The 144,179-nt window shown below is 38.3% G+C and overlaps 2 protein-coding genes and 1 long non-coding RNA gene across 18 annotated transcripts; 1 reads left to right on the plus strand and 2 right to left on the minus strand.

Moving 5' to 3' along the window:
* Positions 1-16,887: 16,887 nt before the first annotated feature.
* LOC101739913 (irregular chiasm C-roughest protein) lies at positions 16,888-119,799 on the minus strand. Of its 16 annotated transcripts, none has more exons than XM_062675658.1 (21): positions 119,583-119,799; positions 60,675-60,986; positions 53,603-53,753; positions 48,396-48,473; positions 47,426-47,577; positions 46,936-47,027; positions 45,580-45,688; positions 44,538-44,711; positions 41,611-41,713; positions 33,465-33,598; positions 32,221-32,347; positions 31,530-31,675; positions 30,950-31,103; positions 30,031-30,263; positions 28,989-29,135; positions 27,590-27,675; positions 27,087-27,241; positions 25,959-26,069; positions 25,030-25,116; positions 20,060-20,162; positions 16,888-18,761 (listed from the first exon to the last, which is right to left on the minus strand). In XM_062675658.1, exons 2-20 carry the CDS (start codon positions 60,882-60,884, stop codon positions 20,128-20,130), a joined length of 2,484 nt encoding a protein of 827 aa, XP_062531642.1. In that variant the 5' UTR covers positions 60,885-60,986; positions 119,583-119,799; the 3' UTR covers positions 16,888-18,761; positions 20,060-20,127. The 16 variants fall into 16 exon arrangements, with proteins under 16 accessions (XP_062531642.1, XP_062531646.1, XP_021202788.1 ...); XM_062675662.1 differs by having other exon boundaries at positions 25,959-26,066; positions 48,396-48,476; XM_021347113.3 differs by having other exon boundaries at positions 48,396-48,476.
* Positions 99,234-99,866, minus strand: LOC134201223 (uncharacterized). The gene has a single exon (XM_062675577.1). It carries the CDS (start codon positions 99,864-99,866, stop codon positions 99,234-99,236), a length of 633 nt encoding a protein of 210 aa, XP_062531561.1.
* On the plus strand, positions 113,188-114,526 carry LOC134201235 (uncharacterized). Its single transcript, XR_009976425.1, has 3 exons — positions 113,188-113,483; positions 113,726-113,877; positions 114,249-114,526. It is a non-coding gene; the product is annotated as an uncharacterized LOC134201235 (long non-coding RNA).
* Positions 119,800-144,179: the final 24,380 nt, after the last annotated feature.

Below are 144,179 nucleotides of genomic sequence, written 5' to 3' on the forward strand. Positions count from 1 at the left end.
TTCCTATCCGGGGCCCACGACACAACACATATTTTTTGAACTAATTACAAAAATTAATGTTGCGTAGTAAGCGAAATGTCGCTTAAATTAAATAATCTTTCGCCCATCGACATTTGTATCATCTCTATGTGATATATTATTGTATACGTATGACCTAATTCAAAGGGCGGCTGTAACAAGGTTGGGACCTCCATTTCAAAAGCAATTCTTTCTCTTTTTTAACATCCGCCCGATGTTTTCACGTCTTGTTTATATGTGCCGGTCAATCTCCTTGATTCCATACAATAGTCTCCATTTGGTCGGTCGTTTCTTCATTAATGTATCCCGACACCAAAGAGTAACAGACACGATTGCCATAGACATCTTAACGTCACACATCACCTCGACATTAGATAGGTCATCGAAGCAAGTTGTAGCGGAGGACTTCCTTCACCGCTTCAAATTGCCTGACGATATTAGGGAACTCCTTAGAGCTAAGAACGCCTCGATCCGCGCTTACGATAGGTATCCTACCGTGGAAAATCGTACTCGAATGCGTGCCCTACAACGCGACGTAAAGTCTCGCATCGCCGAAGTCCGAGATGCCAGATGGTCTGATTTCTTAGAAGGACTCGCGCCCTCTCAAAGGTCTTACTACAGCTTAGCTCGTACTCTCAAATCGGATACGGTAGTAGCTATGCCCCCCCTCGTAGGCCCCTCGGGCCGACTCGCGGCATTCGATGATGACGAAAAAGCAGAGCTGCTGGCCGATACATTGCAAACCCAGTGCACGCCCAGCACTCAATCCGTGGACCCTGTTCATGTAGAATTAGTAGACAGTGAGGTAGAACGTAGAGCCTCCTTGCCACCCTTGGATGCGTTACCACCCGTCACCCCGATGGAAGTTAAAGATTTGATCAAAGACCTACGTCCTCGCAAAGCTCCCGGTTCCGACGGTATATCTAACCGTGTTATTAAACTTTTACCCGTCCAACTCATCGTGATGTTGGCATCTATTTTTAATGCCGCTATGGCTAACTGTATCTTTCCCGCGGTGTGGAAAGAAGCGGACGTTATCGGCATACATAAACCCGGTAAACCAAAAAATCATCCGACGAGCTACCGCCCGATTAGCCTCCTCATGTCTCTAGGCAAACTGTATGAGCGTCTGCTCTACAAACGCCTCAGAGACTTCGTCTCATCAAAGGGCATTCTCATCGATGAACAATTCGGATTCCGTGCAAATCACTCATGCGTACAACAGGTGCACCGCCTCACGGAGCACATTCTCGTGGGACTTAACCGACCAAAACCGATCTACACGGGAGCCCTCTTCTTCGACGTCGCAAATGCGTTCGACAAAGTCTGGCACAACGGTTTGATTTTCAAACTTTTCAACATGGGCGTACCGGATAGTCTCGTGCTCATCATACGGGACTTCTTGTCTAACCGCTCTTTTCGATATCGAGTAGAGGGAACCCGCTCCTCCCCGCGACCACTCACGGCTGGAGTCCCGCAAGGCTCCGTTCTTTCTCCGCTCCTATTTAGTTTATTTGTCAATGATATTCCCCGGTCGCCGCCGACCCAGCTAGCCTTATTCGCTGACGACACAACCGTTTACTACTCAAGTAGAAACAAGTCCCTAATCGCGAGTAAGCTCCAGAGTGCAGCGTTAACCCTCGGACAGTGGTTCCGAAAATGGCGCATAGACATCAACCCAGCGAAAAGCACAGCAGTGTTATTTCAAAGGGGAAACTCTCCGCTTATTTCCTCCCGCATTAGGAGGAGAAATATCACACCCCCGATCACCCTCTTCGGCCAACCTATACCCTGGACCAGGAAGGTCAAGTACCTGGGAGTAACCCTGGATGCATCCATGACATTCCGTCCGCATATAAAAACAGTCCGTGACCGTGCCGCATTTATTCTCGGTAGACTCTATCCCATGATCTGTAAGCGGAGTAAAATGTCCCTTCGGAACAAGGTGACACTTTACAAAACTTGCATAAGGCCCGTCATGACTTACGCGAGTGTGGTGTTCGCTCACGCGGCCCGCACACACATAGACACCCTCCAATCCCTGCAATCCCGCTTTTGCAGGTTAGCCGTCGGGGCTCCGTGGTTCGTGAGGAACGTCGACCTTCACGACGACCTGGGCCTCGAATCGATCCGCAAACACATGAAGTTAGTGTCGGAACGTTACTTCGATAAGGCTATGCGTCATGATAATCGCCTTATCGTTGCCGCCGCTGATTACTCCCCGAATCCTGATCACGCAGGAGCAAGTCACCGTCGTCGCCCTAGACACGTCCTTACGGATCCATCAGATCCAATAACTCTTGCATTAGATACCTTCAGCTCTAACACTAGGAGCAGGCTGAGGAACCTCGGTAACCGTACTCGTCGAACTCGACAAAGAGGTCGACGTGCAACCTAACCCATGCATCAGCCCGCTGAGTTTCTCGCCGGATCTTCTCAGTGGGTCGCGATTCCGATCCGGTAGTAGATTCATACGCGAAGCAATTGCTCTTGAGTTGTTAGGTCTCCTTCGGAGGCGCTCGGGCAGTTGTTAGCAAATCCCCCCCTCCTGGCTGAGCCTTTGCTCGCCCACCTGTCCTGGTGAAGCTGGAAAGGCCTCCGGGCCACCAGTAATCTTTCAATCATAAAAAAAAAAAAAAAAAAAAAAAAAAAAAGTAACAGACACGTTTATTTTTTTGCATTGATAGGTGGACCAGCTCACAGCCCACCTGGTGTTAAGTGGTTACCTGAGCCAATAGACATCTATAACTTAAAAGCGCCACCTACCTTGAGATATGAGTTCAAACCGAAACACATCACTGCTTCACGGCTGAAAGAGGCAGGGTGGTGGTGCCTACCTGTGCGGACTCACAAGACGTCCTACCACCAGTAATTACGCAAATTATAATTTTCCGGGTTTGATTTTTATTACACGATGTTATTCCTTCAATGTGGAAGGCAATCGTGAACATTTGTTAAGTACGTATTTCATTAGAAAAATTGGTACCCGCCTGCGGGATTCGAACACTGTTGCATCGCTACATATGAATGCACCGGACGTCTTATCCTTTAGGCCACGACGACTTCAAACGCTATAACCACTTTTACGCTATAACCACTGAGATAGCTCTTCGAACTTAATTTGAGAAAGGATAATTGTATGTATGTATCTATGTATGTATATATATTTACGCTTATATGTGTTTTATGTATGCATTTGTAGTCTAATATAAATTTCATTGCACCTACTACTATATTCTCTGCACTACCTTTGGTTGACTGATAGAGAATGCCTTAGGCACTAAGTCCGCCAATGTAAATTTTATATGAAGAGTAATAAGTAAATAATAAATGAATAACTAAATAAAATAAAGATATACGTAAATAATGTACACAATCGAATATATATTTATTACATGAAAATTTATACGTTGTAATTGATACGCTTAGACTTTTCGTTTGATATCCAAAAGTCTAGTGTGTAGAGCCGGGAAATCGGTTAGAGAAAAACTTAAAAAAAATACACAATTATATTAAATATATATATATATATATATGTCGAACTCCCTGTAAATACCTTACCAACTGGACTCCTACGGTTTTATTTTGCTTGTTGCCACATAATGTTTCATTGGCCAATGAAAAGTTATATCCCATCTCGTCATGCGAATACCGACTGTCATTTACTGAAATGGTTACCAGGCTGTCGACGCTTAATGGTGCTCCGTGCGTAATAAGCGGAAGCGTCTTAAACGTATTCAATTTACGAAAGAAAAAATTAATGTTTTTTTTTTTGGAACGAAATTCCATAAGGGACGATGTGGAGGGATACCCTAACCGGAAAAAAACGTCCGTAACGTAAGATTTTTTATTAGTAATGCACACAGTGTACGACTTAGCTTTGTAATAACGTACAAAAAATAACATATTTTTTTATCATTCATTGACCACGATCTCAGAGCGTTCGTTTGCGCAATACACTAACTCTTATGCAAACAACCGTGAATGAAGTGTACCACAATAAGTTCGCACGTTACCGAATGACCGTATTGCGAAACCTCCAGTTCTATTTTCTTTATACCATGAATAGAAGTTAAAATTAATATTTTTTATAATAAGGAACTTCGTTCCCTTCTGGTGTCCCACGACACCACACATCTTTTTTTTTACATAAAATAATCGAGAATAAGTCATCAGAATTGAGATTCCCTGTAATATGTGAGCCGCAGACCGATATACATACTTATAGATACATTCATTATACGAATATTAGTCCGATGTGAGAATAGAACCCACAACCCTCGGCACAACCGTCAGGGGCGCTAACTATTGCATCACCGAAGCATTTAATTAAAATTACAATTTACTCTTACTATTATCATTAACATTATCATCATCAGCCTACAGTTGTTCACTGCTAGATATAGGCCTCTCCCAATCCCCACCACTGAGCCCAGTCTTCGACTCTCTTCATCCACTTCTTGCTGGCCACCGTTCGGAGGTCATCGTACCATCTAGCCAGGGGGCATCCCACGCTACGTCTTCCATTGCACGGCTCCACTCGAGAGCCCGTCTGCTCCAGGGATCGTCAGTTCTACGGCATATATGGTCAGCCCACTGCCATTTTAGCTTGCTGATTTAATATTATCAAACTTAAAGAAACAATGCCTGCAAGCTTTTATCGTCGACAAAAGCATAATAGATTGAAGAGACTCTCTGTTGTGATACCGTAACTCCAAAGCGACTTATCGTATTAGGCAAATACAGCCCAACCAATATGTCTGAGTGTTCCAGTGCTGAAACTTATCTGGTAAAAGAGTCTTAAAGAACTTAAGTCGTCGTGGCCTAAAGGATAAGATGTCCGGTGCATTCGTGTTGAGCGATGCACCGGTGTTCGAATTCCCCAGGCGGGTACCAATTTTTCTAATGAAATACGTACTCAACAAATGTTCACGATTGACTTCCACGGTGAAGTAATAACATAATGTAATAAAAATCGAACTCGCAAAATTATAATTTGCGTAAATACTGGTACCAGCACCCTGCGTATTTCTTCCGTGAAGCAGTAATGTGTTTCGGTTATAAGGATGGGCATCCGTTGTAACCCTACTTGAGACCTTAGAGCTTATATCTCAAGGTGAGTGGCGTATTTACGCTGTAACCACCTTAACTTAGAAAGAAAGAATAAGTCGTCACTGTCACCACCAGGAAAACTGTGCGAAGCTCACTAAAGCCTAACAGATGACCCGCTAAAACCTCTACAACATAACACCCGGCTTACGGACGTGAAAATATAAATAAAAAACAAACGCTAAACGCACGGATCGACGAAAAGGTTAAAACCATTTGAAATGTAACATATCCTTAATGACTGACGTAGTAACGACGCGGATGGAAAGCGCAAGTGGGATTAATGACGGAGTTTTTAAGTGCCATTTATACGTGGCCCAATGATGCCGGGCGTGTCATGAATTATCAGGGGGGTCAGCGGGGGTCAGGGAGAGGGCTGGCCATGTTATTTATTAAGCCCCGACTGGTGGACTAAAGCGTTTTGGGAACTAGCACCGCGTTTAACTAAATAACTTGGATTGTTCTAGAGCCGGGGCTCCCGAACTTATTTTGTCTACTGCCCACTTTGAGAACAAATTATTTATTAGCGCCCCTATTTTTTCTCCTACTTAAAAATCACTATAGCGAGAGCTCAGTCGGTGTCTAAGAGTCCTCCTAGGTGAAATTGCAAATCGCCTCCTAAGCCTCTACACAATGCCCCCTTTTTTTCTGGGTCACTTACCGCCCCCCTTTAGGCCTGCAGAGCCCACAAGGGGGCGCTATCGCCCACTTTGGGAAAGGCTGTTCTAGAGGGGGTGAGCGCACAGATCACTGCATTACTGCATCGCGGTGTGATGGTAACCATTTATGCGGGAACCCAAGACGTCCCATCCCCAATAAGCACGTCCCACAATAATCCTTTAATGTATTAGCGAAAACTGAAATTCGTCTTCGCAATTACATTAACAGGATAATTTTAATCTCATTACATCGAATGCGAAGGTTTAAGCGAAACTTCCTTATTACAAATACAGGGCTTTATTATAAATTCATAAGTATTCAGTGGTAACCGTTTATGTACGAAATATTAGTATTTCGGATGCGGTATTTTGTCTTAACACCGTTTTCATTATGCTTAAGTTGTAATTGGATTGGATTGGATAATAAATAAATAAAATCAGTAAATACAAAATATAAATTGGTTCTTTTTTAGATTTAATCAAACCTTAGCTTAATCGTCCAGTTTGGGAGGCTTAATGGTAGAAGAAAGATTTTTTTTTTATTTATTTATGTACACACAGAAAAGAAGACATAGTACAGAGTAATAGGAAAATTATGTACAAAGGCACTGCGAAAATTATGTACAAAGATCTTCCATCGAGCGGGTGATATTCCTCGGTAACCAACAATCCCTATGTTATTATTCGGATCTTGTATATATCTAAGCTTATCTTGAAAACATCGTAAGCGAGATTCAGACATCTGTCAAATATCTTGCGTCGTATGTTAGCTACCGCCACATAATGTTTAAGAACAGTGCAATTGCCAGATAGAACCAAGCGTACCATTATTTGTGCCAGACTTTTAGAAATTCCTGGAATGAAAAATGAGAGAATTGAAAATACAATAGAGGGTTATAAAAAAATAACACTTTCGTGTTTGTGTTACTAAAGGAAAAAGCAGTCAAACAAAATGCCACATCCACATAACAATTTACAAATCCTAGTCGTGTTTACCCGCACAAAGAGCTTTGCTACACACAGTCTTTGATGTAAATTTCGCTACAGGTTTCCGATGTGAAAATTACATTATCGTTTCACAAAGGAATTACGATACCAAACATAATTTCATCATAAAATTATAAACTATGTTTAAAGGGATATAGGCCTTTAATCGGCTAATTTTGACCGTCTTACGAAAAGCGGTATTCGATTTTACTGTTGTTTTTTGTGGTTTTTTTTGTTTCCCTACCTATGCTGATAGTCTTGAGAGGCTATTTCAGCTTCGCCTTAACTGCCCAAACCGTAGTGTTGTTAACACTGGCCCTAGCAAAAGCAGTGCTACGCAGAATCTACCACCGAAGCGGAAACGCGACCCACTGTGAAGATCCGGCGAGAAACTCAGTGGGCAAATGCAACTACCAACATTGAGACATTTATTCATTAGTACAGTATTTTCACCGTAGACGTAGATAATTAAATCAAAATATTTGTGAAGAATTAATTTTAGTACAAGCAGCTTTTAGGTGTTTGAAGCTGTAAAACATTACATACATCCGTATCTAGTAAGTCGTGAAGTACCGAAATAGAGCTTCGGAGAGCGTTTCGGTTTGAAGGGTGGGGCAGCCGTTGTAACTATACTGAGACCTTAGAACTCATATCTCAAGGTGGGTGGCGGAATTTACGTTGCAGATGTCTATGGGCTTACCACTTAGCACCAGGTAAACTGTGAGCTCGTCCACCCATCTAAGCAATAAAAAAAAGAGTCTAATTCTAAATTTATATAAATCTGTATCTCGGTCTTCGTATTGAAACGGATGTTGAGTCCAGCATACACCGTCACTTCCTCATTCCTCAGCAGCCGCTTAAGAAACCCACAGAAAAAATGGGGCGGTTTTTGGTAGCCTAAATAGAGTGTCGATCTAGAGACAGCGATGCCATTCTTCCTGAATAAATAAATACCCTAAATTTAATTCCGAGTTAAATAAGACATATGATCCAGATAAAACCGGTTCATTCCGGTCGCGCTCCGTAAATAATGCCGAACCATAATATTACATGACACGTCATTTGAAGGGTGAAGCCTTCTATATTAATATTATGACTGGGTTTTATATTAATATTTATTAGTACCTTAAAATATATATGTCAGGCCGAGTCAAAAAGTTCAATCTGTGTTTTTTTTTATTGCTTAGATGGTTGGACGAGCTCACAGCCCACCTGGTGTTAGTCGTTACTAGAGCCCATAGACATCTACAACGTAAATGCGCCACCCGCCTCGAGATATAAATTGTAAGGTCTCAGTATAGTTACAACGGCTGCCCCACTGCTTCATGGCAGGAATAGGCAGGGTGATGGTACCTACCCGCGCGAACTCACAAAAGGTCCTATAATCAGTAAAAAGCGCCGTTAGTGGATCTGGAGGATCCAAAATGACGTGTTTGGGGCGACGTCGACTGCTTTCCATTCTGTCCGCAGGATCGGGAATGTAGTTACCGGCGGCCACGATGAGAGGGTTCTTGTGTCGTGCCGCTTTATCGAAGTGTGTTTTTAGTAATAACTCAATGCTAATACTAGGTAAACATGCGCTCATAGCAACGTAGTGGTCAGCAGTGTCATCTTGCATAGCAGATCCAAAAACAAGAGTAACAGTGCTAGTCTATGGGTTATGGTGACCACGTATCACTGGTCCATAAGTCACCGAAAACGTATACACATTTTATAGACATACAACAGGAAAAATTCTAATTTGATTTTTTTTATATTTCATTAATGTAAGTCTGGTGGTAGGACCTCTTATGAGTCTGGATGGATAGGTACCACCGCCTTGCCTGTTTCTGCCGTGAAGCAGTAATGCGTTTCGGTTTGAAGGGTGGGGCAGCCGTTGTAACTAAACTGAGACTTTAAAACTTATATCTCAAGGTGGGTGGCGCATTTACGTTATAAATGTCTATGGGCTCCAGTAACCACTTAACATCAGGTGGGCTGTGAGCTCGTCCACCCATCTAAGCAATAAAAATTAAAATTAAAAAACCATCAGATATCCTGTATACGTAATTATTTATTTAATTTGTAAGCGTCATGTTAATGAACACAGATTAATCAAATCGAAAATCGGTTAGAAATTAATAATTTATAAATTACTTAGTCACTGCGATACTCAACTTAAGGAAGACATTGACTGACATTAAGAGCCGCGATTTAATATATTGTACCATTTGTGCCAGCTAGAGTTGAAAATCTCACATTGGATAATGCGCCTAAAACTAGTAATTAATTTGGGTATATTCGATAGTTAATAAGATATATAGTAATTATCAAATATACCCGATATGATATATAATTAATTTGATATATACACTGCGCAGGCAGACAATGAATAAGTCTTAATGTTAAGCATTGACAAGTTTGATGCAATTTTCCATCATATTCTAGCATATTCCATCAGCACCACATTTCAAACACATCCATTTTTTTATGATTGAAGGTGGTCTGGAGACCAGTCCAGTTTCACCAAGACAGGTGGGCGAGGAAAGGCTCAGCCAAGAGGGGTGGGATTTGCTAACAGCCACCCGAACGCCTCCGAAGGAGACCTTACACCTCAAGAGAATGAATCTACTACTGGACGGGTACGATTACCAGGGTCCCTAAGCCTGTCCCTAGTGTTAGACCGAAAGCGTTAGATAGAAAGCGTCTAATGCAAAAATTACTGGATCTGATGGAAAGGACGTTTCTAGAGTATCGACGGTGACTGGCTCCTTCGTGATCAGGATTCGGGGAGTAATCAGGCAACGATAAGCCGATTACTATGACGAATAGTTTTATCGAAGTACCGTTCCTACGCTGACTTCATGTATTTCCAGATTTATTCAAGGTCCAGGTCGTCGTGTAGATCAACGTTCCTCGCGAACCACGGAGCTCCGACGGCTAACCTGCAAAAGCGGGATTGTAGAGATTGGAGGGTGTCTATGTGTGTGCGGGCCGCGTGAGCGAACACCACACTCGCGTAAGTCATGACGGGCCATAAGCAAGTTTTGTAAAGTGTCACCTTGTTCCGAAGAGACATTTTACTCCGCTTACAGATCATGGGGTACAAACATATCCATTCTCATCCTATCTACTAACCCGAATCTGCGTCATGGAGAAGATCCTAATTTGGTTAATTTTCATTTATTATTTGTTCGATGTAATTTTTGTTTCTCTCCAACATTTTTAACGCCATTCGAGTGAGTTTGTTACTGAACAATGTATACAATCAGTTTATACGTATTCAAAATTATATCCGCAATATCTACAACAGCATGGACGTCCCGACCGCACGTACGCAGGTAATCCTAATTGCATAGGTTCAAATCTGGACCGGGTCCAAATATCGCAGTGCCACGGTGCCTAAGAGATTAATCACAAACGATTTATGCTCATAGGCCGAGAATGGTCGTGCCAACGTAGGTATGTGTTATAACTGGCTTAAAACCTAACAGAACCACAAGATGGTGGTCCGTATTTGGTGGTAACTTTCTTTTATATTCATTTACACGCTGTCTTTTACACTACCTCTGATACAATTTCTAGATCAAACACTGAAGGAAAACTTGAATAAGAGTCAACGTAAATATGTATATGTCGGAGAAGCCACAATTATTAACACCATCGTCAGACATCGTAGGGGCGAATAGGGTGATCGAGCTAAGAGAAATATTGAGTACATCATTCACGTTTGTTGTCTTAGAACAATTAAGAAATCTTCTCTTGACCTTAGCAAACGAAAACGAATGACAGTTCTTAGGACGGAGGCACCGCTCTTCAAGAAAGCTGGTTGGTAAGTGTGATGGCGTCTACGCGCCTCCATCGGCTAGGCTCTGTCGTAGCACGAAGTTAGCCGAGTTCCGACGATACCGCAATCGTGGTGCCATCTCTCAGGAATCGTGCTGCGTTTCGTTTAGCTACCAAACTAATGACCGTCTCCGACATATATTTAATTATCAATCAAATCGTATTCCAATTCGATTTTTTATTTGGGTTGTATAAATTATCGATATCCGGATGCATTATACCCTCAAATTCAGGAAATATGTAGTTAGTTAAGTTTATTTTCTGATTAATGATAGAGATAAGATACTGTCTGCTATGTTTTAATCACGGAAGGAACAACACCGGATGACGAAATCAAAACAAAAAAAAAATGTACTTCGAATCCTCCACTTAAATCGAAGGTCTCTAAGTCGATTATATTTTAATATATACAATGCCCAGTCAACAAAAGACTGGCATTTCACAGCTGTACAGGTAAATGCAATAGCAAGAGATAATGGTTACATTCCAATCGATTATGGTTGCGTAATCGTGGAATTACCTTGTCGAACAGTTAACTTACACCTTTAAGTACCAGAATATTGCCTATTTATAAGCCTAGGACCGCTGTTAAATAGCAAAATTTGAAACTTCCAGTCCTTTTGTCTGCAGGTGACTGGCGGTATTGTATGGTGGGGTGTTAAAAGAATACTAAAAGCACAGATCGGAATCGATAACGATAATCAACGCGTCATTTCGGATCCAGCCGATCCACTAACGGTGCTTTTAGGTATCTCAAGCACCGGTCATTGTCCTCTTCGAACCCGTCGCTTGCGACGAAGGGCTCGGCGAGTAAATGAACCCACAGACACAGCCCACTGAGTTTCTCGCCGGATCTTCTCAGTGGGTCGCGTTTCTGATCCGGTAGTAGATTCTGCGAAGCACGGCTCTTGCTAGGGCCAGTGTTAACTACACACCCGGTTTGAGCCCCGTGAGCTCACCTACACGTCAAGGAGAAGCTGAAATAGCCTCTGAAGGCTATCAGCATAGGTAGGATAAAAAAAGCAGAACACATTCCGTCTCGAGCAGCCGAACGAGGCAGAGGTTGTTGTTGTTGTTATTGTTGTAAGCTTGAAATTCAATAAATGTAATTCATTAAAAAAGGGAGTCTAGTCTAGGGTTCGTGTTAGCAACAACGTCAGGTTTGAGCTCCGTGAGCTCACCTACTCGCCCGGTTACACTGACATAGCCTCTCAATGCTATTAGGTTAGGTAGGGAAAAAAAGTCCCCTAGGCGCGGGGACCTTTAGGAGGTTCAGCCCCCAGCCAGAAAAAAAACGAATCACAATTAACCCTGCCTTATGTAAATTGTCGATATTTTCTAACGCCAACACATGCGTTAAATGAATAATTTATTTCCGAGTCTATTCTATCATTCTAAAGTAAAAGTAGCCTCAGTGCACCATAAAATACGCTAAAACCTTGCGAGGCGACTCTTTGGTATTTAGCGAGGTGCACTGTAACTAAATGGATCGGATTCAGGTATAACAGGAGTTTTTCATGTTCCAATTTTTTTTTTATTGCTTAGGATGGATGCAGAAGCTCTTAAGCTATCTGGTGTTAAGTGGCTACCGAAGTCCATGGTCATCACCAACGTAAATTCTGTTAACGATCATAAGTCAAGAATTCTAAGTCTTAGATATTACAAAGGCTGCCCCTCCCTTCAAGACGGAACGCATTACCGCGTCGTGGCAGAAATAAGCGGAGTGGGACTTACCCGTGCTGTCTCATAAAACGCCACCAGTAAAAGTAGCCCTAAAGTCGCATTACTCAATACGATACCACACATTATCCACGGATGCATCCTCACATAAACCGTTCTTAGTCAAGAATCTACCTTATCTCTTGTAATAATGAATCGTATATGACGGAATGAGCGGTGACGTCAGTGACTGATGGCGTTAGCGACTGACGCCACATTGTCATTACAAATTATGACATCATTCTGTTAGTTGTTGTCATTACCTTCCATGGCGACAGTAAATGAGATTCCCTTTTCCAATGAGTTACATTTATTGAATTTCAAGCTTACAACAATAACAACAACAAAAACCGTGGAAATTTGAGAACACATCATTTTTATTTAAAATTAGAAATTCAATTTTTGATAAGCTTTCCTTTTCCTTAACTAAAAGAAAAGACCAAGTGGTTCTTACAAGATTGCGGATTGGACACACAAATTTAACTCACATACATCTTATTACCAAAACAGATAAAAACAAATGTAAGTGTGGTTTGGATCAAACTGTGGTACACTTGTTAGTTGATGTAAAGCATATGACATAGAAAGACAATTTTGTAAGCTCCCTGATAATTTAACAGACTGTCTGACTCAAGATGGGTATAAACAGACCCTTAGTTTTTTACAGATCATTGGTTTGTATAATTTAGTATGATGTTGAAGTCAATGTAACTTAAAATGATACTGTAAACTGTGGTCGTTCATGACCCTAGTTGTTAAAAAGCGACCTTAAATAAAAAAATTAAAAAAAAAAACAACAAAAACCTCTGCCTCGTTCGGCTGCTCGAGACGGAATGTGTTCTGCATTCTTTTATCCTACCTATGCTGATAATAGAGGCTATTTCAGTTTTTCCTTGATGTGTAGGTGAGCTCACGGGGCCCAAACCGGGTGTGTAGCTAACACTGGCCCTAGCAAGAGCAGGGCTTCGCAGAATCTACTACCGGATCGGAAACGCTACTCACTGAGAAGATCCGGTGAGAAACTCAGTGGGCTCTATCTATGGGATAATTCACTCGTCGAGCCCTTCGTCGTAAGCGACGGGTTCGACGAGGACGGTGACCGGTGCTTGTGGTACCCAAAAGCACCGTTAATGAATCGGCAGGTTCCGTAATGACGTAAGTGTTCTGTGACAATAATCACTAGTATTTATAGTAGAAATTGGCGGTCGCTTGATCATGAATTCTTACGAATACCGTCTTAAGCATTCGCTTACACTAGTTGGACTAACAATAGTCGAGCAACTTTGTCAATATTAAGGAGACAGTTAACTTTAACTAATTAAATAGTGATGTCGCGCCGATATTTTATATAATAAAAGTATTATTTCTCCTTAGTACGTCCCTTTCTCAGACGACGTTATAACCGTACACTCGCAAAGAGATACAGAACCCGTCTGAAACTGTTATATTCAGTACTAACACATAACTGGCCAGTGAGAGCGTGTATTTACGAGTTTTATTATTGTCTCTTTATATTTGTCCTCACAACTATAAAACTGGACATTTTTTTATAGAAAAAACTATTCTTTAGCTAAAACGAGTAAGGTTTTTGTAATGCATTTGACGTAATTCGCGGGAATTTGTTGCCTTTATAAATGTAAAAAAGCTATGTTAAGCTTACCTATGAAAATGTTGCTGTAATGGCGTATTAAGAGCCCGCATGTAGTGAGGCTCCGCCAACTCCTTTCCGTTTTGATTATTTGACTCATCCTAAGTCTCTAGTACACCACGTAACAACAGTTTGGCCGAGAGTTGATCCACCCATTTGAGTCTACCCATACCTATCATTGGTGTCCCTTTTTCCTCTTGTTTAAAAACTCATCTCTGAACTCAAGCATGGTTCGCGGCAATATTCAACTATACCCACCCACCACCCTATCAGCCAGCGGCTTGACTTTGCCCCTGGCTTAGCTGATGGCCATGAATAATGGAAGCCACTTACAATAAAATAGGCCTTGTGCTAGTCTGTCTATAATAACAATTCCAAAAACGTGCATCTTATAATCTAGCTTAGTTGTCTTTTTCTCCACCTTATCCCACTAGGTGGGGTCGGCACAGCTAATTTTTCTCTTCCATTCTTTTCTATCAGCCGTCATCTCAACACTTACCCCTCTCTCTCTCATATCGTAATTCACACACTCCATCCATATCTTCTTCGGTCGACTTCTTCCCCTTCTACCTTACACTACCATTTCCATACATCTCCTAGACACACGCATCTTCTCTCTACGCATCACATGCCGCTCTTTAATTTGTGATTACATGGGCTACTTTCACACTTCCTCTGATATACTCATTCTTTATCTTCTCCATTCTTGTCACTCCACACATCCATCTCAAAATTCGCATCTCTGCCGCATGCACTACTCTTTCATGCTTTACTTCCGTCGCCCAACATTCAGATCTATATATACAGCACGACAGGTCTAATGATCGTTTTGTAAATTTTTCCCTTAAGCTGAAGGGGCATTCTACGATCGCGTGCTGTTGCAGAGACCTGACGCCATTTAATCCAATAATCCAGCTTAATACCAGTAAAATTACGGGCGATTTTGGAAGACTTTTCGAGAAAATAATAGAACAGAGGCCAATGCTATGCTATTAAGTAATTAAATAAATAAGTTATTGTAAACGAAATTATTAAAAAAATACAATATAGATATTATATTATTATGTAGGTGTGATTGATTGAAAGAATTAATACCGTGCAATAAAAATCGAGTCGCCAAAACTATAATTGGCGAAATTATTATGGCATCTTCGTCTTTGTTTTTTAACGTCCTCGATAAAGTAAAAGTTAACTCAAATTTGTATGGAGTTAGTACGTGTGCCTACGTTTGCCACTAGGGGCGCTGTCCAACTCTATACAAATTTGAGTTAACTTTTACTTTATCGAGAACGTTAAAAAACTCGCACTAAGCACACTGAACTCGCACCACACCGCGTATTCACATTACGTAATTAATAAATTAAAAGTAATGTGTTGCTTTTTTTAAGATACGATGGTATTGACATCCACTCATCGATCTAACTATGCATCATCCTTCTATCAGATCTAAATGTGCCGGTCGATAAGTAGAACCACGATTCGACTTCGGTGGGTGGCGCATTTACGTTGTAAATGTCTATGGGCTCCAGTAACCTCTTACCATCAGGTGGGCTGTGAGCTCGTCCACCCATCTAAGCAATAAAAAAAAAAACTGGTGATAGGACCTCTTGAGAGTCCGCGCGGGTAGGTACCACCACCCTGCCTATTTCTGTCGTGAAGCAGTAATGCGTTTCGGTTTGAAGGGTGGGGCAGCCGTTGTAATTATACTTGTGACCTTAGAACTTATATCTCAAGGTAGGTGGCGCATTTCCGGTGTAGATGTCTATGGGCTCCAGTAACCACTTAACACCAGGTGGGCTGTGAGCTCGTCCACCCATCTAAGCAATAAAAATAATTTAAAAAAAACTCAACACGCTACAAGTTGAATGAGGAAACCAAGATCATACCGCTTCACGATTCAATGACTCGACCATCAGCCGCGATGGTCAAACCGCAGCAATGCCGACCCACCAGGTCCGAGGTGTCGTCGAACTCACTGGAATCACATTTGTAACATTATCTAATTCAGGAATGAATGCGGCCGCATCTGTTTGTGTTATGTGCGTTCGAGCGTAACTTAACGGATTGTATCTGTGTTTAGGGCAATCCTAAACATGCAATTTTGTATGACTGTTTTTTGAATTTGGCAACACAGTCAGTGTAAGACAATAAAAAAAAAAGATGTGTGGTGACGTAGGATAGGAACAAAGTTCCTTATATTATAAAAATATTAATTTTAATTTCTATTCGAGGTATAAAGAAAATAACACTGGAGGTTTCGCAACAACCCACGGCCATTCGGTAACGTGGGAACTTATTGTGGTACACTTCATTCACGGTAGTTTGCATAAGAGTTAGTGTATTGCGCAAACGAACGCTCTGAGATCGTGGTCAAAGAATGATAAAAAAATATGTTATTTTTTGTACGTTATTACAAAGTTAAGTCGTACACTGTGTGCATTACTAATAAAAATCTTACGTTACGGACGTTTTTTCCCTCCCTCCCCCTCCGCATCGTCCCATAAGGAACTTCGTTCCAAAGTTCTGGTCGTACGTACCTTAAAAGAAAATAAAACTAACCTTCGCCCTGAATATAGATTTATTGAAGCGACCAATCCAAAATATAGTCCACGCCCTACACAATCTGGAGGTTTTTTTTTGAGAATTTTTTTTGGCCCCTTTAGGCAGACGGGCATACGGCCCGTAAGTGGTTACCGTATCTAATACATCGCGATAATCTTTAGTGGTTTTGAAACCATATTGATATCTACCGTCGTCAATAGCTTGACAGTCAATCGCAAGCAAAATTTGTACCCGCCTGCGGGATTCGAACACCGGTGCATCGCTAGATACGAGTCACACCAGACGTCTTATCCTTTAGGCCACGACGACTTTATAGATATAAATATGAGCTCTAGGTTTCGTGCTAATATAAAATAAAAGTTTGTTTGTTTCATCATTTATTTTGACAAATATACGGAACATAACATTATAATATATGTATATATATGTATATTGCATGCAGTAAAAAAAACACTGTTCGCATGCATTATTATTAATATATATTTTTTTTCCTTAAACAAATTTGTAACATCAAATAATGCCCTTGTACTAAATAAAATAATTATTTGCTATCTAATTAAAGAGTTCTTACATAAGGGTAGCATAGAAAAAAAAATGTAAAAAAAAAACAAAACAAGTGGCACATTGAATTTATTTACACTGGCTTATTAAAATTTCATAAAAAAAAAATTCAAACGCATTCATAATTTTATTAATTTTTTTTACAATTTACAACTATACATTTCGTTGCAGTTATTATATTTCGCTAAAAAAATTATATTAGAATTATTATTTTGAAAATTCATTTGAAAAATTTACATTTACGTAAGCAGCTCTTACGTAAATATATTCAATTAGTTTTTCAACACAGTACAGATATATCACAGAACATACAATTCTAAAAAAATATATATATAATATACTGAACCGCATTAATTATTATTATTGTAACTTGCAAAACTTGCACCGACTTAGAATTCTAAGAAAATCAATTAATATCTCAGACAAAAAAAACAAAACAAAAATCAGTCCTTTTATTTTCACTTAACATGTGGACACGTAAATGTCGAGTCGAATATAATTTACGAACTACGAACTATAGATGTGGCCCCCGCGGAAACAAGGCACCATCTTCATTCGACGAGGAATCGATATAGCCTTTTATTTTTATTTATTAAAAATTTCAACAATAGCCAAACAATCTCTCAAATACTTTAATGCAATTTCTATATCGAGGGATGAAATTCTATTTGGTTTAAGCCACATTTCGCTAAATAATCGACATATATCTTCACTATTCACTACATAGTATAAAACAAAGTCGCTTTCTCTGTCCCTATATCTGTCTGTCCCTATGTATGCTTAAATCTTTAAAACTACGCAACGGATTTTGATGCGGTTTTTTTTAATAGATAGAGTGATTGTAGAGGAAGGTTTATAAGTATAATAACATCCATTAAATAGAGGAGAAATCAATAATAAATTACAGTTTCCGAAGGGAAGCGAGGGCGGGTCGCTAATTGTAATTAAAGGTCAATTTTATTTGGTATTAGCATCAACAGTTCGATGTTTTTAATTAAACTTCAATTAAGTTTACCATTGAAACAGCTGATGAAGTTTTTTTCCTGTGATAATTTTTTCCAATTAAACGTCCAAAAGCTTCAGTAAAGTCGCCAAAATATCGCTTAAACCAAATAGCCTTTTACGACTTGATATGACCTTTGTCGCTTGATTATATGTATTATTGAGCAAAAGCGTCTGCCGTATCTCGATTGTCTCACAAATAAAACATTAATTAACTAAAAACAAATATACATTGCCGCCTCGCATTGTATCGAAAACAAGGATTGCGTCAGCAGTCCACTGCAGCCGCGGAGATATAGCGACGTATAGCTATAGAAGTATAGCAGTGATTAAAAATGATTTTAACACGATGTTATTTTTCGTCGTTTTTAATTCTCACAATTAAAATATAGAGGTCTTAAACAGGAATTTAGTTATTTTTGTTTTTAATGCATCAAGTCTTTCGAAGTGATTCAATGGAGCGTGTCTGGGTCAAGACACCGTCCGCCGGTCCACCGCTGTGGACCTGAAGGGACATGTAGTCTAGGGTCAGCAACTGACGTGAGGCGTTAGGGCATCACCAGTGGCGTGACTTAGCGAAGCCGCTGGACCAAGGGAATTCACTGACGAGAATATTTATAATTCACGAGCACGATTCTTCACTGTACGAAGATTCGTTGGTGTCCCTTGACCTGTGAGGTTTGTTATTTTGAAAAATTCATGAAATTGAAGATTACCAATACAATATAAACAATATGATATTTCTAAGGATTTCATTTTTGTTCCATTTGGGGTAGAAACTTTGGGCCCGTGGGGTCCATCTGCTAAAAGCTTTTTAAGGACCTTAAAAAAAAACTATTTGAGGCCTCGGGAGACCCGAAGGCCGGTACGTATTTTGCACAAAGAATTCGCATTGCTATCCAGCGTGGAAATGCTGCCAGCCTTCTGGGAACGCTGCCAACTGGCGGTGAGCTAACACAGATTTTCTATTTATAAGTAGCTTTACCTACATAATTATTGTATAATATTTTGATAATATACAAAAATAGACATATATAAAACAGATAATTACAGAAAAAGTAGTTTTATTTTTTGAACCCACTTTTTTTATTGTTCCAGGTTTAATACTCGAAGCAGATTTGACGTGAAGCAGTGCACGGAATATAGGCGTGTTTTATTACTTGTCAGGTCAATTTTACAAAACTCACTCAATGAATGAATGAAACACACAACACGCACTTTTATACAAAAAAAACTAATTGACAATAATACTAGCCGGTACAAACGTCAGGTAAAAGGACGTCAGTTCACGGCAGAAATAGGCAGGACGGTGGTACCTACCCGTGCGGACTCACAAGACGGCCTACCACCAGTAATTACACAAATTATATTTTTGCGGGTAATACTCTAATAACCACTATATAATATATATAATTCGTTTACTATTCGTTAACTATATATAATTCGTTTGTTTGTCAGAGCTAATAAAAAAATAAAATCTCTATATAGTACTATTTACATAGGTACGTATCTCTCGGACCTATCATCGCTGTTGCTGGATGTAAAACTTTAAATTTCTTATCAGCCGTTTGTTAAGTTGAAAGTTACAATTCACGTCGAGCTTTTGATACGACGTCGACTTCGAAAAATTTTAAACTTTTGAAGTAATTTGACGTGATTTAAATTGTTTCGCGATTCCCTTAACTGCGAGAGAGCTTTAGCAATTAGGAGCTTTAATAAATGTTCAATTGTTTGTAATTCGTACGTAATCAGTTCAAAACTGAACTTTTAGTCAAGCCTGTCTAATTTGAAACGGATACGAGAGCCCATAGGCATCAGCAAATAGATGCAGCTACCTTGAGATACAGCGAACGACTGTGAGTTAATTATATGTAAAATAAGTCTTCCTATTAAAAAAAAAACGAATTTCAATTTTTCAGTACAAATCGTCAATTTCATACTTAATATTATAAACTAAATTGATGCTTACGTTGTCCGCCATGTTTATATTCCCATTTTTTCTTTATATATTTGTATTTCCCGGGAGCAGCGTTCCGCCTACACGTGGGTGGCCTGGGCGGGACCGCCATTACCTGTGAAAAATTACGCAAATTAGCTTAAGTGATATTGAAGAAGAAAAACGTTAAATTTCATTAAACAGATTTATGGGGGGGTATTAAATTATTTTGGGATCTAAAAAATTACGTTCCATTATTATGTGTGTTGCTTGAAAATCGTTACGAGTTTAATGTTAAAGTTTTACGTAATCTTGCTTACAGTGGTGCGTGATTATGAACTTTTAATTATGGTACGCATTTATTTATTGCTTAGATGGGTGGACGAGCTCACAGCCCAACTGGTGTTAAGCGGTTACTGGAGCCCATAGACATCTACAACGTAAATGCGCCGCCCACCTTGAGATATAAGTTCTAAGGTCTGAAGAATAGGTACAACGGCTGCCCCACCCTTCAAACCAAAACGCATTACTGTTTCACGGCAGAAATAGGCAGGGTGGTGGTACCTACCCGTGCGGACTCACAAGAGGTCCTACCACCAGTAAAACGCGTGATTCGTGGACACAATTAAAAGTACTTTCACGGTTTAATCACGTGTTTCTTATTATCATTATTAGTTGTGAGGCTTAAAAGGCTTACAGGCAAATACATACTGTAGAGTTTTCGTGGTAGCGAACTAGGTGAGGTATCGTTAATGCTACAAAAAAAAACCACGGTCTGGAGAAGAAAGAAAGAGATAGAGGGAGAAAAAGTCCAAGATCCAGCGGACTAAACTTTTATTTAAGTACTAGTGGTCCCTTAGTAGTCGAAATTCGACTATAATTAATTGAAATTATAAGTTCAAACATTACTATGGTTCTATTGTCGAACATTATTATACTTCTACTAGCTGACCCGGCAAACGTTGTGTTGCCTTAAATAAGATTTCTAGGGAAATTCTACTGAGAAAAAAAAACCTCACTTAACCACATAATACCTCATTATAAACAAAAAAAATATCCAAAAAATTAAAATAAAAAGTAAATGTTTGGGGTAGACCACCCTTTTCACTTAGGGGTATGAAAAATAGATAGTAGCCGATTCTCAGACCTACTGAACATACTATTGATACACAAATAAAACCAATAAAACATGGCTGAAAAATGTATAGTATTGTATAGCTCTCAAATATATTAAGTGTATAATCTATGATGTATAGTGAGTAAGTAAGACAGGAGACCGGCTTCGTTCTCATCCCTACTACGTGATGTTTGCTGGATGAGTGGTGACATCTGGCGGGGATAGCTGATCGATTGATAGTTGATCAGTAGTCGACCGGTGAGGGCGGGAGACCAAATTCAATTTAAAAAAATCATAATTAAAGGAACTTGAAATTATAAACTCTGAATAAGAATTTATCGTACTACAATTATAATATTTGATTGCCATCTTGCAACCTTATTGCGGATCTGTCCATAGAATAAAAAAAATGTTAATCGGGATGGAAAAATAGGGGTTGATCGTATAAGAGTGAAAATTGAGAGTAATATGATTTTTTTTATTTTAAGTCATGACAAAACAAAATAAAAAACTTGCCAAAAAAATTTAAGTTTATAATTAACAAATAAAAAATAGGGGTTGATCATAGAGGGATGAAAAATTATGAGTAACATCAGATTTTTTATTTTAATTCATGACAAAATAAAAATAAAAATGAAAATCTTGCCAAAAAAATTAAAGTTTATTAATAAATAAATAGCAAATAAAAAATAAGGGTTGATTGTAGAAAGGTGAAAATTTAGGGTTGTATGTATTTTTGTATGTTGTATCATAAAAAAATAAAAACAAAAATTTTCGTCTAAAAAATAACAAATAAAATTTAGGGGTGGACCACCCTTAACATTTAGGGGGATGAAAAATAGATGTTGTTCGATTCTCAACCCTGACCGATATGCACGCTAAGATTCACGAAAATCGGTCGAGCCGTTTCGGAGGAGTATGGCAACGAAAACTGTGACACGAGAATTTTATATATTAGATAATCACAGATTTCGCCAAAACTACACTTTAGATAAATAATATTAAAGACAAAACAATATTAATGTATTCTTAATTCGACAACAGACTTTATACAATAATTAAAGTTTGACGATTGACAATAAATAATATTATATGTATGTGTTGTGTCAAATACATGGTAGTGTGTGTAATGTTTTTTTTAAATATTTTTGGAACGAAGTTCCTTATCGCGCGTTGTGAAAGGGGGCTAGACGGAAAAAAATCTTACGAAAAGTTGTCACGACACTTTTTAGATCCGTCATTCTGACCAATCAACGTGTAGGCGCTTATCGCGTGACATTGCTCGTATCCGATTGGTCCGCGTAATGAGTACAGTTTCTCGAGATAGCGTTTCAACAATAGTAATTTAGTTCATAGTATTGTTTTTTTCTTCTTCGTAATGCCGTAATTTATTATTACAATTTAAAAAAAAAATTACAATTCCTTCACTAATTAATCGAAAGGAACTTCGTTCCATCCGGGTGTTCCTTGACACCTCTGAAGTTTTTTATGCATAGTTTAAAAAGAACATTAGCATTCTGCACTCCTTCTCTATATCCTCTATAATTGAGGGGAAATTTCATACTCCTCCGTCGGCGAGATTTTCGTAAAAAGGGGTACAAAGTTTTGGCTTCACATATTACTATAAATGTAGATTCCCACGTATTATTTCATTGTTAATTTCGTCTTCCTTCGACAAGTATGCTATGATTAAACCTCAATTTGTATTTGCTTTGTACAGTTTCGAGCCAGCTGTATAGTTTATAATTTGAAGCACTACTTAGTACGTTTTTTCAATCTTTTCATTCATGAAACGACAGAAGGACTAATGAATGAGTTCCTTTTCGCAGACTTTTTTCTTTTAGGCTATGATAGCCTAAACGACGCCGCTCGTCTTTGAAGTCTAAATTAAAATTATATAGCGGCTGTCCCGACGAAATAGACGCCATACCACCAGTAAATGACTTATATGCAAATGGGAGATTTCTTGCTCTTCTCAGTCGTACACTCCCGGCGGAGTGGTCGTGGTTACATAGGTATGTCTTAATTCTTGGTTTGCGGCTTTTGAGAGACTTCTCCATCTCTCTCTATCTGTGGCGGTACGTGTACATTCAGTAGGGGAACACTTCGTAGATAACTTAATCAAGTCTGTCCAACTTGTGGATGATCGGCCGCGAGAGCATCGACCGTCTACTATTGTACTATTTGTGCCAGCTAGAGTTGAAACTCTCACATTGGATAATGCGCCTAAAACTAGTATGCAATTGAGGTATATTCGATAATTAATAATATGATATATACTAATTATCGAATGATATGATATATAATTAATCGAATATACCAAATAATAATATGATGTGATATATAATTAATTTGATTTATGCGCTACACACTGTCCACCTTGCAGATGATCGGCCGCGAGAGCGTTGACCGTCTACTCTTCCTTGAACCACTAAACTAAATGGGAGATATGTGATCGAAAACTCAATTTTCTTGAAGAAAAGATCTATGGGACTTGCAAAACCGAAAGAGGTTTCGTGGTAAATATATCCAGGATAACCACTTGTGATAGTTTTTACGATAGCCGATAGGTGGGACAGTGAACTCGCGGATCCTGCTCGTAGGACCTCTTGTGAGTCCGCACGGGTAGGTACCACCACCCCACCAATTTTCTGCCGTGAACCAGTAATGCGTTTCGGTTTGAAGGGTGGGGCAGCCGTTGTAACTATACTTGAGACCTTAGAACCTATATCTCAAGGTGGGTGGCGCATTTACGTCGTAGATGTCTATGGGCTCCAGTAACCACTTAACACCAGGTGGGCTGTGAGCTCATTCATCCATCTAAGCAATAAAAAAAAATCCATACAGGTCGACACAATACATTGTAAAAACCAATTAACATAGACAAAGTTCGTACAAAATCACTTAAAGTTGAATCGGCAAACAAGCTACGAATACAAAACTTTGCTTGAACCAATAAATTATTCAAAGGGACCCGCCTGTTTGGATGCAATTAGATTCCGAACGGGGCTGCGGCCCGGTGTTGCCAGCGATTTATCGTAATGCTTTAAAATGCGCCTTAGATAGTAATATCGGTGCTTTTTAATATTACGCAATTAGATTTTGGTATTGCCAAACTTCTCATTATTTAGTGGATGTATTCATAGATAATACACATAAATTAGTTATAGATAAGCAACTCAAGCACTCAACAAAAATGTTTACGGGCGTCGGTCAATAGATGGCAGTAACATATTACTTATCCTATATTTTATTTTTAATGAAGGATTTTGTAAATTTTCAGCAACAACAAATTGATAAAATTTAATCATTTTGTCTAAAACAAGTAAAGACTTTATGATTTTTATTATTTTTTTATTTTCGGTGTTAAGTTATACAATAATTAAATGGCTTATCTTTAACAATATAAGTTTAAGGGCATCCGCTAAGGACGTCGCTAGTTTCCACACAGAAAAAAAGGGTGTGTGTACTTATCTACGCGCATAAGAAGTTATACTTTTTTTTTTATATTAAATAATTAATAATAAATATTTAACGTTAATGATTTAATATTTAGTATGAATTATATTAAATAATAATTTTGTCATTTATGTTACTAAAAAATGAATGCTAATAACACTTTTTTTACGAGTGTGTACAAGCGCGAAAGTTCACCTGCGGCTATATTCAGACTCGCCAAGTTACGTCGGTCGTATTGTAATGAGCGATTTAGTGGGCCTCTTCATTCTGTTAATTTTGTGTCACGGTGCGCGCGCATCGTAAAATTTCACTCTCATCAATTTTTCATAACGCGCCTAAAGAAGCATAACTTCAAAAATATTTGTCTTAAGCTATCGTAGTTTCAGGGTCCTGGATGTGTATTATTGGATGAAATTGGTTGGATTACCTGTCGGTGCGGAATTCCTGACGGCGGAGTATGGCGGCGGTGCGGGCGTGGCCGCGGGCTTCGCCGTGTGCACCTGATTCCCGTAACCTTAACAACGAAACGAACATTGAATTCTTAACTATTCATCGATGTATATTTTTCTATTATTGTTTAGACTCAACGAACGATGAAAACAGACGAAACAATTAGGACCTTAGCATAATTTGAATAAAAACTATTTCGGATACTAATCCATATAAGATTTCTGTATATTAGCATACGTTTTGGTGTACCATAAATTATACAACATATCGTGAATATAAGCCGTGTATTGTTGAATTTGTGTGTACTACAAATTATAATAATATAACAATTTTTATTATTATTTTTTGTTGCTTAGGTGGATGGACGAGCTCACAGCCCACCTGGTGTTAAATGGTTACTAGAGCCCATAGAGATGTACAGCGTAAATGCGCCACCCACCTCGAGATATAAGTTCTAAGGTCTCAGTATAGTTACAACGGCTGCCCCACCCTTCGAACCGAAACGCATTACTGCTTCACTGCGGAAATAGGCGGGGTGGTGGTACCTACCCGTGCGGACTGCCAAGAGGTCCTACCACCAGTAATTACGCAAATTATAATTTTTGCGGGTTTGATTTTTATTACACGATGTTATTCCTTCACCGTGGAAGTCAATCGTGAACATGTATGCCCTGTCTTAGTTGATATTGAAATACCTACCTAGTATATTACAATGTCATCAATGTATACCGTGTCTTAGTTGACATTAAAATACATAACTAAAATCCATCACAATAATTCATAACTCCTCGATTTGAGACAAAATGGAACTGAATTTCAAAGGGAGCATCCAAAATGTACAGAGCCCTCCACATTGAATTGGCGTCCCAAATTAATTAAGGCTTAGGGAACAAACAAAATACACACCTATTGAACTATTCCTTAAGTATGGATTACCGTAGGTAGCCGAGTACCGCGGGTCGACTGCAGTCTGCGGTCTAGGGTTCGGTTGCGCATAGATTGGCGTTTGTGGACCTGCTTTAAAAGTAAATAGGTTGACTTGAGTCAATCATCAGTCTTTATCATTATATTGATACTAGCTGACCCGGCAGACTTCGTAGTGCCTCAATCTATAAATAAAAGACCTAAACTTTTGTATAAAATAAACTTAAAACAAACAAAAGGAATCCGTCCGACGGGGGACACATCAAAGGGAAAACAAAATTGTTATTTTTATTTAATTCCGAGCACTTTCATATTTATTTACCTTTTAAGCCTTCTCTGGACGTCCACAAATAATACAAGACAAAAATTAGCCAAATCGGTCCAGCCGCTCTCGAGTTTTAGCGAGACTAACGAGTAGCAATTCATTTTTATTTAAATAGATAATAGATAATTATACCTAATGACCCAAGTGATAACACGGTCTCCATCAAACCTAAGATCGCTGATTCGAGATCGAACACCGTACCACTCATCATCATCATCTTTGGTCTTACAGCCCAGGGTGGGCCTTAGCTTGGTCCAGTATATCTCTGTGCTGCTCTGTTCAGAGCTTTCTCCTTCCGTAACCTGACACCGTTAACTTTGAGGTCTTGCTCCGTGCCATATAACCACCGGAGTTTGGGCCTGCTATGCCATTAGCTTACACTATTACTATCAAAAGTTTCATACATGTAGTAGAATTGTGATATTGGCCTATAAAATAAAACTATTTCACTGTTGCAGTTTTATTGTTCTCTACTCAAATCTTCTTTGTTATTATAATAAAAATTAATTGACACCTTTCACTGGTTCAATCATCTTCAGAATTTTTCTTTTCTCTTTCACTCTTTCTTTCCCTTTCTTACCGTTTTCTCTCACTCTCTTTTCATACGTAGTTTCTTACCAATCCCACGTACATGTAGCTTCGTAAGCAATATTAGTTTTTGTTTACTTTTAACGTATTTTAAACAATACAATATAAGCTACTGTATACCTAGCTAGACTAAGTTCAAAGGACAACCCATTGTGGTATATAACACGCTGTTATATAATAGGCGATAATGTACTCACCCTCTCCACCAGAGGGTAGACCTAAATTGTTGATGGCGTCGCTTTCCTCGGGCTTGTTCGTTCGTTGCAACGTATTATTTTGCGATCCATTGCTGTTTGACAATGGGAGAGTCGACGCCGTGTCTATACTGCGCGTCAAAGATCCCTGTTGCGACCTATACAGGATTTTTATTGATTTTAAAAGAATTATACGTTAACTTCGCAGTTTTGATCGTTATTAAAGTCAAAGCATCGAGAACAATAGGGCACGTAAACTTTGTTGATACTTTAAAATTCGGTATCAATGTGCATTTTGAAATGTACCAAACTTTAAAGTTAAAGTGATAAGGTAGTTATTTGATTGGAACGAATTGAAGACTTCATAGACGGATTTACAAAATGCCATCTCCATCAGTTTCGAAATAATCGAAAATTTCGAACCGTAGGAGTTAGTTACTAGAAGCATAAGGCTATAAGTTATGTGAAGAGTATGCCATTGGGGTCTCCCGGGAGTAAGGTTTTACCTGGCGTGCGGCGGGGGGGAATGCACGTGCAGGTGCGCCGGGGGCGAGTAGCCGTGCGGGTAGTCGTACACGAACCCGGCTGGAGTCTGCGGACAACAACACACTGCTCAACACGAGTCCACGATTTGCTAACTTTTGAAATGCGATTTCTTGTTAAACATTTGTTACGCGCTGGAGTTTGGGATAAATAAAACTTCCACCGATATACAAATAAAACTCTATTTAACACTTAGAGCCCTTAGGGAACACTTTACAATTAGCAATTCACTTCTTCTGCTTCGCTTCAGGTGATCGATTCGCTGCTTCGCTTTGAGTAAAACAGCTTACTAACTACCTTCATGTCATCTCTGCAACGCTTTTATAGTCTATACGACATCCCTAGAATTATCAAGAGCTTTCTCGATAAGGCCAGTCGTTTCGATATGTGTTTCCGTTATTTGTTAATAGATGGCGTTGCACTTCTCGAGCGTTCTCGATTTTACTAGTTCTTTTGATTTCCTTTCTGCTATCCGACGATAGATGGCGTCACTCTTACCCGCGTAACAATATAAATGTTTGCAAATTAACATTCAACAAATTAAATATAAAATCTCCCACAGCATGAGTGTAGTGAGGTTTTATTGGAGTTATTTATTTATTTATTTCAGTGTCACAATCTTGAACAGCTGATGGTGACAGGAAAGATAGATGGCAAACGTCCCAGAGGACGCAGTCCCACGAGATGGTCGGACCAAATACGGTCTTCTCTAAGCATCAATTTCCACAATACCCTTCATGAAGCAAAGGATCGCAGCAGATGGAGGGAAATCGTACGGGAAGAACTGATGCAGCGGGGGAGGCTCGACCCTCAGTAATGAGGAAAACGACGCGAGGAGGAATTATTTATTTATTTATGTACACACAAAAAAGAAGACATAGTACAGAGTAATAGGAAATTTATGTACAAAGGCACTGCTTATTTCTTTAAGAAATCTCTTCCAGCAGACCTGCGAGAGGATTAAGAGAATAATAATTAAAAGTGAGTTAATTCCATGACTACCTACAATAATTAATCTATGTTCATGTTTCTGATACAACAATATGAATTACTAAATGAAAGAAAAAAATCCGATTACATTCCAAATACACAATGAAAAAGCGAAAATTAATGAAATATAGTTTAATAAAAACGTTAGTAAGGGTATCCCCCGAAGGGTACACGTGAATGTGTTTTATTTTTCGTTTGTCCCCTTCTGTACCACTGACAGTCAAGTTGTATCTTTTGCTTTTTAGTTATTATTGTTTAACGAAGTCTTATTTTTTGTTACTTTTAATGAATTATTTTATTAAGCGCTTCGAACATGTTCGATTATTTTTTGTTCGACATTTTTTTTGTTTCTAATTTTAACTATATACATACCTTATAACCATAGTCGTGGTAAGCGGGGTCAGTATAGTCATTGTTGTAATTGAAGTCGTCTAGTCTGATGTTAGGTAGAGGTACCGGACCAGCCAGGGGAAGCCCTACCGGCGCCTTGGTGTCCGAGCGATCAGAGCTCGTGTAATCCTGGTCAAAGCAAAGGGTTCGTTAATTCGACAGGGCGATAATGTGGTGGGACGTCTGGTAAAACCGCACCAGTTACTGCCGCCACTGCACCATTTCTACCGTGAAGCAGTAATTGGTTCCAGTTTGAATTGCGGTTGTTGTATTATCGCGGCAGCAGCGGTGCCTACCGATATAAGCTCACAAGACGTCCTACCGCCAGTAATTAAATACTCCTTTTCCTTTCCTCTTAAGCCCCTGTGCAGCCAAGGCTGAGTGTAGATCTCCTAAAATGCACTCCATTCTTTTCGGTCTCTTGCCTTTCGAGTCTAGTCCCAACCAGCCACTTTGACCAGGTCGTCGATCCACCCCATTGGTGGACTGCTCAGGTTAAGACGTCCAGTGCGAGCTCTACCCTCCAGTACTTTTTTACACGTTTTTATTACACGATGCAGTTCCCACCAAGGAAGTCGTTCTTGAGAATTTGTCAAGTGCGTATTTCATTAGAAACATTGGAAGCTAATGATACAAAGGCACCGGAAGGAGTGCACACCGCAAACGCCTTTTGTACTCATTAACAAATCGAGGGGTGAACAACTATTTGGCTTAAGCAACATTTTTGCAACTTTACAAAAGAGCCATTTAAAGCTTAAAGTTTGGAAAAAATATCATAACAAAAACAAACTTCTTCAGATATTCGAATGGGGTAAACTTAATTGAAATTCAATGAAAAACATCGAACTGTTGACGCTAATGCAAAACAGGGCCTTTAATTACAAAGATAAATGACGCGTATTAACCGAAATGTCTCTTAAATAACCTTTCGCCACTCGAAATAGTACCCATAGCTAACACGAAACCCTCACGTCGCTAAAAAAAATCTACACAAACAGTCAGCATCACGACAGAGTTCCCTCACCAGGTCGTAGCTGGCGTCGCTCTGCGGCAACTGAAGCTTCAGGTCGCTGATGTTAGAGCTCCTGTCGCTCTCTTTGTACGCGTCTCCGGTCGCGACGGTCACGTCCGGCTTCTCGTTCATTTGACTCTTCTTCCTTCTTCTCCTGTGGCAGACCACGAGGAGAATTATGAAGGAGGAGAAGACGACGATGCCGGTCGTAACCCCGATGAGGATTATGTACAGTGGAAGGGTCTCTGTGGACGATATTTTTTTGTTAATGCCGTTGCTGTTTAAGCCCAGATGGATTTTGGGCCGATATGTTGGTTTGGTATAGTTGTTGCAAAGTACGACTGCGCGCCACCCTTAGGTGTGTGAGTGACCAATCTGTATACGCGTCGATGTAGGCTATGTGTAGCTAATTGGCTTCTCCGTAGGGTACACACACTAACGATAATGTGTATTTACGATTACAACTACAAATAAAGGCCATGCACGCTCGTACTTTGCAACAACTATAAGATTACGCCTGGCTCCTGCTACTCTCAGAATCGATGTAAGGTAAGGTTCCCTTAATGTTTGTGGATGTAAGGTTGGTTCCCTTCGATACTATGAAAAATGATAGGTTTCTAATTTATAAAGTGGCTAACGCTCTGCCTATTTCTGTCGTGAAGTAATAAAGGGTTTCGGTTTGAAGGATGGGACAGCCGTTGTAACTATACTGAGACCTTAGAACTTATATCTCAAAGGTGGGCCGTAAGATCGTCCACCCAACCAAGCAAAAAAAAACTACCAATTTATCTCCGTTTACATTTGCTAACATAAATAGTTTTATTTTAAAAAATACAGTAAAGTTTTTGTTTCTGTTCCATTCAAAAATTGATTTAATTAAAAAATCACTGTTGTGCTTAATGCATAATACTATAACAATAATAATACTCACTTAAAGGCTTCAACATTATCGGTGCGTTTGCGTTACCGTATTCGTTCGTAACGCTGCAGTTGTAAAGTCCAAAATGCCTTGACTGGCTAGCCTTGATCACCAAACTAGATTTAACTAGTCCATCGGGCAATGATTCTTGCAGTATCGCGTAATTCTGTTTACAAAATTAAATATACTTTTACTATATACTGTGTACTTATACTTTATAATATTTTCATAATGTATCAATGGGAATATCCCCGTTCAACTAATTGATACATCAATTGGAATTTCATATACGAATTGGAAGAAGCAACGATTGATTTTAAAAAAATCACTTCGCAACTAAAATCAATTCGGTTCGAAGGATCAAACTTTGCAATACACTTTTTAATTGTTTAATTTGAAATATTTTATAACCTCGTAGCGTTATTTAGCCGCAAGCAGGCCTGTAAAAATTATTTGTGTTAACAATAACCTCACGAAATATTTAATTTATTTAATTTTATTAACATCGCCAAATTATACAAATGAAGTATTCTATTCTATTCTGTACTACTAATGTTGCTAGTAGATAAATTAGTTTCGGTTCGGAACTTACCGGATCCTGTATCACACTGATCTCCCGACCTTCGAAGAACCATTTGATGAAGTCTGGCTTGGGAACAGACTCTGTCAGGCATTCAACTGTAACCGTCTCCCCTTCCGCGCCTATCTGAGTCCTATTCGAAATTATCTTTGGAGCTCCTAGAACAATGGAAAGCTATGACGAAAACAACATCTAACACTCGTATTATTGTGGATCGGTAGTAAAGACTCAAAAAGTTCGCACTGCTTAGGACGCAGGTTGTCGGTAAACCATCTTCAATGGAAGGGTGCTATTTCTAAGTAACGACCATCACCAATGGAGGCAGCGTTACAATGAAGAGCATTGACAGACATTTTAAAGTAATCCTAACTATTCATGACCAGTCGGTATTATTAATACATTAGTATTATAACTGTTTTTTTTTTAAGTTTTATGACCGGGTATCTAACTAAGACCTTTAGGCCAAGTCTTATAATTTTTATGAAAGCTGATAATTGGAGTGAAATGAAATAAGATGAGATGAGATGATATGGGATGAAATATAATCTCAGTAAAATGGTGGTCATTTACTGAGATTTTTTCAGTGGACTTTTTAGAGGATCTACTCTAGAGGAACGCCCCTACAACTGTTTTGAATCACATCTAAGGCGGTTTTAGGTGATATTTTTGAATCTAAAAGCTGATATTTTTATTTTGTTGTTACCTTTAATAAAAACAGTAGCTTCACTCTCGATTTCTGGGTATCCGGTGACACTCGCTTTGCAGATATATTTTCCTGCCGTTTCTTTGTTCACAACTATCTCCAAGTTCGGGGATTTTCCTTTAACCTGCTGGAAAATGTGGATCGCTCACATAACGCTGTCTTTGTAACTGATATCTTTAGGTGTAGGTTCGCTAAAGATCGAGTTTTTTTGGGTTTCGACAAGCTTCCCGAATTGTCGTTATCTAAAGCAATTTAGTTTTAACTGTCGAGGCATACTTAAGGCATACTTTTCTATATCATGATAAATGATTACTGTCGATCGTAGATTAATAAAACACATTTAGCGCATCTTATTTAAAATTTATTTCTGTATTTTCTGTGTAATCTATATTTTTTGAAGTGAAACTTCTAATGCGACTTCTAACAAGGTTGCGTTATACGTTTAACGCTATTATGGAATAGAAAGAGAAAGATTGGGAATGAATGAATGGCACGCATGCGCGTAATATACCTGTTACAGGCCAGCGCGAGCGATAGCAATGAGTAGCATCTAATATTTCAATGAAGTATTTAAAAAAAAAAAAAAAATTTTTCTACCTACAATTCAAAATATATAAAATATAAATGTTGAAGATGTCGCATCTCTTATACACAGCATTCCCTATTACAAGAGCGATCTGTTTTAAGGATGAAAAATGAAGAAAACTACATCGAAAAAGAAGTTTCACTTCATTCACGTGTATCAAGTTGCACGTGCACCGTTTTTAATACGCTTTTATTAGCTTCAGACCTTCAGACGTATGTATGTTTGTAACGGAATCTTTGAACATGATTTTGACCCCCTTCAAAATGTCGGATTAATTCGAAATTTGGTATACTTATTAAGGACCGATGACAATTCAATATTAAAAAAAATATTGAAAAAATTGAAATTCAACTAAAAAATTTAAAATAAATAATAGTTTAAAAACACTAACAACATACGCTTTTATAGAAAATCCAATATTTAAAAAAAATTGAATTAAATATAGTATAAGAAAAAATGATTTTATTATAAAAAAAGCGTGAAAAGCACTCCACGCTTTTTTACAATAAAATAATTATTTCTTAGATTATTTTTAATTCAAATCTATTAAAATTTATTTTCTATTTTTAAGTTGAATTTTCTATAAAAGCGTATTTTGTTAGTTTTTTTAAACTATTATTTATTTATGTATTAATTCGCTAGCATGGTATTCACTTACCCCGATCCTGCCAGGCTCGTTCAGAAGCCACCTGATCGCCGGCTTCGGCTGCCCATCAACGTCACAGCTAAGGGTCACAATCGAGCCGATATCCGCCTCGACGTCATGCAGATGATTGCGGAAAATTGGAGGATCTAAAGGATGTAATGAATACTTTTATTTGTTTTGTAGTTTACCTAAGCAAATCACCCCATTCTCAGTGTTTTTAGACTGTTCAAGCACCGGTCACCGTCCCCGTCGAACGCGTCGACTCCGACGAAGAGTTCGACCAGCGAACTAGCCCATAGACACAACCCACAGAGTTTCTCACCGGTTCTTTTCAGTGGGTCGCAATTCCGATACGGCAGTAGTAGTACACTGGTGGTAGAACGTCTTGTGAGTCCGCACGGGTAGGTACTACCACCCTGCCTATTTCTCAGTAATGCGTCTCGGTTTAAAGGGCGGCGCCGCCGTTGTAACTATACTGAGACCTTAAGCTTATATCTCAAGGTGGGTGGCGCATTTACGTTGTAAATGTCTATGGGCTCCAGTAACCACTTAACACCAGGTTGGCTGTGAGCTCGTCCACCCATCTAAGCAATAAAAATAAGCTTCAGCGAAGCACTGCTCTTGCTAGGGCTGGTGTTAGCAATTCTCTCAGGTTGAGCCCGAGAGCTCACCTACCGGTCAGCATGAAACTGGAATAGCCCCTTGGGCTACCAACGATTAGACAGGACAAAAAAATCAATAACTTTGAGGCGTTCCTAATTATACAGTTTTGCGTATAAGTATTATTTTCGGTCGGTCACTACAACTGCTTAGTCTGGTTACATTGCATAGGAATCAGATAGATTGACTTGGTGATATAGTTAGTGCCCCTAACTATTGCGGCGAGGGTCATCGATTCCCACACATTCGTATGATGAACAGATTTGTTTGCTCTTTGTCTGGGTGTTTATTATCTATGTATGCGTCGCAATCAACACGTGTTTGTCGAACCAACACATGATACGGGACGCAAACGCCATCTGTCGGCGTTCGATGGAGTCAACTATTATGATATACTATGACTATTATGATAGATATGAGTTTTAAGGTCTCAGTATAGTTACAACGGCTGCCCCACCCTTCAAACCGAAACGCATTACTGCTTCAAGGCAGAAATAGGCAGGGTGGTGGTACCTACTCGTGCGGACTCATAAGACCTACCACCAGTAATTACGCAAATGATTATTTTACGGGTTTGATTTTTATTATACGATGTTATTCTTTCCCCGTGGAAGTCAATCGTGAACATTTTGTTGAGTACGTATTTCATTGGAAAAATTGCTATATATAAATTAATCTTAAGCAATCAATCAAACTAGAGGTCCCGCAGTAGTCGAAATTCGACTATAATTAATTGAAATTGTAAGTTTGTACACTGTTATGATTGTCACAAATTCTATAGTCACAAATTTCGCCAAGACTACACTTATACTATAAAAAATATTAACAAAGACAAACCATATTCTATTCCCAATTTGACAACAGACGTCAAGAACAAAAGTTTGACAATAAATAGTATGCATGCGTGTGTGCGTCAAATACATGGTATGTAGTGTATGTAATGTTTTCTTTATTGATTTAATGTATCTTTTATGCATTATTTTAAAAAAATATTAGCATTGTGTGCTTCTTCTCTATATTCTCTATAAGTGTGGAAAATTTCACCATACTCCGTCCGCGCAATTTTCTTAAAAAGGGATACAAAGTTTTTGCTTCACGTATTAATATATAGATGTAATCAAAACTTAGTTATATATTTTTTTATTTTTGTTGTTAATGCACTGTCGATTGCATTTATAATTGAGGTGGCATCTGCCATGAACTTTTGTCAGTTTGTCAATGATTTTATTGACGATAACTTTTTTTGTGCAACTATAATAAATAAATAAATTTCAATAACTACATTAATGTAGTTGTTTAGTTTTGGTAGCATAACTAACGCATTACGTGTCATTATTGTACGTGTATCATTAAAAATCATTATCATTAAAAACTGTCCCAATTACACAAGCGTTAACCAAACCATTGTTTATCTTCAAAAAACACTTACGTTTCGATTTATCTCTATACGTTAATATTATTTTTTTATCTCAAAACCTTCTGACTCACGATTTCATGGGAACAATTTTAAATGAACTGTATCGATAAACTTAGGTGAGATACGACCGATGCTAACATCATTTCTTTGTTCAAGAATATCTGGGTATTTTTGTTTGAAGAACGCTTCGAGTTGAATGGTTTGATTTATTGAAAGATACATTCACGAAGATCGATTTTGTATTCGTTTTAAAAAAAATATTATAGTGTTCACCCATTTAATAATTGTTGGAAAATAATTTTGTTGACAACTCAAGCTCGCTTGGAATTAAGCTAGTTTCTATAGTTTTCTTATTGCCTTTATAGCCGAAGGAGCGGCATACTGATAGTGAGTGATGGTTACAGACGCTCATGAACTTCAACATTGCCAAATAGTACAAATCTAAGCGGTAATATTCAAGTTCCTAACAAATTTTTTGACAATTAATATTAAACATAGCGGACCGCTCCGGCTCCGCTCGGGTCTTTAACAAAAAATTCAATGATATGTGACGTTTTATTTAAAAAAATAAAAGAACACTTATTGCGGCATAACTATAATAGTTAGATATATGCTGTCGCAACTCTTTTTGTAAGTAATAATGTGTTCTACAAAGTCGTAGTACATTGTTTTATTCTATCGTCAATAGTTTTCGCGGGGCACGAGACGTAAAGAATATTTTAGGTAATTTTTTTACACCTTGGGTTACATTATTGGCGTTTTAGTAAGGATCCCTAATATTTTTCAAAAAGATTATAGCCTATGTTACTCAGAAATAGCGTAGTAGCTTCCAAACAGTGAAAGAATTTTTCAAATCGGTTCAGTAGTTCGGAGCCTATTCAATACAAACAAACAAACAAATCTTTCCTCTTTATAATATTAGTATAGATGAAACTTTTTAGAAAAATATTGAATTATTTTCTCCATAAAATCAAATCCCTGTGAGGGAGTCCGTATAGAGTCCCTTCTTTATTCACGGGAAAATCGTGTTTTTGGATCGCTCGTAATTAACACCACAGTTGAAACAATAGGAGTTTTATTATTGCAGCGGCTTACACAGTTCTAAGTTATACACATTATTCCGTTTTTTCGTCTTATGTGTTTTCGGCGGGAAAAAGGTCCTGTGTCACAGACTATCTCCTTTTTTTTTTCACCTCTCGTGCGTTTTGACTTACGCATCATAAAAAGGTGCACTCTTAAACGCCACAACGGCGAATGTTGTTGGAAAATTAGCGGAATCATCAGGAACTTATTAAGATGAAGTTATTTGTTAAGGAAATTTATTAATATATTCCTTTTAATATTGTATAAACTATTATATGTATGTATGTATGTATATGTGATTGTGTATATACTTTTTTGTGTGTGTATGTATTTTTAAATTAATATAAATTTCATTGCACCTACTACTATTCACTCTGCACTACCTTTGGTTGACTGCTAGAGAATGCCTTAGGCATTAAGTCCGCCAATGTAAATTTTACATGAAGTGTAATAAATAAATAAATAAATAAAGTAGATTCACGCGAAACATATAATGCGATGTTCACACTTTATTACGTAACGGCTCCCTTCCCTTCGACTAATTGCTACATAACAATCTCTAAAGACTTTTCACACGAGAACACCCTACAATCACAAGGTAACCCCAGAAGCGTAACCGAAAATTACTTTCATGGTACCATAGGTCTCTCTAGAGTGGACAATCATAAGGTATAGGGTTTGGCCAGACGCGTTACTGAATATTACTTTAATTGTACCATAGGTCTCTGTTGAGTGGTCAACATCACTCAACAAGACTGATTTATCGTATGGCGCCACACAACACGCGTTCCAGAAAAAAAAAAAAAACTTATCGAACATTGGAAAATATTTTAAAAAGTGATTTATAGTTTTTGTTTTCAAACACGCAAAATACGAGAGAATTTTCACGGGACTCATTCATTGATTTATAACTGTTCCGTTTTAGAACAAAGAAGTACTTTTTTTTAAGAGTACATCAATCAAATACCAAGAAAAATATCAATATTTATGAAGCATTTTCAGTATGTTTAACCTAAAAGAAATGAATATTTTCACTAGAATATGAAAATAAAACATTATTAGTTTTACTAGCAGCAAAATCTTGCAGCGGGACTCATGGAAACTGTTGAAAAATGAATAGTACTTGTGAGTCCGCACGGCACGTCATTACGGATCCTCCTGATCCATTAACGGTGCTTTTAGGCACCACAAGCACTGGTCGCTGTCCTCGTCGAACCCTTCGTCAAGCGAAGGGCTCGACAAGCGAATTAGCCCATAGACACAGCCCACTGAGTAGCCTCTCAAGGTAGGCTTATTTACGTTGTAGATGTATGTGGGCTTCAGTTACCACTTAACATCAGGTGGGCCGTGAGCACGTCAACCCACTTAAGTATTTAAAAAAACGATAAATCTGGCACGAGCTTCGTCTTAATAGTTACCTACTGCGCCGACTATAAACAATAGGAATTTTAGAATATAATTTTTAAAACCAGTGTAATCACAAGCGTCCTTAAACATAACAATAGTCTTCTCAAAGAACGTGGATCTCCATGATGACCTGGAGCTTGACTCAGTCAGTAAGTATCTACAGTCAGCATCATTGCGCTACTTTGAAAAGGCGGTACGACATGAAAACCCTCTTGTCGTGGCCGCCGGGAATTACATACCCGATCCTGTAGACCGTATGGTAAACAGTCGATGTCACCCTAAACACGTCATTACGGATCCTCCCAATCCATTAACGGTGCTTTTAGGTACAACAAGCACCGGTCACCGTCCTTGTCGAACCCGTCGCTTGCGACGAATAGCTCGACGAATGAATTAACCGATAGACACAGCCTACTGAGTTTCTCGCCGGACCTTCTCAGTGGGTCGCGTTTCCGATCCGGTGGTAGATTCTATGAAGCACTGCTCTACTCTAGGACCAGTGTTAGCAACACTCCCGGTTAGAGCCCCGTGAGCTCATCTACACGTCAAGGAGAAGCTGAAATAGTCTCTCAAGGCTATCAGCATAGGTAGGGAAGAAAAAGCAGCCTACATGGTGAGGCGCCCCGAGTGCTAGCACGAGTGACGCAACTATGACTGTATCCAAATCCCGCAGGCAAGTACCGATTTTCTAATGAAATACGTACCGTACAATGGGGTAAATAGGGACAAAATCGACCTTCAGATTGAATTTTAAAATAGTTCCAATTAAATAGTCACTGCTCAACCAAAGAAATAAGTTGAGTCTTGAACGTACCTAGGTGATAAAAACCGTTACATTATTTAAATTATTCATTTTAAAGAAATAATCGGTAAAATAATGGCCGTCCCAATTTACCCAGCGTCCGGGGTAAATTGACACGGTTAAGGGTTAAATTGGGATATTTGTAAGGGTTGTCAACTCGCAGTACTGCGATATATAGGTAGGTGCCATATAATTATTTATATGGACCGAAATGATGAATACAATCCATAATTTAAGCACAATACACAACATAGTGTAAATTAAGCTGGTTTCTATTCCGAAGCGATGTGACGTGAATGATAATCAACAATACAATGATCAAAAAAAGTATGTGCATGTTATATTTTAGAAAATTATTATTTAATTTCCTTAAAAATCACAACTCTGAAACAAAATCATAAAATAGAATAAAAAATAGAAAACAAAAGGACTGGAAATGCAATAATACAAGATAAAAAAACAATAAGATATAATACAATAGAAATAAGACAATAAGATAAAAAAACAGCTTTATCTGATTACTGCCAATAATAACAAAAATAGAAGAAATTCTTTCTAAGCTAAATAACTAAACTCAATTAATTCACTCACTCATAATTGGAACCTAGATATCTCGGATTTTTAATTAATGTTACATTTAAAATCTGAGGCCTGTTTTTATTTGTCTGTGCGTTGTGAATGTTAAAAAAATCATGATTCGACGCGTGAATAGATTCTGAAATAACAAAAGTTTTGATTCGTTTGAGTTCTTTTAACTTTTAATTTTATTGCTATAAAGAACATACGACCGGGCAGATATTACAAGGTAAATGTCGCGAAAAAAAAGTAATTATATATATACTTTTCTTTTACCTATAATACTTACATAAACTAACTGATAAACACATTAACCTTCTTTACATCACGCTATTAAGTGATAGTATAGGCTAAAAAATCTATTATAAGATATCAGTGACAACCCTAACAAGCCATCCCTATTTTGTCCTTTGGCGTTCCAATTTTGTGTTTTCTCGTCCCTAATTTTTCCAGTCTCGTTCCAAATTACCCTACATACGTCCCAATTTTCCCCAAAAAGAAAGGAAAAAATATACATTTTTTATTTTGTCGAAATATTGTATTTAAAATAAGAATATTGCAACTTACCGTTTGTTGTGGTATTTCCAGGTGTATTAAAAACGTATATAAATTGTGATCTTATTGAAAAAACAACGATAATATTACTTTTTTTAAAAGTTCTTTAAGCTGTTTTAAAACGCACTTTTCAACCATTATTTTAAATTTAATTTGACGAAGTTTTGGGACCAACTTAACTCATGCTTAGTACTTCCATACTTAACTTGGTTTTTCTTCTATACATTGATAAATATTACCTTAAAGAAAATTAGGTAGATTCCGTGCTACAAGTACTTTGAGAATCTTCCGCAGGTTTGTCCCAATTTACCCCAGAATCCCAATTTACCCCATGTCATGGTACTTAAGTCACGTTCACTAATGACTCTCGTGTGAAGGAATATCAATGCGAGGCTAAATGCCTAATTACTGGTGGTAGGGTATGTGAGCTCATGTCGCTAGGCTTAACGGCCCTTTCTATTTCGATCGGGCAACATGCGTTCTGGTATAAAGGATGGAGCAACCGGTATTCTATAAACCTTAAACTCGCGTCTTAGAACTCATATCTCAAGGTGGGCTGATGATGTCTATGGGCTTCGCTAACCATCTAACACTAGCCGAGTTGTGAGCTCGTTCAACTATTTAAGCATTGCAATTTGCGTATACACTATTCAACTGATTTTTAGATCTCAACGTAGATTCCCATTTAGGTATGGATCATAACAACCTGTACATAATATTTGGTTATCTAAACTTATACACGTTTTTAAACTTATTACCAAATAGAAAAATCTAAAACGTTAAATCAGCAGTTATATATAAAACTCGTTCCCCATAGTTGACCCAACATTAAAATAGTAGTCGCCGCCTATTAGCCACGAGATAACACCGCAATAAACTCGTCTGGTCATCCATGGAATTCAATACCAAAGACGTCTAAAAATAATATTATGTTTATATTATATCACCTAGTTTCGCTGCTGTCGGAATAGCCACGAAGCATGTTTATGTTAATGGAAAATAAAAGCGCCATGGTGTTTCATGATGCCCACGCCATGACGCAATTTCGGGTTATGGGAAGATAGAATTCGACCAATTTCCATTACATTGTATTTGTCGTATTAGATATTTCGGGAATACTGATATAGGTTAATGCCAAATTCTGGAGGCATTATTCAAAATATGTTTCAAGATTTATCAAGATCAGATTGATGGAATGTTACACTCAAAACTGGACTTCTGTTTCTGCAACTTTAACCCTATCGGTAAAAGAAGGAGAGGTCGACTGAAGAAGAGATGGATTGAGTGTGTGAATGACGATATGAGAGAAAGAGGAGGGAGTGTTGAGATGGCGGCAGATAGACGAGAATGGTGTAGAAAAAATGTACCGACTTCATCTAGTGGGATAAGATGGAGACAAAGAAGAAACAAAACTTTAACCCCATAGCTGTGAGATTATTTTACCTTGATCTGTTGGACCGAACATTATCTTGCGTTGCAAATTCCGGGAACTACTTACATCAGGTCGGCCATTACCACATTTAATTATCAAGTCTTTTGTCGCTCTTGATGTTGAAGGATGAATAGGTATATTAACATCGCAATAATTACGCGGTGCATTTCACTCATTTTTCTTTATTATAAAATTAATAATAAATAAAAAACTGATATTTACTCACATGCAACGTTCAGTGTAACTTTTGCCGAGCTCGTGCCCACAGTATTGCTGATTTCGCATCTCACTTCAGCCTTGTTATGTTTCCTTGTGACGTTGAAAATAATCTAAGGACAAACATTTTAAATTATCTCTAGGTGAACTAAAAAAAGGCAGATGCTACTGATTTATTACATAGCAAATAGAATACTGCGATAGAAAAAATTATAAAGAACCACAATAAAATCATGCCTAATCAAAAATTGCCATAAAAAACAAAATAGCCGTTATTTTAACACATCAAAATTTAATTGAGTACAATTAATGAATTTATCAATAGAAAGTATATCTGCGATTAAAATCAGTCTAATTTCCCAAGCAATGCTAACTAAACAGGCATTTTTAATATAAATACGCGAACATAATTAGTATTAAAGAAGTTATCCAACCGTAATTATTAGTCTTCAAGTCCGAGTACATGTACATGTTGTAAAGCCAGGCCTGACAAGATATTATCTGTCTCTCTCTAACGCGATCGTAAGAAGAGCACGTATGGCAAGTTTAAGCCAGTTTGCGGGAAAACTTTCCGGATTCGAATGGTCATACAAAATACGTCTGGACTAAAAGGACTCAAATCTCCCAACCGTATTAAATCGAGCCAGAACTTCTTCTGGTCTTTGTTCCACACGTGTGGTCGTCCAAATGTGTATCTTTGTTCTAGTTTAATCTTAAAGGTTTTTCTGTTTGTACACGGTGATATTAGTAAAAGTATATGTGGTTTAAAAAATAAAACTCGCGGTGTACTCAAATCAAGCTGTAAGTTTACAACGGACTTCGATCTTACTATCGACAGAAACTTACCAATTTTCTAAATATATATATATGCGTGTGGCATATATTCCCAAACTACAATGACGGAATAGCATTGGGTAATGATTGATAAATTTGCGCAATCACTGGGGTCATTGATACTGCATGGATGGTTACGACAGTCTGGTCTGTAACTGATTTATAGCAGTCTTTTGTTTCCATTTGAGGTAAGACAGTCGTTACAATTGAAGCTTCCAACTGACACACTTTAAGATGGGTTTTTACGTTAATATGTCAATGAACTCCGATAAAAATAAAAAATTGTATTATATTTACTATTGCGGTTAGAGTCGTCAAACAAGTTATCTTTACTGAATCAGTAATGAACGCACAACCTAAGCACCTAGAATTTTGCAATTCTAGGTGCTTAGGTTTTGGATTTAGTAGGAATTTTGGCAGGAGATATTATTATATTGGATCTAAAGAAGGATTTTTGGAAACATCAGCTCTATGGGAGTAAAATGGAGTATAATGAGGTCCTTCATTATCCAAGTAAGAAACACGACATCTGAAATACCTGATTCCAATTAAAAATAAATATATCTGAATCAGGATTTGGAAGCTTATATAGAAAGTTACTTTCATTTGAAGCTTAGGTAACCATAGTTAAGCATCAGCTAATACAATATACACGTTTACTTCGTTCGCATAACCGTAGTGAGTTAATGAAACAGCCAGAAAACGCTTTGAGAGTAAACCGAGAGACCATGCCGGGAACAATTCATGAGCAAAACACAACTGCGCTCCAGTGAAAAATTTAACCTGTTGCAATAGCAGTGCAGGCCCCGAGCAGCGAGCCGGCTAATTCGACTTTATTATATTCGAGCTTTTTATTTTATTTTCGGTGCTTTTGTTTTGTGCGGTTCGCTGGCTTCGCATGTGGGTCATTTTGAGGGTGCCTTTATTGAGTTTCAATGTATAACGTACAGTTGTTTGTTTATATGATTCATTAAATATGTCTGGACTTTTTGGCGGGAACGCGAGGAGTGAAGCTGTGTGATTTGTTTTATTTTGTCTATTTAGTGTTTCTTTAGGTTTAAATGTGTTATAATGTTGGTTTATTAACTGTTTAATATCAGTGAAAGTGCACAAATGTGGGAAAATGAAACAAAGCCGCTGGGCGTAACTTCTCGGGATTCTCCAAAAAGTCCACTGAATTTTTTTTAGTAAATGACCACCATTTTACTGAGATTATATTTCATCTCATTTCATTTAATTTCATCCCAGTTGATTAATGCCTCAAATTAATCATCTTCATTTCATTTAATTTTACTTCATATTATCATCATTTTTCATAGAAATAAGAATAAAAAATTAAGTTAGACATGACTTAAAGGTCTTAGTTACCAGGTCATAAAATCCCTTAAAAAATTAACTATGCCTAAATCAAGATATAAGATCTCTACGGGACCTTGGCTGTTTATCTAAAGCGTTTTATTTGTGTGTACTGTGTGTAAACGTGCTCACAGGCCAACTGATGCTAAGAGGCTACCTGAGTCCATGGACATCACAACATCAATTCTGCCACCTACTCTAAAACGTTTTTCGGTCAAGTCAGTTTTTTTTTTTACTTAGATGGGGGGAAAAGCTCACAGCCCACCTGGTGTTAAGTGGTTACGGGAGCCCATAGACATCTACAACTTAAATGCCGCCACTCACCTTGAGATATGAGTTCGAAGGTTCCAGTATAGTTACAACGGCTGCCCCACCCTTCAAACCGAAACGCATTACTGCTTCACGGCAGAAATAGGCAGGGCGGTGAAATCTACCCGTGCGGGCTCTCCCTACCACCAGTAAAATTTGGATCGTATTGTATTAACTTACCCTTAAAATCGGAACGTAACTATTTCCTCGCAAAAATAGGCAAATTGGCGATACCTATTCGTGCAGACTCACATTAAACCAAATACTGGGGGTGCTAAATATTAAAAATTATTGTTGAGTTTTAATTTTCCATCACGAAAATCCTGCTTGCGGGATTCGAATACCGGCACAGCCGCTCCCTTATAAATACTACACCGAGCGTCTTATCTATTAGGCCACGACGTCTTCGAAGGAAATAGCATTTATAAATTAACTTACCATCTCGTCAGTGTAGTCTCCTATGACCGGGTTGTTGTTGATGTACCACCTGTGGGCCCGGGGGGGAGGATTCGATTCGGAGCTACACCGTATCCTTGCTTCATTACCCTCCGGTATCTTACCGTCGATCACGCCAGACCTGAACGATATATTCACTTTCGGGACGTATTTCACCTGTTTCAGAAATAAAAATATTAAATTCTCTGCCAGATAATTGGATCAAGTACATACTCAAAGCTTTGGCGAGTCGTTGATATGCAACGAAATTCAAAACTAATGTTTTTAGAACGAAGTTCCTTATGGGACGATGCGGAGGGGTACCCTAACCGGGAAAAGGCGTCCGTAACGTAAGATTTTAATTAGTAATGCACACAGTGTACGACTTAACTTTGTAATAACGTAAAAACTAATAATGCACACAGTGTACGACTTAACTGTGTAATGACGTACAAAAAATAAGACATTTTTTATCATTCATTGAACACGATGTCAGAGCGTTCGTTTGCGCAATACACTAACAGCTCTTATGCAAACAACCGTGAATGAAGTGCACCACAATAAGTTCGCACGTTACCGAATGACTGTGGGTTGTTGCGAAACCTCCAGTTTTATTTTCTTTATACCTCGAATAGAACTTAAAATTAATATTTGGTCCTATCCACCTTGGTTCCTATCCACGACACCACACATCTTTATTATTTATTTATTGCTTAGCTGGACGGACGAGCGCACGGCTCACCTGATGTTAAGTGGTTACCGGAGCCCATAGACATCTACAGCCTAAATGCCGCCATCCACCTTGAGATTTGAGTTGTAAGGTCTCAGTTTTAACTGTACAACAATTTTAGCAGTACATATTTGCTGATTCCATATCATATTCTGTTATAACTGTCCGCGTGAACGCCTAAGCGACAGCGACTAGCGTCACTCTAACAACGACCTTTTCAAGTACAGTGCGGATCCCTCGCTGCGGCCGCGTGAGTTTAACAGAATATCACGCCGCCGACCGTCTTGTGACCTATGTCTGTGTGTTTAGACGTACCTCAAAATGTATCGTAGCCATCCTCGGCGCTCTGTCAGCTGTGTTCTGGGCTTGGCAGGTGAATGTCTGGTTGTGGTACGCCTTGCTCGGGTTCAACCGCAAAACCGACCTGAATAATAGAACTAGTGAGCTATTGACGCCCGCACCACTGTTTATGTGGTCAGGTAGCTGTGACAGAGTGTGGCTTTTGGGTATTAGCGATGTGATACGTGAGTACATTATTGTGGTGACCTTGTCTTCGTCAATTGTAATCTTAGTAATTGATAATGAAAATTTAAACGTTGCGGTTACGAGTAGTCTAGAATGTGCTTTTTTTTTATCCAGCAAATATGAAAGATTAATAATTTCTTAAATACTATTGACAGTATTGTCGCTAAGAGGGAACCCTTCAACAGCCTTAAAGTGGACAAAAACCTCTGAGGAATGAACTTTAACCGGAACACACTTACTGACTAAAAGAAAAACGATAATATACAGGTAAAGGTGAGTTGATTTAAATGATTACCAGAGCAGTTAACAAGGTTTCAATTGGTTTTTTTTTTAATTCTATTTCGTAAACTGGCCATTGAACACACCACCCAATTGTGTCTGGTAGCCGTCGCATAGCTTAGCGACTCTATGGCCACAGCTAATTCGTTGCCTAATATTTTATACTGTCTTTCTATCAGTCCGCCCTTGATATTTGGGCGCAGCGACTCTATGGCTACAGCCGAATCGTTGCCTAATATTTTATACTGTATGTCTATCAGTCCACATTTGGGCGCATCATCTTTTGCTGCAGTAATCGGAAAGATTAAAGGAAAATTCAGTCCAGGTTTAACGATACTACCACCAGTAATTAATTACACTAAGACTTGTGATAGTTATTATTGACTGTTATTAAGAAAACACATTATCTTTCGATCTGCAAAATTTAGTTTACATTTAACAAAGAATATCGTCTTTTCGCTTTAAAAGTATACAATTTCCAAAAAAATTTCAAAATTGAGTTAATATGCGGAATCATTTGGTATCACCAGTATTTTTCTTATAAATGATCGATCAAAAGAGCGATCTTTATTTAATTTTTTTTAGTTTACCTATGTTTTGACTACTATTAACAAAATTAATAAATAATTTTATCTTACTTTAAAAGACAGATAATGTAACTGGTAGAAAATAAAAAAGTAAATGTTACAAAGATGATTAATATTAAAGATATCACAATATGTTAAACCTTTAAAACATAAATATAAAATTAGTAAGTTTTGAGATTATACAATCTTAATGCGAGAAGACCATATGTGATAAAGAACTTTTGGAATTAATATAGCAGCGGTATATTCTATAACAAAATTGGCTAAAAGCGACAATAACCTTGTTTTGTATCTTTGTCCATCTGCCATCAACTCCAATTTACTCTTCACGTTCTTCTTCACCACAGCTTGGTTACCGTCCAGCCAAGTTATCTAAGAACACCATATTTTATACAATTGTAGCCATTAAACAATTGGATATTATAAAAATACTAGCTGAACCCGTCCGCTTTGCTGGGCATTTAAAATTAACATTACTATTTCTCACCCCCACAAAAATTCTCATCATTAAGGCCGCAACTGGTGTAGGGAGTCCAACACGCATATAAACATTAGCATATCCATTAAGTACATGTATTTTCTACATGGATACCAAGTTTCAAGTCAATCGGATGCGTGGTTCAGTAGTTATAACGAAACATCCGTAAAAACCACTGTAGATTTATATATTAGTATAGATTAGGCACTAGCCCATATTTCGTTCCGTATATCAATGCTATGGTGTTTGAAGTTCATCTAATTTCACGATTATCACTTCTAAATATCCTTACCTCGGCAGCCGGTTTTCCACCTACGGATTCGCATTCGATATCAAGAGATTGACCTTCCGTTGCTTCTACGAAGGCACCTTGAATTATCCTCGGAGGCTCAGGAGCTACTAGGACTGTCAGTTTTGCGTACCGCGATCGGATCGCCGGCTCTCCTAAAAAGATTAAGCCAATTTGAGGAAAATATTTATTTTAGGATACAGACCAGCCGACGATCTGGAACGATCGGGCAATGGCTCGAACAATCGGACAATGTGAAGTTAAGACTTTTATTTATTTATTTAAAAAAGTACTGCCACATTTTTTTTATTGCTTAGATGGATGGACGAGCTCACAGCCCACCTGGTGTTAAGTGGTTACTGGAGCCCATAGACATTTACAACATAAATGCGCCACCCACCTCGAGATATAAGTTCTAAGGTCTCAGTAACGGCTACCCCACCCTTCGAACCGAAACGCATTACTGCTTCACGGTGGAAATAGGCGGGTGGTGGTACCTACCCGTGCGGGCTCATAAGAGGTCCTACCACCAGTAAAACGTTCAAGAGATGGCGCATAGGTAGTTTCAACGGATGCGTGAATGGAAAGCCTGGTTGAGTTTCACTAATACTTATCACTAATACTAATCAAATTATAATATTGCGGGTTTGATTTTTATTACACGATGTTATTCCTTCACCGTGGAAGTCAATGGGGAACATTTATTAAGTACGTATTTCATTAGAAAAATTGGTACCCGCCTGCGGGCTTCGAACACCGGTGCATCGCTACATACGAATGCACCGAACGTCTTATCCTTTAGGCCACGACGACGACAAAATTATCATCAGTCATCGCAATGTGAAGCCAAAACAAAAGGGAATCAAGCATGTAAAATCTAAATCAGTATTTAGTGTTTCGCAGCGTTACGTTTGCAATTTAAAAATCACATTTACTATCACTATTGAGATAGATCGAGCAAGATTAGACTCACCATTTAGCCCGCCACTAACTTGGCATTGGTACCTTCCGTCATCTTCTAAAGTAACGTCTCGTATATCGAGGGAGAAATCTCCTGAAACAAAGAACCTTTTAAATGGAAGGTCGTTTAAAAAAAATGAAACCAATAAAAATAAAAATTGAAGGATAATATTTTATTCTCACAGAAATATAGATTTGAAGGTGATATATTTATTAATACGCTTTTATTAGCTTCAGGCGTATGTATGTTTGTAACGGAATTTTGAACATGATTTTAACCCCCTTTAAAACGTCGGATTAACTCGAAATTTGGTATACTTATTAAGGACCGATGACAAGGGGTGCATGGTATCAGTAGCTATAAATATTTTATGAACAGATACGAGTAGAAGGGTTATTTTGATAATATTCTGAAAAACAACCCACGCTTTTTTACAATGAAATGTTTTTTTCTTACACTATTTTTAATTCAAATTTATTAAAATTTATTTTCTATTTTTTAGGTGGATTCTCTATAAAAACGTATTTTGTTAGTTTTTTAAACTATTATTTATTCCTTTATTAAGCAAGAGATGTTACAGCCTATTTGGAAGAAGTTGAGGCAGTTGGCTGTTGGTATTGACTGAAAATGAATGTCAATCCACGAAACTGGCAGTGCGTATGAGGGAATGTAACTTGATTTGTGTTGGATTCTATGACCATTTGTTAACACGTTGACTGCCATGTAAACAATTTTGTCGATTTCTGTTACTAAGTCCCTGGATTGCCTAAGCTTTGTCTTCTTTTGTTTGCTAATGTTTTAGTCTTTTAGGTTTCTTAGTAATAGATTCACTCTCAGTAACTTCGGATTCGTCTTTCCCTGAGTCTATTGAATATTCCGGCGCCTTAGTAAGAAGATCGAAGAGAGAAATCAAACATAATTACTTCAATGCGCCGCGTAGGGCACCTGTGACCTACACGGAAGTCAAAGTGTTAAATTAAAGATTAAAAAAATAATAATGACGGAAATCGTGGTTAAAAAATCTCCAAAAGTCTTGAGTCAACTTGAGCCGAACAACCCTGTTCCAAGCAACTGTGCCCAAAATAAGGATACTCCTAATGATTGTAGGTTCTGCGGTGGATATCAATTCAAGAAAAAGTCAATAAATCTGAGGCTTACTCTTGTAAATAAATAAATAAATATTTACTAACAATCACGCCACGTTAACTGGTCCCGTGGTAAGTTCGTAAAGAACTTGTTTTACAGGTACCAGATAACGGAAATAAATGTAAAATTTTTATTACACACATACATATATTTAATATTATACATCCATAACCTTGGAAAATACATTTTTATATTTATCATACAAATATCTTCCCTTGGCGGGATTCGAACCCGCGACCCCCTTGTGTCATGTCACTTACCACTACACCAGACGACCGTCTTGTAATCCAATAACAAGGGCTATCTCGGTAGAACATCTTTAACATTAATTAGGCATTAACAGACCGTTATGACTGTCGGTACTTGAAGCATTGCACCATGGTTCACTTGCGGACTAAATAATAATAATAATAATAATGGTCGGTTCGAAGTAAGTATCAGTTGAACGGAATATTTGAAATGTATTCAGCTGATTATTACTTTTAATAAATGTATCTTTTTTATTTGATTGGTTTTGTTAATTTTAACTATGTTTCAATAATACTATATACACATATGGACTTGTTCTTGTCTGAAATAAAATAAATCGTTCAATCATTCACTCATTCATTCAATCAGTAGCGTAAGATCGAAGGTGTAAACCAAATTGAGCAGTCCGAACACTTTCTATATAAACGAAGTTAAACATCCACACAAATTAAGTCGCCAGGGAGTAAATTTCAATAAGCCTTCTTTTTTTTTATACCTCCTCCCCTCTCGCGGGAGCTACCGTCCGTATAATAATTTACCTAATTAAGTACTTGGAGGGGTTCTCACTTGAGGATAACGGGATGGAGTGCTTTTGTTTAGTCTTTGAGAACGTTGATCTTCGAAAGATTTGTAAAGTTTTCCGACATAAAATTCAGAAAATTTATATTTGAATACACAGTCCGGATATTAAAATAAAATAAAATGTGTGTGTGTGTAAAAATAAAAATAATCGCAAGGGTCAACCACTCCGCAGTACAGTGGAGCAGCCACGCCCTGGGGGAACCGCCTGCATGATCACGGTATCCCGACGCAGGGTAGGTATGATTTAGCAAGAGAAATACGAGAACTACTATCAACTGTGTAACATCTCGTCACTGCGATATAGGAATTGTTGAATTTACGTGCAGCGACATATGTTGATAACAAACTAAATAGAAATAAAATAAACATGGCGCGTAACGGAAGAAATTAAGATGGAGCGTAACCGAAAACGTTACAAACGTTTTTTCCTCCGTACGTCGATAAAGAAGTTTCACTTCAAAAAAACAATAAAACTTACTCTAGAATATTATTCAAGTTATTTTTAGGTTATTACTTTAGTTATTTATTTATTTTGTATAGGAATTCTCTCATCCAACGCTTACGCACTAAGATTTCGATAGTGTGTTTGAAATAAAAAATTCAAGTGTGTGCGTGCCAAAGTAAATGTAACCTTGGGTAAATCAAAAAAATGGGACGCAGTTGAAGAAGAATTCAGTATTGAAATTTAATATTAGTTGAAGATACGTATTATTTTTTTATTGCATAGATGGATGGACGAGCTCAGAGCCCACCTGGTGTTAAGTGGTTACTGGAGCCCATAGACATCTAATCAAATGACTCCAATGATGGGTCAACAGAGGTCTGAACAATAGTCATACTTTTTTTTAAATATCTGAAGAGACAGCTTTTCAATGTCACATTGTACCTTACTCGCTCACAAAACTCTACACTGTGAATTTTAACAATCATTGGAAAACGCAGCCAACTTTTCCGAAGTCATTGACCCGTTGCGTAAATGTCTAATAATAAATAATGATGCAGACATTTCATACGGAGAAATGAAATGTGAATTATTTTAAGAAGGTTTTTCAAATTGAAAACAAGAAAATATCTGCGTGCTGTTTTGGAAGCACGTTCCAGTCGTAAACCAAATGCTTTTTTCTTCTTTCCAACTATGGCTACACAATCGTTTCAGTTCTTGACGTCATAACCTCTTAAAAATCGATGAACATCGGCTGCACGCCCGAAAAAGTGTCACGTTCCACCTGAGGGTACTAGCGAGAGCTCGTAAGCGATAGAGAGACACGATCGGCTCAAGCGCTGGCTCGTGACACATTTATCTCTCTTCTCGCGTGACGTCAGAGCTAGCAATTTGAATAGTTCTACTACTGACGTTAGCACGTAAAACTATGGTCCGCAAATCGACTTTACAGACCACCAATAATTTTCTTTTTCTCAAGACTACAATAAATAAAACTTTTGGTCACTAAACGATCACCAAATGTCTGCAGCATGCGTTTTGTTATTGATCTAAGCTTCGGTAATTCTTGTTTGATAACGGCCGAAAATTAGCTTACGGACTGAAATATAACCAATTTTTTTGTTATTACCCTTGTAGGCAGACGAGCATACGGCCCACCTGATGGTGAGTGGTTACCGTCGCCCATAGACTACAGCAATGCTAGGGGCAGAGCCAAACCGCTGCCTACCGAAATAACCACATCACACTGAAATTTCAAAAAATATTTCTACTGGTCTTTTGTGTGGATTTAGGAAAGTTAGTCATTAGACTTAGAAATATAGTAGGTAACAGCTTATTTCACAGCTGCTTAACGGCTTAATTTCGCGTTTACAATTTAACTATTTCCTAAGTTCGAATACTTAATCGTCTTCTTAGTCGCGGACGACTATAATGTTGTTGGCCGACACTTGAATATAATTCTAACTACCTTCTATCAAAAAATGTTTATTGACTTTTGGATTTCATATCATACAGAAAGAAATTATAGTATCTTGAGGTCTAAGCGATTGTTTGGTTTTCATCTTCACTACCAATAATAAAATGGAGATTAAACCATAAAATAAAATTTAATTCTGTCTACAACTTACAAAAAGAAAAAGAAGAGGCTTTATTGAAACATTTTCGACCTCAGGTAATGTGCTATACGTTACCCGTATTTGATCTACTTAATAATTCCAATCTAAATAAGAGGGTAGGAGTAAAAAAAAAACAAATTTAGTGGGTAGTAAAAATGTGACCCTGAACCAAAAACCTTATTGTTAACAGTTGAACAAATGCCTAACCCGGTTAAAAGCACCAAACCCGACCTCAAAGGCACTGTTGCACACATTACATCCACAGAGGCGTCTCGGAACGCAAATTACCCAAATATTTTTATTTTACTACACGACTGTACTGAATAATCTATTTTTTGCGTTCACACGAATATGCGCTATGGCGCCTGGAAACAAGGATAGAATTGGCGTTTTGCATGCGATAGTGAATCACGGTCAAAGTGCGTAAGACTTACGTAGGATCTTTTTGAGGAAAATTAGATTTTCTCCGTGGGATTTTATTTGGCGTATCAACCAAACAATCTAACTTATATGGCATTTATCAATTTAAATAAAAACTATAAGTGCCAGTATAAATACCAAGTTGGGATCTTAAACGGTAAAATATACCCAATAAATAAGAAAATATAAGTATGCGACAAACTTTTCAAGCATTACATAATGATATTTATAATGAGCCCTCAAAATTGGATAATCTCCTATTCTATTGATATTATGTGTTAGAAATACATGCAAGTCCAAGTACATCTACACTTGTGAATACTGAATATAATATTTAACAAAGATACTGATTCTGACCTTGAACCCAATCCAGTTCGAAGGGGACTTGAGTTACTTAGAAGCAGTGGTTTTTAAAGACTATTTATATTAAAGAAATGCTGTGAAATGACCGCGTCCAAACACAAAAGTAATAGATTCTGTTGCGGCCAAGAATAGCCGGGGCTAGAAGAATCTTCACCGACATTATTAACGGTTTTAACCACTAAACGAACGAAATAAGCTTCAAGATATCCTGAATATGGTGGCAGGGTGGTGGTACCTACCCGCGCGGAATCACAAGAGGTCCTACCACCAGTATGTAAAAACAATAGGTATAAGTTACGAGTGTTGCAGTGATAAATGTGTTGTTAGAGAAATAGTTGAGCTGATTGTCGTTGTTGACCCGGACTTTTGAACCTGTCGTTTCGAAAACGGATCATATCTACCTTCCTCGTCGCTTCCGATCATGGAGTATCTGTCATAACCGCTCAGGTTCCGGTGTGTGCCGAGCCCGAAGTCGTCTTTCGTCCACTGAAGCGCCCCAGCCTTGTTCTCCACTCGACAGGGCAGAGTGACTCGCGATCCCACTATCGCACTCTGTTGACAAAGGTTAAGCTAAATTAAAATCGATAGTAATGACACTGGTGGTAGGACCTCTTGTTAGCTGGTGGTAGGACCTCTTTTCTACTGGTGGTAGGACCTCTTTTGAGTCCACGCGGCTAGGTACCACCACCCTGCCTATTTCTACCGCGAAGCAGTTCGGCTTGAAGGGCAGCCGTTGTAACTATACTTGAGACCTTAGAACTTATATCACAAGATGGGTGGCGCATTTACGTTGTAGATGTCTATGGGCTCCAGTAACCACTTAAAACGAGGTGGGCTGTGAACTCATCTACCCATCTAAGCATTAAAACAAAAAAACAAAAACAGGGGATTAACGATTGTTATTGCAGGGCCCGTCATCGGAGCAGAGTTTATCACACAGTGTGTTTTCAGAGATCTCCACACAGCTAGATCTGGAATGAACAGCCCTCCACGGTTTTTCTGAGTGTTATAATTATTAGTCTTTGTTAAAACAAGGTCTGACTAACTAACTAACTAACTACATCGGAAATTTGGCGCTACTGCTCGACCTCCCCGGTCGAAGACCTAGAGGTAGACCCAAGACAGGACAGCAAGGACGTAGTGCTGAAGGAAAAAAGGGAATGCAATGTTGCTGACGAGGATGTCGAAGACAGAGCGAAGTGGAGGAGTAAAGTGAGGAAAGCTGACCCCACCACCATGTGGGATAAATAGCTGGGAAGAGAGAGAGAGAGAAAGAGTCAAAACGAGGTCTGAAGAGAGAATCAGCGTTGTTAGGAGCTTGGCTATGTTCCTGGGATTGCTGACGTCTACGGGCGACGGTAACTACTCACCTCTGGTGGGTCGTATGCTTCTCTACCTACAAAGGCAAAGAACCGCCCTCGGAGCTTTTGCTGTACTAAATTGTGTTAAGCTTTGACAAATAAAAAATAGTGACAGCCGTAAAACAAAGGACGACCGGTTTGACCATGCTCATAACGTCATAACATTACTGCAGTGTATTTGAACTACAGTAAAGAACATTACCGAACTGGTTATCAGTTTGGCATCACGAACTCCACGCTTGATTCGATTAAGTATATTTTATAAAATAGCACGTCCATATATTTATCAATTTTGAGAAGGGAAAACGAAATAACGAGATATACGCAGTTATATTCAGTAATATAAGCTTTCACATAAAGAAAGATAGAGAAATGTTATTGTAGACAAAAAACATTATTTAATTTATGTCTATTTCAGGATGTGCCTTCGTCTAAAAAAAATTTACATACATACATAATTAAGGAATGTAATTTATGTACCGCTCAAAACCATTCGATTTCGCTAAAAACTAAGATTGAATTTTAAAACATCCTTTCCTTACGTAAAACTCATTAATTAATCAGTTTTAAATAATAATAGGTATAAAATAGAGTTCCTTAACATCAAAACGGTGACCTTGATCGAAAAGTTCAAATCAACATATCAGGTAAAAAATGTCATTTACTTATTTTAAAAAAACACTTAAATTATAATAAATTAAAATGAAATGAATATATGCTAAATAAAATATCCAGACTAATACAACCGGAAGTGATTAATTACTCATCATCTACTCTAAGATCTACAGGCACGCCACACATACTTAATACAACAGAGAGAGACAGATATAAAAACCCATGGATGGGACATAACGTTTTTAAGCTATTGCCTAAGCTTTTATCGCGGCGACCGAATCAATAAATTCCGTAACGAAAATAAAACCTAACACCCCCACTCCGCCTACCATGTAGCTCACGTTTAACACATTTACACGTTGCGCTTGTGTAGTGTTTGTGAATAAGCGCGTGGCGTGACGTTGCACTGCATGGGTATCATGAAAAATCTGCCCATCTCTCTCTCGCGCGATCTAGCTTATGAGTGTGAAGAGGACAGTTAATATTTTGCTTTTGTTAATGTTTATAAATGTGGCGTGGTCTTATTTTATCGTTGTTTTAATATTAAATTATTATCTATAATCTAATTATAATTACATAAGTTGATAAAAAATGCTATGCAATAGCTTTACCGCGGCAGTCCCCGAGTGCCATTAGTTTTTTTTTTCATTACGTGATGCTTTTCATTACATATCATGCGTTTCGGTTTGAAGGGTAGGGCAGTCGTTGTACTATACTGAGACCTTAGAACTCATATCTCAAGATGAGTGCCGGTATTTACGTTGTAGATATGTCTATGGGCTCCAGTAACCACTTCACACCAAGTGGGCCGTAAGCTCGTCCAAAAATCAAAGAAATTTTGTTAATATTATTGTTAGCTATTTAAAGCTTAATTAAAAACAAATGAGAATACGCCTAATTTTTTTTCTTCTCCAATAGAAAAATAACAATGTAAAAAAGGTAACGTAATATGAATCTTCAGGTATCAGGGATTACGGTCGAATTTCAATCATCGGACGAGTACTAAACTTTTCGAATACTGTGTGTTCACTATGCAATGTCGGGTGTGAAGCGATGGTATCCAAAGCCAAACGGTAATAGCAACACCTCTTTTTTAGGCTTCTGCGCATTAAATTAATTTAAATTTGAATAAGACAACGAAAAACATTCATACACGATTTTTGAAGTGAAACTTCTAATGCGACTTCTAACAAGGTTGCGTTAAACGTTTAACGCTACCATATTAGAAAGAGACAGAGCGAGAGTGAATGCGTGGCACTCGAACGCATGCACGTAGTAGGTATACCTGCTATAGAACAGCGCGAGTGTTAAGCAACGAGTAGTATCCAATATTTTAATGAAGTATTAAAATATATATAGATTTCTATCTATAATTTAAAATAGGTATATATAGTAAAAATGTTGAAGATGTCACTCTGTCTCTTATACACAGCATTCCCTATTACAAGAGCAATCTGATTTAAGGATGAAAAATGAAGATAACCACAATACTTCACATAGAAAAAGAAGTTTCACTTCATTCACTTGCACCAAGTTGCAGGCGCACTGTTTTTTTTTTATATGTAATTTAATTTTAATATGACCGTTTTCAAAAACACTTGATTTTAACTTTGAGAACGATGTACCATTGTATTTAAGATAACTTCCATGAGCTATCTATATATTAATACGTGAAGCAAAAACGTTGTATCCCTTTTTACGAAAATTGCGCGGACGGAGGAGTGTGAAATTTCCTACACTTATAGAGAATGTAGAGAAGGAGTGCAGAATGCTAATATTTTTTATAAATTTGAATTAAAAAATACATTAAATCAATAAAAAAATATTACACACACTACCATGTATTTGACACAACACATACATATAAATATATTATTTGTTTATTGTCAATTGTCAAACTTTTGTTATTGTTTAAAGTCTGTGATTAAATTGAGAATAGATGATGTAATACTGTTTGTCTTTAATATTATTTATCTATAGTGTAGTTTTGGTGAAATCTGTGATTATTTTATAGAGGTATGAAAATAGAACCATAATAATCTTTAAGCTTATAATTCCAATTAATTATAGTCGAATTTCGACTACTGCGGGATCACTGGTATCTACAATGACGTGACAAAATATATCCACTACGCTCCGGTGTTTCGTAGCCGCTATGAAATGTTTTACGGCAATTACTTCGTTCGTAAACCTAATTATTTACGAAGAAGCTAAAAATATATCTCTGCACTGACGGATAGGGCACAGCATAAGCGACTTGGCCTAAAGAAAAATCTGTGGAGGGAATTATTCGCGTATTCCTCCTTGTGTCGTAAGGTGGTAGGACCTCTTGTGAGTCCGCACGGGTAGGTCCCACCGCCCTACCTAGTTCTGCCGTGTGAAGAAGTAATGCGTTTCGGTTTGAAGGGCGGGGCAGCCGTTGTAACTATACTCAGACCTTAGAACTTATCTCAAGGTGGGTGGTGCGTTTGCGTTGTAGATGTCTATGGGCTCCAGCAACCACTTATCACCAGGTGGGCTCACGCTCGTCCACCCATCTAAGCAATAAAAAAAACTAAGAATTAGAATCTACGTCTCATGATGGGCAGGTATATCTTTGATGTGCACGGACTCCAATTAACACCGGACGGGCTGTGAACCAGTCCACTCGTGTAATCGATAAAAACAAATGTAGTTTGTAAAACGTGAAGAAATATGCTATAATAATAATAATAAATATTTACTAACAATCACACCACGTTAACTAACTGGTCCCGTGATAAGTTCGTAAAGAACTTGTGTTACAGGTACCAGATAACGGAAATAAATGTAAGATTTTTATTATACACATACATATATTTAATATACATCCATAACCCTGGAAAAGACATTTATATTTATCACACAAATATCCTCCCTTGGCGGGATTCGAACCCGCGACCCCCTTGTGTAGTGACCATGTCACTTACCACTACACCAGACGGCCGTTATATATAAATAAGAACAGTAGCAAGATTAGGAATGAATATAAAAATATTTATCTAAGACAATTAAAACCTAATGAAAATTATTAAACCAGTTTTATGGACACGATAACTTGCTCCCTGATCTGAATCATCATCGTTCACCATCGGCTTAATGTGAACGGTTAGAATATCAAACGCTTTTATCTAGTAGGAATTAACATATGAAATACATATAAATATGCATGTCTGATTAGACTCAAATCGAATATGATGGTAGGCCTAAAAAAGCGATAAGTTTACCTAACGAATTCTTGTAAAATAAGTTTTATAAATCAATAAATACGGAATATAACTGCTTTCTTGCAAAATAAGAATATATACAGTTTATTGATTCTCAATTTAAACTAAACATATATTTATAAGAGTGAAAAAGGTAAATGAAAAAAAAATTAACATATCTAATTTTAAAGAAATTACTTTTTTAGTTTAAGGTTTTTTATTGATTGTTAAAACTCATGAATGAGCTCACGGAAATAGGCAAGGTGGTGATACCTACCCATGTGGACTCACAAGTCGTCCTACCACCAGTAATTACGCAAATTATAATTTTGCGATTTTGATTTTTACTACACGACGTCATTCCTTGACCGTGGAAGTCATCGTGAACATTTGTCAAGTACGTATTTCATTAGAAAAATTGGTACCCGCCTGCGGGATTCGAAAATCGGTGCATCGCTTGATACGATTGCACCGGGCGTCTTATCCTTTAGGCCACGACGGCTATCAGCTAAGTAGGGAAAACAAAAAAAAAATTGCAGTTACTGCCAATCCTACGACTAATCTGTCGACTCTGATAATCGCTTACCATCGAGTCGTGAGAGAAACAGCCCATCGCCGACACTTAAAAAAATATATACACATATAATTAACTGCAACATAAATCCTAAGTTCATCGACCTCGATTAAAAGCAATGGCATTTAAAAATGTATCGTAAATTTACAGTAGAACGTGATTTAAGAAATCACCGGTTTTGTTGTGAAATAAAAGACAAATTCGATTTTATTTACTACTAGTTAAAGGTTAAAATCGAATTTAGAAAGAAAAAAAAACAAGAATAAAAAAATTTAATTTAATCAGTTATACCGGTAATGTACTTTGAATTTTTTAAATCGGTATCGTCACTCAATGTATATTGGAATCAACTTTTTTTTTTAATCAAACTACATCTATTACCGTATGCTAGTCTGCCCCTACAAGGGCAATAAAAAAAAAAAAAAATCAAAATCCTCAACACCGATCTTAAAACCGGCCACGGTGGTATTTTTTCACTAGGGTCAATTTCCATCACATCGTGGACGCCTCCACCCACTTCGAGATATGAGGATCTAACTCATCCTCCAAAGCGGAAAGCCTGTTTCGTTGTGAAAAACCACCACCATTATGTTTCAAGTTCAGATAAAATCGAACTACCTTGCACAATAATATGGCTCCTACGATGTAACTGGTATAAGTTGCTAATTATTTTATTTTGTATTTACTTGCATATTTTTAGTATTAAGTTATAAGTCTATCTTATATTGTATTTATTTTTGACATGTGTATATAAGTAATATTTTTATGTAAGTTTATTAAGATACAGCACCGTCCATGCTAGTTTGCTTATTCCTCTCCCTGCAAGGTTGCCTGGAAGAGATCGCTTTCAGCGATAAGGCCGCCGACAATTTATGTCACCGTCTATTATTTGTTTTATATGCTTACTCTGTACATGTGGTGTCAAATAAAGAGTTATTATTATTAATTCTGATCAATAATAATTAAATTAAAGGTATGAAATTAAAATGATGCTGGTGTGCACGTCCCTGCGCAGGTGCCGGCGGAAGATCAGCGCCGCAGTACCGATTGTCTCGGTCCTCTTAGGCATTGCTGAGCCGATAACCGCTTGTGCCTTGTTATTTTTCTTTTAATTTTTGTTTCATTTTTTGTAAATTTATGTTTGAAAAAAAATATTATTATTATTATAAAATTAGTTTATCAATATTGCTAATCTATTCTGCCTTAAGCTCCAAAGGCAGACAATACCACGGCGTACCGCATCGTTCTAAAACAAATGGGGTCGTAAGATTGGTTTGATTTTTGCCTACCTATTTGCTAGTAGCCTAAGGAACTATTTCAGCTATGCCCGGACCGGTAAGAGAGCTCACGGGCTCAGCCTGTGAGAATTTGCTAACACTAGCCATAGCACGAGTAGTGCTTCGCAGAATCTACGGATTGGATTTGCGACTCACTGAGAAGATCCGGCGAGAAACTCAGTGGGCTAAGATAGGTTTAGATTTCGTAACTATAAGTACCACACAAAGACAGCATATTAAATACCTTCTTCTCATAAGTTTTTCAAACGATTTCCTGTTCTTTTAAAAGCCATCGAAGAGTTTATATACTATAACAAAAATATAATCCTTTTTCCAAAACATCAATAGTTGAAGAAAAACTCTTAGATGACTGATTTAAGTCGAATTTCGATAATAGAGAGATAAAGTTATAAACGTCCCACCTGATCTTGCGGCTCCATGGCGAATCTCTGTTCCTGGTAACCATGACAACCGACAACGCAGACAATAAAAAGCAGGATCCGTATCCCGGCATCCGACGTCCATATCCGTTTCCCTCCCGCCACCGTTCTAAAATTAAATCTCGCACTCGGGATGCGCGCCCGCAACTTTAAATGCTGTTTATTTCGGGAGTAGCTTTTGTCTGCCGCCATGTCAGTTTGTCTCGATGGGGCATGTTTCTGAAAGCTCGAGTGAAGCTTTCCTCATTTCCTTGATTTTCGTATGAATACTTCGGTAATAAAACTCTTCTCAATCTGAAACAAGAGAAATAGGAGCTTTTAAAAAAAACAGCGGGTAGTCAAACGCAATGTCCTCTTTAAGGATTCTTCGGATAATCACAGAATCCGCAGGGGCGATAATAATTCAAATTCATATTAACATTATTATTTGTTGTAAACATTTATATGTATATCGACGTGTGAGAGGCTATTAGGTTCAAGCGACATTTTGGCAAGCTTACAGGAGAGCCATTTTGTGCTTAAAATTTGCAATAAATATCATGAGAAAAAAGCTTCTTCGGCGATTTGAATAGGGTAAACATAATTGAAGTTCTATTAGGAATTAGGAACATCAAATCTTTGATAGTAATCTATTCTAATATATAAATCTACAGTGGTTTTTACGGATGTTCCGTTATAACTACTGAACCATGCATCCGACTGACTTGAAACTTGGTATCCATATAGAAAATACATGCATTTAATGGATACGCTAATATTTATATGAGTGTTGGACTCCCTAATAATAAAGACAATAAATAATAATGTTAATTTTAAATGCCCAGCGAAGCGGGCGAGTACGGCTTGTACCAAATAAAATGGACCTTCAATTGCAAATAGAAATGTCGCATATTAACCGATATGTCGCTTAAACTAAATAGCTTTACACCCCTAGATATATTAGAATATGGGAGAAAATAAAGTTAAAGTTTTTTTTAAAGTTAAATTGAAAATAAAGTTATGACACACAGCGCCCTACGGTCTATATCTTTGTTACGAGCGACTTTTTCCAGGGAAAACTGAGAAGTTGTTATTACAACTTTTAACGCTGTCAATTTTCTTTACATCATACAATTTAGTTATTCTATCGTAATACATATAAGGAATCTTGAGATGTTTGTGAATACGGTTGAATATTGGGAGCAAATACACGCTACTGTTTACCTAAATAAAATATATCTATACTAATATTATAAAGCTGAAGAGTTTGTTTGTTTGAACGCGCTAATCTTAGGAACTACTGGTCCGATTTGAAAAAAATTTAACGTTATGCCAAAGAAACTATTCCACGCGGACGAAGTCGCGAGCAAAAGCTAGTGTAACACAAGAAGAAAAAAAAACTATGAAATAAGTAGTGAACCGAAATAATTATTAATGTCATGTCTTTTGCTTGTGCTCACATCTGTCCTGGCAAGGGTAGTGCTTCGCTGGACCGGAGTCGCAATCCACTGAGAGAAACCGGCGAAAAACTCAGTGGGTAACTAATTTCTCTTAACGTCTTCAAGTCGGTAAAAATGGACGTCCATACATGTATAACGGATTTTTTTTCCTACCTAAGCTGATAGCCTTGAGAGGCTACTTCAGCTTCGTCCTAACCTGTAGGTGAGCTCACAGGGCTCAAACCGGAGTGTTGCTAACACTGGCTCTAGCAAGAGCAGTGCTTCGCAGAATCTACCACCGGATCCAAAACGCGACCCACTGAGAAGATCCGGCGAGAAACTCAATGGGCTGTGTCTATGGGTTAAATATAACGGATATACCAAGCCAGTAAGCCCGTCTTAAAAGAAGATTTAACACAACCCGATGAAGAGTTCGACGAACAATCTAATCACAGACACAGCCTACTGAGTTCCTCGCTGGGTCTTTTCAGCGGGTCGCGTTTTTTTTTTTTTTTGCTTAGATAGGTGGACGAGCTCACAGCCCACATGGTGTTAAGTGGTTACTGGAGCCCATAGACATTTACAGCGTAAATGCGCCACTCATCTTGAGCTATAAGTTCTAAGATCTCTCAGTATAGTTACAACGGCTGCCCTACCCTTCAAATCGAAACGCATTACTGCTTCACGGCAGAAATAGGCAGGGCGGTGGTACCTACCCGCGCGGACTCACAAGAGGTCCTACCACCAGTAAAAAACCACCAGTTTCTGATCAGATTAAGCGAAGCACTGCTCTTGCTAGGGCTAGTGTTAGCAAATTCTCTCAGATTGAACCCGTGAGCTCACCTACCCATCAGGGCATAGCCGAAATAGCCTCTTAGTCTACCAGCGAATAGATAGCAAATCAAAACAAAACCAACTGATTTCAAGATTCACAACTTTACTCACATTCTTCATGATAAACTAAAGTTGCTTAATTCGTAACCATTAACAAAAACATTTTTATCTCCGAACATAATTCAGAGATAGTCTCTCTTAAGCCTAACGAGAAACAGAATTACGTCTTAAAATACTTTTAATTCTATTGGAAGACGAGATTTACAAATCGCATTATCTCTAATCTGCTACTTTGTTAACGAATAATGAATTGAGTCGTAATATATTTGATGTTTTTGATCGAGGCATTCCAAGGGATGAATTATGAATTACTTTAAGTCTGATTTAAGCTTTATATGTCTCTATAGATTCTTAAAGTCCCAATTTAATTGTATAACTTATGACTCACCCTTCAAACCGAAACGCATTACAGCTTCGCGGCAGAAATAAGCAAGATATTGGCACTTACACGTGAGGGCTTACACGACGCCCAACCACCCAGCCTATTTCTGCTGTAAAGCAGTAATGCTTTTCGGTTTGAAGACTGATGCATGTTGTTCTGTAAAGCTGAGTCTTAGAGCTAATGTGTCGAGGTGCATAGTAGTATTTACGTTGCTGAAGCCTATTGGTTCCAGTAATAGCTTAGTCCTGTAATGGACTCTGGGTTCGTCCATTTATTAATAAGTAGCTTTTGTCCGCGACTCCGTCCGCGTGGAATAGTTACTTGGCATAACGCTAAATTTTACCCCCACTTCATTTACGTAGAAGTGACAAATATTTTTGAATTATAAAATGTTAAGGAGCTATTTAATTTTAAACCCCTATTTTGAAACATTCTTTATTGGTGCTGCTTCACTTGTATTGGCCTTGATCTTACCGTTATGCTATATAGCATATAGCCTTCCTCAATAAATGAGCTATCTAACACTGAAAGAATTTTTCAAATCGGACCAGTAGTTCCTGAGATTAGCGCGCTCAGAAAAACAAACTCTTCAGCTTTATAATATTACTAGCGACCCGCCCTCGCTTCGCTTCGGAAAGTGTAATTTATTATTGATTTCTCTACAATTTAATGGATGTTATTATACATATAAACCTTCCTCTACAATCACTATCTTCTACATATATAAAAATGAATTGCTGTTCGTTAGTCTCGCTAAAACTCGAGAATGGCTGGACCGATTTGGCTAATTTTGGTGTTGAATTATTTGTGGAAGTCCAGAGAAGGTTTAAAAGGTAGATAAATATGAAAATGCTCGGAATTAAATAAATAAAAAACCAATTATGTTTAAAGTTTATTTTATAAAAAAAGTTTAGGTCTTTTATTTATCGATTGAGGCACTACGAAGTCTGCCGGGTCAGCTAGTCTATTTAAAAAAAAACCGCATCAAAATCCGTTGCGTAGTTTTAAAGATTTAAGCATACATAGGAATATAGGGACAGAGAAAGCGACTTTGTTTTATATTATGTAGTGAAGTAATATACTACAGATGATGATCCCAGTACGCTCATATAATATCTACTCAGGGAACGGTACCGTCCATTCACTGATGAATCCCTTGGTTGCTTTTTACGACACTCGCCTTTACTTAACCATAGGTAGGTCGTTACCACATCAATATCCTTGTATATTTTATTAAGGACAAAGAAAATTTTCAGCAAACAAACATTCGAATGAAATATTGAATCAGTTAAGTTAGTAGTAGACTTATATCATTGTCACACATAATTCAAAATTAATCAAATTCCTAAATCCCTAGTATAACAAACAAAAAAGATGTGTGGTGTCGTGGGACGCCGGATAGGAACGAAGTTCCTTATTATAAAAATATCAATTTTAAGTTCTATTCGAGGTATAAATAAAATAAAACTGGAGGCTTCGCAACAGCCCACGGTCATTCGGTAACGTGCGAACTTATTGTGGTACACTTCATTCACGGTTGTTTGCATAAGAGTTAGTGTATTGCGCAAACGAACGCTCTGAGATCGTGGTCAATAAAAAATAAAAAAAATTTTATTTTTTGTACGTTATTACAAAATTAACTGTGTGCATTACTAATTTGTACGTTATTACAAAGTTAAGTCGTACACTGTGTGCATTACTAATAACAATCTTACGTTACGGACGTTTTTTTCCCGGTTAGGGTACCTCTCCGCATCGTCCCATAAGGAACTTCGTTCCAAAAATACGCCATTATCACAAAAACACGTGTATAATTCGGTTTTATTACTGAACTGGTGACGTCCCCTTCAACGACCCGTTCCTTTTCATTCCCATTCATTCATCATCAAACTCTGTAGTTTTAACCATCATAGGACCGCTTTTATTATTTAAAAACGGAGATAATTAACCCAAGTGTACATTATAAAAAAGGCGTTAAAAATAATATTATTGCCATATGGCTCGCAGTCAAAAACGGAGATGTTACGACAATGGAATAGACATTAATCAAGAATGTGTTTGGTGAATGACGCGTTATTATCCTTTTTGAAGTGAAACTTCCTTATCGGCGTTGGAAAAAAATTTACCGTCACATTTTTCGGTTACGCGTCACTTTTTTCCGTTACGCGCCATCTGTTTTGTATTCATGTCTATGATAATAAAATCCTTTTGTTTAAACTTTATCTAATTTAACTTTTTTGTATTCATGTCTATGATAATAAAATCCTTTTGTTTAAACTTTATCTAATTTAACTTTATTTAACCAATTTCTAGAAAGTTGCATGTAGATCATTTTTCGAAAAATAAGGCCATAAACAAGTTTCACTTCTTACGTGTGTACACTAGTACACGCACACATTTTTTTTGTATTAGGCGATATGAACTGAACATTTTATACATTTATTAACCTCAAAAAATTTAAATATGTTATTTAATTCGATACGCAAAACCAACAATGAATTAATAACATTATATTATGTAGATTTTTTTAACTCCGTAGATAGCTTTTTTATAGATCATATTATTCTAAAATTATATATTACGATATCACATAATTATTATTACATTATTATAGACTATTATTATTAAACACTACTAAGATTCGTCAGTTGGTAATTTTAACTTGACACAAATAAGCCCAAAAACTTTGAGTTTAAATTCAGTTAATTTACTTCAAGTAAAATAAGGGATACCATATAATTTTATGCTCAAAATAGACCTTACAATTTCATATGTATCATTTAAGGCTTATCTACTATAATAAAAATATTGTTGACTACGTTAACAACACGATTAGTAACTACATTAATTTATAACATTTCACATTTGCAGTGCTCGGTGATTTGCGAAAATGACAATTATCGTTTCTATCATAAGGTGCATTTATGGTAGATTTCAATTAATTTTAAGATGTGAATAATTTAATATCACCATATTACTTTACAGCCTCAATAGATTTCTAGTCACAAATGACTAAATCAAACAAAATTTGTTTGTCGAAATATCTTTTACTGTCAATTGCAAAGTGTGCGATCTTATAACTTTAGTAAATAATTTTAAATATTTCGTCTTAAAACAATTCACAATCTTATGATTAGAAGAAAACAAACACTGGAAACCACAATAACTGAATTTTCAGAAAAATCTATAAAATGAGTACCTATTTATATTTCGACATAGCAAAAGCCGGTCACATCTAGTGATCGTGTTTCATTGATAATCAGAAAACACACATGGCCAAGCTGGGATGCACGTTATTGTCGCTTAAGCTCAAATAAACATGACTATTTTATATTTGGATGTGTTCATTCAAAAAGGAGACATCAAAAAGTATTTAATTCAATAGACTGCCGCAAAACCAAAAATATAAGAGACCGATTGTGTAATAGATATGCTTGTGGCTGTAACTATTTGACTTATCATAAAAATTACCAGACATGATACCGAGAGGTGAAAGGCTATTAAAATTTGGCTTAAGAGAACAATTCGATGTTTTTAATTGAATTTCAATTATGTTTTTACCACATTCAAATCACCGAAGAAGTTTTTTGTCATGATATTCCTAATTATAAGCTTCAGATGGCTTTCCTGTAAAGTTGCAAAAATGTCGCTTTTTTACTATCGCTTAGATGGGTGGACGAGATCACAGTCCACCTGGTGTTAAGTGGTTACCGGAGCCCATAGATATCTCCAACGTAAATGCGCCACCCACTTTAGGTATAAGTTCTAAGGTCTCAAGTATAGTTACAACGGCTGCCCCATCCTTCAAATCGAAACACATTACTGCTTTACGGCAGAAATAGGCAAGGTGGTAGTACCCACCCGTGCAGACTCACAAAAGATCCTACTACCAGTAATTACGCAAATTATAAGTTTGCCAGTTTGATTTTTATTATAAGATGTTATTCCTTCACCGTGGAAGTCAATCGTGAACATTTGTTGAATACGTATTTCATTAGAAAAATTGGTACCCGCCTGGGATTGGAACACCGGTGCATCGCTCAACACGAATGCACCGGACGTCTTATCCTTTAGGCCACGACGACTTCTAAGCCGTCGTCTTTCACCCGTCGATACGATTGTCGCACCCGTCACACTGCAACCCGTGAGTGTGACCCTGTACTTGAAATAATCCTATTTTCCTATACAAATCCCATTTTCAAGAGTTAGGGAATTTATGATTTTACGGGTTTTGTAATGAAATGTGTTAATCCTTTAACGTAAAAGTGGTTTTGTTGGGAATGATTGTTTTTATAAATCGATACGTTCGCTGAGTTCCTGGCGTGACTGATGACCACTCTCCATAGTGGCCGTGTGCTCGTCAGTGGCTCTTTGCGAAGCACTGCTCTTGCTAGGCCTAGTGCGTCCTCTGGTTAGGACCCCGTGAGCTCACCTACTCGTCAGGTTATGCTGGCATAACCCTCTAAGGTTACCAGTTTAGGCAATAGTGACACTGCTCTAAGTTTTTTGGTCCAAACATAACTCGTTTCTGAGTATAGGAAACTTTGTTTGTTTGTTCTAACCCTTTGGAAATCGGTTTCGACGATTGTGTGTGGCAACATCCGCTGTTGTCGGGATGTAGGGATGAAAGATCCGCTTTTTGCTGTCGATGTTCCTAGCCTTTTTTTTATATTCCTTACTAGGAAGCCAATGGCTTATACATTGCCGTCCCTATTTTTTTTTTATCTGAACATTCCTTAATACTAGGACATACTATATGTTTGTATGAGTAGAAGACACCATCCCTCCTATTTTGGGGCGAAACTTCCAATTCTACCTTTAAGGGTGGGGCAACCATTATACAATACACTTGAGACTTAGAATTCATGTCACATGGTCTCTGTATAACCCTTAATACCAGTTGCGTAATAAGCTCATCTTAGATGAAATATATTTGTCCACGGTATTTCTTTCTACAAACATAGCAATGCATTTTAACAACGTGTGAGGTCGAAGATAGAAATACGTGGTGACGTTAAAGCTTTTTTTTTTATATTTCAATGAAAAAAAACTTTTACGTTTTCGTAAACATTGGCGGCAGTTCGCTTTTAAAGGTCTTTTGGAAATAAACAAGAATTTTTAAATTGCTCTACGCTAAAAATCTATGAGCAATTTCCTACCTTCTGTAACTGACTTTGTTAGCTGGCAATTTTTATTTTTCTTTTCTAATTTACAAAGCGAAATTGAAAGGAGTCTAAATTAGTTCGTAAAGGCAGTTGGAAAAAAATAAATCCTTAAAACGAAAAATGCAATTTGTCTGTCAACTCAAAAAGCACTCGAAGTCTATTAGCTTTTTTTTTTGTTTTTTTGCAGCACTCCTCCGAGTGTGACGAGATTAGCAAAAAGCTAAGTATTTCAAAACTATTTCTGTCCTCTTCATTGCACACGACAAAGTACTACCAAGCGAGAGAGAGAGAGAGAGAGCGATAGAGATTAATTTATTCACACCAATTGGATCGTTTTTTTTTGTTACATTCTGAGTATGTAGTTTGTTTTCTTTTTGTAAACATTAGTAGTTACCAAAGGCAGTGGGAATACAGCATGAATATCCCCTTAATCAATAAGGTCACGTCCTCGTCGAACCCGTCGCTTGCGACGAAGGGCTCGACGAGCGAATTAACCCATAGACACATCCCACTGAGTTTCTCGCCGGATCTTCTCAGTGGGTCGCGTTTCCGATCCGGTGGTAGATTCTGCGAACCACTGCTCTTGCTGGGACCAGTGTTAGCAACACACCCGGTTTGAGCCCCGCGAGCTCACCTACACGTCAAGGAGAAGCTGATATAGCCTCTCAAGGCTATAAGCTTAGGTAGGAAAAGAAAGTCAATAAGGTTGACGTTCAAATCTGCATAGACCATTAGTCGGTAAGGCATTACTGCTTCGCTGTAGATATATATGCATAACTCTCGTCTGATCCATTCAGACTGAGATACGGTATAGTAATCATCATACTCATAAATTTTAGCGGGTTTGATATTTTAAAACACGAACTCCTTGAATGAAATTGTGCAAAGTATTCAGGAAATTGGATATTGCTTTTAGGGTTTCGGTAGTAGCATAGTGACAGCGGATTTATCGCGAGTCTTCTTCTTAGTCATTTCCACTCTTGGCAGAGTGGTCGTGGTCATAATTTCGGGTGGAGGGTCACTTTACAAGACGTCGCCATTATTCACAGCCTTTCTTGCGCTCTTTCGAGTCTTCTACGTTAATCCAAAAATGCAGTTGAACAATTTTGCAAATATTCTTTCAAAATTTCTTCGGAAAATTTAGGATCGCATTAGCATATTGAATTGGCGGCGTAGGTTTTGAAGTCGTCGTGGCCTAAAAGATAAGACATCCGGAGCATTCGTGTTGAAACGATGCACCGGTGTTCGAATCCCGCAGGCGGGTACCAATTTTTCTAATGAAATACGTACTCAACAAATGTTTACGATTGACTTCCACGGTGAAGGAATAACATCGTGTAATAAAAATCAAACCCGCAAAATTATAATTTGCGTAATTACTGGTGGTAGGACCTGTTGTGAGTCCGCGCGGGTAGGTACCACCGCCCTGCCTATTTCTGCCGTGAAGCAGTAATGCGTTTCGGTTTGAAGGGTGGGGCAGCCGTTGTAACTATACTGAGACCTTACAACTTATATCTCAAGGTGGGTGGCGCATTTACGTTGTAGATGTCTATGGGCTCCAGTAACCACTTAACACCAGGTGGGCTGTGAGCTCGTCCAACCATCTAAGAAATAAAAAATAAATAAATAAAATATTGGCGTCAATTATCAAGTATCTAAATTTGAAAACGTCCGTAATTGTAGCACTCGGTGCTTTCTTTTATATTTAAACTAGCGACCCTCCCTCGCTTCGCTTCGGAAACATGAAATTTTATTATTGATTATTTACGATGTTACATTAGAAACCTCAAAAATAACAGTATTTCTCCACTATTTAATGGATGTTATTATACATATAAACCTTCCTCTTCAATCACTCTATCTATTAAAGAAAACCGCATCAAAATCCGTTGCGTAGTTTTAAACATTTAAGCATACATAGGGACAGACAGATATAGGGACATTTTTTTTTTCCCTACCTATGCTGATAGCCTTGAGAGGCTATTTCAGCTTCACCCTAACGTTTGTAGGTGAGCTCGCGGGGCTCAACCGGAGAGTTGCTAACACTGACCCTAGCAAGAGCAGTGCTTCGCAGAATCTACCACCGGATCGGAAACGCGACCCACTGAGAAGATCCGGCGAGAAACTCAGTGGGCTGTGTCTATGGGTTCGTTCGCTCGTCGAGCCCTTCGTCGCAAGCGACGGGTTCGACGAGGACGGTGACCGGTGCTTGTGGTGCCTAAAAGCACCGTTAATGGATCAGGAGGATCCGTAATGACGTGCTTTGGGCGACGTCGACGGTTTACCATTCGGTCTACTGGGTCGGGTATGTAATTTCCAGCGGCTACGATGAGAGGGTTCTCATGTCGTGCCGCCTTCTCAAAATGGCGCAGCGATGCCGACTGCAGATACTTACTAATATAGGGACAGAGAAAGCGACTTTGTTTTATACTATGTAGTGATATTCAAATAGCAACATTGTTATTACGTATAACTAATAAATTTTATTCCCGAACGTTCCATTATCCGAGTCGCGGACACAGACAGACCGCTGAAACCCGCTAACAAAACACTACAAATAAATAATCGAACTTGTTCACAACAAACTTTGACTGTAATTAAAGCTTGATTACTGAAATATTAAAATAGTTACGGCCACAACTGTACCGTTGTTTTGTTACTCATATCATCCTATACTTTCATTATCTTATACCTTTAAACGAGCAATTCTTGTATATTAATATATATATATATAATCTGAATCTCGGAAACGGCACGAACGATTTTCATAAAATTTAGTATACCGGGGATTTCGGGGGCGATAAATCGATCTAGCTACGATTAAATTTTCAGAAAATGTTGTTTTTTTCGTGTTTTCAATAATCAAATTTATCGATAATCAACTTTGTGACTCTTCCCGACATCTATTGGCGAATAATAATCCTATTTTTTTTAATTGAGAGCAACTAACTGCTTTAAAGACACAGCAAGATGGCGTTATAAAAAAAAAACCATCTAGTATATTTATAGCCTATTCATATTTTTTTCCGACACAGAAGATAGAAATAGCTGTCGATATATATTGTGTTATATGGCTATGGAAGCCCATAGACGCCGTGAATGCCATCACTCACATTAAGACATTAGATTTTAGTTTCAAGCGTAAAATATTCAAGTGTTTAACAGCTATCATGCCCTTCAAAAACGCACGATTGGCTTCGTTTTTATTTTTTTTATTTTTTTTTGCTTAGATGTGTGGATGAGCTCACAGCCCACCTGGTGTTAAGTGGTTACTGGAACCCATAGACATTTACAACGTAAATGCGCCACCCACCTTGAAATACAAGTTGTAAGGTCTCAGTATAGTTACAACGGTTGCCCCACCCTTCAAACCGAAACGCATTACTGCTTCACGGCAGAAATAGGCAAGGCGGTGGTACCTATCCGCGCGGACTCACAAGTGGTCCTACCACCAGTAAAAAATCAATCATGATGGAAGGATTCCACGTTCTATTATACAACTGTCTGCTGTTGAGGGCTTTTCTCAAATCATGGCTAAATGAGGATCAATAGCGCTCATAAAAGCCTTGAATGACATTACAAAGGTTAGCGATGGGTGGGTTCTTTAGAAGCTGACTGAAGACCGATGCTTTGACTCTGATTTAACCTGATCTCAGGTCTGATAGCGGGTAGTTTGAAGGTAAAAAGAATTGATGAGAACGCTGACAACTGTTTTTCGTTGCGAGCTATACAAGGTCTGTCATTGTTCCACCAGGCGTCAATTATCCAACTATGTCGGAACAATACATCGGTTATTTACTTGACATTACACCCAATATTGAAATCAACAATGTGTCCTTAACAATGCTAAAAGGTTCTTAATCATACCAATTTCATAAGCTTAACATAATTTTTAATAAGTTTTTTACTGGTGGTAGGACCTCTTGTGAGTCCGCACGGGCAGGTACTACCACCGCGGCTATTTCTGCCATGAAGCACTAATGCATTTCGGTTTGAAGGGTGGGGCAGCTGTTGTAACTATACTGAGACCTTAGAACTTATATCTCAAGGTGGGTGGCGTATTTAGGTTGTAAATGTAGTACTCCAGTAACCACTTAACACCAGGTGGGCTGTGAGCTTGTCCACCCATATAAGCAATAAAAAAAAACTCGTGCCCATATAGTGCCGCCTCTAACATTTCATTACGTTGATAAATAAAATAGGTCAATAATCGACACGTCATCTATATATTAATACGTGAAGCAAAAACTTTGTATCCCTTTTTACGAAAATTGCGCGGACGGAGGAGTATGAAATTTTCCACACTTATAGAGAATATAGAGAAGAAGTGCACAATGCTAATATTTTTTCAAAATAATGCATAAAAGATACATTAAATCAATAAAGAAAACATTACACACACTACATACCATGTATTTGACGCACACACGCATGCATACTATTTATTGTCAAACTTTTGTTCTTGGCGTCTGTTGTCAAATTGAGAATAGATTTAATATTGTTTGTCTTTGTTAATATTTTTTATAGTGTAGTCTTGGCGAAATTTGTGATTATAGAAGTATAAAATACAATCATAATAGTGTAGAAACTTACAATTCCAATTAATTATAGTCGAATTTCGACTACTGCGGGACATCTAGTTTATGTTTAACACAAGAATGCAGATACAACAAACATACGTCGTTTTTCTTCTGACGAAGCTAAATACAAACTTGGAAGGGTTCAATGTGCTAATGAATATAGATTTGTGAAACAAAAGGCCTTAAGCGACATCTCTTCTCTGGTATTTTGTTTAACGTGGTCTTATTGGGAGCTGGACGGGTGCGTGGTCTGACTGCGGTAGCGTCTGTGGTCATAACAAATTCCTCTATATTTAAAGAGACAGAATAGTGATAGTGTTTCAATAGCACACGATTGGGTGGACGAACTCACAGCCCACCTGATGTTAAGTGGTTACCGGAGCCCATAGACATCTATAACGTAAATGCCGCCACCCACCTTGAGATATGAGTTCTAAGGCTCAGTATAATTACAACGGTTGCCGCACCCTTCAAATTGAAACGCATTACTGCTTCACGGCTGAAATAGGCGATGTGGTGGTACCTACCCGTGCGGACTCACAAGAGGTCCTACGACCAGTAACGAATTTGAAATCATAGATAATTTTAAAATCCAATGTAAATTACTGTAAGAGATTAGTGCATAACAACGACGTCAGTGTTGAACTCTGAAAACTCTTAAATAATTTAGGAGCAACTTTTTTTCCCTGCCTTATCTGATAGTCTTGAGAGGCTATTTCAGCTTCACCCTAACGTGTGTAGATGAGCTCACGGGGCTAAAACTGGAGAGTTGCTAACACTGACCCTAGCAAGAGCAGTGCTTCGCAGAATCTACCACCGGATCGGAAATAGCTGCTGGGAAATATGATTATGCACGTATTTATATCGACTAGTCTATTCCAACCCATAGACACAAACCACTGAGTTTCTCGCCGGATCTTCCCAGTGAGTCGCGTTTCCGATCCGGTGGTAGATTCTGCGAAGCACTGCTCTTGCTAGGGTCAGTGTTAGCATCACTCCGGCTTAAGCCCCGTGAGCTCACCTACTAGTTAAGGTTACGCTGAAACAGCCTCTCAAGGCTTAGGTAGGGTAAAAAAAGCAAAGAGCAGTAATGCGTTCTGAAATTGACATAATTCCTAAAATATATCATCATCATTAATAACATTGAAACAGCTTGCGTATGTGATATATTAAAAGCTGAACAGAATATTCTTGTGCCGATTTCGTGAAAAGAAAACTAGGTTTCTATATACAGCCGTGAACTAAATATAAATTACAAACGTTCACAATTATTTTACTTCTTCATACGTATAAGTTTATCAGTCTTTGTTTTAATGTCAAAACTTATTAGAGCTTCTCCAGAATTTATTCGCAGTATTGTTAGTGATTCCGATATTTTTTGTTTTTTATTGCTTAGATGGGTGGACGAGCTCACAGCCCACCTGGTGTTTAGTGGTTACTGGAGCCCATAGACATCTACAATGTAAATGCGCCACCCACTTTGAGATATAAGTTCTAAGGTCTCAATATAGTTACAACGGCTACCCCATCCTTCAAACCGAAACGCATTACTGCTTCACGGCAGGAAATAGGTAGGACGGTGGTACCTACCAGTACGGACTCACAAGAGGTCCTACCACCAGTGATTACGCAAATTAAACAAAGAAAATGTTAGGTTTTGTTAGGCGTCTATTTAAAGGTATTTTTAAATTGAATATTAGACTTAACAAAAACACATCGTACTCACATTCCAAATCGAAATCGACGAACACCGAATTAAATCACCAAAAAAAATAAATTATAATCAACTATTCTAGAACACAATACAATTAATATTTCGTTCGATATAATTTCGTAAACCGAAAATCGGATTGTCGGAGACCGAATCTTTGGTTTTTCGTGAACGCGCGTACCCGGGGACGGACGACGAGACGTGACTAACCCGCCGTGCGTTTTACCATGTCGTATTTTTAGAATACGCCCCCTTGTTGAAAAACGCGCGTTCGTATTGCCTACTGCCTACCACGTGGTGTATCCGGCCTTAAGTTCAAAGAACTGACGAATTTAAAACTGTTTTTTTTTTCTTTCGAATTGCCACCAAAAAAAAGGATAGCATCAAAAATGACATCAAAAAACCGTAAAGGGACTTTAACTTTTTTTTGTGGCTTAGTGCGGTAGGCAGCGGTTTTGCACTGCCCCTGGCATTGCTCAAGTCCATGGGCGACGGTAACCACTCACCATCAGGTGGGCCGTATGCTCGTCTGCCTACAAGGGCGATTAAAAAAAAATAGTCGGGTGGACAAGCTCATGGCCCACCTGGTATTAAGCTCTATCGGAGCCCATAATCATCAACAACGAAAATGCCGCCAACTCATTTTCTAAGAGTTCTAAACGGCAGCCCCACTCTTCAAGCCCAAACGCTGCTTCATGGCAGAAAAATACCTACCCTTATGGACTCACAAGACCACCAGTAGCCGTATTTTTAATTTAAAATGGGATCTCCCATGCTCACAGTCCAATTGATATCAAAAAATTCCGATGACCAAAGACGATCAGGAAGAATCGTCTTCATCCAACGATTAGTATTAACAAAATATTGTGAAACATTGCGTAATGTTGGTAACGTAGCTTCGAAGCTTTTTTTTAATGCTTTAAATGGGTGGACGAGAGAGTCCATAGACATCAACAACATAAATTTCGCCACCCACTTTAAGACATAAGTTCTAAGTCTCAGTTTTAGAGCAAAATACCTCCCCTACCCTTCAAACCGAAAGGTATTTTTGCTTCGTGGCAGAAATAGGCTGGGTGTTAGTACCTACCTACGTGAGCCGCCTTAAAAGCCGATTTCCACCTTCAAAGGTAATTAATATATTCTCTTGTTCGTACTCCAATCTCCGAACTCTTAGATGGCTGGTTTTAAAACTGAATGAAACTCTTTATAGGCACTAGGATATTACATGTGGCGTTTAAAATGAATTGCGTTAATTTTTTGCTATGAATAAGCGTTCACGTGGCGATGTTGTAATGCAAGAAAGATCCAACAAGCTATAATAATATAGTATTTATTTTTATGTGAATTAAAATATTTATATTTTATTTTCTAGTATATTTATAGTAATTATATTACATAAATATGTTTCCAACACATTTTTCAATGGATCTTGTAGGGTGTACATGAGTTCTCCAATATAGTATAATAATAATCTTGTAGCGTATAGAAATACAATATTGAAATATTTTTAATGCGACTTATGTCCGACTTGCAATATTATTTTATTAGTATGTGTATGATGGTAATGGTGGAGGCATATTTTGGGTTACCTATTTTATAATAAATTATATTATATGATTGGTTTCTCAAACAAATAAAAGTAATTATATAATCAGAACAGAATCATCATCTTTGGCCATATTAATTTTTTTATGCATGCTATTGATAACCTTTTGAAAGTATTTTATTCGGTTTTTTTCGGTACGCTTGAAACTCGCATTTTTACTGTCATATTATATTCTATTTCCTACTTAATATAAAGACGCGTAAGGGCAGGGTCAGTAGGAATAGCTGTAAGAGTCAGGGGTTATATTTCCGTGACTTCTTTTCTTTACATCTCTCGATAGCTAATAAGCTCGTGGCTTACCTGATGGAGATTGGTCACTGCCACTCATTGACATCAACAATGACAGAGGCATAGCCAAATCGTTGCCTGCCTATATAACAACTATACCAAATGATGAAATAGCCGCCGACCTAATAATGAACAGAGGCATTACAGATAACACCGATATTTTTTTTGTTTATTGCCTTTGTAGGCAGACGAGCATACGGCCCACCTGATGGTAAGTGGTCACCGTCGCCTATGGACGTCAGCAATGCCAGGGGCAGAGCCAAGCCGCTGCCTACCAGATATTTTTATATGTTTTGTTGAAATTGAAACGATTTCAAGAAATATTATATTTTACATTGGTTCCTTGTTGCATGGCCACATCCAATTATAATAATTACTGTTGTCATTTGCGTTAGTGTAATGGTCAGTCGTTTGCCATTTTAGAAATAGTTTTGGGATGAACGGACAGCAGTACAAAATTTCATGAACTATTATAATATAAACTACGTATTTGTGTCAAACATTACCGTAATTCGATATTTTAACATGATTGTTTATTACATATTTTTTTAAAGCAGAACAAATTTTTGGTCAATGTTATTGTTGACAGGTTGGCAGTTGACATGCCTTTTGCTAGCATCTAGCCCTAAGAAGAGCAGTGCTTCGCTGAATCTACCACCGGATCGGAATCGCGACCCAGTGAGAAGGTCCTGCCAAGAAAATCAATGAGCTAATATTTTTTCCTAAATTCCAGATAGATCACCACGTAAATTCACAGACCTGTAGAAACCACCAGCACGAAGGATTACAACGGCTTGCCTGAGTATTGGAGACAGAAATTTAAAGGGGGGAGCTTATTAACTAAATTGATATTATTATTACTATTCACGAGTGATGCATGTCAATGACTACTACCGTCATGAGATTAGGGGCGTATTTTACCACCAGGTGCTAAGCCACGCAGAAGTGGTCCATTTTTCCGCCTGCAAGTCTGATGCTTACGTGCAACACGCTGTAAGCTTTATTTGGTCATTCCAGCTTACCGATGATTCATGGCCTATTCTGGTATCCCTTTTTTTCTTTTACAACCAGGCCTCCGATCGAAAGATCCTCATTCCAAAATACGCGTGTACAGATTGCATTGTACAGAAAAAGCGCTAAGATACTTTCGGTTTCTGCTAGACCCAAGGGCTGGACATATCTTCTTTGGGACAAGGGATGAAATGCATTTTTTTTTATTGCTTAGATGGGTGGACGACCTCACAGCCCACCTGGTGTTAAGTGGTTACTGGAGCCCATAGACATCTACAACGTAAATGCGCCACCCACTTTGAGATATAAGTTCTAGGGTCTCGAGTATAGTTACAGCGGCTGGCCCACCCTTCAAACCGAAACGCATTATTACTTTACGGCAGAAATAGGCGGGATGGTGATACCTACCCGCGCGGACTCACAAGAGGTCCTACCACCAGTAATTACGCAAATTATAATTTTGCGGATTTCATTTTTATTACACGATGTTATTCCTTCACCGCGGAAGTCAATCGAGAACATTTGTTGAGTACGTATTTCATTAGAAAAATTGGTACCCTTCCGGGATTCTAACACCGGTGCATCGCTTCAACACGAATGCACCGGACGTCTTATCCTTTAGGCCACGATGACTTCACGTCTATGATATATTATCGCATTGGTTAACTTGAAGTTTGATCCTCTGAACTCTGTTTGTTTGGATAAATAAGCTCACGTCCCACTCAGTGCTCAATGATAACCAGAGTCCATAGACATCATAATGTGACAAGCACTACCTAATTTGAGACGTGCGGCTAACTGTTCCACCTTTCAAATTCGGACGCGCGAACTCTTTGAGATAAGATCTCATTACATTCCTTTAACCCTACGTCATTCCTTTTTCGTGAACACAAAGTTGGGATGGGGTAGAAAATAACCAAAGCGTGCTCTGCTCTAGTATTGTGTTAATCGCAATTAACCTAGAAGCTGTATTGTCTGTCGTGATAGTTTGTGAAACTATAAATATATAAATAAAAAATACTTTCTCCGCCGCATACTTGCATTGAGGCCAGGATTAGTGGCCACGAGCGTGATGATATCGTCGCCATTCCAACTTTTTTTTTTATTGCTTAGATGGTTGGACGAGCTCACAGCCCACCTGGTGTTAAGTGGTTATTGGAGCCTATATACATCTACAAAGTAAATGCGCCACCCACCTTGAGATATAAATTCTAAGGTCTCAAGTATAGTTACAACGGCTGCCCCACCCTTTAAACCGAAACGCATTACTGCTTCACGATAGAAATAGGCGGGGCGGCGGTACCTACCCGTGCGGACTCACACTCCGACATTTAGTATATTTCTATCAAATACGTTATGCCGTATACACGTAGATAATTTTAACCTTGTATTCTTTAGGAGTTCGGAATGAACTAGATTTTTTTATATATATATTTCCCGACGCGCTATTTAGTACGCGCGTAGGTTGGATTTTGTTCTGCGATTGGCTTAGGCGTCGCACAGACGGGCAATGGCGCGATCAGTCATAATGGTACATCAAGTTTGCCTGGCATTTATTTTGGCTTTTTTAACAGCCATTGACTGATGCAATTATGCCAAAAAAGTATATGGCAGATAGCAAATTACCGAAGTGAATACGGACGTGATTAATAAAGAAAAGACATCCACAACTAAGGGGAAATAAAGTATGATAATATAATAGATTTATTTGATTAAAAATTGCTTAATTAGCAATGAACCAATACCAATAAATAATGTAACGAATACAGTTTTATTGGAATATTCTTCATTTTAATTATTGACTGATTTTATCAGGTTGCCGTCGCTATGAGTTTCTGTCATATTTTAATACCTAGAGTTAAAGCTCAATTTTTAGTGGTGGTAGGAACTCTTGTGAGTCCGCGCGGATAGGTACCACCGCCCTGCCTATTATTGAAGTGAAGCAGTAATGCGTTTCGGTTCGAGAGGTGGGGCAGCCGTTCTAACTATACTTGAGACCTTAGAACTTATATTTCAAGGTGGGTGGCGCATTTACGTCGTAGATGTCTATGGGCTCCAGTAGCCACTTAACACCGGGTGGGCTGTGAGCTCGTCCACACACCTAAGCGATAAAAAAAATCAATTTGTTCATTTCAGACGAAAAAAAGATATATACAAAATTGCTCGTATGAAGGACGCCTATTATTATCATTATATCTAACTATCTCGCTCACACCGACTCGCGCTAACACAATTTGTACTATATATACGTGTTATCTTATTAGTTTACAAATAATTAACATTGCTAGGGCAATTTAAACTTTATGTCTTTAAAATTAATTTGACATTTACTTAACAAAATAAATTTGAAAAATGTATTTAAGTCCGTCGCAATATGTCACAAGCGAAAACCGAATAAGGTTCATTTTCATTTGCATGTTATTAACTCATTTAAAACAATTAACATTTTACGCCTTCAATTGTTTCATGGTTTTGTTTCGAAACATTAGAACTTTAATTGCCAGTAAAATAATCCACAACTGCCATAGGACTTTAGTCTTTAACTTCTCGAATTTTAAAGTGTTTTTAGTTTGCGAAATTTAAGATGCATGATTAACCTCTCTGCTTCAATGGTTTTTTCAGTTGAACTCGCCAAGGGAATAGCGTCAGGTTGAGTCATAAGCGTTGCTAATTATTACATTACGTATATTATATTTTAGTCCTTAAGGAATTACGTTCATGGTAGAGAAATATCGTGTATTACGAGTTAATAACGAATAGTAATAGTAACTAGTAGTATTAGTTACTATTACTATTAGTAGTATTAGTAGTATATAATAATAATAATAATAAGCCTTTTATTTCATGCAAATAACAGGTTACAAGTATTTCTTTTTCAAGTATGAAGAAGAAATTATAAAGAAAAGAAAAAAGAAAAAAAGGAAAGAAGAAAAAATTATTAGTAGTAACTAACAGTTAATAACTATACTTGAGATCTTAGAACTTCTATCTCAAGGTGGATGGGGCATTTACGTTGTAGATGTCTATGGGCTCCAGTAACCGCTTAACACCAGGTGGGCTGTGAGCTTGTCCGCCCATCTAAGCAATAAAAAAAGAAAGCCGTAGTGGCAATTTGGATGACAGTTTTCCATTATTAATCGCATCCTACCTCTCGAAAATGGACTTCGATGATTTCGCTTAAGAATAGTATTTTTTACACGCTTTATATTAGCTTCACTTGTTGTATGTTTGTATGTTTGTAACTGACTCCTTTAGACGCGATTTTAACCCACTTTAAACGGCCAGATTTCATTCAAAATTTGCAGATTTATCGAGGACCGATGACAATACACTAATTTGATAATATTATTCCATTATTCAAATTCCAAAAAAAAAAATTACTAAGAAATTAAAAATAAATAATAGTTTGTTTTACCGCTTTTTTTACAATAAAATATATATATTTTTTACACTATTTTCAATTTTTATTTAGTTAAATTTATTTTCAATTTTTTTAGTTGAATTTTATATGTATAAAGCGTGTTTTTTTTAGTTTTTTTAAACAATTATTTATTTTACCAGCAAAATGAAACCTCCTATTGGGACACCCAATATTTGTCCGGGATGTGGATCGCAGATACAAGAGGATACTCGACTGATTTTATTCCGAAAGTCCCCGCAGCATTCCGAATGTAAAGTGGTCGGATCCTGTGTGCAACACTGCGAGCTAATACTATTAATGTGAGCTCGGGATTGCGACAGCAGCTGCTTTGGTATGGCCATCCGTCGCATATTCATAAATAAAGTCGAGACACATCATTCGGCTCACAAAGGTAACTTTGTAAAGTACAGGGTGGCCCATAAGTCCTTTGATATGAAAAAAAAATTATTAAAATAAAACTAATTACATTATGAATTAAATTTTTATTTACATAAAAAGCTTAAAAAACGGGAATTATTTTTTGAAAATAACATCTCCTAAATGTAATCCGTTGCGATCACGGCACTCTTGCAAACGACGTCTAAAATTGTCGATGACTGCGCGGCACGTCACTGCTGAAATGCTTGTCATTTCTCTGCGGATGTTTTCTTTTAGGGCCTCAATTGACCGCGGGTTTGTATCGTATACTTTAGACTTAAGGTAGCCCCACAAAAAAAAATCCATCGGGGTCAGATCTGGACTACGTGGAGGCCAGGAAATGTCTCCTCTCTTAGAGATAACTTTGCCAGGAAAAAGTTGACGGATAACGGGCATAGCAGTGTTAGAGGTGTGAGAAGTGGCCCCATCCTGTTGAAACCACGTCCTGGCATTAAAGCCTGAAAAGTTTTGCAATTCTGGTATGAAAAACTCTTCGATCATAGCCACATATCGCTCCGACGTAACAGTAACTGCGCGCCCTCTGCCATCCTCAAAGAAGTAAGGCCCTAGGATACCATGGGCTGACATAGCGGCCCAAACAGTCACTTTCGGACTATGTAAGGGCTTCTGATGCTTAAGTTTTGGATTGATGGGGCTCCAATAGCGGCAATTTTGTTTACTAACATGCCCGTTAAGATGGAAATGAGCCTCGTCAGAGAACATTATGTTATTGAAGGAAGTAAACCGATTCAACATTTCATTCGCATAATTTTGTCTTTGAATACCGTCAGTTTCCTTTAATTCTTGAACCAACTGAATTTTGTAAGGATGCATATGTAAATCTTTCTTCAAAATCCGTTGTAACGATGTCCTGGATACGTTTAATGCTCTGGCGCGCTTACGAGTTGACTGTGTAGGATTTGCGCGAATAGACTGTGTCACTGTGTCTATGTTTTGTTCCGTACGTGACGTCCTTGGGCGACCCAACCGCGGTTTATCTAACGTCGAACCGGTCTCCTCGAACTTAGCAACCCAGTTCTTAATCGTTTGAAGAGTTGGAGTGTCGTCAAAGTTGTGTAAACCTTTGTGTTCTCGAAATTTACGCCGCGCAACGGTTGCCGAATTGTCGTTTTTATAAAACTCGCGCACACAAAACGCACGGTCCGCTCCGGTAAAACGCTCCATCGCGACTAAATTCCCAGAAACCGAAGTTACTCCCCCCGCTTCCCCTGCACCGCTCACGCGCGCCCTGTTCGTTTTATTCAAATTTTACTTTTCAAAGGACTTATGGGCCACCCTGTATTAAATGGGCCACGAAAAGGCAATAGGCGTTGTACCATACTGAGATTCGACTGTGGGCGTTTTTTTAATAAAGAAGCGTTAAATGGTTACCAGCGTCCAAAGAGGTTACCAACGTTAATGTCATTCTATGCTTCGGTTCTATAGTACGACTGCCCCACCCTACAAACAAGATAGTGGTATTTTTTATTTTATTTTTTATTGCCTTTGTAGGCAGACGAGCAGACGGCCCACCTGATGGTAAGTGGTCACCGTCGCTCATGGACTTCAGCAATGCCAGGGGCAGAGCCAAGCCGCTGCCTAAAAACCGGTAGCTACCCGTGTGATTTTTCCAGACGGCTTACCACTAGTAATAAGGTAAATAATAATGTATTGGCGAGTTTTGATTTTTATTACCCCATGTACTTCCTTCATCGTGTAAGTCATCCCTAAACATATTGTGCTAAGTACGTGTTTATAATTATAAAAAATGGCAAGTAGCCTACGGGATTCGAACACCCACACAGTCATATCATTCCATACTAGAACACCGGACGTCTTATGTTTTAGGAAACCACGACTTTAAGATCTTGATAAAAAGGACGTCCATACTGAGAGGCCGGTTGCCGATGACAGACAAACACTGACATGTTACTTAACGAAACTTTCCGGCATATTCTTGATTTGTGTTACCCCATGTACTTCCTTCAACCTGGAAGTCATCCGTAAACATACTTTGCTAAGTACGTGTTTAATTAGAAAATGTTGTACCTGCCTACGGGATCCGGGCATCGGCACACTCATATCATTCCATACTAGAACACCGGACGTCTTATGCTTTAAGAAACCACGACTTTAAGATCTTGATAATAAGGACGTCCATACTGAGAGGCCGGTTGCCGATGACAGACAAACACTGACATGTTACTTAACAAAACTTTCCGGTATATTCGTCGGAGTGAACAACGATTAACTTCCCAGAGCTCGAACTGTTTCCAAACAGACATTCGTCAAAATCGGTTCAGGTGTTTCGGTAAGAAGACGTCAACCTAGACAGAGTGCGCGTTTATAACACTAATGAATAGAGATCAACAAAATTGGCTCTAAGTCATTTTGAAATTGGGTTAATGAACTTGAGAGTTGCTTTTCTACAGTCCACTGACAATGATAATAACTGCGAACAAATCACTCACGGTCATCTGGCCCTAATTTAGGATTCCCAGTGTTATAGGTACCAGAGAGTGACAAACTTACTTATACACATATATAGATTGTAAACACCCCAATAAAGAACAAAAAATCTATTCATCACACAATGTTTGCCCAATGTGGTTATCGAACCCACGACCCTAGGCGCAACAATCAGGTCCGCTAACTATTACACCACCGAGTCAGTCAGACAATGGATGGACGACACGTAGACTCCATCTATTCCAAGGTATTTTTAGAGAGGGGCTTCGTATTAGGGAGCTCTAAGCCCCAAACGCATCGAAATAGAATCGGGATATTCTAATTGTGAACGTTTGAAATTTTTAGTTTTTGAATTGGATCTTGGAAATAAGAAAGTAGACCTAAGAAAAAATGGATGGGGAGTGAGCGAAGAAACGGTACATGACAGAGGAGTATGGGCAGAAGAATGATGATAATAATAATGTATTAGATCTTGGAAAATAGCCTTCCTAATTAGAAATTGGTACACACAAAACTTGGTACCTCCATACATGGCTGGGGGATTCCACCACCACCATAATCGTCACGTTCAATACGAGTAAATCGGGCGTTTTATCCTTTTAGGCCCCAATGGTGTTTGTCTCATTTCTCAAGGTGTGTGGCGCTAATTACGCAGCTGTAGGCTCCTATAATTACCAAGTAACCGAGACCACCGTTAACCAATTCCTGCATTTAAAGCCCCTGTCTTAATATATCTTTAGGTGACTTTATTTTGAATTGCAACGTTAATGATGTAGTCTAAAAGTTTACGTAGTTCGCCAAAGTCTAAGCAGTTTACTTAGCTTTTTTTTCAGCACCGTGCACCGGTCTCCCGCTAAATTCGTCTGCATTGCAACGAGACTTTTTGCTTTTATGTCGCGCAAACAAAAATAACCTTTATTCCAAACGGTTAAGTTTGCAGATAACCCTCGTGGGCCGTGCAAGCCATATTCGGTTCAGTTTTTAGGGCACTAAAATTGCATTTCATTTGCATTTTCGTGGGCTTTAAGTGAAAACGCGTGTTTTAACTTTGCTTCGGGTTCGGCAAAGCGTTAAATTCTCCGACGGCTTCGGGATGATATTTCTGGAAGTAATCCTGAAGTTAATGTTATTTTATTACATGTGTATTTGTGACTTTATGCGCGTCCAGACAATGTTCGTCCAATTAACTCGAAACTTTTTTATTTATTTATTTTATAATCCCCTACTTTAGTAGTGGTTAATGACGCTGTGTTTTTATTGGCTACAACAGCTTCCGCGTTGCGTCTCCAAGTGTTGCTGTCATTACCGATGCTAAGCAGTATGTTACAAAGTTTGTCTGGATACATGTGCACTGAGCAAAATTGTCAGTTGATGGCTTAACAAACTAAGGTCACGTAATTTCGCAGAGAAATTAAGCCGCGTTACGTCGCTAGATCGACTCTCTATTAATGCGTATAAAGTCCGGGGCGTCGAAATACCGACTTTTTGCCCAGTTTGATTATAGATATTAGGTATCGACCAGTACTAACCGCGAGCAGGTATAATGTATTTAATAAGTTAATAACATTTATAAAAAACCATTTCAAATTATTGTGCTGTAAATTTATCAATATCTTTAAACGAGCAAGTCTTGTATATAAATATATACATATAATCTGAATCCCGGAAACGGCATCTCGATAATTTTGATTTTTTCTTTAAATAACCAGTTCATATTTTTTTATTATTCTGTCGGTAAGATCGAAAAATATTATTCATATTTCATCATTTTATCAATATGTAATTCGTATTTAAATATAATTTCTAAAAAACACAAATTATCGAAAAAAAAACGGTCATCTGCTAGTTTATCATTAATTTTGGTACATACATATATTTTTTTAAATTATATTATAGTTTTTTATAAGGTACTTTAGTTTTCAAAAATACTTTAGCAACATCTGCAAAATATGTGAAAATAAGCTCAGCACTAAAAGGATTAAAGTTTATATTTCGTCAGGTATACAGGACCAACAACGCCTCAAACTGTAGCGGTTGATCGCGTGAGAGCCTCACATGACGTCAGGCACTTTGTAATGAAGACATTAAAACTTTGACAAACGCAAATAAAACTCAAGAAGCCGGTGGTCCGACCATCAAATCGAGTACTTAAGGCGCATGTTGCAACTGGAAGGCATAAAAGGCAATAACTCTTACAATTACCAGTTCGAGAATTTAATGCGTAATTAAACAGACCGGATAATTAAGGTAATGATAGTTTTTGGATTAGTGTTTTTATTGCTTATGAGCCGTCGAGCTGTCGGAATAACAGATGATAAGTGATTACGGGAGCGTATTGATGTCACGTAGCGAATGCATGCGATTGATTTGTGAATTGGCAAAATATGGTGTTATAAACTAGCAAATTCGTGTTGGCTTATAACTCTATTAGCTCCAGTAAGCAATTTGTGTGACATAACTGTTTTGTTAGCCTTATCAGAGGGTCAAAATAACTCAAAGGGCAATTTCGAGGGTTATGCTTTTCTTTTTATTGCTTAGTTGGGTGGACGAGCTCACAGCCCACCTGGTGTTAGAGTAGTCACTGGAGCCTATAGACATCCACAACGTAAATGCGCCACCCACCTGAGATATAAGATCTAAGGTCTCAAGTATAGTTACAACGGCTGCCCCACACTTCAAACCGAAACGCATTACTGCTTCACGGCAGAAATAGCCCAGGTGAAGTACCCACCCGCGCGGATTTACAAGAGGTCCTTCCTACCACCAGTAACTCAAAGTTTCCCTGTAAGATCGAACCAAGAATGAGGAGATTTGCAAAAGAACTAAGGTAACATAGGCTGAAGGATTGCGGGATTAAGGGGCAGTGGATAAGGTGCATTGCTTTGAAGAATATATGGCCGCTGGAGACAAAAACTTCTCGAGTAGCAACCGCGCGAAAACACAGCGAGGGTATCAACAACTTGTTTTGCCATTGACATTGACCTGGTCCTGCCCAGTCCACATCCAGCATTTCATATCGCCTTTATTATTGTCGTACGACTGAGGTATTGTTCCTAGCGGAAATTTTAATATTGTGCTAGCTTCAATCTGTTTTATATAAAAAGTACTCCTTAATATATTCGAAAGAATTATTTGAACCGTCAATATTACATAGTTTTAATCGCGAAAACAGAAGAAAATAATATGAAATAATTCAATATCGAAATTAATAAGTGCAGATATCAGTTTAGTAGTTATTGCTTATCTATAAAAATGAATGGCTGTTCGTTAGTCTCGCTAAAAATCGAGAACGGCTGGATCGATTTAGCTAATTTTGGTCTTGAATTATTTGTGGAAGTCCAGAGAAGGTTTAAAAGGTAGATTAATATGGAAATGCTCGGAATTAAATAAAAATAACAATTTTGTTTTTCCTTTGATGTGTCCCCCGTCGGACGGGTTCCTTTGGTTTGTTTTAAGTTAATTTTATACAAAAGTTTAGGTCTTTCATTTATCGATTCAGGCACTACGAAGTCTGCCGGGTCAGCTAGTACTTAATAATAGTCAGAAAAGAAAATACGACATCTCCTGTGTGTTCTCAAAGAAATATTTCCAATGGCTTTCTTAATGTTTCATATTTTAACGATACTTCTTTCTTGTGAAACAAAACACCTCTCATCGGATGCTTCGTAATGATATATCCATAGTAATTAAAACTAATTGGAAACTAAAGCAGATATAGTTTGATTGGGGCAGCTCTTGAAGATTAAGACCGGGTTACTTTGATGAGCGGAGCGGGTAATCAAGGACTAACGCCTGGCTTGTTTTTTTTTTTTCTTAGATGGGTGGACGAGTTCACAGCCCACCTGGTGTTAAGTGGTTACTGGAGCCCATAGACATCTACAACTTAAATGCGCCACCCACCTTGAGACATAAGTTCTAAGGTCTCAGTACACTCACAACGGCTGCCCCGCCCTTCAAACCGAAACGCATTAATGCTTCACGGCAGAAATAGGCAGGGTGGTGGCACCTACCCGCGCGGACTCACAAGAGGTCCTACCACCAGTAGATATGACATAAATTAATTTTCTAAATTAGACTAGATTTATAGGCGGGCAAACGGCCAGATAATGTTAAGGGGTAACCGGAATCCGTGATATTTGTTTCGGACGTAACAGCATAAGGAAAAAATAATCGTTTATTGAGAAACATATGATTTTTCAATTTGACATGTTAATGTCATGATTATGCGAACTTATGAATGGACAATGGCCATATATTTCATGCCGGAAACGCGTTTAAGAAACATTTTAAATTTACAACATTTCTTGTATAGCCCGTCTGCTCCGATGCAACAGGTTTTAGCGAATTTATAGTTTATTTATGAGATCCAGTGATACTGAATTTTAATTTATTTAACCACAATAGCTTATTTGTGTTGCTGGGCTTTTTGTTGGACTGGCTGAGGGTCAACGTCCTCCTCGGTTCAAGAATGTGTTATTTATATGGCTCTAGAGAGTTCTACGTTATGATCGGTTCGTTTATTTTTCTCTTGTTGGATCTATGAGGTCACAGCTCACTGAGAATGGCTACTGGATCCCGCAAACCTTACACACCTTAAGACGTTAGGCTGAAGTCTCAAAAAACTACTATAACATGGACCGATTCTTTCTTATTATCTGTGAAAAGAAACGATTATTTATGTTCAGTATCCGGGTATACTTGGTCATACGCATAACCACTATAAGCACAGCAGAATATATTGGCGGTAGGATATCTTGTGAGTACGCGCGGGTAGCCAACACCCTGCCTATTTCTGCCGTGAAGCAGTAATGCGTTTCGGTTTGAAAGGCGGGGCAGCCGTTGTAACTATACTTGAGACCTTAGAATTTATATCTCAAGCTGGGTGACGCATTAACGTTGTATATGTCTATGGGCTCCAGTAACCAATTAACACCAGGTGGGCTGTGAGCTCGTCCACCCATCTAAGCAATAAAATAAGAAAATGGCTTGTGGCTGTTGTATTGAAACTTTAATTTGCTATTAGTGTCCTTTCCAGTCTCGGAGGGCACATATGTATATGATAAGTAAGATAATTATGAAATTTATGTGTACAGCTTTTGCTTTGGTACTCGATCGAGCTGGCAGGCAGCTAATGTAATTAATAATTGAATTGAAGGTTGTCTTATATATAAAGAACCTATCACTCTTCAAACAGGAATGACTGTTTTGCGGTAGTAGCAGGAAAGATGGTGATACCCACCTCTGTGGGCTTCCAAACATGCGCCACCACCAGAAAATACCAATTAGCGATTGCAATACACTGGTACAGTCAGCGAACTGATAATGTCACCAGATCTTTACTACAACCATATGAATAACTCAAGATTATGGTAATTATGTGCGTGGCTTCGAAAACTAGGAAAACGGAGGCAAACATTTTTTTTTATTACTTATATGGGTGGACGAGCTCACAGCCCATCTGTTCAAGTGGTTACTAGAGCTTATAGACATCTACAACGTAAATGCCGCCAACCACCTTGAGATATGGGTTCTAAGGTATGCACCAAGGTATCCACCTTGAGATATAGTTACAACGACTGCCCCACCCTTTAAACCGAAACACATGACTGCTTCACGGCAGAAATAGGCACAAGGTGCTGGTACCTACCCTAATGGACTCACAAGAGGTCCGACCACCAGTAAAAACTACTTTTATCATTACATTATTGTCGGTTTTCGCGGCCACAATGGACTAAGGCGTTCTCCGTCGACATTAGAATACTGAGGCAAAACTACCCTCTAAATAATCCTAACCCTATAAATTATTAAAATTTCTGTAGCAATTCTCCCTTTTCTTGCTCTTATCCCACATTACGTGGAGTCGACAAAGTATGAAATCTTTTTTATGCTGCATCTCTATGCATTTGTAATGAGTTTTACGACTTCTTAGGTCCTCGTGACCCTTTACTAAGTACGGATCAGAACTCGAGGAAATCCCCTTTGCTCAGGCTTGATCGCCTTCCTGACAGGGGTGATATTTATTTGATGATTTGAATTATAATGATTATGAGTTTTGCGACCGACTGCTTACCTGACGCCATCCCTTTTTAGGTTATATCGCCATATCCATGATATCCATGGCAACGTGCCATAGGGAGGGACTATTTTTGTTCCCTCTTTTGGTACTTTACTTTTGCTTTATCCATTTTTGGATCCATGATTTGCATTTTATGCATTGCATTATTATTAAAATTTACACAAATCTATGTCTGTGTGACATTGAATTTTATTTTTTATTTATTTTTCTGTATTGAGTGTTTCGATATTATGTGCAATTAACTGAAACAATAATATTGAACTTGAAGCCTCATTCCCGATTACAGACAGTATATTTATTATAAATAACTAATAAGAAGAAGAATAATAATTAAAAGAATAATAATACTGTTTCTAATAATAATTAGAAAGAGTTTAGGCGTTTGTCTTGTGTGTAAGTTTCCGACAGACTTGCCAATATGCAAGTCCACAAAGGGTACAGGAACAATAGCTCCTAAATTGGATGAGTTAATACAAAACTGAAAACTATAAGTTTCAGCCGACTCGGTGGTGCAATAGTTAGCGCCTCTGACTGCTGCGTCGAGGGTCGTGGCTTCGATTCCCACATTGGGCAAACATTCGTGTGATGAACAGGTTTGTTTGGTCTTTGTCTTTTTTTTTATTGCCCTTGTAGGCAGACGACCACACGGCCCACCTGATGGTGAGTGGTTACCGTCGCCCATGGACTTCAGCAATGCCAGGGGCAGAGCCAAGCCGCTGCCTTGTCTGGCTACTTATTATCTATATATGTGTGTATTTAGCCGTTTATAATCATAACTTAGAGCCGGAAGATCGTGCGTGATTTGTTTGCAAATATAATCATTATAATAACTATGAAAAGCGCGACTAAAGAAGAGGAAAAGTATTAATATTTTTATTCAGTTCATCGACAAATATTTACGAGAATCGCTCCGCTTATGCTCTATAATCTCTGCTGAACCCACTTCAATATTAAGAAAATAAAGTTGATGCGACACTGATAAATATTGTTTTCCCTTAATAAAGTTCTGGTTTAATCGCGTCTTTAATTAAATTAATTAAATTATCTCGAACCGGAATTTTAATTGCTCACCGTTAATGCAACGACTTTGGTGATCGTTTGGGAAGTGTTATGTCCCGTAAATCTTTTTATATTACAATTTTCGTTAGTTCTATAAAATATTTATAAAGGTTTTATTTTTGTTACCCTTGTAAGCATACGACCCACCTGATGGTGAGTGGTTACCGTCGCTCATAAATGTCAACAATGCCAGGTTCAGCTTAGGTTCCTATGAAATTGTCTTTTCATTTCTATACTTCATGTTTCAAGGTAATTTACACCTCGCCTTTTCGCATTAAAAGTTTAAAATTTTACAAAAATATTTGAAGTTGAGTTAATATGCGTAAACATTTGGTATCACCAGTATTTTTCTCATAAATACTGTCAAAAGAGCGTAGTTTAGTTTTAGTTTTGTTTTTAATTTACCTATGTTTTGACTACTATTAACAAAATTAATACATATTTTTATCTTAATTTAAAAGACAGATAATGTAACTGGTAAAAAATAAAATAAAAAATGTTGCAAAAATATGATTAATATTAAAAATATTACGCCATGTCAAACCTTTAAAACACTCTCCTGTAAAATTAGTAAGAGTTTGAGATTATACAGTTTTAATGCGAGAAGACGATCTGATGACATTCACGCTCTGTCAAACTATCAAACTTAATAAGAACTATTCCTAATATATACATATAGTATATACATAGGATACACTAAAATATTTTAATAAAGCAGTAACACGATTTACGGTAGCTAGAAATGATAAATAATCAGTATCAATTAAAGCTTGGATTCGTTTAATTAGACGGCATATTACGAAGGCACCAACCTACCTACCCTATTTCCCGGAAGCAACAGAATTTAATTACATTACGTTAACTGTTTTAGAATCGGATTGTCGTGTGTTCTTTATAAAATTGTGTAATCAAACGAGTATTGCAATACGCAATGAGAGAGACGGGTTCTGCAATTAGATTGATGCACTTACCAATGACTTTTATAATGTGCGATACGATTGATTTTGTTAGAATAGCTTCTTTTTTTCCTAAATTTTTTTTTGGAACGAAGTTCCTTATGGGACTACGCGGAGAGGTACCCTAACCAGGAAAAAACGTCCGTAACGTAAGATTTTTATTAGTAATGCACACAGTGTACGACTTAAGTTTGTAATAACGTACAAAAAATAACAGTTTTTTATCATTCATTGACTACGATCTCAGAGCGTTCGTTTGCGCAATACACTAACTCTTATGCAAACAACCGTGAATGAAGTGTACCACAATAAGTTCGCACGTTACCGAATGACCATGGGTTGTTGCGAAACCTCCAGTTTTATTTTTTATTGCTTAGATGGGTGGACGACGTGATTTGACGTGTAGGTGAGCTAACGGGACTCAAACCGGGAGTGTTGCTAACACTGGCCCTAACAAGTGCAGTGCTTCGCAGAATCTACCACCGGATCGGAAAAGCGACCCACTGAGAAGATCCAGCGAGAAACTCGGTGGGCTGCGTCTAAGGGTTAATAGAATAACGCGTGTTTAAGTCACAAAGTTAAACACAGTGATATACGAGGAATGTCTTCGAAGTAATGTTATTATTACCTTTAATAGCGGAAATAAAAAAACACACGCCTTTACTAATCATTCTCAATAGCAAATAATTTTGTGTAACACTTTTTCCAACATTTAATATCAATAAACTAAATTAAAAAAAAACAAAATGTGTGCAATTCACACGTGATAGAAGTGAAACCTTCCAAAATTAAAATACAATTATCCTAAACGTCTTAAGTATATGTAAAATTTTGTCATTAGTAAATAATTGTAAGGTAGCGCCCTCTGTGAATTTATATTTTAATTTCACGTATAATCCTAAATTAAAATTCACTACAAGAGCTTTCATACACACGTTAGTATTAAAAAATCTCACAGATGGCGCTGTATTAAATAGTATGTATATTTCTGTCTCATTCTTTGCTGGCTTCATCCTACACATTTTTGTATTTGTGTCTCTTACCTGTCGTTTTTTCCGTTGCATCCGGTTTGAAATGACAACGATTCTAAAGAAGTTTTCACTTCAAAAATCAAGTATTCTGGAATTATAAAAGTATACGTCAAGTTTTTCTATACTACTGACGGCTAACTAAAGTTAAAGAGATATTTGAAAGAATTTGAAAGGGCGTCTGTCGACGTAAGATTTTAAGGCACACACGTACACATATTTCACACAGATGAAAGTCAAGTTCTAAACTGCATCAATATAATATGACAAGCTTTTAATTGGCAGTGAGCTTGATGTGATAAGAATTACATTCAAACACGGGTCAGGATTTAGGTTGGTAAAAACAATTAAATGGGATGCTATTTTAAATTAGATTTCCGTTTTATAATCGCATACAGTATAAAAATTAATATAAAAATTATATTTACTATGTATTAACCATTTGTTTTAGAGATACAGGGTGGCCCCTAAGTCCTTTGAAAAGTAAAATTTGAATAAAACGAACAGGGCGCGCGTGAGCGGTGCAGGGGAAGCGGGGGGAGTAACTTCGGTTTCTGGGAATTTAGTCGCGATGGAGCGTTTTACCGGAGCGGACCGTGCGTTTTGTGTGCGCGAGTTTTATAAAAACGACAATTCGGCAACCGTTGCGCGGCGTAAATTTCGAGAACACAAAGGTTTACACAACTTTGACGACACTCCAACTCTTCAAACGATTAAGAACTGGGTTGCTAAGTTCGTGGAGACCGGTTCGACGTTAGATAAACCGCGGTTGGGTCGCCCAAGGACGTCACGTACGGAACAAAACATAGACACAGTGACACAGTCTATTCGCGAAAATCCGACACAGTCAACTCGTAAGCGCGCCAGAGCATTAAACGTATCCAGGACATCGTTACAACGGATTTTGAAGAAAGATTTACATATGCACCCTTACAAAATTCAGTTGGTTCAAGAATTAAAGGAAACTGACGGTATTCAAAGACAAAATTATGCGAATGAAATGTTGAATCGGTTTACTTCCTTCAATAACATAATGTTCTCTGACGAGGCTCATTTCCATCTTAACGGGCATGTTAGTAAACAAAATTGCCGCTATTGGAGCCCCATCAATCCAAAACTTAAGCATCAGAAGCCCTTACATAGTCCGAAAGTGACTGTTTGGGCCGCTATGTCAGCCCATGGTATCCTAGGGCCTTACTTCTTTGAGGATGGCAGAGGGCGCGCAGTTACTGTTACGTCGGAGCGATTTGTGGCTATGATCGAAGAGTTTTTCATACCAGAATTGCAAAACTTTTCAGGCTTTAATGCCAGGACGTGGTTTCAACAGGATGGGGCCACTTCTCACACCTCTAACACTGCTATGCCCGTTATCCGTCAACTTTTTCCTGGCAAAGTTATCTCTAAGAGAGGAGACATTTCCTGGCCTCCACGTAGTCCAGATCTGACCCCGATGGATTTTTTTTTGTGGGGCTACCTTAAGGCTAAAGTATACGACACAAACCCGCGGTCAATTGAGGCCCTAAAAGAAAACATCCGCAGAGAAATGACAAGCATTTCAGCAGTGACGTGCCGCGCAGTCATCGACAATTTTAGACGTCGTTTGCAAGAGTGCCGTGATCGCAACGGATTACATTTAGGAGATGTTATTTTCAAAAAATAATTCCCGTTTTTTAAGCTTTTTATGTAAATAAAAATTTAATTCATAATGTAATTAGTTTTATTTTAATAAAATTTTTTTCATATCAAAGGACTTATGGGCCACCCTGTACATCAAAAAAGTAGTACATCATTCTCCTGCCATTCTGCTTTCTCCTTCCATACTCCTCAATCATACACCATTTATTAGTTCACTTCCCTCTTACACATATTATCGTCTTTCACGCAATCCATCAATTTCTTAGGTCTACCTCTTCCTCTATATCTTTCCATGTGCATAGTTAACACTCTCTTACCAAAAAAAATGTGTAAATTGTGATGAAACACAAGCATGTTATCTATACACTTTTGTCTAATATTATAAATGCTGTTGACGGGCATAGGTAGACGGGCATAGGTAGACGGGTATAGGTAGACTGCTATATATATCCCATAGTCACCGAAGCTAAATCACTTTTTTTTTTTTTTTTTTTTTTTTCCACAGGAGAAAATCGCCGGATCCCCACCCGCGCGGCAGGTGGGGTATGTGGGAGTTGAACCTCACTAAAAACTCCTGCCGCTCACAACCGGCGCCCTACCTCGGACCGGGCCAGAGCCCAGTCGGGGCTATTGAAACGGCGGGACAGGGTTGACGCAGAGCACATTACATCCATCCCACCGTCCCACGGACGCCGGACCGGTGGCCGCCAGCGAAACGACCACCGGTTCCCTCGTTCAGCGGGCCGAGAGCCCGCTTTGATGGCGCCGCGTTACACCTTCCCCCAGAGCGGTCGGGGGAACGCGGTCTACCATCACCCGGCTTCCTATTGCGGGTGAGCGTGCAGAGCACGCCACCCCTCGTCTGGGTCCCTCCCCGCACAAAACGGGTCGGACCCCTAGCTCTTAGGGGGCCAGGTCACGGATACGACCCCGGTCCCGACCCCCTGCTCGGCGGCGGCGGGTTTCTGCGAAGCTAAATCACTTAGTAGGATCTCTAGATCTCTGTCTCAGTTTCATTTTTTTTCTTTCTTTTTATTGCTATATGAGTGGACGAGCTCACAGCCCACCTGGTGTTAAGTGGTTACTGGAGCCCATAGACATCTATAACGTAAATGCGCCACACACCTTGAGACATAGTTCTAAGGTCTCATTATTGTCACAACGGCTACCCCACCCTTCAAATCGAAACGCATTACTGCTTCACGGCAGAAATAGGCGGGGCGGTGGTACCTACCCGCGCGGACTCACAAGAGGTCCTACCACCAGTAAGTATCAAGTTCAATATAATAAAAATCCTATAAAATACGATTAACATGTCGTATCCGTTAATATAAAACTAACAACGTAACGATATCGTATCGTATATTATAATTGGAGTGATAGTGACTTGTCCGTCGCGAAGTGTAAACGCGTCACTCCACACACATGTTAGACCTGTCCGACTAATTGCCGAAGATTTGTCTCGGATCCACCGGGCTTGCTTTTGAAGGAGCGTTTACTTTGATCGTTTGAGCTTGTACTAGTAACTTTTTGGTAGGCAGCGGCTTGGCTCTGCCCCTGGCATTGCCGAAGTCTATGGGCGACGGTAACCACTCACCATCAGGTGGGTGGGAATATCAACATATGAAAACTCGTCACGTTCGTTCTAAAATACTAATCTTCAATATCTGTTTCTTGTTAGAAGTAAATGTATACGTATATTGGCGATTTTCTATAAGCAGCACCTTATTGAGTGAGTTTGGGATAGAAAGTTGATATAAGAAGTTAGTCACTTTTGGTGGAAGAATAATGGAATTCAATAAAATTAAAGCTTTGAACAATTTTTATTTAAACATTATTACTATAATGTATTATAGTTTCAATGCAAATCCTGACCGGTTGCTAGTTTGTTGTATTCATCACCGTTTTTAATACGCTTTTATTAGCTTCAGACGTATGTATGTTAGTATGTAACGGAATCTTTGAACATGATTTTGAACCCCTTCAAAACGTCGAATTAACTCGAAATATGGCATACTTATTAAGGACCGATGATAATTCAATATTAAAACAAAATTGAAAAAATTGAAATTCAACTAAAAAATAAATAATAAAAACGTCTTTTGTTAGTTTTTTTAAACTATTATTTATTATCCTGATTTGAATACAAGAATACATACAATACAAATATAAATACACTTTAATACCGAATGTACTTCGCAATCTGTGACCGAAGCCTATTACATTACATTAGTCACTGACCACTTGAACAACGAGGCAATCTACTAAGACTTGTCAAAAAACAGAATGCAAAGGAAGCACCGAACTCACTCGAAGTATACACTTCCTTAACATTGAATGTACACGAATCTCGTCATTCACATACCTAAGCGGTCTTGTAACATATACATATTATTAAACGTAGGCATGATAAGCTGGTTCATTATATCAAAGCGAAAACTTCCTGTGATTTTACACACATTGTCTGCTACTGTAATAAGGAATAAAGTTAACAAAAAAAACGTATGAAAGCAGGCGAGTTTTATTGGCCATTGTCTCTGCTTGACTCCAAAAATCGCGTAGCTTTCCTATTTTTTTAGCTGCAGAGCCGTCATACTTCTCATTATGATGGTTAAACCAACCATTTTATATTTAAATTTATCCCTATCTAATTTTTGATGGCTTCCAGCTACGCGCGTAGTGGTAGGTGAGCTCACTGGGCTCAATATGAGCGAACTCGGTGTCACTAGCAAAAGCAGTGCTTCACTGAATCGCAACCCACTGAGAAGATCCGACAAGAAACTTAGTGGGCTGTGTTTATATCTATACTATAATAATAATAATAATAAGCCTTTATTGCTGTTAAAATTTACAATGCTTATATCTAAATATTATATATATATATATATTTTAATGCTAGGAAACAGCTTGTCTCTCGACATAGGCCTCCTCTAATGTTTTCCACAAGGTTCTGTCCTTTGACTTTCTCAGCCACTCTCCGCCAGCTATTCTTTTGAAATCATCTTCCCATCTTTGATTTTTTCTGCCTTTACTTCTATGGCCATCTCTTGGGTACCATTCCGTTACATTCTTTGTCCACTTTTCTTGTGTCTCTCTTAACATATGTCCTGCCCATCTCCACTTTTGCATTTTATGTACCTTTTCGACGCTTTTTAATTTTGTTATATTTTTTACGTATGTTAGTCTAATTTTATCTTTTCTCTTAATTCCAGTGATACTTCTTTCTATATTGTTCTGACATATGTTTATTTTATTTAATTGTTTTTTTGTCAATGCCCATGTCTGGCATCCATAGATCAGGCATGGTAGAATGCACGTATTGTATACTTTTCGTTTGTCTTTCATAGGCATATCTTTATTTTTCATTATTTCACTGAGGGACCAGTATCTCTTCCAAGTATTGGCTATTCTCCGATCGATCTCTTTTTGCATAGTGTCACTTGGCGATATTAACTGCCCCAGGTAAACATACTCTTCCACATATTCGATTTTTTCGTTGTTAACGGTGATATTATAGGTCTTCGTAGAATTGGTCATAATTTTGGTCTTAGCGGTATTCATCGATAGCCCTGCTTTTGCACTTTGATCTGACAGTTCTTGTAGCATATGCTGCAGTTTTTCCGGGCATTCAGAAAAGAGGACCAGATCGTCCGCAAATCTTAAATGGTTGAGATTTTCACCGTTGATGTTAATGCCATTTTTTTCCCAATTTATATTCCGGAATATGTTCTCCAAAACAGCCGTAAATAGCTTAGGCGATATAGGGTCTCCTTGACGAACCCCTCGTTCTATTGGGAATTGTCTACCAGTTTTTTCAAGCCGCACTTGTGCTACACTTCCACAATATATGTTTTGAAGAATTTTTATGAATTTGGCCTCCACTCCTTGACTCTGTAGTGCTTGCCAAATAAATGAATGTTCTAGAGAATCGAAGGCTTTATTAAAATCAACGAATCCTACATAAAAGGATTTATTGTATTCTTTGTATTTTTGTATGATTTGTCTTACAACGTGTATGTGATCTATCGTTGAAAATTTGCTTCTAAAGCCGGCTTGTTCCTTTGGTTGGTTTTCATCAAGTGTAGTTGTAATTCGCGAGAGTATAATTTTAGAAAATACTTTATACACATTGGACATCAAACTAATTGGGCGATAATTTCCAATGTCTCCTTTGTCTCCCTTTTTGTGTAATAAAATTATAGTTGATTTTGTCCAATCGGTGGGTATATCTTCAGTCTCAATAATGTCATTAAACAGTTCAGTCAATATCGGGGCAATGGTCGATGCAACCGATTTTAGTAGTTCGTTGGTTATTTGGTCAGATCCAGGAGTTTTGTCTATTTTTTGAGAATTGATTGCTTTCATTGTTTCCTCCGTCAAAATTGTAGGTGTGATATTAGTTCCTACAGATTCTAGTTCATTTATTTAAGCTCTTCCGCTCTTGTTGCTTTTATATAGTTTCTTGTAATAATCTGTAGCCAACTCCAGTATTTCTGGTCGTTTACAAGTGTAGTTATTTTTGTCAGTCTTTACTTTTGGCATCCAGTCCTTTTTTACTGTTAGTTCTTTTATAGCCTTTTTAATTCCACCTGTCTTCTCTATGTGTTTTTTCATAGTGTTGTCCCGTTTAATTTTTCTATCTTTTCTAATTTGTTCATTTATTTTCTTACTAATTTCTGATATTTTGTATTTATCCTCCTTTCCTTTAATGAGGTTTTTCCTTTCTTGAAGTAGTTCCTGTGTTTGTTTTGAAATCGCTCTATTATCTTCTGTATTAGTCTTTCTTGTCGCTTCTTTTAATATTTGTATGAACTTATTGTATTTTTCTTCAATGGATAAATCTTTATTGAAGTGTTGGTTCTTTGCCAATAATTTGAGATTCGCTGAGAGTGCTTCGCTTTCTCCCGTACACACTATCCTTGAATTATTGATAAGATACTTCCTTGTCCTTTTCATAGGTATCCCAGTCAATGCAGCACGGACCATTTTATGATCAGAGTGGAAATTTAAGTTGTGGATAATTGACACATCCTTGAAAAACTTAGGATTATTTGACATGACAAAATCGATTTCGTTTTTATGAATGCCATTTGGGGATGTCCATGTCCATTTTTTGTTTTTCTTCTTTTTGAAAAAACTATTAAGAATACTGAGTTTATGTTGTAAGGCAAAAGTCACTAATCTCTCTCCGTTATTAGTTCTTTTGCCTGAGCCATACAGTCCTATAGTGTATTATTCTCCAAAGTTATTGCGCTTTCCTATCTGACCGTTAAAATCACCCATGACAATTATATTTTTATGCGAATTTTCAATGGTAAGATGTAAATCTTCATAGAATTTTTCTATTTTCCTTATGTCATCTTTCTTGTTCGATTCTGTTGGAGAATAAGCTTGAATTATAGACCATTTTTCAGCATTTTTGACTGGTAACTCAATGTTTAAAACTGCTATTCTCTCTGAGACACCTTTGATTTCTCCTATTTTCTCGGCAAGTCCTTTTTTTACAAGAAAGCCGACTCCGTAGAGCCCTGGTGTCTCGCCTTTATAGTGTAAAATAAAGTTTCCATAGTCTTCAATTCCTTCTCCATATCTTCTCATTTCACTTATTCCTATTATATCCCATTTTATATCTGATAAAGCTAATTCAAGTTCTTGAAGTTTTTCAGGAGTTCTTAATGATCTTGCGTTAAAAGTGGCTATGTGTATATCTAAAAATCTCTTCTTTTCCATTAGAGGGTGTTGGTCATTCTCCCCCACGAAGACCAATCGGCTTGGGAGAGTTGTTTTTGTTTCTATTGTTTTTCTTTTATATTCATATGTTAGTTCCTTTTTCCGCCCGTCGATAACTCGTTGCTATTGTTTTTGACCTGTCGTCAATGTTGTGAAAGAGTTAGACCGTCATCAAATCGAATGCATTCGTTCTGTTATTCTTGGCTGAAGTTGAAGGTTGAATTTTTTTGGATTGAGAGTTTGTTTGTGGTGAAATTGAGAGTTCTCTCTTCCTCGAGTCCTTGACGTATTTATTTTCTTTAATTATTAGTTTATCATATCTTAAATAGGCGAAATTACCTTTTCTCCGTTCTTCCATGAGTTGTGGTAGTAAAGCCTTACGTTTTTCTAAGGTTTCTTTAGAGTAATCTTCCGTGATATGCAGGTCTTTTAACTTTCTCTTATTTTTCAATATTTCCGCTTTTTTCCATCCAGTAGTCAAGCATATTAGTATAGGTCGGATTACCTTTGATGGATTACCTTTGTTTGTTTTACCAATACGATATATTTTGTTGAATTCATAATTTTCGATTGCTATGCCTAATTCTTTTGTTATTGTATCTTTGACCTTGTCGATAAGCTCGGGTGTCGATTTCTCGTCTTCTGTCAATCCATGGATTATTATATTGTTAGTTTTCTTATCTCTCTCTAAAATTTCGATTTTCTTTTCCAAGTTCTCTACTTTTAATTTTAAGTATTTATTTTCCTCTAAAATAGGTTTTAATTTCTCATCCATTTTGTTCATTATGGTATTGGTTATGGATTCCGATTGATTTTTCATCTCAATTTTCATTTTATCGAATAAGAGTTGAAATTGTTCTTCCATATTTATACGTGTAATGGAACGTAATGGTAATAATCAAAATGATATCTTGGCAACTCTATACTAACTGTCACTATCGAATTTCGTATTTGACAGCAGACAGTTTGACAACGAAATCTGTAGTACCAACATAAAATCTTTATAAGTTTTAACCTCTAAATATCCAGGTTTTGTTCACAATATCGTTAATTCCAGGTTTTGTGCCACGAATTTAGTTTAGAAATACTCAGTGTCACTTTCCTTAATACTGGGATGCAGCTTGCCTGCGGGATTTCACCTCCAAGTATACACTTTTATGTTTTTAATAACGAACAGATACACAGCGATGTTTACGACACGACTACCGGAAACGGAAAAAAATCTATACTATACTAATATATAAATCTACAGTGATTCTTACGTTCGATGAGAACGGGGACAGGTGCTTGAAAACCCTATCCTCGCTGAACTCGTCGCTTGCGACGAAGGGCTCAACGAGTAAATTAACCCATAGACACAGCCCACTGAGTTTTCTCGCCGGATCTTCTCAGTGGATCGCGTCTCCGATCCGGTGGTAGATTCTGCGAGGCACTGCTCTTGGTAAGGCCAGTGTTAGTAACACTTCCGGTTTGAGCCCCGAGAGCTTACCTACTCGCTAAGGTAAAGCTGAAATAGCCTCTCAAGCCTATCGGCATAGGAAGGGAAAAAAGGCCCTAACAGCATCGATAATGGATCGGGAAGAGCTAAAACATGTTCTTAGGACGAAGACGGCTTTGAGTGTTGTCGTCTGAGTCGGGTATGTAATTAAATAAGAGAGTTATCGTGTCGCGTCGCTTATTCGAAGAACCATTAATGTAATAAGATTCAACCCTCATTTCTCAAGGTAGGTAACGGCCTTAATGTTGTACAGTACCTGGCAATAAATGCTGCACTTCGACAAAGAGACAATCGGCCAATTTCGGCTTCGTAGAACTTTGTCTTGGTCGTACACAGTGCATGTGATTTTGATCAGTCGTCCAACAGAGACTTCCTTCTGGACTCATCTAGTATAAACGTAGAGGAAATAACCGAGTGAAGACTGACTCAGTGGTGCAGCAGCTAGCGCCCCTGACTGTGGCGTCGAGGGTCGTGGGTTCGATTCCCACATCGGGAAAACATTCGTGTGATGAACAGATTTTTTTTCTCTTTATCTGGGTAATTAATATCTATAGATGTATTTATTTAAAAGGTCTTTTCTGCTACGTACCATCCGGCTTTGGAATGAACTCCCCTCCACGATGTTTCCCGAGTGCTATGACATGTCCTTCTTCAATCGAGGCGGAGAGTACTTAACGGTAGGCATCAGCTTGGTCCTGCCCCTGGCATTGCTGACGTCCTTGAGCAATGGTAACCACTTACCATCAGGTGGACCATATGCTCATCTGCTTACAAAGACAACAAAAAAAAACTTATATAAGTATGTCAGTCTCTTATCTATATATTAATACGTGAAGCAAAAACTTTGTATCCCTTTTTATGAAAATTGCGCGGACGGAGGAGTATGAAATTTTCCACACTTATAGAGAATATAGAGAAGAAGTGCACAATGCTAATATTTTTTTTTAATAATGCATAAAAGATACATTAAATTAGTAAAGAAAACATTACACACAATACATACCATGTATTTGACGCACACACGCATGCATCATGCATACTATTTATTGTCAAACTTTTGTTCTTGACGTCTGTGGTCAAATTGAGATTAAATGTTGTTTGTCTTTGTTAATATTTTTTATAGTGTAGTCTTGGCTAAAAATTGTGATTATAGAAGTATAAAATACAATCATAATAGTGTACAAACATACAATTCCAATTAATTATAGTCAAATTTCGACTACTGCGGGACCTCTAGTATCCATAACACAGAGAATCCTAAATTTGGGGCCGAATTTGTGCGTGATTTGTTATTATTATTGAATAACATAACTAATTAACTAACCGTAAATGTTTAACGGAGGCCATTCTTACGACCGCTGCAAAAAAAACATACATAATTAGGGCTTGAAAACGGTCATCTTGAATACAACAGAAGTGTCGTTTCTCGAAGGCGAATTACAATTAAAAACTGCTCCTAATTACACGTAAGATATTCCCTATGCACATTACGCTTACGTGCGTGTCATTAAGCGCTTTTTTTTAAGACCCCAACCGGTTTTGGTTCGAGGTATGAGATGTCAAAATGAGGTGTCATTTTCTCGAGCGGAGCTTTATCATTGAACAATTAACTGTATTTATTTAATGAGGGGATAACTGGAAAGTCTAGACAGTATAATCTTATGTCGACTTAGTTTACAGAATGGAGGACAAGTTTTTCATTGTTATTGCTGTAATTATGTCAGTTGTATTGGCATAGAATATTTATATTATGTATATTATTATTACTGTTTTTACCGACGGTTTCACATAGTTTTGTTGTAACAAAATATAGCCCACGAGAATGGTTTTTTCGCTGGATCAAGATACGCTATGTACATTTTTAGTATGAACTAGCTTTCGGCCTGCAACTTTCCCTGCGTGGACTTTATTCTTTCTCAAGATGTAAACCCGCCCTCGCTTCGCTTCGGAAACATTAAATTTTATTATTGACTAGCGACCCGTCCTCGCTTCGCTTCAGAAACATTAAATTTTAATATTGATAGGCGAAGCCCGCCGCGCGGTACGACAATAACTGCGGGTGACGCCCCGGGGCGAAGCGAGTCTAAAAAAGTAGCCTAAGTTACTCCTTATATCATCAGCTACCTATCAGTGAAAGTCCCGTCAAAATCGGTCCAGCCGTTCCAGAGATTAGTCGGAACAAACAGACAGACAGACAGACAAAAAGTGTAAAAAATGATATTTTGGTTATTTATTTCAATATTACAAACAGACACTCCAATTTTATTTATATTTATAGATGTATAGATAAGCTCTGCACTAAAAAAGATTAAAGCGCTGCACAAAATGTCGTTATTAAAAAAGAACAACATAGTAGAACATAGCTTCAACGTGTTTACTGAAGTCAAACAGTAAGACAACACGGTTATAAGTCTTCTGAAATCGATACACTAAGAAATATGAGGAAGACTTGTAGGTTTTCTTTTAATATATTCAAGAACAACTCTTTTAATTCTGTTGTTCTTATGCAAATGACGAGTTTTTGAAATTATTTTTTTGTCTGAATGAATGTCTTTTCCTTTTATTGCTTAGAAAGGTGGACGAGCTCACGGCCCACCTGATTTTAAGTGGTTACCGAAGTAAATGCCGCCACCTATCTTGAGACATGAGTTCTGAGGTTTCAGTTTTTTCCATTACAACGGCTGCCCTACCCTTCAGACCGAAATGCATTACTGCTTCACGGCTGAAATAGGCAGGGCGGTGGTACCTACTCGCGCGGTACTCACAAGAAGTCCTACCACCAGTACAATCGATGTGATATTTTTATCATCTTTTTTAATATTTGTGAATCTTAATTTCATTGTATACGTGTCAAATGCGATACCTAATTTCGTGACCCCAACACTGGTACAATCGTATCGCTCGATCGTATACTGAGTATCTTCACCTATAAGCCACGCCGACTTATATACGAGTTCTTGTATATCCCCTCATCGTGAGAACCCTCTCATCGTGGCCGCCGGTAAGTACATTCCCGATCCTGCGGACAGAATGGAAAGCAGTCGACGTCGCCCAAAACACGTCATCTCGGATCCTCCCGATCCACTAACGGTGCTTTTAGGTACCTCAAGCGCCGGTCATCGTTCTCGTCGAACCCGTCGCTTGCGACGAAGGGCTCGACGAGTAAGTTAACCCTCAGACACAGCACACTGAGTTTCTCGCTGGATCTTCTCAATGGGTTGCGTTTTCGATCCGGTGGTAGATTCTGCGAAGCACGGCTCTTGCTAGGGTTCGTGTTAGCAACGTCGTCAGGTTTGATCCCCGTGAGCTCACCTACTAGTTAAGGTTACGCTGATATAGCCTCTCAAGGCTCTTAGCTTAGGAAGGGAAAAAAGTACGAATTCTGTTTTATTAATCAATGTGATAACAATCGTTCCGCTAATAATCTTGTTGGAAATCAAAATAAATAAAGTAGTGTTTCTTATGCTCAACTGAGTAATGCTGACAAGCTTATACGATTTGTAATACGTATGATGTGTATTATATTTGTACATTTCCAAAGAGTTTTATCCGCGTTGTAAGCTTTTTTTTTTTAATTACTAGCCGACCCGGCAGACTTTGTAGTGCCTCAATCGATAAATAAAAGACCTAAAGTTTATTTAATTCCGAGTATTTTCATATTTATCTACCTTTTAAACCTTCTCTGGACTTCCACAAATAATTCAAGACCAAAATTAGCCAAATCGGTTCAGCTGTTCCCGAGTTTTAGCGAAACTAACGAACAGCGATTCATTTTTATATATAAATATAGATAGATTATAGGTAAACATTATTATTCTATTCTCAATTTGACCACAGACTTTAATATGTGTGTGTGTGTGTCAAATACATGCTAGTGCGTGTAATAGTTTTTTTATTGTATTTTAATATATTTATCATGCGTAATTAAAAAAATAGCATTCTGCACTTCTTCTCTATATACTCTATAAGTTCGGGAAATTTCATAGTCCGCGCAATTTTCGTAAAAAGGGGTACAAAAAAAATTAATGATTTTGAATTTGGATTTGAATTGAATTTATTTATTCCATCTATACATTTCAAGGGGTATAATAATATCCCAAAAACCCCAAACAATTAACGTATCAAATACGTAAACTTTATTAATCACCATTTAATATATATTTGTTTGCAAAAAAAAAAAACGGAACAGCTTACATTCGTAATGCAATTTGCATAGATAGGGTGCGGCGGGCTTCAAGAAAAACACGACGTATGTCAACATACGGGTGACTTTTGCGTGGAGCAGTGATTCTGAATTTTAATTTGTAGAGCATACTTTTTAAAAATGCATCAAAATTTGTAAGGTGTCGCGACACGGTGTTTGAGAATCACTGGTTTAGATCAAGTATAATCACTGTATTGTTGTCGCTGCCTTAATATCATAATGATGGTAGCACGGTCCCTTTTTATCCCTATCTAATCATTGGTAGCCTAAGGGGTTATCCCAACTTCACGCGGAACGGTAGGTGAGCTCACGGGTTCAATCTGAGAGAATTGCTAACACTAGCTCTAGCAAGAAAAGTGCTTCGCTGAATCTACTAGCGGATCGGAATCGCGACCCACTGAGAAGATCCGGCGAGAAACTCAATGGGCTAACTGTTCCGTTACGCCAAAAGAAATGGCTTTAATTTTTATTATACGTTATTTTTCCGCAGTATTTGGTACAAGATATAATGTGTTTTAGGTCGTCGGTAGGTCGCTATTTGCAAGACAATCAGAGTAGGTACGACGACCCTAACTATTTCTAACTAACTATTTGGGCAACAGAATTAATGTCTATAGACTTACTTAATTAGTACTTGCTTCTAGAGTTGAACATCCGATTTGAGTACATCGGGTTTCTTACTAATTAGACCTCGAACGTTTCTACTGAACTCAAAGCGACCAAAACAACAAATGTGAAACATTTCACCAGTAGTGGCTACTATATTTAATTTTTATAGCTTAAATCATTTTTATGTTGAAATTCCACTTCAAACAAACCTAACCAGTATTTTAGTTGACAAAGTGTGTTTTTTTTTATTGCTTAGATGGATGGACGAGCTCACAGCCCACTTGGTGTTAAGTGGTTACTGGAGCCCATAGACATTTACAACGTAAATGCGCCACCCACCTTGAGATATAAGTTCTAAGATCTCAGTATAGTTACAACGGCTGGCGTACCCTTCAATCTGAAACGCATTACTGCTTCACGGCAGAAATAGGCAGGGCGGTGGTACCTACCCGTGCGGACTCCCAAGAGGTCCTACCACCAGTGATTACGCAAATTATAATTTTGCGGGTTTGATTTTTATTACACGATGTTATTCCTTCACCGTGGAAGTCAATCGTGAACATTTGTTGAGTACGTATTTCATTAGAAAAATTGGTACCCGCCTGCGGGATTCGAACACCGGTGCATCGCTTCATACGAATGCACCGGACGTCTTATCCTTTAGGCCACAACGACTTCTTTTTGCTTTAAACAATTTTTTTTCCCCTTCCTATTCTAGTAACATCGAGGGGTTATTCTAGATTCACCCATCTAGTAGGTGAGCTCACTAGGCTCAAACCGGGAGTGTTGCTAGCACTGGCTCTGGTAACACTGGTGAGACCCATTTAATAAAGTCACTTACTGGAATTTATTTCGAAATCAAATATAACGCAATAAAATGATCCGCTCGACGCAACATCAAATCGTATGTTTACAAATATAAACACAAAATGTTATTTGCTGTTTTCGCAAAAGACGTACAAAGCGACATATACACATACATATATATATAAGTTTGTATGTAATTCGGTCTGCCGTACGTATTCTTGTATACAAAATGAAAAACTAGATGCCTCGATGTTTTATATAATTCTTTTTTTTTTTTTTTGCCCTTGTAGGCAGACGAGCATACGGCCCACCTGATGGTGAGTGGTTACCGTCGCCCATGGACTTCAGCAATGCCAAGGGCAGAGCCAAGCCGCTGCCTACCGCTTAATACTCTCCACAAGCCTCGTTTGAAGAAGGACATGTCATAGCGCTCGGGAAACACCGTGGAGGGGAGCTCATTCCATAGCCGGATGGTACGTGGCAAAAAAGACCTCTGGAAACGCACTGTGGATGACCGCAGTGGCTCCAGGTAGTATGGATGAACTCTATTGTAACGGTAACTTCGGATTTGTAACTCTAAATGTCACATTCATTGTGGATAATAATATAGGCAACATCTATTGGCTAACCTGGGATAAAGGCAGGCAAACAAATCGACTTTGCATTTGTAGTATTGTCTTGATATCAAATAAGAAATCTTTTTAATTTTCTTATTGCGTCCTTTTTTGATTGCTCAGATAGGTTGACGATCTCACGGCCCATCTGGTGTTAAGTGATTACCGGAACCCATAGACATCTACAACGTAAATGCGCCATCCACCTTGAGATATCACAACGGCTGCCCCACTCTTCAAACCGAAACGCATTAGTGCTTCACGGCAGAAATAGGCAGGGTGGTGGTACCTACCCGCGTGGACTCACAAGAAGTCCTACCACCAGTAATATGTAATATGAACTGAGCGTCTTATCTATTAGGCCATGACGACTTATCTCATATATCTAAACGTTTTCAATGTAGGAACGGAACGTTTTGAAGATGTCAGTCAACCGGAGTTTTGCCAAATTTGACAGATGACAGATGACGGATGACAGGAGAGCGAAAAGGAAGGGGAAAGTGTTTGAGCTGTTACGGTGTATTAAATCGATTTTACGGTGTACCGATTAATTCCGATTCTACAAAAATAATAACTTAATATTTCTTTGTTAAACTAAGGTCAAGAGATAACGAAGGGAGAGTGATAAAGAAGAGTCTTTAGCGTAATGTAATGAAACGAAAGACGACTGGTGCAACAGGACGTCGGCAATTCTATGCCATCTTCTTTTTCTCTACCTTATCACTGGTAGCCCAAGGGGCTATTCCAGGTACTTATAAACTGGTAGGGGAGCCTGCGGGCTCAACCTGAAAGAGTTTCCTGAGACTAGCCTTAGCAAAAGTACTGACTGAGAAGATCCAGCGAGAAACTCATAGCGAACACCGAAGACACTTTAAAATATTTTTTTTGCTTAGATGAGTGGACGAGTTCACAGCCCACCTGTTGTTAAGTGGTGACAGGATCCCATAGACATCTACAACGTAAATGCCGCCACCCACCTTGAGATACGAGTTCTTAGATCTCAGTATAGTTACAACGGCTGCCCTACCCTTCAAACCGAAACGCGTTACTGCTGGAATCCTACTGGAAAGAGGATAGGCAAATTTGTCTGCTGCTAGCATTTTATCCGCTGTCTACCTATGATCGTGACGTTTGCAACAGTACCACAATACCGGGAATTGATTACAACTAAATCCTAGCAAGAAGCCCGTTAAACAATAACAGTTATGAACAAGACAAAAGTTAAGCCCATGTTATCATCATCATCATCATAATCGGTTGCTCTTGGCAGAGCAGTCGTGGTCATGTGGAATTCTTGCTCATTAAAGTCTTGACAGATGCTTTCCACAGTTTGCGAACCGTGGCCCGGCGCATACACTCGTTAAGTGGGGTTTCAGTAAGATCTTTCACCTGATCAGTCCAACGCATGGGGATTCGTCCACGAGATCTCTTGCCATTGACCCCACCCTGAACAACAATGAAATACCATGTTATATATAATATGCTAATATTATAAAGAGGAAAGATTTGTTTGTTTGTTTGTATTGAATAGGCTCCGAAACTACTGAACCGATTTGAAAAATTATTTCACTGTTTGGAAGCTACTCTATTCCTGAGTGACATAGGCTATAATTTTTTTTTTTTAAATTAGGGATCCTTACTTAAACTCCAAGGATGTAACGCAAGGTGTAAAAAAATTACCTAAAATATTTGTTAACATCGCGCGCGCTGCGAAAACTATTGACGATAGAATAAAGTAGAATAAAGTACTAATATTATAAAAAGGAAGGATTTGCTTGTTTATAATAAAATAATCATCTAATAACAATATTTGTACGATTTTAACGATTACCAATTTTGAGTCCCGAAATTAAATCATTCGAACACCAATCACGACGGATGACGTCATATGTGGCGAATCGTTTTAGTGTTTGGTCTTACGATGCGTCAGTGATGGAATTCAACATCAATCTAAAATTAGTTCCTCGTCTTTTTTTTCTTCCTACCTATACTGATTGCCTTGAGAGGCTATTTCAGCTTCTCTTTGACGTGTAGGTGAGCTCACGGGGCTCAAATCGGAGTGTTGCTAACACTGGCCCTAACAAGGGCAGTGCTTCGCAGAATCTACCAACGGATCGGAAACGCGACCCACTGAGAAGATCCGGCGAGAAACTCAGTGGGCTGTGTCTATGGGTCAATTCACTCGTCGAGCCCTTCGTCGCAAGCGACGGGTTCGGCGAGGACAGTGACCGGTGCTTGAGGTTCCTAAAACCACCGTTAATGGATCGGGAAGATCCGTAATGACGTGTTTAGGGTGACGTCAACTGTTTACCATTCGGTCCACAGGATAAGGTTTGATCCTCGTCCAATTCGCAACAAACAGCATCTCGCTTTTTAACAATATTATATATAAAATTCTCATGTCACAGTGTTAGTTACCATACTCCTCTGAAACGGTTTGACCGATTTTTATGAAATTTTATATGCATGTTCAGTAGGTCTGAGAATCGGCTATTAACTATATTTCATACCCCTAAGTGATAAGGGTTGTCCACCCCTAACATTTATTTTTATTTTTGAACTTTTTTTTTTTAATTATAATGAGGCATTATGTGGATGAATGAGGTTTTGTTATTTTTATATTCCCTCATCGTTCACAGCGCTACTACATGCCTCTTTCACTCATTTACCACATCCTTACACACTTACAATAAGTTTTTTTTTTTCTACACTAGAAATTCCCTAGAAATCTTATATATGGCAAAACAACTTTGCCGGGTCAGCTAGTAATATATATATAGGTATATATCTAAAATATGTGGGTAGTTGTAATTATTTTTTTAAACACCCAAATTACAAAAAGTTTCTCTTTAATTGTAACAGCGTAGAATAATGATATTTTGTTTCTTACTTACAATTAAAAAATGGGTGTAGCAATTAAACTTCATTATATACATCGACTTGTCCCTTTTTGGAAACAGTACACATTAATAAACCGAAACTCATGACTATCTTAATTTATTTTAATTTTTTTAGGGATGTTATGACCTGGTAACTAAGACCTTTAGGTCATGTCTTATTTTAATTTATATTCTTATTTTTATGAAAAATGATAATAATATGAAGCAAAATAAAATAAAGTTGTTTAACATGAAACATGGCAAGGCACGATATAAAATGAGTTGAGATGATATGAGATGAAATATCATCTCAGTAAAATGGTGGTTATTTGCTGAGACTTTTTCAGTGAACTTTTTGGAGGATCCCGAGAAGCTACGTCCAGCAGCTTTGTTTCATTTTCCCACATTTGTGCACTTTCACAGACATTAAACAGTTAATAAAACCGTCATTGCACATTTAAGCCTGAAGAAACACTACATAGACAAAATAAAACAAATCACACAACTTCACTCCTCGCGTTCCCGCCAAAAAGTCCACTATCCTAATTACACTGAATTTCAGAGTTGCCACTCTTTAAAACCGAATTATTGTTGTTTCTTTCTAAACACTAGGCTTAGTTCGTTCTATGAGCCCCTACGGTACCACCACAGTATCTATTTCTGCCACGAAGCAGTTATGCGTCCCAGTTTGAAGAATAAAACAGCCGTTGTGCTCTAGAACTTAGAAACTCATATCTCAAGGTGCGTTGTGGCATTGACACTATTGAATCTTAAGACCTTTGCTCACTCATCAGATCCGATTGGGAGTGAGCGCGTTCGATGGTCAAAAAAAAAAAACACGTGTGGCACTCGGGGACCGCCGCGGTAAAGCTATTGTATAGCATTTTTTATCAACTTATGCAATTATAATTAGACAATAATAATATAATATTAAAACAATAATAAAATAAGACCACGCTATATTTATAAACTTTAACAAAAGCAAAACATTATTTGTCACCTTCACACTCATAAGCTAGACCGCGCGAGAGAGAGATGGGCAGACTTTTCATGATGCGCATGCAGTGCTACGTCACGCCGTGCGCTTATTCAGAAACACTACACAAGCACAACGTGTGTATGTGGAAAGCAAGCTAGATGGTAAGCGGAAGGGGGGGGGGGGGGGTGTTAGGTTTTATTTTCGTTACAGAATTTCTTGATTCGGTCGCCGCGCTCAAAGCCCGCGATAAAAGCTATGCAATAGCTTAAAAGCAATAATAGGTCTTAAACAAGCAACGCTAAGTGAATACCGCCTTTGAACTTGAATTTTAACTTCACTAACTGATTATTCGGCTCATGTCAACAAACCCCAAACTGGTTTTGTTACATGGCACCATCGATATATTACCACCATGGCACGATTACTATTTTAAACTCTAGCTTTTTTAGGGCGCGTAAGAGAATACCGTTGTACAATTAAAAGCTTTTTTTATTGCTTAGGTAGGTGAACGAGCTCACAGCCCACCTGATGTTAAGTAGGTACTGGAGCCCATAGACATCTAGAACGTAAATGCGCCACCCACTTTGAGATATAAGTTCTAAGGTCTCAGTATAGTTACAACGGCTGCCCTTCAAACCGAAACGCATCACTGCTTCACGGAAGAAATAGGCAGGGGTACCTTACCCGCGCTGACTCACAAGATGTCCTACCACCAGTAAAAAACTACGTTTATCTCGCTTTCTTTTTAATTTCATTACAGTATTGCCGGTTTTCGAGGCCACAAAACACTAACGGCCGTTTTCAATAACCTATCTATCCCTAGTTTCGGTTACTAAAGATAGACAAATCTATATTTTTGTCCTTACTTACGTTCCAATAACCTATCGACGGGCAGCAGTTCCTATCGGATTTATCTATCCATCGTCGGGAGGACGGATAGCCTGCTAAAGATAGAAAGCTCATACAAATCGTGCTTACTTCCGTTTCAATATGAGTTTTAAGTAACTCTCCGGTAGGCGGCGCTATCTCTAGTATGGGCATTCGCATATCTGCCAAAATCGGCCGGTTACATGTTTATCTTTCGAAAGTAAATCGCTATAATTTAATAATTGTTTCTCTTCATATTGGCATATTGTAGCAGTGATGATAGTGATATGGAATTATTTCAAATGATAATGGATTGTGATGCAGATAGTGATAGTGAGGCCGATATCATATGGTTAGGAAAATAAAGATCGTCTGAATTACATGGCGAAGATCAATAATTACGAATTTGACTATAGATTTCTGAGCAAAGGTGTTGTGAATGAATTGATTAATTTAATGAGACCATATTTGAGTGTAACGTCAAAAAGGTAAGATAAATTTTAACCATAAAAGTACTTGTTATTACAACTTATATTTGTTTATAGCAATAGCAAAATTATACCTAATTTTTGTTGTGTTACAAAATCACACTCAACAGGAATTCTATAATACTGCTGGATTCCCATGGTGCCCTAAATGACATTCATATACTAATACAATAACCTGGTAGGCTATTTACCTTCATTCTTATTACACACTGATACCTCTACATTTTATATTTGTGTTACAGATTCAAATATAGGAGAGGAATTTAGAAATAGAAAAAGAGTATTTTGAATGTGTAATTTGTGTGCAATGCATCATTGATGTTTCAAAATGTTGTTGCTTGATGGCCTGGGTCTACTCATGATACAACTATAATTAACCATTCCGATTGAAAAGGTATTTCTTATTTATATTACCTTATTTATATTATTATTATTATATATTATTATTATATTTTTATTTATTTATATTATATATTTAGGTGTTTATATGAATTTAATATGACACTATTATAATAAATTATCTACATATCAAGAGAACATTGATAACAAGGTGGACTTGGAAATTGCTATTTGCTTGCCGATAGAGGCTATCCCCACAACCCTATCTTTTAACGTGATTAATTAACCCACATACTCAATCGGAACGATTTAAAATGAATCGCATATTAAAACAAGAAATACTATAGAGAGGTAATCTTTTTTTTAGTTAAGAGCTTGTTATACTGTATTGTCAAATAATTTAAGCGAATAATGTATAATTTTCAGATGCATTGGTGTTTGTAAAAGAAGACTCCCTGTATATCATTGAAAAGTAGATTAAAACTAGAAAATATGCAAGCTGTTATTATAGCTGCAATGCTGTATAATATCGTCAGAAGTATGAATTTAGAAGAATTAGAATCAGAAATTTCAGTCGCAGATACATTACAGGAAAATAATATAATTGTTCGTAACAATTTTTCAAAACTTACATCTGAAATACAACTATGTACTTATAAATAATTGCTTCCAAAGATAATTTATAAAATAAACTCCAAAGATAATTTGACTATTTTTTATTTTCCAAAATGATAATTACATGGTAGTTAGTACATGCAAGATATTTAATTTAGAATTTGTACATATACTTAAAAAACTATCTAACATAAAATTATTATTGCCTACTTAATTTATGAAATTTAATATTCCTTTTAAGTAATTTTTAATTTTTTAAATTATCTAAATCTAACTTAACTTTTGCTACAACAATCTCCTTTTCTTTATTTTCCAAGTCAAGTCTCTTTTTTGCTATTAGATATTCTGCTAATGCATTGTCCCTATGCTAGCCTTGCATTTCTTTTCTTCCATCTTGTTTCCGCTTGGCTGTAAAAGTGTTAAAAATATTATATGTGACCTACAACAATGTGCATGCTTTATCCAAAATTTCATCTGCAATCCTTACCACCTCCAGCCTGTAACAAAGAGCATAATTATTTCAAATACTACGGCAACCTGAAGAAAAAATCATGTTTATCAATGTGTTATTAGAGACAAACAATCAACTAATTATACTAACCTTACTAAGGTTGTTTCTTATGTTGCCGTAGCGTTCTTTAAGTTTTCCCATTTTAGTCGAAGCTGCGATGGAGTTCGTGGGAAACGACGAATCGACGAATTAAAATAATTTACAAGGGTTTGCCAAGCCTGCTCCTTCAATTTATTGTTTGTGGCATTTGTTGCCTTATTATTGAAATGTTTTTTCGCCGCCACAAGTTCTGCTAGAATCATCGTCTCATCTTTTGTCATGGGTGCTGCCTTTCTTGACTGAAAAAGATATATTTTCTAAGCTTGAACTCAAAGTTTTCAAAGTAAAATTATTATTATCAATGTAGTTCATAGATACTTACAGAATTCATTTTATTTCACTGTAGCTCTTTAATTATAAACACACTTAGAATTATAAACGAAAGTTTTAAAGCGTTTTGGAGGTAAATCATCATATAATATAGTAGGTAAACAATAGAAAAACAAACAAAAGAAACTGATCACTGCTTATTGGTAAACGGACTGTCAAAACGTTTCGTTTCATAATTTCGACTAGGATAAAAATAGCAATTGGACGAATTTAAAAAAATCTACATATGTTTTTATTACTTTTTGTTATAAACAAATGTGTTTATGATAGTCTACAATATGCTGGTTAAATTATAGTTATAATTTAGAATAAAATAAAATAAGTCTTGATCCTGATGTTGTTTCGTATTTGTAGTAGAACGAAACGTATCAAGAGGCTCGGATAAATCGGAGGGAAGAAGCTATCTACTGTTGGTTAAAGAGAGATAGCACTTATCCGTGATTGTGAAACGCAAACTAAGGATAGATACGCTCTTGCCGATATTCGGAGATAGCTATCTATCCGAAAACTCAGATACGTTATTGAAAACGGCCGTAAGGCGTTCTCCGTCGACATTTAAATACTGTGGCAAAACTACCCTCAAAATGATTATAAAAAAACGATGGTTTTTTTATTGTTCTAGTAGGCCGGTGTATGGCCCACCTGATGGTTTGTGGTTACCGTCGCCCATGGACCTCAGCAATGCCAGGGGCAGAGCCAAGCCGCTGTCTACTGGCTTTCGTTCGCCGATTCACGTTCGCTTGTCCAAAGTAAAAGCACGTTCGAAACGACATAACGACAATATGTTTTGTGAATCACACGTGGTTTATCTACGACTCTACGTGAATGATGTGAGTAGTCTGCGGCGACAATTAAAATTCAGATTAAATGTTGACTCATGTGTATACTGATTAAACGCAATGGCTCTTTGAGCTTAATGATGCGCATATGATGACCATATTAACAGCTTAAAAATGTTTTTTTTTTTTTATTGCTTAGGTGGGTGGACGAGCTCACAGCCCACCTGGTGTTAAGTGGATACTGGAGCCCATATACATCTACAACGTAAATGTAGATGTAAATGTAGAATGTCAAGTATAGATACAACGGCTGCCCCACCCTTCAAACCGAACCGCATTACTGTTTCAAGTTAGAAATAGGCAGGGTGGTGGTACCTACCCGCGCGGACACACAAGAGGTCCTACCAATAATAAAAACCAGTTATACCGCGAATTGTATATGAGAAATTATGAATAAAAGGATGCTGTTACCTATCAGACGACGGACGCTCAATATTTACAATCGTTAGCGGGGCACAGGAAACGATCATGACAATGAAAGTTGGTCAAGTTAATTACCGTTGTTGACCGAGATACCTAAATAGTTGTTGAGAATGTCTCATAAATGTAGCTATGACAGATTAGAAGGAACCCGACTTTTAGGAGACGAATCGGTTGGGCATCAAAAACACCCGCTCGGTTAAAAATCAACCCATGCTGTTTTGCCATATCGAGGGGTGAAAGGCATTTTGGCAACATAACAGAAGAATCATTTAAAGATAAAAATTTGAAAAAAAATTACAAAAAAAAACTTCAAGTATTTGAATGGGGCAAACTTAATTGAAGCTCAATTAAAAACATCGAACTGTTGTTACTAATCACTACATAGTATAAAACAAAGTCGCTTTCTCTGTCCCTATATCTGTCTGTCCCTATGTATGCTTAAATCTCTAAAACTACGCAACGGATTTTGATGCAGTTTTTTTTAATAGATAGAGTGATTGTAGAGGAAGGTTTATATGTATAATAACATCCATTAAATAGTGGGGAAATCAATAATACTTAAATTACAGTTTCCGAAGCGAAGCGAGGGCGGGTCGCTACTACCAAATAAAGCGGACTTTTAATTACAAAGATGAATGTCGCGTGTTGAGCAAAATGTCGCTTAAACCAAATACCCTTCCATTTCTGGATATACACTTAGTTAGTATTAGTGAAACTCAACCAGGCTTTCCATTCATGCATCCGTTGAAACTACTTACGCGCCATCTCTTGAACGTTTTACTGGTGGTAGGACCTCTTGAGTCCGCACGGGTAGGTACCACCGCCCCGCCTATTTCTGCCGTGAAGCAGTAATGCGTTTCGGTTTGAAGGGTGGGGCAGCCGTTGTAATTATACTGAAACCTTAGAACTTATATCTCATTTTGGGTGGCGCATTTACGTTGTAAATGTTTATGGGCTCCAGTTACCGCTTAATACCAGGTGGGCTGTGAGCTCGTCCACCCATCTAAGAAATAAAAAAAATAAAAAATAAAACACTAAATGAACAAATCAAAACAATACAAACAACTTCGCTTCCCGCGTTCCCGCCAAAAGTTCAGCGAATGACGTATAATAAAAACCATTTAAAAAAAAGAAGTGGCAAATTTTGCAAAAAAAATAATTAAGGTGTGATTACACGTGAAGAGTTTCGTCAAAATTAAATCTATTGGTAACGATGCAATTATGTGGTCCTATTTGAAGAGCGGGGCAGCCGTTATGAAAATGTCGGCCGTGTCTCAAAGTGTGTGTCTCAAATGGACATCACTACCGAACAGTGAAGTCTTTCAATTGAAATGATAAATGTGCAACGATTACCTAGCTATGCCAAGAAATGGATATAATCGAATTATTTAATAAAATCTTTAACTTGTAGCCTAAACTTATCATACCATAAACTATCAAATTAATATGTCCTACATACATAATCCGTTTTGGTTATTTTTCTATCATTATTATTTTTCTAGAGAATTTACAACTTCTTGAGGCTTGAAGTTACAACTTCTTGAAGTTACTGGTGGTAGGACCTCTTGTGAGTCCGCGCGGGTAGGTACCACCGCCCCGTCTGTTACTGCCGTGAAGCAGTAATGCGTTTCGGTTTGAAGGGTGGGGCTGCCGTTGTAACTATATTGAGATCTTAGAACTTATATCTCAAGGTGGGTGGCGCATCTACGTTGTAGTTGTCTATGGGCTCCAGTAACCACTTAACACCAGGTGGGCTGTGAGCTCGTTCACACACCTAAGCAATAAAAAAAAAAAAATGAAGTTTATGACAGTTGTCACAGCACAGTCGGGGCATGTCTCATGTCTTGAGACAGGTGGCGCCGTTCCCAAGTATGAGCTCCGGTAACCACTTAACATCGGATGCGCCATACGTCGCCTGCCCCACTATAGCAATAAAAATAATAATCACCAACTTCCTTTTACTCATCATCTCAAAGATACTGTAAAAAATGCTATGGTCTCAGTAAAGAAAAAAAAAACATAAAATCAACGCTCCATTGAACACCTGCCCTTAATAAGGTTTCGTAGAACAACCAGTTTCGAAAAAAGAACACATTAACACAACAACATTAATAAAAAATGTAAATCTTATATTTAGCGCGTTAAGGTTCAAGATTGCTACATAATTTATTTCACAGCAGTAACTTAGATGCATAATTTAAACATTTCGTTATGCCTCCACCGAAATTACACGTAGTTTTTAAGACTTGGGCAGTAAGCTCTAAATTCGTTTGCACTCGTATGACTTGCTTGCAGTATAAACATGGTTTTTTCCCATGATCAGAGACCTTGATGTTGTTTTTTTCTGGACCAACTACTATCTTAATGTCTTTTTTATTAAAAATTTCGTATGTTTGATTTGTTTTAGTTTGTTTACTGTTACACGTATGTTCACGACTCAAGAATTGGGATTAGGCAGTAATAATTCTTGTGTAATACTAATTATTGCCATGACAATATTTAACGCGCAATATAGCCTAATAAAAAATATATTCAAGGTTTGTAATAAAGATTTAGCATCAGTAGACTTATATTTTATCACTTTAAATATTAAATTGAGGTCAATTAGGGCTTGAATAAAAGTTATTCCTTGGCGTATTTGTTTACATTAAATAAAAATAACTATTCATGTTTATAACTGTATACCTTATAAATATTAGGATTTTTTTTATTGAACTTGTTTAAAGCATGAGCAGCGCCATCTATTGCGACTTTTCACGAAGCAAACTTTGAAAAGAAAATTTGTTAAGGAAAAAAAATTTGTCAAAAATCTACTGATTTTTTTAATTTCCGAAAAGACTAAATTCATCAAAAAGTTGATTAAACTTCCAAATCTACGAGTAACTAACAATAAAAAACAATAAAACAATTCTAAATTCAAAAACAAAACTTTCTAAAACATACCTCGCGCCAAAACAAAACAACGGCAACAAAATCCAGAAATTTTGATCACAATCACCACTCAAGTCTAAAGTAATTCCATATTTGAATTAAACGAAACACCAAAAAAGAACAGTCAACTCGCGATTGTACATTCTCTTACGGAGTTTTTATTGTGCTACGCGTAAATGGCGGGTGACGTATCTAACGTGCGACGGGCCGCCTTGTTGATATGAAACTGACGTAGCACAATGTATCGGTCACAGATCACAGAGCCGCGACAACGCCGTGACATATTTTGAGGAACTTGAATTTCGAATGCACATCGAGGTGAAGTCGATTGCCGATTTTATGTGTTCTATAGATTCGAAATTCAAAATTTTTGAATTCGTTTTTTTTGACCCAATCGAATTCTTTTTTTTTTTTTTGAGTAAAGAATCTTTAAATCAGCCTTTCCCAAAGTGGGCGATAACGCCTCCTTGTGGGCGTTGAAGGTCTAAAGGGGAGCGGTAGGAGCACCAGAAAAAAATGAAGGCCTTGTGTAGAGGCGACGAGCTCACAGCCCTTGGAAGAGCCCTTGGACGAGCTCACAGCCCACCTGGTGTTAAGTGGTTACTGGAGCCCATAGACATCTACAACGTAAATGCGCCACACACCTTGAGAAATAAGTTCTAAGTTCTCAGTATAGTTACAACGGCTGCCCCACCCTTCAAACCGAAACGCGTTACTGCTTCACGGCAGAAATAGGCGGGGCGGTGGTACATACCCGTGTGGACTCACAAGAGGTCCTACCACCAGTAATTACGCAAATTATAATTTTGCGGGTTTGATTGGGAGGATCGCCTTCTGTCGCTGATCGCGCCTGTAATTTCACCTAGGAGGTCTCTTAGACACCGACTGAGCTTTCGCTATAGTGGTTTGTAAGTTGGTGAAAAAAATGGGGGCGCTTAACAATAATTTATCCTCAAAGTAGGCAATAGACAAAATAAGTTTGCGAGCCCCTGCTTTAAATTAATACGTGAAGCAAAAACTTTGTACCCCTTTTTACGAAAATTGCGCAGAGGGAGGAGTATGAAATTTCCTACACTTATAAGAGAATACAGAGAAGGAGTGTAGAATGCCAATTTTTTTTAATTGTGCATAAAAAGTACTTTAAATCAATAAAAAAGCATTATGCGCGCTACCATGTATTTGATACGCACACGCTTAAATACTCTTTTGCTTATTGTTAAAGTCTGTGGTCAAATTAAGAATAGGTTAATATTATTTGTCTATGGTGTGGCCTTGGCAAAATCTGTGATTATAGATATAAGTCTTTGACAATAGAACCATATTAATGTTCAATGTTTTTTACCATCGCACCGCCCGCCACCGGAGTAGAGTTCATCCATACTACCTGGAGCCACTGCGGTCATCCACAGTGCGTTTCCAGAGATCTTTTTTGCCACGTACCATCTGGCTATGGAATGAGCTCCCCTCCACGGTGTTTCCCAAGCGCTATGACATGTCCTTCTTCAAACGAGGCTTGTGGAGAGTATTAAGCGGTAGGCAGCGGCTTGGCTCTGCCCCTGGCATTGCTGAAGTCCATGGGCGACGGTAACCACTCACCATCAGGTGGGCTGTATGCTCGTCTGCCTACAAGGGCAATAAAAAAAAAATTATAACTTAAATTAATACTTATGGTCGAATAATTATGGACAACCACTAGTGATATTAATTGTGCTAAATGCGTGACAACTTCATCGTTGTTAGGTGACTTTTTGGCGGGAACGCTAGGAGCGAATTTATGTGAATTATTTTATTTTGTTGATCTAGTGTTCCCTCAGATTTAAATGGGCAATAGCGGTGGTTTATTAATTGCTTAGCATCTGTAAAAGCGCACTAATGTGCGAATTCATTTTCAACTTCAAGGATTCTTGCAAAATGTGCTTTAAAAAGTATGTTTTTTTTTTCTACCTATGCTGATAGCCTTGAGAGGCTATTTCAGCTTCACCCTAACGTTTGTAGGTGAGCTCGCGGGGCTCAACCGGAGAGTTGCTAACACTGACCCTAGCGAGAGCAGTGCTTCGCAGAATCTACCACCGTATCGAAAACGCGACCCACTGAGAAAACCCGGCGAGAAACTCAGTGGGCTGTGTCTATGGGTTAGTTCGCTCGTCGAGCCCTTCGTCGCAAGCGACGGGTTCGACGAGGACGGTGACCGGTGCTTGTGGTGCTTAAAAGCACCGTTAACGGATTAGAAAGTATCAATGTACAACCACCATTTTACTGAGACTGTATTTCATCCATTCTCATCTCGTTTTCACTTAATTACATCCCAACTGATTGAGGTTTTAAATTAATCAACTTCATCTTAATACGCTTAATACGCGACATTTATCTTTGTAATTAATGGTCCGTTTTATTCGGTATTAGTGACAACAGTTCGATGTTTTCAATTGAACTTCAATTAAGTTTACCCCCTTTCAAATAGCTGAAGAAGTTTTTTTGTTACAATATTTTTTTCCAAATATTAAACTTTTTATTATTGCTTAGATGGGTGACCGAGCTCACAGCCCACCTGGTGTTAAATGGTTACTGGAGCCCATAGACATCTACAACGTAAATTCGCCACCGACCTTGAGATATAAGTTCTAAGGTCTCAAGTATAGTTACAACGGCTGCCTCACCCTTCAAACCGAAACGCATTACTTCTTCATGGCAGAAATAGGCAGGGTGGTGGTACATACCCGTGCGGACTCACAAGAGGTCCTACCACCAGTTGATACCACCGCTTAAACCAAATAGCATTTCACCCCTCGATATACATAGGTATATATCCATACTAATATTATAAAGCAAAAGAGTTTGTTTGTTTGAACGCGCTAATCTCAGGAACAACTGGTCTGATTTGAAAATTTTTTTCAGTGTTAGATAGCTTATTTATTGAGGAAAGCTATAGGTTATATAACATCACGCTAAGACCAATACAATAAAGAAAGTTTCGAAATCGGGATTTTTTTTGTTTTCTTGTGAGAGCTTGCGCTGCGTGCGCTGCGAAAACGGTTAAAGTTTCGCTAAAATAATGTATGACAGAATTTTTTTCCAAATTTTTCCAAACTTTAAATGGCTCTCCTGTATAGTTGCAAAAATGTCGCTTAAACCATCCACCCTTTCACCCCTCGATACCATAACGGAATGTAAGAGGAAAATATAAGACTTGGCTTAAAGGTCACGTCACTACGTTATAAAATCTTCAATTAATGTAAATAGGCATGCTTTAACAAAAACCGACTTCAAATAAAAATCGTGTAATAAAAATCAAACCCGCAAAAATTATAATTTGCGTAATTACTGGTGTTGTGAGTCCACGCGGGTAGGTACCACCACCCTGCCTATTTCTACGGTGAAGCAGTAATGCGTTTTGGTTTGAAGGGTAGGGCAGCCGTTGTAACTGTACCTGAGACCTTAGAACTGATCTAACAAGGTGGGCGGCGCATTTACGTTGTAGATGTCTATGGGCTCTAGTAACCACTTAACACCAGGTGGGCTGTAACCTCGTCCACCCACCTAAGCAATAAAAATAAAAAAACATTTTTAAGCTGTTAAAATGATCATCATATGCGCATCATTAAGCTCAAAGAGACATTACATTTAATCAGTATACACATGAGTCAACATTTAATCTGAATTTTAATTCTCGCCACAGACTACTCACACCATTCACGTAGACGAACCACGTGTGATTCACAAAACGTATTGTCGTTATATCGTTTCGAACGTGCTTTTAGTTTGGACAAGCGAACGTGAATCGACGAACGAAAGCCGGTAGGCAGCGGCTTGGCTCTGCCCCTGGCATTGCTGAGGTCCATGGGCGACGGTAACCACACACCATCAGGTGGGCCGTATGCTCGTCTGCCTACAAGGATAATAAACAAAAAAAGCTAGAGCAGAACTTTACAGAATTTGACTACCAATGCGCTTGATATAAGAGCGCCTCTCAAAAGCTCTAGTGCCGTTATCGTATCTGAAAACAGTTAGATAATTATTTTTTCTATCATTGCAAATAGTCGGCATTGCTACGCATGCAATAAAACCAAAGTTCAAATTTTTTATTTTTTTATTTATTGCTTAGATGGGTGGACGAGCTCACAGCCCACCTGGTGTTAAGTGGTACAACGTAAATGCGCCACCCACCTTGAGATATAAGTTCTAAGGTCTCAAGTATAGTTACAACGGCTGCCCCACCCTTCAAACCGAAACGCATTACTGCTTCACGGCAGAAATAGGCAGGGTGGTGGTACCTACCCGCGCGTACTCACAAGAGGTCCTACCACCAGTAATTACGCAAATTATAATTTTGCGGGCTTCAATTCTTATTACAGGATGTAATGAGAACACGATTGACGCCCTTGTAGGCAGAAGAGCGCACGGCCCACCTGATGGTGAGTGGTTACCGTCGCCCATGGACTTCAGCAATGCCAGGGGCAGAGCCAGGCCGCTGCCTACCTTTTTCTATCATTGCAAATAGTCGGCATTGCTACGCACGCAATAAAACCGAAGCTCAAGTCACAACTTCAGCATTCCAGCACTCCAGTAAGCGAAACGAGCTGGCTAATCTGTTATTCCTTTTGCCAGAGAGCGAACCGAAATAGCGCGTCCAAATACAACACCAGACGAAGTCTTGGAGGTTTTGTTTTTCGCGAACATTCTAGATGTACGCTTCGAGAACGTTTATAGGTATTATTTATTTTAGAAACATATGGTACTATAAATCCGCATTTTAAGCCAAACAAGTTTCCAAACGTTGACAAAGCTCATGAGCGCTCATTTGTAAATTGATGTTTATGCCGAGTTCGATTCCCGCATCGGGCAAACATTCGTGTGATGAACAGGTTTGTTTGCTTTTTATCTGGCTGTTTACTGTCTATAAATGAATTTATTTGAACGTACATAAGTATGTTCATCAGTCTCTGGTACCTATAACACAGGCAATCCTAATTTGGGGCCGAATGATCATGCGTGATTTGTTCCCAATTATTTATTATTATCTGTATGTACATGTCGTGAAGCAAATAGATTTTAAACGCAGCCTTTTCACAAAAAATTCAAGCAAGTTTGTTGACATTAGTACTTAGAGGATTTTTTCGAATCCACAGCATATACTAAGCGATTCGACTTCTATTCATTCAAAAGTAAATTAAGTGCTTAATTGTTCACCTATTTGCTCGACAAGCTAATTCCGGGCAAGCCTTTAATAATGTAAAGATTTTCGTGAAATTTCGCTTCAAAACTTACAAAACAATAACAATACACTCCCATAGCAACCCTCGGAGTTATTATAACAGGATCAAAACTCAAGTTATTCGGCGTCTCTTTCTCGCGCCACGCGACTTTGCTTCTCTCTGTCATTCTCGTGGGTTGGGTACGTTTGAAAGGTATTCGTGTCCTTGTCCGCCGGCACGCTTATACGTCCGTCTCTCTCGTTCGGGTTAACGTTCGACAACATCCGCTGCAACTGGTCTCCGTGACAGGTGTAAAAACAAGCCCAGAGAAAATTCTTTGGTCAGTTTGCAAGCATAGTGCAAATAAGGCGCAGTAGGTACATTTCGCTAAAGATTTCTGAATAGATAAATGAAATGTTTTTTTTTGTTATAAGACGTAAGAATAAATTTTAAAAAATAGGCAGTGTGGTGGTACCTACCCGTGCGGACTCCCAAGACGTCCTACTGCCAGTAATTACGCAAATTATAATTTTGCAGGTTTGATTTTTACTACACGATGTTATTTTTTCACCGTGGAAGTCAATCGTGAACATCTTTCCAGGTGGTAGGACCTCATCAATCTTTACCGGTGGTAGGACCTCATGTGACACGTTGGTGACGGCTCGCGGAGCTGACTACAGGACCGCAGCGATCCTTGCAACGGCGGCGGTCTCCACCGTCGTTAGCCGCATTCGGAGACTGGGTCTTGAGGTGGCCCTCCACAAGTCCGAGGCCGTATGCTTTCACCCGGTTCGGAGAGGACCCCCTTCAGGCGCGACGCTCATAGTCGGTGGAGTATCGATCGCTGTCCAGCCGAAGCTCAAATATTTGGGCATCGTGCTGGACAGTCGATGGCGCTTCGACCACCATTTCGGTGAGTTGATTCCGAGGCTACTGGGCATGGCAGGTGCATTAGTCCGTCTTCTGCCCAATGTTGGTGGTTGCAGCGTCGGTATCCGACGCCTGTACCTGGGGGTCGTGCGCAGTATGGCCTTGTATGGCGCTCCCGTGTGGTCGCCCACACTCTCCGCACGCAATGCGGCGCTGCTGCTCCGAGCTCAGCGGGCGCTCGCGGTGAGGGTCATCAGGGGGTATCGTACGATCTCCCGAGAGGTAGCCTGCGCCCTCGCTGGTTCCCTTCCTTGGAATCTCGAGGCCGAGGTATTGGCTACGGTATACCGGCGCAGGACACAGTCCCTGAGTCGGGGACGGACACCCGGCCTGTCGGCTGTCAGTCGGTGGAGGCGTGCTGCGCGTCATCTGGCGTACGCTAAATGGAGGGAGCGGTTGCTGGAGGAACTTCATCAAACCTCAGCCACCCGCCGGCGCACTCTCGAGGCCCTGGTGCCCGTGCTGGAGACATGGTCAGATCGGCGACACGGCGTGCTCTCCTTCCGCCTTACGCAGGTCCTCTCGGGGCATGGCTGCTTCGGGAGGTACCTGTGGAGGGTTTGTAGGAGAGAGCCACATCCGGGTTGTCACCAGTGCGGGCATCCGGATGATGACGCTCAGCACGCACTCGAAGCGTGCCCGCGTTGGGAGCACCCGCGGCGAGATCTCATCGCGGTGCTGGGGAGGGACCTCTCCTTGCGGGCTGTCATTGCCCGCATGCTAGAGGATGAGAGTTCGTGGGAGGCCATGGCCAGATTTTGCGACCTGGTCATGGCGTTCCGCGAGGCTGAGGAGCGCGAAAGGGAGTGGAATCCCTCTTCGGCTCCTCAGCGAAGAAGGCGGGGTGGGCGACGCGGGCACGATGCTCCCGTTAATCTCCCGTAGGGACTGTTGGGTACTGGGTGCGGGGGTGCCCGGTGCTCTGCTGTCGGTTCCGTGGTGAGGCGGCGCAAGGTGGCTCCTATGCGCCACTCACGGTGTCTCCCGAGACGACGTCCTGCGGGATCTTCCCTGGGATTGGATCCCGTCCTATTGTCAGGACGGGTACCGGCGACGGCGAGCCTGCGGCGCGCATTGTGCGGTACCGTAGGTTTCGTGGAGTCGGAGTGGTGGAGCTCGATGGGATTTAGTCGGTAGTCGGTTTTGCGGGGCGGGTCCTGCGTGGTAGACGCCGCGCAGCGCCTCGCGCGCCTTTCTCAAGGCGTAGTCTCCCGGTAGGAATTGGGACTCTTCTTCTCTGGAGGCGCCGGAGTCCGACATAACCCGGTCTATTACCCCTCTCGACCGGGTATCGGTAAATGGATTCCTCAGCGTTAAAAAAAAAAAAAAAAAAGGACCTCATGTGAGTCCGCACAGGTAGGCACCACCACCCCGCCTATTTCTGCCGTGAAGCAATAATGCGTTTCTGCTTGTGCGTGGGGCAGTCGTTGTAACTATACAAAGACCTTATAACTTATATCTCAAGGTGGGTGGTTACACAACTAAGCAATAAAAATAAAAAAAAGATCTTCTCAGCGGGTCGTAATTCCGATCCGGTAGTAGGTAGATTCATTCGCGAAGCAGCTGCTCTTCAGTTGTTAGGTCTCTTTCAGAGGCGTTCGGACCGCTGTTAGCTAATCCCGCCCTTCCTGGCTAGCCTTTGCTCGCCCACTAATCCTGGTGAAACTGGAAAGGCCTCCGGGCCACCAGAAATCCTTCAATCATAAAAACAGAACTTGATTTCGAATACGGACGTTATCGTATCTTTTCTTTTAACAAGTAAAATAACTTGAAACTAAAAACCATTATCACTACTTGCTTTTATTCATAATCAATCTTTCGTAACTATGGCTACACACACACACACTATCAATATCAATCCACAATCAATCATACTGCCTTAATAAGTCGAGCGCAAATTTCTGCACAATCACAAAAAAAAAATATTGCTATTTAAAAACAAAAAATATCGAAACTAAAATTACGCTACTGTGATGACAAGACTATTCGCAGTTTTTTACAACAGTAGCAGTGCTGCCTTATATTTACACTGTGGCGGTGGTATACAGTTTAACAGATGGTCAAAGTTGCTCTCAGTAAAATCATGTCTCATTGAATCGAGAGGCTTCTAAGAAGCAATTACTATCGAATCGATGATATAAAATCGATTGAAATTATTCGTTGGCATACATACAATTGGTCGTTTTATTTAATTACTTAAATATAATACAGGATTCGTGGTAAAGCCTTGCTTATTTTCGCACAAAGGTATAGACCGGCTCACGATCCGATTGTGTTAAACTATTACTGTAATATAATCTGAAAATATAGTATAGTATGAAAATATATAATCTTATATTAATACGTGAAGCATGCAAATTTTGCACCGCTTTTTACGAAAATTGCGCGGACGGAGGAGTATAAAATTTCTTACACTTATAGAGAATACAGAGGAGTGCTAGAATGCTAATTTTTTTTATTGTGCATAAAAAGTACTTTAAATCAATAAAAAGGCATTATGCACGCTGCCATGTATTTGACACACACACACACACACATAATATATATACTCTGCGCTTATTGTCAAACTTTTGTTTTTGCTTAGAATCTGTGGTCAAATTGAGAATAAGTTAAACTTGAATATTTTATTTGTCTGGAGTGCAGTCTTGGCGAAATCTGTGATTATAGAAGTATATGACAATAGAACCATAATAATGTTCAAACTTATAATTACAGTTAATTATGTGGCCACCAGTACCATTAAATATATCAATAGCATTAAAGCTATTTGTGAATCTGTCAAGTACGTATTTCTTCAGAAAAATCGGTACCTATCTGCGGGATTCGAACTCTGGATCAGTTGTGTCACTCAATACGAACGCACCGATCGTCTTAACCTGCAGGCCACGACGACTTCAAAAGACTAGATAACGAGAAATATAGATAATTAATTTAAATTAAAGAAACTAACAAAACACGGTTTTTTAGAAAATCCAACTAAAATGTAGAAAATATTTTTTTATAAATTTGAATTAAAAATAATGTAAGGAAAAATGATTTTATTGTAAAAAAAAGCGTGGGGTGCATGATATCAGTAGCTATAAATATTTTATGAACAGATATCAGTAGAAGGGCTATTTTGATAATATCCTGAAAAGCGCCCCACGCTTATTTACAATAAAATCATTTTTTCTTACACTATTTTTAATTCAAGTTTATTAAAATATATTTTCAATTTTTTAGTTAGATTTTCTATAAAAGCGTATTTTGTTAGTTTTTTTAAACTATTATTTATTTTTCATTTCTTAGTTGAATTTCAATCCTTTCATATTTTTTTAAATATTGAATTGTCATCGGTCCTTAATACGTATACCAAATTTCAAGGTAATCCGAGGTTTTGAAAGGGGTTAAAATCATGTTCAAAGATTCCGTTACATACTAACATACATACGTCTGAAGCTAATAAAAGCGTATTAAAAAAAATACAACACCAATATTTGCAATTCGATCAAAAAGAAACACAGCAATGCGAACCCCGCATTTAATGTCGGTCAAAAACCTTACCTTACCCTAAGCATACCTTCACAAATTACGACAAATTTCAAGTTAATAATCCGTATACAATCCGATATTATACGAACGAAACAAAGAGGATTTCCATGCGTTTATTGGTCTAACGTTTAGTGGACGATTTCCGTAAGGTTGCGGGTGTAACGAGAGGAATTATTTCTTCTTCTTCTTCTTAGTCGAATACTTCATTGCTGAAGGTCGTGTCCTTGAAAGCCCTTCGTGGCTCTTTGTACCTTCAGCTTCCATTTGCTTCGGTTTCTCGGCTTCTCTCAGGGCGCTCAACAGAGTCCAGTGAGCGCAGTTATCTGATCCGCCCAACAGTATGGCGGCCGGCCGGCGGGTCTTTTCCCTTCTATCTTGCCCACCACAATCAATCTTTCAAGGTTTTTTAGGAGGAATTATTTACTTATATCAATACTGGTCCGCGCAGGCGGGTACCACCGCCCTGCCTGTTTCTGCCGTGAAGCAGTAATGCGTTTCGTTTTGAAGGGTGGGGCAGCCGTTGTAACTATACTGAGATCTTAAAACTTATATCTCAAGGTTGGTGGCGCATTTACGTTGTAGATGTCTATGAGTTCCAGTAGCCACTTAACACCAGGTGGGCTGTGAGCTCGTCCAACCATATAAGCAATAAAAGAAAATACTACACGAGCAGTCGTCTTTTCATGCTTTAATATCGAAAATAAACCCTCAATTAAACTTACGCTGAGACATTTAAGTTGGAGCAAATAGAATTAGTGCCACACGAAATGCTCACTTTGTTTCCAAGCTCACGTTTGAGTCCCCGGTGAAACAATTCGAATATCTAAGTGATTCCACAACCGACCTTGAGATGTGGTGTGGAAAGTTTAATTTCAGATGTCAATGTCAATGTTACCGCCACAAATGAATGCTTCACGGTACAAAGCAAGCAAGCTTCTAAGGCATTTCTGAAAATTTACACGATTAAAATCTCCCTCAATACTCAGCCTGTATTACAATTTCTTTTTTTTTTTAATTGCATAGATGAATGGACGAACTCACAGGCAGCCTGGTGTTAGGTGGTTACCGGAGCCCATAGACATCTATAACGCAGATGCCGCCCCACACCTTCAGATATGAGTTCTAAGGTCACTTTTTTTTCCTACATATGATGACAGCCTTGAGAGGATATTTCAGCTTCTCCTTGACGTGTAGGTGAGCTCACGGGGTTCAAACCGGAAGTGTTGGTAACACTGGCCCTAGCAAGAGCAGTGCTTTACAGAATCTACCACCGGATCGGAAACGCGACCCACTAAGAAGATCCGGCGAAAAACTCAGTGGGAAAGGTCTCAGTATAATTACAATGTTATGGAATATTAGTCTCTCGGTGTATTACAAACTTAGAATTTCAGCTGAACCCTAAGTCGAGTGGAATTATATTTACATTTCACTTGTTTATTGTTCCTTTTTTAAATGAGGAATAATATGTGCTACTTTTTTTTTGTTGCTTTAAAAGGCATTATTGTGAGTCGGCAAAGGTTAGTAGCACCTTTCTGCCTATTCTTATGAATATTTTTTATTTATTTTTATTGCTTAGATGGGTGGACGAGCTCACAGCCCACCTGGTTTTGAGAGGTCACTAGAGCCCATAGACATCTACAACGTAAATGCGCCACCCACCTTGAGATATAAGTTCTAAGGTCTCAATATACTTACAACGGCTGCCCCACCCTTCAAACCGCAACGCATTACTGCTTCACGGCAGAAATAGGCAGGGTGGTGGTATCTACCAGTGCGGACTCACAAGAGGTCCAACAGTATACAAGGTCACGTCTCAAGGTGAGCGGCAACAACATTAATTATTATTAAAAACGTTAACTAAATGTAACAAAATAAGTCCAGAATAACATAATATTGCCACAAATAGACCGTAATACACGTCAAGAGTTGCAATACTTCCGGAAAAATCTCGAACCTCGAACGAAGGTAATTATTTCCCGTGTCAAGACCACTAGGCGACTTCCCACGGCGAATATCGGGCTAGACGTGACTAAGGAGTAGGGTTGAACGTGTGCAAGTAAATAAATTATCGATTATTCGGTGAGCAAGTATAAATTCAAAATCTTTCAGAATTTTGGTAATTGATATACGGTTTCTTAATCGTGCTCAAGGATAGATCTATCAAAGAATAGAACTACCAAAGTATAATAGACTTGTCAAAAGATAGATTACTGAAAGAGGCATACCGATTGTTGTTCCAATTAAAATTATATCTCCACTGCAGTTGGAGACATTATTCGCGGTTTGCAGTAGGGTTGTCGCCTCCCAACCCGAGAGTTATGAATTTCACTGGACAAGGAACATTATTTAATAATATTTTTTTTATTGCGTAGATGGATGGACGAGCTCACAGTCCACCTGGTGTTAAATGGTTACTGGAGCCCATAGACATCTACAACGTAAATGCGCCACCCACCTCGATATATAAGTTCTAAGGTCTCAGTATAGTTACAACGGCTACCCTACCCTTCGAACCGAAACGCATTACTGCTTCACGGCGGAAATAGGCGGGGTGGTGGTACCGACCCGTGCGGACTCACATGAGGTCCTACCACCAGTTTATTGTAAATTTATGAAATACTAGCTATAGCCTCGTCTTTGTGAAAGTCTCGTCGAAATCGGTTCAGCCGTTCCAGAGATTACCCGACAGACAAGAATTGTAAAAAATGTTATTTTGGTATACATAAAATATGTACCGTATATACATTTAGGTACATGCATGTTTTGATATTTTTTTATTTTCCTACCTAAGCTGGTAAGCCTTGAGAGGCTATGCCAGCGTAACTGAGCCAGTATATGAGCTCTCGGGGCTCTAACCTGGGGGCGTTGCTAACAATAGACCTAGCAAGAGCAGTGCTTCGCAGAGTCTACCACTGGATCGGAAATGCGACCCACTGAGAAGATTCGGCGAGAAACTCAGTGGGCTATGTTTGTGGGTTAATTTACTGGCCGAACCCTTCGTCGCAAGCAACGGGTTCGACGAGAACGGTGACCGGTACTTAGGGTACCTAAAAGCACCGTTAATGGATCGGGAGGATCCGAAATGATGTGCTTAGGGCGACGTCGACTGTTTAACATTCGGTCCGCAGGATCGGGTATGAGCATATAGTAAAAAGCGGTTATTTTAATATTACTACTACGCCGGTAAGAGTAACGACATCTATCGCCGAATAGTCGAACGAATATCGAAAGATCTAGTAGCATCTAGAACGCTCGAGAAGTACAACGCCATCTATTGTCAGATAGCGGAAACACAATACTTGTGTGGAATATTCTCGATAATTTTAGGGATATCTTATCGACTATAAAAGCGTTGCAGAGATAGATAGCACAAAGTCAGTTAGTAATCGGAACTACTCGAAGCGAAACAGCGAACGGATCACCTGAAGCGAAGCTGAAGAAGCGAATTGAGAATTTAAAGTGTGCTGTATGTGTTCTAAGTGATAAATACAGTTTTAAGTTGTACTCCGGTAGAATTTTTATTTATCCCCAACCCCAGCATGTAACATTACAAACAGTCTCTTCCTTTTTTTTTTTATTGCTTATATGGGTTGATCCCATAGACATCTACGACGTAAATGCGCCACCCACCTTGAGATATAATTCTAAGGTCTCAAGTATAGTTACAACGGCTGCCCCATCTTTCACAGCAGAAATAGGCGGGGCGGTGGTACCTACCCGTGCGGACTCACAAGAGGTCCTACCACCAGCAATTACGCAAATTATAATTTTGCGGGTTTTGATTTTTCTTTCTTTCTTTCTTTTTTCTTTTTTCTTCAATTTTATTTATTTGTGTGTACAATAAAATGTAGCCTTTATAGTACAGTAGTTATCATACATAGGTTTTGGTAATTACTTCGGTATATACAACTGGTGGTAATATTTTGAATTACGAAGAGAAACGAAACGAGATTGTAGTGTTGCAGTTAAAAAAAAAATTACGTAATAAAACAATAATCTGGTCGAAATTTTCATAATTTTTTTTTTAACCTCTCTCGCTCACACGCTTAAAAGAGACCGGAAAAAAGCAATTTACTTAATCACGGCGCGACGGAAAACTTTCGAACTTTACCGCTCAAAGTTCCATTGTAAGCTCTGATTGAGCTTATTTGACTAGTAATTACGGTTTACGTGAAATGTCAATTTGACACCCGATGGTGAAACATTGTGTTCAATTTTATAATATTTAATGAAAGAATTGACCTTACCTTCTTAAAGAATTACCTTCGTAAATTACTGCATCTTGATGATTTTTTTTTGTGGTTTCCTTTTTTCCTACCTATGCTGATAGCCTTGAGAGGCTATTTCAGCTTCGCCCTAACGTTTGTAGGTGAGCTCACGGGGCTTAAGCCGGAGAGTTGCTAACACTGACCCTAGCAAGAGCAGTGCTTCGCAGAATCTACCACCGGATCGGAAACGCGACCCACTGAGAAGATCCGGCGAGAAACTCAGTAGGCTGGGGTTTCCTGAATGGTTTAGGCTTAGAAATACAATCGGCAGGTGACGCTACGAGCAGATTAAAGGTGGTTTTAATTTTGAAGGCAATAACATGTTTCACAGGCAATCCATTTTTCTTTTTTTTTACTTCTTATTTTAGTAACTTCGAGAAGCTATGCTAGATTCGCAGAAAGAGTTCGTTAATCATTGATTTAAAAATGTCTTATCCTAATAAAAATGCGGATGGTTTTTTATAATCTACTAGCTGTACCCGTCCGCTTCGCTGGGCATTTAAAATTAACATTATTATTTCTCACCCCCACAAAGATTCTCATCATTAACGCCCCCGCAACTGGTGTAGGGAGTCCAACACTCATATAAATATTAGCCTATCAATTAAATACATGTATTTTATAAATGGATACCAAGTTTCAAGTCAATCGGATGCATGGTTCAGCAGTTATAACGGAACATCCATAAAAACTACTGTAGATTTATATATTAGTATAGATTAGAACCGACAAAAGAAATTAACATATTATTATGTAGGAGGTTTTACGATAAAGGGAAGATCTTCCACTGAGCATGTGATATTGCTCGGTAGACCAACTCTCCGCATGTTTTTGTTCGAACTAGTATCTATTATTATGTACCCTTAACTTGAAAATGTCGAAGCGAGATTCAGACATCTGTCAAATATCTTGTTTTGTATGAGAGCTACCGCCACACATAGAGGGAGAGAGAGAGAGAGAGAGAGAGAGAGAGAGAATACACTTTATTGCACACCAAAACACAATTTACATTCAAAAAACAATCAAAAAAAGCAGATACATTTGTACAATAGGCGGTCTTATCGCTAAAAGCGATCTCTTCCAGACAGACAACCGTTTAATTTATAGAAATTCTGGAAAGTATAAAAAAATATAGCAGGTATGTTGCGGTGTACTATAGATAATACATTATAGAAAATATATACATACAATTAACAAAATATATACCTTATATACCCTAAAATATATATCAAAATATATATAGATATAGTATCTTCATAAGTTTTCGCGACACGTTAAAAACTCCATTTACGATTTAATCCCGTGTTTCATTGTCATTGTTGTATTTCCACCGTTTCGCCTACTTTACGGTTTTCGTGGTCGCTAAAGATTTAGGTGTTGTTCGTCGACATTTGACTATTGTAATAACCATCCTCTATTTTTCTATATAAGAAAAATTCTCTACAAATTAAAACATTTCAATGAAATCTACAAAAAAAAACTTCAGAGGTGTCAAAGGACACCCGGATGGAACGAAGTTCCTTTCGATTAATTAGTGAAGGAATTGTAATTTTTTTTTAAAGTTATAATAATAAATTACGGCATTATGAAGAAGAAAAAAACATTACTATGAACTAAATTACTATTGTTGAAACGCTATCTCGAGAAACTGTACTCATTACGCGGACCAATCGGATACGAGCAATGTCACGCGATAAGCGCCTACACGTTGATTGGTCAGAATGACGGATCTAAAAAGTGTCGTGACAACTTTTCGTAAGAATTTTTTCCATCTAGCCTCCTTTCACAACGTGCGATAAGGAAATTCGTTCCAATAATTTTCGAGGTTCTCTAAACAGTTATCCTGCGCTAATAACAAACACTCAAAGTCCTAAAACAAAAAAAATATGTCTTTGTAATTTTTAATATGATTTAATTGCGATATAAAACTAGAAATGACCTCTTATTTATTTTCTATATCCCGAATTGCACTTAGCACATTTTTCGCATTGAAGATAAAAGGCTGTCGCAAAATATATAAATATTCAAAACAATGATTTAATCAACGGATCTTGTATACCAAAACATTTCCAACGACCGCTTTATAAAGAGCAATTCGGTATGCAAATTCCACTTAATACCGAAATGCATGACGCCACAATAAATTAAGCACAGATGGTTTACTTCTAAATTTTGTTAATTATACACTTAATTAAGTCTATGCGCATCGGCGATAACTCTCTTTCGGGTGGGTACGTCTGTCTGCAAAAGCAATAAAAATGAAAAAATATTATGAGATTTCTATTTTCAAGTTACTTAAGTTTAAAAATAATTATCGTAATTTCGTTTTTTTAAATCTATCTTTATCTATATAATAATATATAAAAATGAATTGCTGTTCGTTAGTCTCGCTAAAACTCCAGAACGGCTGGACCGATTTGGCTAATTTTGGTCTTGAATTATTTGTGGAAGTCCAGAAAAGGTTTAAAAGGTTAATAAATATGAAAATGCTCGGAATTAAATAAAAATAACAATTTTGTTTTTCCTTTGATGTGTTCCCCGTCGGACGGATGGATTCCTTTTGGTCTTTTATTTATCGATTGAGGCACTACGAAGTTTGCCGGGTCAGCTAGTATAACATAACGTAAAAATACGTGTACGGTAGCTCAGTTTTATTGAATATTATGTACTGGTGATGAAACGTGAATGGCGAGATGGTGACTTTTAAGAAAAAGAAAAAAAAAAACAAATCTGACTATGACCGGATCGTGCAAATAAACAAAAAATTTGCTCTTGCACGTGCTAGTACGTACCATCGACTGATATGAAAACCGTGATAGGCACCGCGGTTCTCAAAGTGTTATCAAATGTTATGACGTTTTAAAGAGGGTCATCTGTATCTGGGTGTGCATTGGCAACAATGGTAGAGGCCACCAGTCTCGGCGCTTTCAATGAAACTGTCACATTTATACCTATTCCATTTTGACCGCGCCCTTATTAGAGGCCGCTAGGATAATGATTGACGGTAACTGTACTCGTCGAGCTCGGCAAACAATTCAACATGCAACTTAACCTAAACATCAGCCCGCTGAGTTTCTTACCGGATCTTCTCATCGGGTCGCGATTCCGATCCGGTAGTAAATTCATTCGCGAAGCAGCTACTCTTGAGTTGGCAGGTCTCCTTTGGAGGCGCTCGGGTAGCTGTTAGCAAATCCCACCCTTCCTTGTTGAGCCCTTATTCGCCCACCTGTCCTGATAAAACTGGAAAGGTATCCGGGCCACGAATAATCTCCCAATCATAATAAAAAGGTAATAATTGCACACAAGCGCAATACAAGCGCTACATAGGCAAGAAACGCATTTGGAAACGGTAATAAAAAAGTTTGTTAAAAGCATATCTCAGCATCTTATGCCTAACGAGATGACGACTGTTAGCGGATATGGAAACAAACATTGTTTTGATGTAATAAATTTTAGAAAGCTAAACATTTTTGAAGTTATGCTTCTTTAGGTGCGTTATGAAAAATTGATGAGAGTGAAATTTTACGATGCGCGCGCACCGTGACACAAAATTAACAGAATGAAGTTGCCCACTAAATCGCTCATTACAATACGACCGACGTAACTTGGCGAGTCTGAATATAGCCGCAGGTGAACTTTCCGAACCGTACCGAGAATTACCGAATTTATACGATGTCAAGAAAAGGGATGTCCAATATGCGTGTTTGAGGATGTTGCTTAATCCGTTTTTTTTTCAAATTGATTAAGATTTAAATAAAAAAAAGAAATAAATTTAATAAAAATAAAGTATAACTTCTTATGCGCGTACATAAGTACACGCGCCCTTTTTTGTTGTAGTTCTTCTGTACAAACTGGTGCTGTGCGAAGTGATAAGGGTAAGCGCCCACCTGATCGATATCTTGTTAATGCGAGTAAAGGTTAAAGCAGCGCCACCGGCACGCCCGCCTTGTAAATCTTTGCCTGCCTGCATTAGTGATGTGATCTATCGATAAAAATGTATACCGATGAAATTACGGTATCTTTTTATCGTAATTTTTTGGATATTAGTTTTTAAGTTATTCGTGATTCGTGAACTGATTATCTGTTAATCGATAAACCTGTACCAATTTTAGGGAAAAACCGGAAAAAACTTTACTACCAACATTTTTAATCCAATACCAAGTCGCATATATCATTTATTTCTATTAATTTAGCCTCTTTTATCGATATTTTAATTCTTCTTCTTCTTCTTCGTCGCTTCCTCATTACTGAGGGTCGTGACCACCTTGGTCTAGTTTTTGCACCAGCTTCTTCCAATGTTGCCTGCATTCGGCCTGCTTAATGACGCCCGGGTGTTTGTGGCCTCCTTGACAATTTCCGTCCACCTGGTTAGTAATCTTCCTCGACTTAATAGTAATATATAATAGTACTATTTTGGTATGTATACGACAAAGGGGGGATCTTCCACCGAGTGGGTGATATTGCTAGGTAGACCGATGGTCCGATTTTTTTTCTTTTTCTTACCTGTACTGATAACCATGAGGTTGTTTCAGCGTTACCCTAGCGTGTAAGTGAGCTCACGAGGCTCAATGCTAACACTGGCCCTAGCAAGAGCAGTGCTTCGCAAAATCTACCAACGAATAGGAAACGCAACCCACTGAGAAGATCCGGCGAGAAACTCAGCGGGCTGATGCATGGGTTAGGTTGCACGTCGACCTCTTTGTCGAGTTCGACGAGTACGGTTACCGGGGTTCCTAAGCCTACTCCTAGTGTTGAAGACGTCTAATGCAAAGGTTATTGGATCTGATGGATCCGTCCTTACGGATCCCTCAGATCCGGGACTGCATCCTCTGGGACGTTTGCGCTCTATCTTGATTGTCACCATTAGCTGCTCAAGGTTGTGACCCTCCTTTCGAGCAATGTGAACAAAAAACTCCAATACTCTATGAATGCATATTGTGGAGAGTCTCGTCTTAACATTACAGAATAGAACAGAACAGAACAGAACAGAACAGAATAGAAATAGAACAGAACAATACAGAATACCTACCTTACAACACAGAAATTAAATCTTACAGTATAAGATGAAGATATCACTGGACATCTGACTCTGTTTATATCACTATTAAGATTAAAATCAGCCAAAAGAATAATAGCTCATTGTAAAATAGCTGACTAACTGAAACAGATCGCTACGAGACAATAAAACATAATAGAAAAAAAAATGTTGTTAGTTCGGTATATAAGCGTTTCTTTTGTTATCGATAAAAGATAAACTGTAAAATTACAGTTTCGGAACTGTACTGTCGATACTTTATCCCCATCACTAATCCACCAATAATCGTGTTAGCCGGCACGGTTTCAATCCGACCACTTGCCTCGGAGAGCTGATGCTAATGTATCCTGCAGCCGCGAACAAACACTAATGGACTCCAGCATCGATATGTCGGTATTACGTAATTGACTCAATATGCTGAGAACAAATCTAGTACGTTGAATTACGAAATTTATCGATACTGTATTAACATCACTATTTTTTCGGTTTTCTTTTACGTCCAACTTATCGTGAGAGCTAAAGTTTACATCGATGGCTATATAACTAGTCAGGTCATAAGTATTGTCACACAGTAAAAACTTTTCTTTTAGAATGCTGGCCACAAAAAAGTTTATTGAATTCGAATTTCGAATTTTACTCATTTTTAAATATGGAGTGGACGCTTAAAGAAGACCGTGTTGCAGTTATTGCGTTGCATCGTTGCGGTTACGCGCCAATTCAAATTTTTAACATACTGAAAAATTTGAATATAACCAAAAGATTCGTTTATCGTACCATCAAACGATACAATGAAGACTCTAGTGTAGATGACAGGTCAAGAAGTGGTCGCCCTCGGTCTGTTAGGACTTTAGCAGTGATAAAAGCTGTGAAGGCGCGAATTCAAAGAAATCCCAAACGTAAGCAGAAACTGTTGGCCCTTCAGATGGGGTTAAGCAGAACCACGGTGAAAAGGGTGTTAAATGAAGACTTAGGGCTTCGGGCATATCGAAGAAAAACAGGACATCGTTTGAATGCTCGTCTAATGGACTTGAGACTAAAGAGATGCCGCGCTTTGTTGAAGCGGTACGCGGGAAAAAAATATCGGGAAATTCTTTTTTCGGATGAAAAAATTTTTACCGTAGAAGAGAGCTACAACAAACAAAATAATAAGGTGTACGCACACAGTAGTGAAGAAGCGAGCAACCGTATTCCGCGTGTCCAACGAGGTCATTTTCCATCCTCGTTCATGGTATGGTTGGGAGTTTCTTATTGGGGCTTAACAGAGGTACATTTTTGTGAGAAAGGTGTAAAAACGAATGCAGTTGTGTATCAAAATACAGTCCTGACGAACCTTGTGGAACCTGTTTCTCATACCATGTTCAATAACAGGCACTGGGTATTCCAACAAGATTCGGCGCCAGCTCATAGAGCGAAGAGCACACAAGACTGGCTGGCGGCGCGTGAAATCGACTTCATCCGGCACGAAGACTGGCCCTCCTCCAGTCCAGATTTGAATCCGTTAGATTACAAGATATGGCAACACTTGGAGGAAAAGGCGTGCTCAAAGCCTCATCCCAATTTGGAGTCACTTAAGACATCCTTGATTAAGGCAGCCGCCGATATTAACATGGACCTCGTTCGTGCTGCGATAGACGACTGGCCGCGCAGATTGAAGGCCTGTATTCAAAATCACGGAGGTAATTTTGAATAAACTTTAGTGTCATAAGAATCTATGTTTTGTTAAGTTCATTTTGGTATATGAATGGTTACATAATGAATAAACTTGTTTCAATTATTTTACATTAAACATGTGACAGAATTTATGACCTGACTAGGTACATATAACGATATTGGGTACTTCAGAAGCAATAAACAATAAAAGACTTAATTACGTTTTCTGTTATATGTATAACAAGAAAACAACATTTCAAGCCGTTAATCTAATAAAATTAATATTTATTTATTTTTATCTAATATATTTTGTACGCACAGCTGTTAGAAGAAACACAACAATAAGGATACAGAGCACAAGGGCACTACTTATTTCATGTTGAAATCTCTTCCAGTAGGCCCGCAGAAGGAAACAAGAATCAGGAACACAAACCATACAGTAAACATTACATATAATAATATATACATATTACAAGATATAAAACAATACATATAGATACATATAGATACATATACTTACTTTATATTATATAATAATAGAGTTTTTTTTTTATTGCTTAGATGTGTGGACGAGCTCACAGCCCACCTGGTCAAGTGGTTACTGGAGCCCATAGACATCTACAACGTAAATGCGCCACACACCTTGAGATATAGTTCTAAGGTCTCAGTATAGTCACAACGGCTGCCTCACCCTTTAAACCGAAACGCATTACTGCTTCACGGCAGAAATAGGCGGGGCGGTGGTACCTACCCGTGCGGACTCACAAGAGGTCCTACCACCAGTAATATATATAGTTATACAAATATATATAGTTTTTTAATATGGTAAGAATAAATAGTGTTCTTTGACTGATTTCTTAAATTTCTTGTTTCTTTAAGATTTCTTAGTATTAAAAAAAAAACGGAACTTTCTTTTTACTGCATGACAGACTTCACTGAATGGCATTCAAGAACAATTCTTTTTAGAAAACTAAAGAGTTTTTTAGACAATAAAGGTTTTTCTTTGCATACATTCTAACGTAAATTCGGACCTACCCTACAAACGACTAGGTTTCTTCGTGGTGGTAAAGCAGGTCGTTAGCAGCTTTGAGTAAGATCAGATACTGAGACCTTAGAACTTATATCTCAAGGTGGGTGGCGCATTTACGTTGTAGATGTCTATGGGCTCCAGTAACCACTTAACTACAACGTAAATGCCGCTCCCACCTTGAGATATGAGTTCTAAGGTCTCAGTATAGTTACAACGACTGCCCCATCCTTCAAACCGAAACGCATTACTGCTTCACGGCTGAAATAAGCAGGGTGGTGGTACCTACCCGTGCGGACTCACAAGAGGTTCTACCGTCAGTGGTCCTACCACCAGCATAACATACATATTTTCCATTACTCTATAGCACTGAGTAAAATAAATTATTACTCGGTTTACTTTTCTTCGAAATCGGTCAAAAAGCATTCCTTAAATTAAGATTATGCCATAAAACCCTTGACGACATAACATCCCCCAGCGCGGAACCCCAAGCGAAATTGAATTTATACTTCGTTCCCCATAAAATGCCTATGCCAAATTTATTTTGAACCATTAGCATATTAAAGCATTTTTTACCTTCGTAACGGCGGCATAAAAATCTGTTTTTTTTTTCTTATTCGCTAATAGAGATGAGATAAGTTGCTAATTGGCTAAAGTTAAGGATATCATATGAACACGCTTCACGCTTCGCACATCTGAGTTTGCTGCAAAAACAGAAAGTCCTCCTTTCAAAGGCTTTTTAGCCCTTGTAGCGCCCGTGTGCAACCATTACCCTAGCGCCCTCTAGTAAGCACGCGATCTTAATAGAATAGGCACTGATGATTCATTGAAAGTGCCAACACTGGCGCCTCAAGCAAATTGATAGAAATTCAAGTCAATAGTTGCAAAGTCGCATAGACCTGGCTTAGCACTGTTAATGTTTATGATCACCCCTCATAACGCACCAGTAGCCATTTTCACTGAAAATACAATTGACTGTTTCAAACAATATGTGTCCTGCGTTTTATTTCTTATTTCTCATGACTGCTTGGAGTATATCGTTGTAGCATTGTCAAATATTTGAATTTAAAAAAAACTAATATATTTAACAGCATTTTTTCTGCAAGCCATACTGTGTCACGCCTTCTTAAAAAATAAGATCACAATCTTTGATACGAGAAATAAAAACTTAGGTACCTTTCAAAGAGTATCATTTAACTTTGAATGCAAATTGAATTACTTAGAATCTTTACGTTTCGCTTTTAAGGGTTCCAATGGAAGGTCTTCTTCAAAAGTTCGTCCATATAAATCCCTTAGCATAGATTGAGAATATTTTGACTCTGCTAACTGAAGCGTGAAGACTCTGCCATTTCTTATTGGCGTGTAGGGCCAATCTATTTTTGATAAAATTCACTCAAGTGAATAAGTAGACGGCTTTTGTGTCTAAGTTATAGATAGGGAGGGATTTGTTCCGGTCGCTGTTTTAAAAATGATTTGTTTAAAGTAGAACAGACGTTGGCGTTTAAAAGAAAATATATTTCATGGGAACATGACTTGAACTACTTTCGTAATTATGGGTACATACATATTTGAGTATGTACCCATACATCCATCTTTGAGCCATCTTTTTAGAAGGCTCAAAGTCGCGCAGCGAGCTATGGAGAGGGCTATGCTCGGCATTTCTCTACGTGATCGAATCCGAAATGAGGAGATCCGTAGAAGAACGAAGGTTGCTGACATAGCTCGTAGAATTAGTGTGTGTAGTGTGTGTAGAATTAGTGTGTGTAGTGTGTGTAGTGTGTGTAGAAGTGGCAATGGGCCGGCCACATAGCACGAAGAGAGGATGGTCGATGGGGCAGAAAGATCCTGGAGTGGCGACCACGTACTGGCAAGCGCAGTGTGGGACGGCCACCTACTAGATGGACCGACGATCTAGTAAAAAGCGCTGGGTCTCGTTGGATGCAGGTGGCAATGGACCGGTCGCACTGAAAATCTATTGAAGAGGCCTATGTTCAGCAGTGGACGGCGATAGGCTGAAATGATGATGATGATGACATATTTGAGTTACTTACATCTCGGCTTTCATTTAGTCTGTATTCACTAGTGTGAATGGAATTAAAATACATTACAACAGTTGTCAGCAGCCCTGTAAGTGCTAAATATAATAAATACACAATTGAAAATTAGCATTATCTACCTGACCAATAACAAGATCGTATGAACGACGATAAAAAAATGGTATTAAATCCTTGAAATTTCCATGGATTGCGATATATCTAAAATACGTCAAGTGTCTTACTTCGGTACCTCTGATTGATGCAGTGAGGGAGGGAGTCACGACCCTCAGTCATGAGGTCGCAAGGAGGAGGGGCCTACTTTTCTTTTTTTTTTTCAACCCGTATCCAGCCAATACTAAGGGTAGGTATCTTCAAATGCACCCGATTCTCTTCGGTCTCTTGCCTTTCGCATCCAGTCCCTACCAACCATTTTGATCAGGTCATCGATCCACTTCGTTGGCTGTCTGCCCACGTTACGTACCAGGTCTCCACTCCAGTACTTTTGTGTACTTACTTTGACAGGATCGCAATATGCCCAACCAGAAAGCTGCAAGTGGCCAGCTAGTGACCGCATATGCTGGTGTAAAACTCAGAGAACCCTATCGCTCGTTCTCCAGTGGCTTTTACCATACTCACAGGAAGTGATTGCACTTTTCTAAATCAGAAGGCTTTGTGACAGAAACAGGCAGGATTGTGTAATTAACCTACAACAATTAACATATTATTGTTGAGACCAATAACATTGAATAACTAATAAAATATGATATTTGTTTAATTTCGTATTTTTGAAAATTTAAATTTTAGTGTAATCTTCATAATTTTAAAATGAAAATAATAGAGCGAAAAACGAATGAAGTAAAAGAAAAATTAAAAGAAGAAACTGAAAAGTGTCTTTCTATGGAATCTTGGAACGGATACATGGAGATATAACCCAAAGGGG

Source organism: Bombyx mori, chromosome 24, assembly GCF_030269925.1.
Source record: "Bombyx mori chromosome 24, ASM3026992v2".
NCBI classification, from domain to species: Eukaryota; Metazoa; Arthropoda; class Insecta; order Lepidoptera; family Bombycidae; genus Bombyx; species Bombyx mori.

Coding starts and splice junctions, on each gene's coding strand:
- LOC134201223 (XM_062675577.1), bottom strand. CDS start 99,866: ATGTCAAATAATCCTAAGTTTTTCAAGGATGTGTCAATTATCCACAAC.
- LOC101739913 (XM_021347113.3), bottom strand. CDS start 60,884: ATGGCGGCAGACAAAAGCTACTCCCGAAATAAACAGCATTTAAAGTTG. Junction 47,578..48,395: donor AGTTAGTGGCGGGCTAAATG/GTGAGTCTAATC, acceptor TAATCTTTTTAG/GAGAGCCGGCGATCCGATCG. Junction 29,136..30,030: donor GCGACGCCAGCTACGACCTG/GTGAGGGAACTC, acceptor TGCTTTGACCAG/GATTACACGAGCTCTGATCG.